At 33.8% G+C, this 104,633-nt stretch overlaps 3 protein-coding genes across 8 annotated transcripts; 2 read left to right on the top strand and 1 right to left on the bottom strand.

Annotated features, from left to right (window-relative positions):
* The first annotated feature begins 450 nt into the window (after positions 1-450).
* Positions 451-86,317, top strand: LOC119069796 (cytoplasmic polyadenylation element-binding protein 2-like). 6 transcript variants are annotated; one of them, XM_037173945.1, is made up of 10 exons: positions 451-631; positions 5,581-7,791; positions 25,279-25,387; positions 62,696-62,743; positions 77,307-77,492; positions 77,708-77,820; positions 83,807-84,017; positions 84,088-84,173; positions 84,251-84,457; positions 85,381-86,317. In XM_037173945.1, the coding sequence occupies exons 2-10, from the start codon at positions 6,535-6,537 to the stop codon at positions 85,495-85,497; spliced, it is 2,334 nt and encodes a 777-aa protein (XP_037029840.1). In that variant the 5' UTR covers positions 451-631; positions 5,581-6,534; the 3' UTR covers positions 85,498-86,317. The 6 variants fall into 6 exon arrangements, with proteins under 6 accessions (XP_037029840.1, XP_037029839.1, XP_037029844.1 ...); XM_037173944.1 differs by having other exon boundaries at positions 5,593-7,791; XM_037173949.1 differs by having other exon boundaries at positions 5,663-7,791.
* LOC119069798 lies at positions 71,741-75,026 on the bottom strand. The gene is made up of 3 exons (XM_037173953.1): positions 74,363-75,026; positions 73,273-73,478; positions 71,741-73,166 (listed from the first exon to the last, which is right to left on the bottom strand). The coding sequence occupies exons 1-3, from the start codon at positions 74,710-74,712 to the stop codon at positions 71,857-71,859; spliced, it is 1,866 nt and encodes a 621-aa protein (XP_037029848.1). The 5' UTR covers positions 74,713-75,026; the 3' UTR covers positions 71,741-71,856.
* Positions 86,318-102,563: 16,246 nt separating the features above from the next.
* Positions 102,564-104,211, top strand: LOC119069811 (integrator complex subunit 12-like). The gene is made up of 4 exons (XM_037173969.1): positions 102,564-102,726; positions 102,979-103,253; positions 103,388-103,438; positions 103,553-104,211. The coding sequence occupies exons 1-4, from the start codon at positions 102,705-102,707 to the stop codon at positions 104,099-104,101; spliced, it is 897 nt and encodes a 298-aa protein (XP_037029864.1). The 5' UTR covers positions 102,564-102,704; the 3' UTR covers positions 104,102-104,211.
* Positions 104,212-104,633: the final 422 nt, after the last annotated feature.

Genomic DNA, 104,633 nt, shown 5'->3' on the forward strand with positions numbered 1-104,633 from the left:
TTTGAACGAACTGCAAAAAAACCGATAAAACGCAGATTTTCTCCGATTAAATTAATTAATTTTATTTAAAAAAAAAATCTGAGGCGAATAGAACAATTTCTACGATCCAATTATATTTCAAAAATCTACATTTACATTTAAAATGTTTGTCGATTTATTTGACTAGGTTTTCGGAAGATAATCAAAATTATTCTACTCGTCCCAAAGTTTTTTTTTTATAAAAAGAATCAAATTTTAATTAATTAATTTGGACACTAATTATGACACAGTAATTTACCAGCCGCTGCCGGTTCGAAAACATTTCGATACATTTGTGGTATTGTCGGTAATGGACTGAAAGGTATTACCGGTATTATACAGTTTGTACATGAAATTTCAACCTAACAAAAACAAAAAATCTACTAGTCGTTATACCAGAAAATTGCGTTTGAAGTTTAGATATTATGCATTCGAACTTGCGTTCGAACTTAGTAGTCAATGATGGCGGCCGAAATTTTCTGTGATATTTTACTTAACATAAATTCGGGCCGACTTATATAAAAAAAAGTAGTAATAAAACCATATTTGGTGCAATATTCGATAAGACTGTATTACGTGGGTGCGAATAAAGTAAAGTGCATAATTTTTACCGGTAAATGGAAATTTTATTTGTGGAAAAATGTAGGCGTAAATGGGGCGAAAAAGTCGATACAAAAATATATCATTTTGATATAATTTTTTTCTTCTCTCCTGCTCAGCCTATATATCATGTCGATTTAACACTTTTTCGTTCGCATTTGATTTTCAACAACAAAATTTGCAAATAATATGAAAAAAATACGAAAATGTTATACCAAACCAGTCATGGGTATTATTTACGTTTTTGAATCAAATTAAATTTTAGTGAAAAAAATTCTTTTTTGAATAAAAATGTTAACCAGTAGGATACCCTCTCATACAGAATTCATATAAGAACACAGTTTTACTAAAAACTTTTTTATTGGAACTCCATTTCCCAATACTACCAGTTAACTGTTGGTTTAGTTCCATTTTATGCGTACCTAAATGCATTTTTAGTGGCCCACATTTAACGATTACTTCATAGGTTACACATTCAAATGATCCGTTTTATTACCGAATATTATATTTTCAGTGTCGAAAAACGGGTATGTGCCACTTTTCTTAAATGTGACCTAAAAAGAAAATTTTAACTGGTCTTGCTCTCCGAATTCTTGTCAAACATAATGCTTGTGTCACTTTTATCTGCAAACTTATCGGTGCATTATTTATTCTCTATGGTCAATTTATACATGGCATTGTTATTATTTTCCACAACGCATCGGAAAATTTAATCAATTTTCCTTTGGTGCTTCTCTTTCGGGGACAAAAATTAATTAAATTCTTTTGGATAATGTAACATCGGTCCCATCATTATTATAATCCATATTCCAGGAGATATCTCATCAGTACGGTGGACATGACAATAGGAAAAATGGAATATTATTCTTTCGATTTCCAATAAAGTTATGAAGAAATTTCCGTATAAATGAATACAAATAGGAAAAAAAGAGAAAAAGTTGGAACGTAAATACATCTACGTTTCGGGGGGATATATCTATACACGGGAATGGGGAAACAATTTATATATAGGGCAATGAGGGCAATTGAAAAGAAATGTTCTTTGTTGTGTATTCTAATCTAACTTATTACAATTATCGATTTAATGTGTGTGCACATATAGTAGGAGTTATACTAGCCAAAAAGCGGATGAAAAAAAAACAAACGAAGAAAAATGTATGCCACACACATCATTATGCTTTGAAAGTTGGGATAATTAAATGGATATTTTGTTATCGATTTCAAATGATTTGTGTAGAATGTTTTTACAAAACATCACAACGGACCTTAGGGTTTCGTCTGCATATTAACCTTTATATTTAACCTCTCATAGAAGCAAAATATATCAGTAGTTTTACTGTAGGATCTATTACTTCATTTGATCCAAGTATTTTCAAAAGATTGATTTCAAATCTTCTACTTCATTTCTTGAACATTTTATAGCAGTAGTGAGAGCGTGACGATTATTACTGCAGTTGTTATCGGTAACGGATGATAACCGTTTCTTTCGAATATTACCTACAGCAGTAGTTTGACTTAAATAGTGTGAATCATTCCAATAGGTCTTCTGAAGATAATCCATGACCGAAGTATTCTAAATTTTAACAGATTTATATGACCTATTACAAACGAATGACAACCGACATTACTGGTGCCCTATTTACATCACACAATTAACCAATTTTCCTACGAAATTTCGTATTTTTGTGTACAAAATGACGACATGTAGCAGGGGGATCAATGACTTCTATAAATGTTTAAGATATGGCCACTGTAGACTTCCCAACTAAGGGGTCCTTAATAAATATCGTCCGCAGTGAATATTTTTGTGAAATTGATTTTCTAAATTTGCTAAGATTGCCAAAATTTGCCAGCATTTTGCAGACCTTGGCAAATATTGAAAAAAAAAAATCAGCACCTACTCCTTTCCTATCCGAAGACTTTTTGAATATTCGCATAAAATTTCCTTTTCATTCTAATCTTCTTTTGAATTTCATTTTTCTAAATTTCAATCTTAATTTCACCACCAGCGAACTTTCATCTTTCCTATACGTTCTCATTTCAATTCGTCAGACTTCCAGTCTTACCCATTAATAAATAAAGCGAAATAATGAAAGTTATTTTGTGGTAGCGGCCGTTCACTGGTTCACTTTTGGTCTTTTGATGATAAAATTATGAGAATAAATATCTCACTCAATAGGTCATTGAACACTGCAATATAATATAAATTGTGGCCGGGAAATTATGAGTAAAGTTTGTAGCTTAATTAATTTCACAAAAGTTTCGTTGCAACTTTTCGCAGCAACAATTCTTCTTCAAATTGCAGGCAAGAGTTTTTAGTTACCATCCTCGGTGTACGGAACAGAAACACGACTCCTCGTGTACAAAGTGTACAAAAAAAATAACGTAGGGTGACCATGTTCTTCCAAAAATCATCGCATATAAAATTTCCAGCTTTATTTGAACGGATTTTTTTCCGTTGATATTTCACCCACATAAAAAAAAGTTTCATTTTCTATTTAAATTTGTGCGGATTAAGTAGCAGGGAATATGTGTGCCATATTTGAAAATGACTTTCCATGTTTATAAGCCCCATATATAATATTCGCTGTGCAAACACTAGAAAACTTTAATATCAAAGAAAATCCATTCAATTTCAACTTGAAATTAGAAAAGTGGCAGCCAACGTATTATCCGAACATAATATTCCCACTTCTCTTTCCACCACAAAAATGTTATTAAATTTAGAGAAAATAATAAAAAGAAAAATGAAAAAAGAACTGAGACGAATTTTCCATACATATAAAAGAAACCGTTACATAAAGTGGCGGCACCCATCATGACCATTAAGAGCAAATCAGACACAAAACTATTTCTTGGAAAGAAAAAAAAAACGAAAAATTAACTTATCTGGGCACTTTTGTTGTAAACATATCAAACAACCCCACGCCTTTTGCTGTAACTTCATTTCTCTTCATTTTGATGGACAATTTCTGTTTGGATAATGTATACCGAGCTGTGGCGCATACAAAATGTGATATATAAAAAAAATATTGCAATATGGGGTTTGTGGGACGGGAGAGGTGAATAGTCTCATAAGACATGGAATAAAGTTTGAAATGAGCTACGATAACACAAAAAAAAGATGAAGATGACGAAGAAGTAGATGAATAAAAACTGAGATAGTGGCATGAATTGTGACCTTGAAATCGCTTCAATTTTTTAGTCATTGCGAATTGCAATTTGCGATTGATTTCGATAAAGAAAAGAAGAAGAAAAACTGTTTGCGACAGAGAACTAAGTAAATGTGGTCGATGACACCCCCCATTGTGTTTCCAATCCAATTTACAATTACTTTGTTTTATTGGTAACTCATCATGCTACTTGTTCACACAATGCATCGACGATTGTCGGAAGAACCAATATATAAGTTTGACGACTCTGAAAACAGTTTTCGATTTGCGATTTGTTTAAAACCAGTCGTAGTAATATGTGTTACTTATTGAGAACTAACAACACCGTCACTTCGGGTAAGCTAAGGGTGAAACAACGAGTAGTCTCCAAAATTTCAATTGGGCAAAGAAGGTTTACTAAACAAGGTTTCGGATAGATACCATAGAAACCTTTTACGAGGAAAAAACACGATTTAATCATTCAATCTATTACTTCGTTTGTTAAACGTTTCACCTATTGATAAATATGCAAAAAATATTTTACTTAATTAGTTTAAAAATATATTTTGCCATGTAACAGAAGCTCATCGCTTATATTTTGGCGTCTTTGTCGGCGAGAGTTGTTTATCCTGATACTAGAAACACCGTTCGATAATTTTATTGTTCCTTTATTGCTCCACTGCTATAGTTTAATAGGATAGGATAGCTGCATCTTAGGAAAAAGTAGGAAAGAAACCCATCTTATGACCGTAATTAAAGAAGTCATGGGCTCTGGGACTTCTCAATTTCATCTTTGGCGAATAATAGTCAAAGCCCTTGTGCCAGAAAAAATTGCTCCGTTCGCCAAAATTGTACAGTGAACGACATCTCAAATGTCTCACTGTCATTTTTTTCAGAGAATGTCATTGTGAATTTGCAATGACACAATAAAATTCTCAGAAAAATTTGACAGTGCGACATTTGAGATGTCGTTCACTGTAATAAAAACGTTTTCCACACCTTTTCATTCCCAATCATGTTTGATAACGTAGAGCGAGCAGATTGAAATAAGGGACCCGACTATAACTACTGTCAATATTGATCTCCAAATTCTCGAAAGAATTAATTTTCGATTTTTGGGTAAGAAAGAAATTGACAGAGAAATTTTAAAATTCATCCAAACATTTAATTCCGATATTTTGGTCTGGTTCTCTACCGAAAGATGAAAAATCTGCTTCTAATCCATCCACATCACTACACACACAAGCAACATTTTCAACCCGAGCATAAGGTCAAATTTGCAAGATGTTGCTACAGAAAAACCTCTGACCACATTTGCCGAGAGAGTGTGAATTATTAAAGAAAATACTGAAATGAAAAACGGCAAAACTTTTGCTTGACTCGGAAATATAATGTTCTTTTCCCATCTTCGGATTTAAACTTTTCAATTGCAAAAGGAAACGAAATTGATTTTGTGCTTGCAAATGTCTTTCAACAAAATTTTATGGTTCATGCATATTACCAGCCAAAAAAAAAACATCCAACCGAACAACGAAAATGCATATAACGTCATCTCACACGTAATAGTTTTCCTTTCTGATCAAAGTTAAATAACAAAATTCGGTCACACTACTGCAGTATGACTGCCACTACCGATATTATATGTGTTTAGAGGCCCAATTCATATATTATGAACATTGCAGCGCCCATAATATAATATATTTTTGTGTTGATAGAAAACCGCATAATAATTTTTGCTAAATTATAATAATATGGTAACCCTGACTGGTTTGATAACATTTTCGTTTTCCACATGCGCACCAATTTGCAGATATTTGTGTAGAAGAGAAGCAGCAGCAGCAGAATATTATAGAACAAAAAAAAATCAACAACACACACTCTCTCTCTCGCAGTTTGTGTACTATGTGTATGGTGTACAAAATATAGTCAGCAAGAAAAAAAACCTTTAAGTTCGCAACCGTCGTCGGGTCGGTTCATAGAATGCGACAACCAGCAGTTTATGTTTAGTACGTCGTCGTTTGTGCATTGTTGTTGCCAAGGTGCATCTGTGTGCATCTGTGTGTTCGTCCAATCGCATTCAAAATAAATAAATAAAAAAAAAACTTATTTAAATGTAACACAGTGTACCCGTTTATAGATATATATTAAAACAACAACAACATACAACAACAACAACAAAAATTGAATAAAAATTTGAACATTTTATGGATTCGAAGTCCCCACAGTAACGAGAATAAACAAGGAACACAGAAAGTAAATTTCAAAACTAAAAAATCTACACAAGAACCGAAAAGACAACAACACTAAATAAAATTAAGAAGCAGAGAAAAAAAATGAATTTTGTGCAAAGATAATGAATTTTCATGTGTGAACTGAAACTGCAAAGAGGTGCAAAATATATACCGTGTGTGTACATAGGGAGCTTTGTGTGTGTTTTACTTTTTTTTAAGTAAATACCAAAGTTTAACCTACTTTTCGTGTGTATACCATCTAAATTTTATGGTTGTTTTACTTGAATACGTAACGGGTGGTGTGTGTCGTGTTTTATTCCCGTTCCATTCTGGTTCCAGCAATTGAATACAACTTACAATCATCCCTAATATCCGCCATAGATTCGATAGATAGTTTTTTTTTGTCTTCGAAAGAAAGTGTCTAAATATTGACCGTGACTCGTTTTGTTTGAATCAACTTTTTTTCGTTCATTTTGTTGTTGTTGTTTTGTTTATAAATTCGGATTATTCGGGCGCTCTCTGTGTGATCACCCATGGGTGATATTGATATAAAATTAACGTCATCAATCGAATCGAAGGATAGCAATTCCAAGTCGACATACAGTAGCACAACAGCAGCAGCAACAACAACATTTAGTCAACAATTAAACGAATCATCTGATATACAGCTTGGCACATCTCATTGTACCATGACAAATACAATGCCGACGACAACGACAACTATTTTAACCAATGCTCATCCATCTGCAGTCACCGAAGATAGTATATCATCACCATCTACGTCATCTTCGTTAGCAATGACACCCACATCCACAACAACCGTTATAGCAGCTACATTCGCAGATTGTGTCAGTGCATCATCAACTGCAAATGCACAACATCCACAATCAAGTGAGGACAGCGGTCTGACACCGTCGTCGACGTCAGTAATGCTCAATGGAACGAACAGTTTTAATAATTCGAATATAAACAATAATACGATCGATACGTTAGACATAAAATTAGCCGCATCGACTGAATCATCCAAATCGCCCGATCTATGCTTGTCATCGTCGTCTTCTAGCATAAATGGTGCTGTAGCATCGTCGTGCGGCTACACATCGAATCCGGAACAGGGTTCCGGAGGCGGTGGTGGTGGCGCAATGTGGTCGAACATCGATGACGGATCTCATATGTCACTGAATGGTTACAATAACTACCAAAATTACACTAGTTCGCCGATGTTCAATGGTGCGTCTCCTAATAGCATCGCGGCAGCTATATCTCAACATAATCGTCGGGCAATAACAGCATCACATGGTGGCTATCAACAGCCACAGCAGCAGCAGCACGGTCCACACGGCCTATCACCGAACAGTATGAATCGATCGAATTCAATGATTCAAACCCAACCGCAATCCCAACAACAGTCTCAGCCGAAACAGGTCGGATTTAATAATAACTTTCCGACATGGTCGAATCCACCGCCTTGGCCATCCCAACAACAACAACAACAACAGCAGCAGCAGCAACAACAACAGCAACAAAACATGCAATCATGGAACCGAGGCCGATCCGTACCGAATCTAAATCCAATGACAAATGTATTACCGAATCGTAAACCAACATCACCCAATCCCGGACTGTCACCATCCGCATATTCGGCACAACAAAATGCAGCTATTTCACCGTCGAAATATCGTCGCAGCACATCGTTTCCAGGCAAAGTGCAAGGTCAAGGCGGCTATCCGGGACCGATGGATGTTCAGGGCGGCATTGACGATGGACGTGAAGCCTTTATGCAGTATCAGGTAATTTTTTTATATCTTTTATGTCACTATTAACAGCACACAGTTATATAGTTTGTTGTGTGTGGTGTCTTTACATTTTTATTGATTTACTTCAAGCACACATAAAAAATGCTTTTTTTGTTTTTTTTTTTATATTCTCCCTTTTTTCCAACTTTTTGTTTTCTTCTGTGACAGTTTCTCATGCTACATACGAGAAATATAGTGTATGGTTATTAATGTGCTATATACCAGAGCGTTTGGTTCCTATAATGTGCTTTATGTGTGTCATTCATTCTAAATTTACAAAAGCCATCGAAACAAAAAAAAAACATTGTTCATTCTTGTTCCTCAACGACTCAGCCATATAGTATACATAAGTTATATCATTAGAAGAATAATGTAATTAGGGAGGAGCGATTTGGTTATTTATTTTAAGTTTTATTTGGTCAAACATTTAGCAGTTCTGGTCATTTACCGCTAAAGAGTAAGAGCGTTCGGCCTGCGATTTCTTTTAATTATGCGAAAATTACAGCAGGAAGTCCCAAACAGGGATTTTTTTGGGAAAATGTTTTCTTAAATTTTTCTTCATTTTCCTTCATTTTCCTGATAATATTTTTTGGTAAGGAAAATCTCGAAAAATGTGAGAAAATACGGCAAAATGTTTTCTAAAAAATACTTAGTCCCAGGTCTCAAATATCAATACGAACTAACAAGATCAACATCAGACAATCCAAAAGAAAAACCTTGAACATTTACTGTTTATTATTGTGTATAAACATTAATTTAAAACATTTGTCATGGGAATAACGACTTTCGGTATAAATAGTATGATCCTGGACTTCCTTGCCTCAATGTCCCAGTCACAGTGCCCGAACAATAAATCTGGCACGCTACAAATTGTTTGGATATTTTCTGTAATCTTTTGGAATTTTCCAAGATGTTCAAATATCCAGTTCGTGCATAAAGTAATGATCTACTAAAAGCTCCTGTTTGACAAATTACTGTCAGCAAAATCTGGCCTCCGGCACTTTTGGTTTTCTTTAAACAAATATTTACGTTGCTTAACATATGGTCTTTCCTGCATACAGTCATTCAAATTCAAACTGAGGTTTCAATGTAAGGGAGAAACGCCAAATAAATTCTAGAAAATTCTAAAAAAAAAACCGGATAAAGTCGACAGTTAAAAGTCTATATGACCTGAATCTCCGGGTCAGGTCAGGACAGGTCCTTTTTATGAGGAAACCTGACCGAAACCTTAAATTTAAAGAAATTAATGAAAGCAGACTCTGGTCAATCAAGCTTCCAGAGGTAAAATTCAACTTAACACGATCTGTTTCCGAGCTTTAATAGAAAATTTCTTGTATCAAACCGAACAGAGCAAAAACGAAAAAAAATCGTTAAATTCCTTCATTTTTCATGGGATCTCGCTTGATATTCTGTTAAGTTCAATTTAATTCTATCAATAAAATACACCAGTTGTCAGACTGTGCTGTGCTTTAGAACGGTTGACCTCCTTAAAAGCTGAAATGAGACAAATTAAATAAATCAAAGACCCGTAACGGTTCAACTCTAATGTTCCTTAGTTTCATAAAGATATACGTTTCTATAGAACTTAGGAGTGTGCAAACTTTAAGGACATTAATAAAGTTGTGTAAAATAGAGCATGACGAAACGGATAATGTGTCGTTGGCTGCAAAATGGGTGTAACAAAAAAAACCAAACCAGACAAATCGCTCCAACCTAACATGTACGACATATGTACAAAAGTATCTTAAAATTTATAATTTTTTTTTAACAAAACGAGGTCATACCATCAATATGTGCTGTTGTAGTTTAAACCACATATATTTAAATGAACGAAATGAGGAAAATTGCAGCCAAAATAACTATATAAACCAAAAGAAAATAATGCATTGCATCCAGGACCATCATAAAGTCCCTTTTTTGGAATTAAACAAAAAAAATCATTTTTGTGTTACTTGGAATCGTATTATATATATGCGGTTGTGGTTTCGGTTTAGACAAAAGCAATATATCAAACAGAACTTGAACGTACACACGAAATAATAAAATAGGAAGAAGAGAACAAAAAAAAAAGTTCATTGCATACATTGCATGTGTGTATTATAAATCCTTTGGGATTTTGCAGTAGCGTGACAGCTTAACGGAAATAGTGAATTAAACGGAAAAGCTGTTCAATCGATTTTGGTTATTATACGGAGTCGGGTATACGGTCAAGATTATTATTATCCGACTTGCAGTTTTCGGATATGTTAAATCGAGAGCTGGTCTGTGATCGACATTTTGGAGTATCGTCAGATTCGATAATTCGTCAAAATGAAAAATGGTGAGACAAAAAAAGCCGTCCTCTGTGTCTCACAGGGGGAATGTATAGACGAACGATTTTCCGATTTACCTGTCCAGAATTGCTGTCGTGTCTCTATTTCTAAATTATAAATTCGGTGGGTCGGAATATCATAATTCAGAAATTGAATGTCCCAGAAATTAGTTCAACGTATTAATAACAGAATTGCAAATCGGCCGGAAGTTAAGTGTGTATACAACTGGCTGTCCGTATCCAGTAAAATGTAAATGCAGAACGTTTGTCCTGAAATTGCATTTGTCCCAAAATCGCAGTGCATACAAAAACAGGATCGTCATATACCAATTTGCATATATATTCCATTTTTGATAATATATATGCCTGCTGCTAGGGCAACTATATGTTCCACTGTTCCGTTGAATGAGAAAAGGTCTTATGTACATACAGCCGCAACGTTTTTGCAAAGCTTTTATAATATTCCATCGAGTTAATTCAATAAAAAGGGACATTCAGGGGAGTCGTTAGTAGTGTTTCGTTATCTACATTTACATAGGGAACATCCTTCGCATTTACATTTTCACAGGTGGCAGACCTTGGTAGCAAAGACAAGCTCTTTAGAAATCACCAGAGACAACACCTTGTCTTGGTTTATGTTATCGACAAGCAATTTAAACGCCATAAGCAAGTTTATCTCCATATAAACTACCTACCATTCCTAATCGCTTTCGAAATTTTAAACTCTTTCAATCAATCTCTTAGTTTCGATGACTTGATTGCCCGTTTCGGCTGAAAATTATTAACAAAACTCAAACGGAATCGACCCAAATAAATCACTGTGGTTTTCAAGAATTTATCTGCGATCGGGCAATTGTTAAAACAATTTTGTGCGGCCAGACAATAGCTGTTGACTAACGACGGTTTTTATGTGTCAATTGGCAATGTCGCTTAATACAGATTTGCATAAATCTAACTTGATGTGAATGGATTTTCTACCGTAAATTATGGACTTTTTCTAGGCAAAAAAAAACGTAAAAACGTACGAATCTCATGACTATTATATAACCCGAAACGTGATACCATTAATCATCCCAGCGTGCTATTATAATGCACTACTGTTTCTGTAATTTTCTTAATGCATGCCTGATTTTACACTGTAGACGCCCGACTAACGATTCAGATTTATTAAGCGTCAGATCGGCAGAAATTGATGAGGTTTTGAAATTAAATTTCAAAAGCAATAACGCCATAAAGAGTTTTCAATGGTTGCTGTTGCTGGGTATCTTGTGCAAATATGTGTGCTTTACGTGTTGAACTGTGTTTAATTATGTCTACAGGCTGAATTACCGAGCCTGTTTCAACATTCTCTGAGTTGACCTGAAACCTTAATAAAGCTATTCGGTCAGATATGACCTTAAACCAGAAAATTTGTATCCTTTTTCTTAAAGTTCCCTGGGTGTTATTGAGAATTATTTCACTAAATTTCATCAAATTTCACTAAACATTTACTAAATTTGGTGATTTTTTATGTAAAATCTAGTGAGACTTTACTTCTGACCTGACCTTTCCAGTCCTTGTATTTAGGAAGGAAATATTTTTGCAAATGATTGTAAGACTCGGTGACATATTTTTGGGCCAAGTCATTCTTTAAATCGTTTTTTCACCGTGACATGGTGATCATGGGACATTTTTGGCCAGATGTAGTAGGCAATATGATCTGCATATATGTATTCTTTAAGCCTTGGCCCAAAAATACGTCACTAGTTCGACCGGTTCAGATATCTAGGGCACATAACATACAAAAATCCAAATAATTTTGTTAGTTTATTATAATTTTAAATCCGACGATGTAGCCACTCTTTTTGCTATTTATGCCTTCCGCAGTCTTTGCAACATATAAAATATGATTTTTCAAATTTTTTAAAATTATAAGAAAAATCAAATTTAAAATTTCATATCCTTTCTCTTCTTTCTATATTTTCACAACTTTACAATTTATCAGATTGTGCAAACCCGACTTGCTGTACACATTTTGCTGGTGAGATAGAATTGGAGTGGATGGAAAAAAAAAGGGAAGACAGTAATTCAAATTTATTTTATATTTCGGATTTGACCCGGTTTTTACATAATATGTGCCACCTAAATCTGCGTCTTTTTCCCGTTAGGCAGCAACCTAGGATAATAATGAAATATACGACTAAAGCACAAATATATTTCGGTATTACGAAAGTACATACATAATAGGTATGCTGTAACAGAGCTACGTACATATCGAAAGTTATTAAATAGAAAATGTAAATATCACGTTTGAATATTGTATACGACATACACAACCCATTATGTGTAGAAACCATTTTACATTATTAAACTGTTATGAAAAAAAGCAGAAAAAATGCGTTTACCAAAAGCAAAATTGAAAAAAAACCGGGGGCACCAAAACTGTCAGTTATATACGAATATGTGTATAAAGTACGCACACATGTGTCCTTTTTTCCAAAACGTTAGCAATAAATATCAATCCAGAGATATTATATGATTTGTATAAAGGAAAATAAAAAAAAACTGTTTAAAAATTCCACATTGACAAACGGCAAGGCAGAAATTTATGTGGGTTGGGAAAGCTTTGTGGGAATATTTTGATTACCTACTCCAAGGATCTTCAATTATTTCGGGTCGAAGATTGATTTTTTATAAATCTACTACGCACACCTATTTTGATCGAATATCTGTACCGTATGTCACAACCTTTAAATATTTTACCGACTACCTTGTCAGTCTAAAAACAAAACCCACTCACCAATTCTGTGAGTGGTTTAGTGGTTCCAAAAATTTGCTGGAATGAATAAGTGTAGTGAACATCGTAGGTTAAAATTTAAATACTTTGACGGTGTATCCAGTCATTTTGACTCTACGTCTAGAATTTCTTTTCGAGACTTTCAATTTATTTTAAATTTCTATAGGAAACTGAGCCGACTTTTGGATTACCGTCAATTTTTACGGACTCGAAAAAAACTATAAGCAAACCAATTTACCGTTAACTGTCACCATGTCAAAGAAAAATCCCGTTCTAAAATGAAAGTTTTTCCGACGAAAATTAATTGTGAATGCTAAAAAAAAGAAGAAGCTTAAACATAAACAAATGGAACAGCTAAACATTCCATGAAGCAAATAGCCGTAAGATATGCTAATTTTTGCTTATAAATTGACTCCGGTGGTGTAATATTTATCTACGGAATTTGTACTAGGAAAAGTTTGATGTTTCGAAGAAAACACAGAAAAACATCGAGTTATAGTATGATTCCGTCAATCATAAGTTGATATGAAAAGAATGTATACACGAGGCGCTAAGTTTTAATTTTGGCTGTTTGATGGAAAATCTATTACGTCATTTGTTTCATCTTACTTTTTGTTTCATATTTTGTATAAGTTGAATACTAGAATTCGACAGTTTCCTCATGATGTGGAAACGAAAAGGAAAATCGAACATGGTTCACATTCCAAACCTCCGCTTATTTTCGAACAAATATTTTCTTAGCCTTTTAGAAAGCCGAAGAGCGTATCGAGATAGTTTCGTTAAATCTGTCACTGATATCGTTAATAAATCGCTTACTGTTTGATACAAAAATAATCTTTTACTTTATCTATTTGTTCTAACGTAAATATATTCGTTCTACCATATAAGAAATAACTAGCCAGAGCGCGATGCTAATTTTTGTCAGTATGAGATTGGGTCACTGGTTTCTGAAACAATTATTCTTTGTAAATGTTTTTTTGTTTTCGTCGAATTTTCTTGCGAATCTGTGCTGAAAAATGGAGGATTTTTTTACAGAAAATACGAGAAGATCAAGAAAGTTTGTGAAAACATTTTCTCAAAATCAGAATTCAACCTAATTTAACGTAAATATTAAATAACTATACCAAGCTACATTTACATAACCACAACTGCTGTGACTAACATGGCGTTTAATGAAATTGCAATTTTCCTCTGCAAAAGTCAGTTAATAAAAAAAAGTCCGTAATGCGTATCTAGTCATTTGTTACAAGCAAAAAAGGAAAGAAAATACAAAAAAGGAGAGAAATGAAAAAGTGAATTTTGTTTTCAGACGAAAGAAAATATGGAAAAGTATGAAATTGTTTTGTAAAAGAATGAGGCTAAATTGCTGAATTCAGAAGAAAACGAATATTGAATTTTATCTATCCGCATTTTGTTGTAACATAAATAAAAAGAAATATATACATATCGATACAATGCAGCGTTTGTACAATTTTCCCCAATGTAGGTCAACCTCCAATGTACAGAGAGAGAGAGAGAGAGAGAGACATATATACAAAAAAAATGCTTAAGTTTTAATAATATTTTTTTACGAACATATTTATGGTATGACAACCACTACCGAATGTATTTTATTGTGATATTTTTGCAAATTAAATGGAGCTGCGGTAACGGGCTTTTGTGTAGAATATTTAAAAAAAATAATTTTAAATTCTTCGCTGCTTCACAGCCACTCATAATCGATATCACGAATGTAAGGAAATAAATGGAAATTCGATTAAGAGCCACACGTGTCCGCTTTCATATTTTATAATTAAGACATTCTGAGCGAATAAAATTCGGTTTCAGATTTACTTTTGCGGGGGCAGGACATGTTTTACTTTTCATTTCATTTTCGATCAATTCCTTATATATATTCAATCAAATAACATCAACGAAAATCGATTGTGGAGCTTATGTTTGTACGATTTGTTTTTTTCATTTCATAAGCTCTGGTCTTCCACATGTACTCGTAACTCTACAACTTTCCTAAGTTGACAGTTGTTATACACAACGTCCCATAAGAACATAAGAACTGACAAGTTACAAACTGTTAAGGGAGAATTAACGCAGTAAACGATGTTTCTTTCAGTAAAAACAGTTTTATTGAAATTTGTCGAGATGCAAGTCTTTTTTACAGTCGACGTAAATAAGTTCAGACATTTTCAATTAACCTCTTTGAAATCCAAGCCTAAATCTAATATCGCTTGATACTAATTCGAATTTGAAAATGCATTCATTCTGCATTCATTGTTATGCTTCTGATCACAAATGTCGACATTGACACAGATGACAGAAAAAAGAGGCTGTGACGAAAGTTCACAATCAATGCCTAGATTTGGCTGTTCAAATGTTCTCTTTTCCGATGACACATTTTCAATTTAATAAATAATTCCAACACCAACATATGGCAATACACTTCAGAGGTCCGTAATGACATTTTAAGAATTTTCATCGATCTCACTTTAATGACGTAATCAATCATCGAAAGCTGATTCTTTCAGCGCCTAAATGTAGACTACGTTTTAGTGTTCGATCAAACTATCAAAGCCAGAGCATATTTCTAGGAATTTAATTCTTAAAAATTCCATAAAATTCTTAACAAAATTCCTTAATTTGTGAATTCAGAAATTTCGTGATTTTTTTTTAAAGAATTTATTTTATTAAAAATTTACTTTTATACTTGTCGTAACCGAAAGACCTTTTACCGCAACTCCTTCAGTCAAACTGAAATTTATTTATTTAATTTAAAAAAACCAAAAAATAATTTCTGTATTTCATTTTACTTTAATTTCATTTTTTGCTTTTAACATATCTCTATGTTTATAGTTTCAATATATATATATAATTTTTACGTTTTTAGTTGTTACGTTTATAATATTATTGTTCGTTCCTATATCTGTTCCTATATATTTTTATATTTATTATGTGTTTCCCTTTTTAGTTTTAATTTGTTTACCTTTTTTGTGAGTTGTTATTAATAAAAAAAATATTTTTTATCGCAAATATATTTAACATTTTTGTGTGTGTTTTATTTGTTATCGCTGTTTTTTATTTGTTTTTTTTATGTCCCCTTGTTTATCCTTGCATTTACTTTACCAGCAAAAAAAATCGATGAATTTTTCAAATTATTGGAATTTGATAATCGTGATGGCAGTGGGTGACGAATGGCCAAAGAAAATGTGTGAGCTTTGCCAGGGAATAAATTATTGTTAGGGTTATATGACATTCATATATGGTTTGAAAAATGGACAAAATCATTAGAGCAAAATCTTACGTCCATGAATGCTGAACATTCTCAGAATTTCACTGATTGACTTATATGTTGTATGGTTCGAATTTCAAAAATATGCAGAAATGAAATCCATCACTCGGTTAAAAATGCGACTCTCGCCGTTTTGAAACAGAATTTTTTATAATATTCTGATTGCCTCAAATGCAACCCAATCAAGAACAGATTTTTGCATAAAATTCATTTAAAAACAGAAATGTTCACGTAAATCTGATTCGAAACGCATCAGAAAATAATGAATTAATTTTGTATTCGGAATTACATTTTTCAAAAAATTTAAGCTTTAAATTGATTTTTAAAGAGGGGCGGGGGCTATATGCATTTTCGGCCACATAATCAAAGTGAATTTTTTGTCCGACGACGCATAATTGTATCGAAGGGATTCAGTGTTGGTTGAAGCGAAATGATTTTTTTCATGTTTCAACTTGAATATTTTATGCAAAAATCGTCGACTGGGGTCTCAGCTTCAAAGGGTTTCATGTGGAAATAGCAGACTGTATCGTGTTTGTCCAGAAAATCAATTTCCTATGTTAATATATTAAAGGAATGCGACTTTGTCTACACAATCATTGATGAAAGACTCTTGAAGACTTCTTTTTTATAAAAGCGTAAGTGCTTTTTTAGCTCATCATACTGAGGGGCTGATCCAGGAATAGTGTTAGAAGTGACCAAACTTTGGTATTTTAGTGATTCTGGGAGGAACAGCATTTCTGGACTGTAAAACTTTTAAGTATTTGAGGGACTTTCCAAGTTTATTCCCTCTGGATCTTGCTCATTATTGAAATGTGTCTATGCTCCTAAATTTCAGTTACTTCTGGATTTCCAGGAGGATAAAGTATTCTTGATATCTAGACTTTTGAGATGATTGAAGTGAGTAGATGATCTCTGCTATCTCTTTCGAAAATTCTATCACACCGAAACTATTCGGATTGTAAGAGGCTGAAGCCTACACCAAGCTAAGATTGACTCACCCTAAGGCGACAGGTTAGTTCTGTCAGAATCGAAAATCAATAAACAAATTCACTTTTCTATATACACATAGGGATTACACACATGGTAAAACATGAAGAAGAAAAAACATTTTAATATTCGAAACCTTAATAAAAAGAAAATTTACTTAGGCATATCAAGCCCAAGGTATATTATTAAATAAAACTGCAACATAAATAATGAAATGGAAAAATAAACATGTGCGGCTGATAAAAAATTTAATTTTAATTTTCACCGCTAAATTCAATCGAAACACTTTTCCATGTGTACCAGCTATATTCTATTTATTCATCGCAACCTTACAAACATGTAGTATATACAGTCATCCTCCCAATAAGCCTCCGGCAAAATCCGTAATATATAAAAATGTGAGCGAGAGCTTTTTTTCGGTTGCCAATGTTTGGTGAAAGAAATAATAATAAAAAAATGCGAAAAGAATATTCGTTTCCATAATCAATTTAAAATTGCAATATTCCGCATTCGTGAAAAAAAAACGGTTGAAAACGAAAAGACGATTTGTTTGTTTCTTTGAGTTTTTTTTAGAGACAATTAAACTGGAGAGTTTAGGGAATGGAATTTTTTTTAGCACACCCCCAAAGACAGACGAGGATTATATAGGTCTATTAGGTTCTTGCTTTGAAAATCAATTAAGTCTTTCTCGTTTATAATTCTTAGATTAAATTGAGTTTCATTTATAGTCCTAAATCCAGAGAGACTTAGATCCAAAGACCATTGGAAATTTTCTGTTTCAACGATTGCTCCAAGAAACTGATCAGAAATTTGCAACCATTCTCAAAATATTGTTAGTCTCATGATGACCTAGATTTGGCATTTCCGATTTAGATGAAATTATTATTATTATTATTAAAAACTAAATCGATTCAAACTAAAATAAATTCTCCATTTTCTACAAATGTTCTTCTAAGAGCATTTTCTTTTCTCATTGCCATTCCCATTAAAAGAATGACTTTTCAACAAAAATGTTATTAGCCAAGAAAATAAAAATCTTTAAAATGAAATGGAACAATAAACTTTATTGTGCAACACTTATTGTAGCTTTGCCCTTTTGAAATTTGTTCTGAAGTTCCTGACAATAAATTTTTTTGATTTGTTGCTAAAAAAAATTGCTCGAGACAATTATCCAGATCTTTATTGACAAATTTTTAAGTTTAATAATGGATAGAAACTACTTTTGAACGCAAAACTTTTTGAAGCATTCAAAGAGAAATACCACAAAATTCTCAACTTTTCTGATCAATCAAGTATTTTGCAGACTTGAAGGTGTTCACAGTTACCACTAAAAGACCACATTTTTCTTTTATTTCTTTTATTCCATTGCTTACTAAAGTTCGAAAAAACGCACTTGACCCAGTTTCTTTACCAATCCTAAAAGTCTCAAGATGATGTCATTGTTCTTGATTCCGGAAGAGATGGTCATAGAATGGGAACTAACACCCGATAAAGGTCCAAAAGAGAACATAAAAAATTATTTAGATTCTCTCCAATTTTAATAATTCTTGATGAGTGAGTGCGAGGAGTTTCGCAACAAAATTATTAAATCTGTCGATCTCCCAGTATGTCAAACCAAATCTATCAATTTAATACTTTTATTACGGATTTTTTTTTACGTCGTCAAAAATATCTTAATGACATCACTCGTTTTTAAAACGAGAAAACAAAAAAGCCACTCAAATGTGCCGCTCCTTAGATTATCTCAATGTAAATTAAAAAAAATGGAAAACGGAAACAGATTTTGCTTTTCTCAGATCACTATAAATCGTGCGCATATAAAAAGAACTTCAGAAATTTCATCACGTTTGTGTCACTCCCACCATACTGCAAACCCACCACACAGCCAAGTGAAGCAAGCGGTAAATACTCCCAAACTTTTACCGAATCAAATGATCCACAACTCGTTGGATACATTGTGGTTAAATTGCAGGGACTCGAGAGGAATATAGAGAGCATAACTTTTCAATTTTATTTAAATTAAAATGTAACTCTCCACAATGGTTGAAGGGTTCTGCAACTATTGACATACAAACGTTTTCTCTATTTTTGTTTAGATGGGAAAGGAAGCAATAAAATTTAAACAAAACAAAATTGGTTGAAAGTTTAATGGAAACAAGACAGTCACGGTTATAAGATAGAACACAAGACCAAATCGGTCCAGAACTCCTGAGAAAAGCGTGAAAAATCTACATTGATCTTCTCTGCTAGCAACATTGATGGAAAACAAAGGTTTTGGTTGGTAAAATGTTAACAGTTTACAACTAATGAAATTCTAACTGTTGCGACACATAAAAACGCGAAAGAGACCTAATTCACATTTTTTTGTAAACTGTCAACCTTGACAGCAGAACAAAGGAAAATTTTGAATTAGGTATTCTTCGTGTTGCTATGTTTAGCTAGAGAAACTGTTGCTACACATAGCAACGCGAAAGAGACCTAATTCAAATTTTTCTTTTGTTCTAATGTCAAACTTGAAAGCAGAACAAAAGAAACATTTAAATTAGGTCTCATTCGCGTTGCTATGTGGAAAAAAGACACATCAGAAGAATATTCTTCAACAGCATTCATCATCGCTTTATTTAGCGCTATTCCCGTAGTTGGTAAAGTATAAATGTTCCTTTTTACACGCTTCACTTGGGTCGGGATAACATTCGCAAATGCTTTGTGCAAACCATCTAGGTGTGTTACCTTTTGATGAATAAAAAAAATATTATGCTTTTCCCATGTTAAAACAAAAGCGGGTGAACATATTTCAAATATATATATTTGTGTGATGGTTGATGCGCTTCTCTACATACAAACTACTATACTATACATACACTACTACACACCTTCGTACACCTACATTGAAATTTAATTAAAAACTATAAAAAATTAATTTGCAGTGGAGAAAAATAAGAGAAAAGAAAATTAAAATGCCTTCAGTTTCAGTTGTTTAACTTTGTCAATGTGGCACGTTTTGGCATGGCTGGGTAACGATTCTATGTACATAAAAAAATCGGAATTTTTAATCAAGACACCATTTCGACAAGCTTTTGTATAATCAACTTTCAACTTTCAATAATTAGATTTCGGGATGGTAATATTAGGGCTTATTAAAGTGGTCGCTGCGAGGGGACAACGATATTTGATGTTTTGAGATTCTATGGATTATTAACTCTGCGTCGAACTGCACAGTGAAATCCCTGATCTTGTCTGGTCTAAAATTTTACAAAGTAACTACCCCCTCGAGCAGTTGTTGCTTCTTAAGTTAATGCTGATAGTGTTGCTTCCAATTTCTGTGGGCTCTTATCAACATTACATTGATAACATTGACTCAAGAATTTCTAGAGCATGGAGTGGGTGGAACTGGCGCTTTTATATTCTTTACAATTTTCTTTATATTTCCTCCGAATCAGTTAATTGGACTTTATCTTCGGTTTGTATTTACTGAGCACGGTACATATATCGTTCTCTGTTCTCTATGTTTATTTCTAGAGTTATTCCAATTTGTTTTTTATCCCCTACAGTACAGCTTAGACTTCCTATTTCAATATAAACAGACATCTACAGTTGCGAAACAAGCAAACATCTCCGAACAAACAAACAAAAATCTCTTAAACATCAACATTACATGGAGAATGCAAATCTCTGCATCCTTATTTCCACTATCTGACTATTCGACATGTTTCCACTTACGAAAATTGACTCCAAAAAATTTAGAATTCTACAAAATTCAATAAATCACACAGACATTAAATTTTACGGAAAAACATGTGGCAAATTGGTATACTTCTTCTGAACGGACCAGTTTTATTTGAAAGTTAATTGAGTCGCATTTATTCAGAGCATTAACGCCTTTTTAGTGCTTTCGTAAAGTGTATTAGCACAATGCATTGTTATTTTAGGCATGAGACATTTTGATAGTTGAAAATTTAATGTTAAGGGAAAACCATTCTGTTGAGAGCTAGTTATAACACGCCCACACCGTGTTTGTAGAAGAAAAACCTGGGGAATGCTGACACGCATATATACCTTTTTTTACGAAGAAATTGAAGAATTAGAATAATTTCGCTGCCATTAACGAAATTCGATATAACTTTGTAGTATTGAAGGTTGGTTCCTGGTTTTTTCGGAGTTTATGTCTGGAAAATTACTGATTTTTTTATTCCTTACTATAAAATACCGCATGAAAGTGAAACAAGATTCACGCGTTCGACCTAACGTTTCTTCAGTAGTCAGTGTGCAAAGTATTACGTCTCTAGGACTTTTCGTCTACAGGGAAACAAAAAAAAGGAAACTTGATATTATCGACGTACTCTTATAGATCGACACATTTTTACTGCAGTTTTGTGAGTTTTGGATATATTTTTATAAGGACTATTGACTCAAGTAAAACAGAAACTGAAAATGTGTCGGTTTTCAAAACTCCGTGCGTGTACAACACTACAACACGTCGCAGAGCACATCCAATTTAGATTGGCAACAAGACGGCTACATCATTTTTTGCTGAAAAAAGTCTGATTTCACATTTTCCATCCACTAGAAGTCTTTTTTTAGTTCAATTACACATTCCGACGCAAATGCTCACGGTTAAACGCAGGGGGGGGGGGGGAATTTCGCTGTTATCGTTACATTTTCTTTCAAAGTTAGGGAGGCAGGTGGATGTGTCATTATGTACCGAGGAAAAAAGCGATTATTTTACAAGATTTTCACGGTGCACTTCAATTTATGGAGAGGTAAATTTCTTCTTTTTTTTCGCCTTCGACATTGCACCATACTCCGTTTCCTTTCGAAATGAGAATATAAGTGTGATCGACGGTTGTTCATTTAAAACTAATGGAACAAATCCGTCAAAATGATTCCTTTTTCACTGTAAGCAGCCATGCAACTCTGGTGACCTAGTTCTCTACCAATTCATTTACAGTAATAATTTGTCCTCATTTTCATGGGACTAACGAGAAAGTCGTTTTCAGAATGCATAGTTGATTGTGCAAACATCTTAAGAGTAACTTAAATTTAAAATCTTGCCAACGAATTTTCAATTTACATTGTGTTCGGTATGGATTAGATCTACGCCTTGTCACTTTTTCGTTTACATTAACCGGGACGAATTAACACAGCGTGAAACTTTCGAAAATGCTTTATACAGTTTAGTGGGGCGCATGGGTCAACGAACACCTAAGATTGATACAAGGGCTCTACAAATAATCCTCATGAAAACATATATTTTAAAGAAATGACGTTTTTGATGAAGACGTCCGCTTTTTATAAGTTTACCTTGTCACTATATTCATGTCTTTCCTCGATATATTTAGTCAAATTAGAGTCACACATTCTACAATGTACATTTTCCGTCCTAAAAAGCGAGAGGATTTTATGAATTATGGTCAATGAGGCATTATCAAAACTTCATTTTTATCATAATTCGCTAATGTTATGTGTCACCGTTTGGGTTATATTAAATATTGAACTGTTGAGTTCTTTCTTTGATCCGATTCTTTTGAAAATCGGACCAGTAAATATAAAATCCTACTTTTAGTATACAGACTCGTTCTCTATTTCATAATTACTATTGGAGTATTTGACATCGGCAAAGGGATTGTGTTAGTAGTGACAAGACTAAGTTATGATAGAATGACCTATGTGAGGGATTCTTTTGAAAAACAGCCTACCGAAATCGGCCGCATTTTCCAGTGGACTTTTTTCTATGTGCCTAGAAAGGACTTCGACCCTAGAACCCAAAACCACTTTCAAAAAAATTCTTCGAAGCTTTTGTGACTGGTGAAAGGTGATCCAAAACCGAAGACTTGCACTTTTCTTACCAAAATTTCTCCGGGTACACGAGCCGTACATGGTCGTGTGGGGTGTCATTAGAAAGGTAATCACATGTACTATTGAGCCGAATAGAGACTCATTGGTTTTAAAATTAATCCGCACTGAAATATGTGCAGTTTAAGTTTTCAACAGAAAACTTGCACTTTTCTTACCAATATTTCTCCAGTTACACGAGCCGTACAGGGTCGTGTGGGGTATCATTTGAAAGGTAATTTTATGTGTTTTTGGGCCAAATAGGGTCTTATGGGGTTTGGATGCATATGCGATGAAATATGGGCACTTAAACATTTCAACTTCTCATATTTCATCGTAGATGCTTTCAAACCCCCTTAAGACCCTATTTGGCCCAAAAGCACATAAAATTACCTTTCAAATGATACCCCACACCACCATGTACGGCTCGTGTAACTGGAGAAATATTGGTAAGAAAAGTGCAAGTTTTCGGTTGAAAACTTCAACTGCACATATTTCAGTGCGGATTAATTTTAAAACCAATGAGTCTCTATTCGGCTCAATAGTACATGTGATTACCTTTCTAATGACACCCCACACGACCCTGTACGGCTCGTGTAGCCGGAGAAATTTTGGTAAGAAAAGTGCAAATTTTCGGCTTTCGATCACCTTTCACCAGCCATAAAAGCTTCGAAGAATTTTTTTTGAGAGTGGTTTTCGCTTCTAGGGTCGAAGTCCTTTCTAGGTACCTATAAAAAGTTCCACTAGAAAACACGCCGATTTCGGTAGGCTGTTTTTCAAAAGAATCCCTCTGTACATTTGAGATGTTGCAACTACCATCATTTCACACACGAAATTTCTGTTGGAAAATTCATTATTATCTTTCTTAGCGTATTCGATTCCACACCTTGCCACCGGCTCTGTCTGGAAACCTCTCACACGCTAAAAAAGACTTTTAGTCTTACGTCCGAAATATACTACTGTTGATGTAATTTACAAATTCTGACTTTGAAAATTTCCTTTTTACAACGCCACTTTTCCTCAGAGAACTGAGCCCTCCCTAGCCCATTAGACTAAGCCGGTCCTGTTTGAAAATAGTTTATATGTGAACTGGCATTTTGGTATTAGACGAATTTAATTTTCTTAAAAGAAACTTGGATGAAATGGGTCAGAAATATGCACATCAGTCACATCAGTGATAACCAAGAGTCTGTCGGAGGAAAGCGATAGGGAAGTAGAGCAAAGTACACATTCATTACGATTATTCTTTGCTCTTGTAAATCAAAATAAAAGATTTGCATACACTGCCGAGTCTGCATTGCAAAGATTTCCATACAAAAAAAGTAGTCGCAACACCGAAGTAAATAATGAAAGAACAAGTTGACGGTAAGTTTGCTCAACACTTTCCAAACGGTGAATCAGAGCCAAGAATCATAAATGCGAATGAATAAGGTGCAAATATGAGTATACTAGGATGATGATAATGTTGGAAACGACAGAGACCATTTTCCATTGTTTGGTTTTCCTCCTGGAGACTACCTCATTCGTTGGATCATAATTATATTCTCCACAATAACATAATTGGCCAACAAATAAAGCTGGATTCATTCTAAATGAGCGCCATTGTATAATAGATTTTCCAAAATTGCTTTTGAAATGCATTGAACTGAATGTGAATTGCAAATTAACGGGAAATATTTCTTTCACGTTTTAAAATTAAATTACAAAATTTGTGCACACTGTTCCCATCAGTTATCGAACGATCGAATTTGTGTCAAATATTTTGACTGGACTATAGGTCAAGGCAAATGACTGGATTAAATGAACAATTAATTTTCTCTAACCGAATCGAATGGCTGAAATCAAATCACCATTAAAATGTCCATAAATTGATATGGATTCTGTCGAAATGATGGCATTTAAAAACAAAATCTGATATCCTGTGCATAACTGAAACCGAACCGGAAAATTCAATGGCAAAATCGTAATTCAAACATTATTCGGAAATTGTTGCAAAATCTGAGAGATGTTTTAATGAAATATTTTTGAAAATTGCTTTTCCCCAAAAATATTTAAATTTATCCTTGTCGGTCGAGAGTGAATTTCTAATTGCAAGAAAGAAAGAAACATACACCAGATACTAGGAATTTTGTGATACATTTTCGAATTGCTTGTCGTTTAGTTGGAAAACGGATAATAATTGTTTTGCTCATGCATTAATTTTCATGTTTATTGTGTTTTTGTGTGTAGACATTTCATTGGAAAATTTCTCGAAAAAATTAATTACTCAAAATGTTTCTCGGTTATTTTTAGGAACGTAACGGAATGGGTAATGGTTTAGACATGAGATCATTAGAACACTGTCTTAGTGACTTAATGCGAGGATGTGGAGATGGTGCGGGTCCACCTGATCATTTGAAAGGTAAGAATTGAATTTTGAATTAGAATATGTAAGAAAGTTGTATTTGCCAGATCAGTGAAAGATTGTGTAATGAGAAACAAAATATAATGGGATTCAATTTTCCTAGGACACGTGTTCCCTGTAATCATTATGTTTTTTAATCCACTATTATCGAATCGTGGTAGCAACGACCCGAATGACGAAAGTGATTTATTTTTTAGATCGTAAGATCGTTGCTTCTACTTAATTCTAAGTAAAATTTTTCCATTCAAAAGAAGTTTAACGAAAGCTAACAAAAGCTCTTTAAAGCTATCAGGAAGTGGACATCGAAAGGATTTTAAATGAGTCCTATCCACTTTTATCTATTTATTAGATTGATCATTATAACTGAAACCTTACCAGGAAAATCCATCAAAACTTTCGAAATCCTTTTCTTTGGACTAAGACTCCGACTCAGATTTATGAATTCAGTTTAGAGCTTTCATGTTCTAAACGAACAGTTCATAGTAGTAGAACTAGAATTATTGGAATATAAGTATGATTTTAAAGAAAGAAGCTTAAAGCCTGTAAAGGCCTTTTATGCTAAGTCATCTACACCGCTCTCTCTGTCTGCGTACGTCTCTTACTTCTGCGAAGTTTGTCATCTCCAACAATGGAAGCTGCTATTAACTAACTTTTTAATTGCAAAAAATTCGATACGTTCATCGATTTACGTATAGTTTGAGTTATCGAATTACGTAAGGAATTCTTTTCGAAACTGTCCTCACCAGACCAATTATTTCTTCTATCAACTATGTTGAAAAGAAAGAACAAATCCCCCTAAGCAAAATATTTATAATTACCAGGTTGGATAATGTAACTTTAAACGAAAGGCAGAAAAATGATGCGCATGATTTTGATAGATTTTATGTTCGTCATTTTCTCAGTACACTTGGCCTCACCAAACGAACGACATTTATCACAAGATGAACCTACTGACTGGTGTATATCTATCTATTCCGAACAATACACCAAATATATTCTCTGTTTACTTTGTACATGTGTCAGTCAGAATAATATTCATTAAAATATATATAACAAATTGGCGTATGAGATATAGATTTCACTCGGAACATAATGTAATATCGTTCTCGTGTGCAAGTACGAAAAGTGTACACACAGTTACATCTTTACGTTTACAAAAAGAGCGCGTGCTCGAGTTGCGCAGAAAATCCATCTATTTCTGCATTTTCTTTGGTGTACTATTTACTACGTAATGGCTGAGAAATGTGTACACCCTATAATAAGTTCAAAGGATAGAATATGTGTACGGTATTTGTATATTATAAAGTATCTCTGTGCGATCAAAGTCCATGTGTATAGAGATTTACTTAAATGCGTATACATCAAGTTGTATATAATTCTAATGTATTTGCGATGAGCATTAACATTGCAAAATGGTTCACATAGAAAAAGGTCAAAAAGCACAGGGGTGTAATTTAGAACAATTTTTATTGTCGCTGCCTTAGAACATTTTTGATTTTTGTGCCAGCCCTGTTGAATGTCGTTCAAAAACATCAACTCGTTTTTTAATTTTCTGAATGAGCTCATTACCGACAATACCACAACATGTACCGAAATATTTTTTGAACCGGTGGGTGGCGAATTAAAGTCGCATTTGCGTCTAGTTCTCCAATTAATTTAATTAAAATCTGATTCTTATTGTAAAAAAAAACTTGGAACGAGCCGAACAATTCTTATGATCTGGAATTTTGATTACCCAACGCAGATCCAGTCAAATAAATCGACAAACATTTTAAATGCAAATTTAACCGATTTCTGTGATACAATTGGAAATTCCAGATCATACGAATTGTTCGGTTCGTTCCGAGGTTTTTTTAAAAAATAATATCAAATTTTTATTAATTTAATTAAAGAAATAGATGCCCTTTTTCATATAGTTCGTTAATTTTCTAGTTTTCGGCAACAACGATTTTCTGTTATAGTAACTTTTAATTGTCCTTCGGCAATTTCCTAACATCGATGGTATTTTACGACAATTTTTATGGTAAAGTGGTACACCCGTGTCAAAAAGCCAAAGTTTATAAAATCTATTAATAAACAATTATAAAAAACCGAAGGAAAAAATAGCGAGATTCCAGTACAGAAAACACATTTTGAGGGCTTCGTCGATTTATAGCTAAAATGAAATGTAGCATTTTATAGTAGATTACGTTCTTGATATTCTTATTTTGACGAGTGGGAAGTTTATAACCCGCTCTGAAAAGACAATCCCACTAGTCAACATAGAAAACTAATATTACCGACCACCAATGTCATTGGATAAACAAATCATCTCGTTGAGGTGTAGCTAGTAATGATTAGTTACATTAACTGGGTAGGAAAAGCGTATAGAGATGTACAGATGAAATTTTTATAGAGATATTTCTGACAGTCAGGTATGTACGAAAATGTTATGTTGGATTTTCATATAAGCCTGTCAGAAATATCTCTATAAAAAATTCAACTGTAGAAAGGGTCACCCCGAGATTTCAGATTTATTTCTGAGTTGTAAAAAATACTTTCTACAACATTAGATGCTTACTGTCATACCAAGCGACACAATTTCTTATTATCTTACCGCTCACAAATGTTTTTTCATCATAAAATTGCCAAGTGTTCCACTTCTATCGTGTTTTGTTGGCTTTTTTATATTGAAAAGTTGAAAAGAATATAAACTTAAAAGAAAGAATCAATAGAAGTTCATCAAACCATTAGATTGGCCATTATAAGTGTGCTGAATTCAATTCATATAGCGGTAAGTCCCAAAGGAACCAAACCCGTATTATAAAGGTCGATCGGAGTTTTATATTACTCTTGACTTGTCTGTATATCTATATAGCGCCGGCATTGTATATAGTTTCTGTTATGTACTAATTCGTATCAATTGTATGTTTGTCTTGTACTCCTCTGGGTCACAGGCCTCCGTTCGTAGCCTTCACATTTACCATATGTACAAAGTCTCTTCACAAAAAAAGGATATTTAAAGTGACTTATTTACCCTGGGTAGTGCTGAATCAACAGTTAATTCAATTTCTATCCTACCGATCCATCCTTCTTCATTCCACCGCAAAAAATTCATGACGTTTGGAACCATTTTATCATAAAGTTTGGCATCAGCACCATCTCTTCGAAAGAAAAACTATTAAAAATCGACAATTCCTTATTTATTCCTTAAGCATGACCTATAACTGTTTGCAGAGTATGACTCATTTGAGTAATTGAATTCTTTCTTTTGAAAATCGGCCACGGCCGAATGAAGTTGGGAAATCTGTCACAGATCTTTTTTTCTGCAAGGATTCATTCACTGTTAATTATACTTAAAAGAGCTGTAGTCGAAATGGTTTTCTTTCACTTCAGATCTTTCCAAAGGAGGTTGATAAAGAAACCCTAAATTTTCAGAATTTTCCCAACGTCGCGAAAATTCAACAAGCACAAAGCTTTTTTTAATATATACGTGACCTATTTCAGAGAGTAATGAATTAGTGAACTGTGAGCACAACGCAATTTTTTTTTAATAATTCTTTTATAGATGCTTTTGTTGCTATTGTGAAATTACGGTTACTGCACAGATACGGTAGTTAAATATGTTCCGTAATTTTTGTTGTTTCATTATTTTCACCATCAATATAACTTACTAATGCCTTAATGTCCCGTGCATTGTCCGGACGTTACGATTTCGTTCTCGATGATAAAAATGAAGACATACTCGATGTAGTCAATGCGAAAGTTTTACAAGTGAGAAACATCCTCGTTGAAATAAAAAATGTGTGTGAAGCGGGGGATAACATTTCTTTCTGTTCGTAAAAGAAGTCTTCATTTGCACGTTTATATTGTCAATAAAATACCACCTAGTGCGAGGAAAAGCAATATAACCAGATTTTCTTTTTTCTATTCTTATATGGTTTGTGTTAAAAACTGAAAGCCAGTTTGACTAAAGTAATAGTCTCTCTATTCGAAATATTCGAATTTTTGATGTGGGTTAACGCATCCCATGTAATGTATTGCATGGTTTTTTTTTTGGCTTCTTCTTTTCGTGTGTATGTGTTGCGTATGTGAAACAAAAACCGTTTCCATTTGAACGAGATAAAAAAAGGGAAAAATTGGGAAAAACTCGTTTGACAAAAATTCTAACACTTGCGCTATCATTTTTCTTTGCTTTCTAAATATCAAAATGGATCTGCCGAGTATAAACGTTCGTCGAGTCTGGTTTGTATTATAATAAATACACGATAGAGACACATTTTATGTATACTTTTTGCTAATATAAAAATGGTTCAATAAAGACACACAGTACGGGCCAGAGATACATGGTGTATTATACCATGCCGCTATAATCGAGTATACCCGGGTAACACATTTATTATAAGTGTTTAGCGTAAATTTGGTCTCCCTCAGTGAACATAAATATATTTGTGCAAACCACTTCATACATATCTGAAAATCCATTTTTTGCTGTTGATTTAAAATGTTTCGTGATAAAAGACTCAGTATATTTGATTCGGTTCATTCGATGCATGCATGCAGGGATTGTGAGGGCCTCTTCAGTTTCCAGTTTGATGCTTGTTTTCTAAATCGTTTGCATGCTTACGGGGCGAGAATTGCACTTTTTTCGATCAACAAGAGTCCTTCTATCGACACATTCGGCCTGTGAAGTATACTATATGGTAAACGATCCATCTGATTTGAAAAACTACTGTTCTTCAAGTGTGAAACATAATATTGAATTATTTCGATTTGATGCAACATCACTGAAGATTTGATAGATTCGTTAGCATTGTTAGATTGAAACTGAAGCTAGGCCAAGTTTTCTCTTCACTTCTTGTAAATTAGTGGTAGCTGTACTATTTGGAAACGGTGGAGTAGTCTGTTCGTGTGGACCTAATTTTCACGGCAACCGTTTCCATTGTAACAGATTACATATCATCGGATTCCATACAGTAATCGCTTCCATGGAAAGAATTACCTCGAGCTACAGCTTAGTTATGAGTACTCAACAGTAACGATTCAAGTATCGAGAAGTAATGATTCTATTTTTCATACCATTCTGATAAATGTGGGTGGATATTGAGCTCGGGAAGAATTTTACGTTACCGCTAATTACCTATACTTCCTTATGCTTCATTGAAAATAGGTCACTACGAGTTTCTCACAGTATATGTATGCACATCGCTACTTTGAACACAAGAATACAATTCGGCATGAAAGTTTTGTTATTTTAGTGTCATATTAAATGCAAAGCTTCCGAAATTTCGGAGATATTTTACGTGCCATGTTTTCACTCACCAATTAATGAATGTAATTCAATTTCCCAGATAAATAACACGTCAGATTAGTCGTCGGAATCATTTTACTCAATATTTTTTCCAGTACTAATATATTCAGGCTATGAATCTCTATCAATTCTATAACATGTTATCATCTGTGCACTCACGATACAGAGAGTATGTTCACGAAATACCCCCGCATTTAATAATTCAGAATAGACGGGAAGTTGTAATGAAATAAAGTTTATGGAAATTTGTTAATTAATTTATGGGAATTATGGTTAAAGTTAAAGTGATTTAGTAAATTTGATATTTTGCTCTGTTAGAACTACACAAATATGTCATGATGATATTTTGGAGAAGATGGGTGGGGAATAAATAAATGTAAAACTTAACACAAAAGGATTTTATAGTTAATTAATCCGTATAATGCATGGATTGATTAGTTGAATGTGGTCGGTGCGGTAATAGTTAGTTAAAGTAAGACTCTACGGTATCGATTCCTTTCCGGCGGTTGTTTTATCGCTGTGTGATGTCTAAGGAATTGGAAATTTTAATGTGTTTAGTTCCTATGAATAAGAAAATTCGAAATTTAGGTAGGCTAACAACATCTAATACGGTGATTACTTATTCAACGAATTGTTATTAACAGAATTCAGACCCAATAGTGGTCTCATATCAGAGTAATACTGTAATTTGGGGGAATTTTAGTATCAGCGTATGAGATGTTGTAACTTCTCTTCTCTTAAAAGAGACTAAGGCAGATTGATTACAATAGGAATCACACAGATACCGTTTTGCACATGAACAAGTCAAGCGAATTATAGCGGAAATATACTTTCAACTCATCACCAAACTTGCCAAACTTGTGGCTAGTAGTGTGTTGTAAAGCTAAAAGCCGACTTACAGAAGCCAATTACATCGTTCAATTAATTTTTTCGCAGTTTAATCCTGCACTGAAACTACCAGCTCGTCCACAAACACACTTTTGTAAAATAAATAATCAACGCACAAGCTATGCTGTGAATGAGCTATTTACATCGATAATGTTCTACCTGCGTACATATATGACGATATGACGATAGTATAGTATAGACATTGTCTATTAGACACAGTACAGCACAGTATATCTTTACTTTGTTTAATGTCGTATATGTTAGTGGACCGGCTGGAGCAAAGGATCTGCACATATTTATGAGTTTGTCGATGTAGAATAAATGTTTCACCGACATCTACTAATATTAGTTCACCATCTAAGCAATTTATTAATCAAGAGTCCATATATGTTGTAAAAAACCAAACTGATGAAAAGAGAACTCTTTCAGTTCAGCTATCGATGGCGCACTTTTATTTCTTCTCTTTGACAACGCAAAGTGCACTCAGACCCTTTAGAAACTTCTTTTTGTTCCAAAGTTTATAAGTAAAAAAAAAAATGCAGCCGTAGCCGTATTCAGAATCGACATCGTATTAAGCCAATGTATACGCATATAATGAAGTACATATTAATAGATGCCTGTATTAACGAAGACTGACTTGACTGTTAGACTAGACACCATTCACATTCCATTTCACACTCTCGACATGTGTGCATTTCAAACAGTTTATTAACTGAACGTGTACAAGAGTGGAAAGCGTATGATAGATAATTTTCATTACGAGAACAAAACAGAAAAAATCAACCGTCCTACAACATAAAACGTCTCTATATGTAGAATTGGAAATCGCTGTATATCCATCACACCCAGAACGTATATATATAACATTACGTGTATGTTTCGTAATATGGCTAAGTTGCAACATTTCACGAGAAAATTTCTTAAGTTTATACCATGGAACCTAATATATATTTGCGGATAAGTGTTCTAAAAGGAAATAAAATCGATCAGCTGATTTATCCTCAGAGGGTGTTTATTACGCTATCTTATGTCTCTCATATACATACATATATACAGCGAGTAGTGTTGTAGCCATCAATCGTGTACACTGTATTCAGAAGACCCGTGCGCCGGTTCTCGTTCTGTACAATATTCGAACGATTGAGCAATGGTCTCATCTAAAAAAAAATATCAAATTCATCTAAGGGCTCCTCTCTGTGGGCGTCAACAACATTGCTGAATCCTATCTCCTATTTCACTTCGATTCGTTTTCAGGACAATTTGCCTTGAAAGACGTGCTAAAAATCGGAGCTTTCAAAAGTTGTACCTAAATATCGACATAGAAAATATCAACACTTGCTGCGACACAGCGGTACAGAATAATCCGCCCCAAGTCTATCGGTATTTTAAGTTATTTTGTCCGTAATAGTTACATGCGTCATTGATTTGATAGAACTTATATGGAGGTGGCAATGTTAAAGTGGTATCGCATTGTTTGTTTGATTTAGAGAGCTTTCGAAAGTTTTGTACTTCTTTTGGATTACATTTTAAAAGACAACATAGACCGTCAACGGGCTTTCCGCCTTACTGACTGAATGGAATTACCAACGAACAATAACATGTAACACAAACAGACATTATCGATACTAAATCCAAGGCGCAACCTTATAACCGATTCAATCAGATGTCGTTATTGTGGACAACAACCTGATGAAGCGAATTTTTTGAGTTGCGGTTGAGTTTCGAACCCACAACTGACAATTCTGTAATTCAATGTGAAGTCTCGACTTACACACTGCGCCATTGAGTTGTTAAGGTAGAATATTTTAGTGGACAAACGAAGCTTAAAGCGAGGGTTCTTTAAAAGCAAAGACTCAAATATGATACGGTGTTTTGGCTTAACACAGCAGAGAATAACAGTGTCTGCTGGCCGCAAATTACATTGGGTAATGAGTCATTTTCGTGGGGTGCTGCCAGTAAATGCATTTTCGTGTCTATTTCTCCGATAGGAAAATAAATTGACGAAATTTAAATGATAAGATTTCCACGCAATTCATAATTCATATGCGAAATCTCCTGTCTGACTGTGAACTCCTCGGCCGGAATCAAAAGTGCTTTCCTTTATTTTCATTTTTGCCGATTGCATACAAATTTTGCTAATTATTTTAAGTGGAGACAGTAAACCAGAAGTGTACATACTGACGACGGCATTTGATTTAGTATTTGATTGAAACTGTCCTGAATAACCGACAAATTGATAATGACTTGCTGTAAATGCAAAGAATTTTTCTTCGATTAAAGTTTGTAATTTCATCCAGTTCTGGTATTTTTCGCAATAGTTTCAATCTGATGACTTGCAGAAGTCAAACAATGAACGCTCTTTTTAAGCAACTTCACCTTTCTATTGGTGGGAATCCAGTTCGGTGGAATAATGCACCGTTCAATTACGTTGCAATCACTCAACACAGATCAATTTGAAAATTAACCCACACTCATTGTGCCGACGACGCACGGGTCTAGTACTGAATATTGGGATATTTTATGTTGGAATGTAGGATGTGTCTGATATACATAAATATGGGTATGGGGTGGTGTATATACTATGACGGTTTCACCTATTGGTATATATAGGAATTTGTATTTATGTGTGGAATATTTATTTATATTGCTTCCGGATTTTGATGTTGGATCAATGGAAAAACGGGGGGCTGAAAGAGTGTTGTGTTCATTGTATAGTAGACATAAAAACGTATACAATATGACACACGATGAATCCCCAGCATGGAGGATTTCACCGTAATACCGGATACAATCGTAGAATTTGTTTTAGTGATAGCATTTTTGCATATTGTTTTTGTCATAATTATTTTATTCGCTATGACGGAAATTAAAAAATAATAATTGATTAATTCCGTGACGGCATTCAATCAACGTGGTGAACTGAATTTATTTTATTTTTTATACATTTTTTTATTATTTGCCTATGATGCTGTTAATGGTACTTATTGATTAATATTTTTCGGTTCAAGTACATGAATACGAAATTCTTATTCGGTCCGCACGAAATATCGGGGCTATTAGGTGTTAACATACCGTTTGTACAACTTGCACATCTCAACTCATAGGGGAAGCAATGAAAAACCCTTTTTGCCTATAAGTTTAAGTCAGAGAAATGATAAGTTGGTACAGGCGTACCAACTTATTATTTCCCTGATTTAAGTTCGAATGTCTATTTATTGCACGGACGGTCTAAACTATTTAGTTAATTAACTCCAATACTACAACATAAAGTGAAAGATCTTGACGATACCAATCGTAAACGTAAATTGGCTTATTTATTATACCATTAGCCGTTGAAGCGATTGTAGGTCGAGCTACTCGGCTGTAGAATAATAGTTGTCGTACTTTTTTCCACATACAATGTCTACAACTTAGTCTTCTTTGATAGATTTAACATCATGTGTATCGTAAACTGAAAATGGTTCGTCGAAGATGAGGAGCTATTTTAGTTCAGGGAGTCCACGACGATCCCAGAGGGTGATACATAATAATATGAAAGATCGTACTTATACAGATTGTACAGATTTCTTTTTCCTCAGCAGCTTAAGTGTTAAATGGATGGATTTTCAAGTACAGACTAAGAATAAAAAGATATGAAAAGTATTGCCGAAAATGGACTTTCGACTTAAATAAACAGTTTTATATTGCAAAATTTCATTTCCGAAGAATAATGCGAAAGGGGGAGAGTTAATAATTAGCATCAGGTTCCTACATGTTTAATGTCTTCATCTTCAAAACCAATATCGGAAAAAGAATTTATTGGTCGTCGCAGGGACTACTTTTACAAAAACATATTTTCTTGAATTTACGCACAATTTCCTCGATTTTCCCAAAAAATATTTTTCGGAAAATTCTGAAAAATTAGAAAATTTAGGAAAATATGGGAAAATGTTTCCACAGAAAAGCCTCTGGTTGGTATAGTTCTTTCCTTCTTCTTTTTCCAAAATTCGTTAGTTTTGACTGAAAAACGTAATTGTTGATACAGAATTTTGCACAATCTCCGTACAAACTTGGTACATTCCGAGAGCTTCCAACCACTAGCCGGAATTTGTATCTTTATAATTTCGAATTGATTGACATGAAACTGCAACTGAGCTCTATCAAAAATTCCATTATTCCATTTTACACATGTTTGGAAGCCCTTTATCTAGTCTACTGGTTTTGATTTAACTGGGTCTACGCTTGACTCTAATAAATATAGTTAAAATAACTTAAATAACTGAAAATCTTGTTTGGTATAGTGATATACACACAACACGTTGTCGTACGATTCACTCATTCAGCGCAGTCAAAAGCAGGCCATTTTAATGCTCAACTGAGACCACGAGACATTGAAAGCTTGGGTTAATCCTAATTTTCACGATAAAAACTGTCAAATGAAATTAGGCATTTACCTATAACCAATCGAGATTGCTGCAAATGTCAATGAATGTCAATGTCGTGAAAATTGTCAATATTGATGAAAATATCAAAAGATCGTGCGTATGGCCATGTGAAGATTAATATGAAGTCTATTACCTCTTTTGTTTGAAGTATGGCTTTGACGTCAAATCTTTTATGTTATTATATACCTTTTGGATTTGGTATATAATTGAACACTGGCCAGAGCTCATCGCTTATTTTTGTCGTCGTTGTCGATAACTAGCCGTTTTTAAAAAGGCTCCTACTTTTCTTCATTCTCCAAGAAAATCATGAAAACCACGATAATTAGCGATGAATTTAAATAAAAACTGGCGAAGGTCGAAAACATTTGTAAAAATTCCGAAACATGTTGGCGGTTAGATCGTTTTTAGCTATAACTTGAATTAAATTTAAAAATTGTTGAAAAGCTGCATCAAAACGCTTAATTAGAAAAACATCCATTTAGCAATTAAACAGTGCGGCTAATACACAGGAAGACATACACAGAAACTGCAGCAGTACACTAAATTATCTCTCGTCGCTCCAATTAGATTAACATTTTCATCCGAACTAAAAGATTCATCAACATCATTTAATTATTAAAATATATTTCTAATTTGAATAGGGATTTATATAAACCGACAGCATATCCGAATATAATGCATACTTAATAAATAGAACAATTTCGTGTAATATTCTACAATTCCGAGCTAATGGTTGATGTAACGGTTGTAATAATTTCGCAAAATCTCATTTATTAGGTGAAGAGCAGCCATAGTTAATTCATGGAAACGGTGCAGTTAAACACACAAACGCAAACACACAGACACAACAACAAAATATAAATTAAATTTTTAATGCCATAAAATGCGAAATGGTCCTTCGACCTATATATTTACATTCACCGAAATTATTTTTTTTTTCATTTTCGAGAGGGTGATTTTCAAACGTTAACAGAGAAATGATTCGGACAACATGTATAATACATTTACATTATTCGGTATTCTGTTTGAATTGAGTACGGTGGTTCCATAGTATATACGTATACAATGTGACCTAAATTCTCATCGTTCTAACTTAAATTATCCAGAAAAAATATTTTTTTTGAGGGAAAAATGCTTTTCGTTCTAGGTTCTATATCGACAGAACATGAAAGCAGAGTCAAACCAAAAATGGCTCGGGGACATTACCATTTTTTTTTTTAAATAAATACACTGGACGCAAATGATAGAGACGAAATATATGCAAAATTAGGATGGTTCATTACGTTTTCTCGGAGAATGATGACTTGTTGAAAATGGCAATGCGATATCATTTTCCGTTTGAGCTCATTGATTATTATTGAAGAGACATGGTTAAAAAACAGCAACCGGTTCATCAAATTGCCTGAATGTATCGGAAAGCGTATCGGAAACTCAGCGAATTTTTCTGCAATAACAGAGAGCGTTGTTTATTTTCCATAGAACGTTCATCGATTCAGACTGACATTTAAGTGTTGAAAAAACCAACTATTTTCCACTTCCCACTCGTGTCGAACGTTCCAAGCAAGACCGTAATCTCCTATTGGATATTTTGATACGAACTGCACTTTTGCATCAACTTAGAAGTTGCATTTGTCATAGACAATATGCAAATAAAAGGGAAGATAAAAGTGTTTCTTGAAAATTAAAACCGAAACCAAAATCGAAACGACAAAGTTCATGCTGTATATTTATCGTTGTTAGTTTCAATAAATGTGAACGTATAAAGCGATTTGTCTACATTCTGGCGATTGTTAAAAGACTTTGTTTGACCTACTTTCGTGAATATAATTTTCTGCTTGAATTGAATGTGGATACTCCTCACTAATCTTTGTGGAGGTAAAAGGAAATGCTAAGATTACTTAAGTGCATAAAAGTTAGTAGGAACAATTTGGTTATTTTATTGGAACGAAAGGTACATTTTTCATCATATAGTCTGAGTTATTTTAAAGAAAAAGCGGAAGAAACACCATTATCACACAGACTAAAAGGGTGGATCACGTAGGCAATACGATGGTGATGGGTAAAAGTATCCGATTTGCCTACGAGATCTTCTGTTTTCGTTTTAGTGATATAATATACTATTGTTGAAAGTTTTCATTTTGTACCTGGAAGTTATTTTTCTTTCACGGTTGACCTTTCCGGCGAATGTTTATTTTTAATTTATTTTGTTGTTTTAACCATCGTAGTTCCAAACCTTTTTTCTGTTCTATGAATTCGCTGCGCCGTATAATTATTTCTAATGTAGCTGTAGCTGTTTTTAAAGCTCTTGCTGGAAAATTTACTTCCTCTCAAAATGTACGAATGTAATTGTGTTCAAACTAAACTCCAGAAAATGAAGAAGAAAAAAAATCTGACAAAATTAATTGAAATTTTTTTTTTAATAATTCAATTTATTATCATCCCTTAACCTATGGCGCGTGGGATACAATTTGCGTTTGGTACATAATTAGATTAAATAGGCATATGACTTGGGTAAAGTAAAACGAAAAAAAAGAAGAAAACAAACATAGATCAAAAGAGGTATCATACAAAAATAATCGTCCAAAACGAAAAAACAAAACAAAATCCTTTGATACAAAGTAGTCAATCAAAATAAAATAAGAACTTTTGGCACAAAATAGTCAATCAAGACGACGAACTAAGAAAACATAAAAATCAATTAAAAGTAAACCAATCACAGCTATAGCTAAGAAATCACAGGTATCAATAAATTACACATCGGGTCTTGAGTCATCAGTTAAGGTGAAAATACGGTGATATCACTCCAAATTCGTAACCACAGTTTCTCATAACTTCAATCTTAAGCTTAGCCTTGAATGTCTTCATACAAGTCAAATGAGTCAAACTTCCACAAAAGCGATTGTATTCGAACGTTGGTTGTTTCAGTACCGAATGTTTATCCGGGCAATGTAAATCGTTAGCTTGGCGTGTCCGATGCGAGTGTATTTCGTAGTTGAGATGAACTTCGAAGTTGTTTTTTGTTAACGATTTTACTATTTTATGGAGATGAGCGACACGCTCAACAATAGCCAATTTTTCTACTGGAAGTATACTTGTCGTGTATAGATACGTTGTCGGTGTAAAGCGAGGCAATTGGTAAACAGCTTTGATGCATCGGTTTTGAAGTCTTTGCAGTTGTTGCAGTTTCTTTTTGGAGCCAACACTGTATATCGGTAACATATATGCTATGTGACTTTGGACGTAGGCGAAATAAATTTGCTTGCGTTTGCTCATCGGGATGTACTTTCCTCTTTTCCACATGAGTGGGGCGAATGGCCGGATCATTTTCTTGACATGTTCGACGTGTTCGTTGAAGGATAGCTTCTCATCAAGGACTAAGCCGAGGTACTTATAGTTTTTTACTCGCTTAACCGTTTCGTCGTTGATTCTAATGTTGAAATCTGGCAAGAATCTCGCTTTACCGAAAGTGATGTAACATGTCTTGCCAATGTTCATCGTGAGGACGTTGCGACTGAGCCATTTGTGAAGAGTTATCGAGTCCGCTTGCATTACACGTTCCAATTCTTCGGCAGTATCGCAGGCATAATACAAGGCTGTGTCATCCGCATATAATACCATTTTTCCAAGTAGTCCTAGTGTTAACATATCAGCAATGTAGATTATGAAATGCAGTGGGCCCATCTTCGACCCTTGAGCAACGCCAACGGAGATGCTTCGAAAGCTGCTGCAGAAGTCCTTGATTGTTGTGGCTGTATTACGATTGCATAGGTAACTCATCATTAGGTCAGCAGCTTTGTTAGAAAGACCAATGCGTCTTAGTTTGAGTGACAACCGTTGTGGATCCACGGTATCGAACGCACGTTTCAGATCGATGAAAATGACACCCACATACTTCTTCCTGTAGTTTGACGTGATGAAATCGACAAGTTGGTAAGCAGCACTGAGGCATGATGAATGTCGAATAAATCCGAACTGATTTCCTTTGAAAAAGTTGAACCCGTCCAAATAGCCAGACAGCTGCTTCGCTAATATGAATTCGAACACTTTAGACAGGGTTGGGAGCAATGTGAGCCCTCTAAAGTTCTCTATGTCAAACGAACCACTCTTGTGAATTAGTTTCAGCCGTCCTTTGAGCAGTTCCGCAGGAAACACTGTTGTTTGAATAGCCAGATTCATGCACAAAGCAATAAGCGGTGCTATGATAAGCGATGTTGCTTTCAACAGGTTGATTGGGACCTTGTCAATTCCTGTGGACTTCTTCGTCGGCAGATTTTCAATTGCCAGAATAACGTCTTCGGAATTCACCTCTTTAAACGACCAATTATTGTCAGCAAGCTCAGGGTACAGATTTTCAATATCATCAACATCATAGCCGTGAATTGCAATGATCTCGGTGGCAAGCTTTTCACCCGCTGCACAAAAGTGTTCGTTGATAACATTGCAAGATTCGACTGATTCCGACATTGTGTCTCCATTTATCATGATCGGCGTTTCCTGATCCGTTTTGTAGCAGTTGAAAACTATTTCTTTATATAGCCTCCACGTTTTTCGATCGTCACCAGCAGCCTCTTCAATTCTTCCAGCCTCAAACGTACACCGAAGCTCCGCGTTTTTGAATTTAATAAATCGGACTGTCTGATCGAATAGCACTTTGATGGCGTTGTTGTCAGGATGCAGTTTCACCAGAGTATGTAAACGGCTACGCTCTCTCACAGCCAGAATTATCTCTCTATTGACATGTCTCTTATTGATGCGATGGTCTGACTTAATGTTAATCGTCGAGGTACAAGTTTTAACGATCGATTCCAATGCTATGTTCAGGTCGTTTCCATCACAGTCCAGTCTGCTACTGTCAGCTAGGTTCGTGACCATATTCACCGCGGCATCAATATTGAACTTTGTTTTTGTGGTTTTATTAGCAGCAGAACCAATTTTCTCGCGATTCATTGACGTGTATACTATAGCATGATCAGACGTATCGTTGTGTACTATCGAAATCTTGTACACATGATTCAACATGTTGGTGGCGATCAAATCCAAGATCGTTCGAGATTTCAGCCTAGTCATAGCTTCAGGGACAATCGAGTTAAGCAGACCAAAACCGGCCGATTCCAGTATCTCCATTATAATCTCATGGTTTTTGGGAGCAAGTTGGTTCATATTAAAGTCACCCATTACAAGACAGTCTGGTAACTCTAGACATAATCGCTGAAGGTCTGCTAGAAAATCGCTGGTTAATCCATCTGGTCGATTATACGGTACCGCAACGGTGGCATTAATTGATGCAATCTTAACGACCAAAAAATGATGCAATTCAGTTGTTGTTGCGTTGACCACTACGACGGGCGCTATTTTACATAACGATTCGTGTATAAAAATGGTGATTCCACCGCCATCTGTTGATCGGACGTTATGAAACGCAACGTAGCCCGGCAGTTGATAGGTTATGTAATTATCCAATTTAAGCCAAGTTTCACTAATCGCAACGACATGTAGCACACCCGGAAAGCTGGCAACGTATAATTCGACATCATCAAGTTTCGAGGTTAAGTGATTGATGTTCCAGTGCATAAAGTTTATGTCGTTGCTATTTGGCGGTATTACCGTGCCATCGTGTCTATGAGTTACTCGTATTAGGCTCGATATTGACACTGGCTGGAAGTCGTCCATTTTTCTGGAGGATCAGTGGCTCAAGATGAATCTGCGATCGCAGGTCGTTGATTTGATTGATATCAGTAATCCGAAGAACCTTCGAATCTTGTTGGGGCCTCACGAGGATTTGCCCGTTGTTCGACCACACAAATTTATACTTATGCGTTTCCCTCAGTGATCTAGCAGCGTATAGTAGCTCCTGGTTGCTCTTTGTCAATTGTTCGGTAATTAGGACAGCTTTTCTAGAGTTCTGCGTTATACCAAGATCAATTGGGTGAATATCCTTTTTTATTCTCCGCACTTGAAGAAATTGACGTTTTGCTGCGACCGAACGGAGTCGTACTTGTATAGTTTTAGCTGCTGTGGGCTTAGTTGTTGCTGAGGGGAAGACCTTGACTGCTACTGGGTCGAAGGTTTCGTCTTGAAGTATACCAAGGTGAGTTCGAATTGACTCGTATACTTTCGTCGGCTGTAGATCACTAGTTCCTGGCAGTTCAATGCCCCGAATAACGATATTGCTGTTTAGTTCTTGTTGTTCCTGCGATACTCCTTGATCCAAATTGCCAGACGGTTGTTGTTGTTGTTGTTGATCAATTTTCGATTTAAGCGTTGAAAGTTCTTCTTTTAGAACAACGTTCTCGTCGCTGATCTGTTTGCTAAGCAGTTGAACACCTACAAAATCGGACTTGAGCTGATCCAACGTAATCCGTAGCTGAATATTCTCCTCTTTTAACTGGTTGAAGGCTGACTCAATTGATTCAAGATGCGTCTGCTTCGTGGCGTTATCTTCGATTGCTTTAAGCCGTGATTCTATGCTGTTTATTTTGTCGTGCAATGAATTGCTTCCACCACTCGCCTGCTGGTTTAATGCGCTCGTCTGTGATAGGTTGCGATTGTTGGTTAGCGATTGACGATTGCTAGCCGATGAGGGCTGACCAGCGCTAAATGAAGGTCTGTTGCCAGAAGTTGAATTCGTTTTGTGTTCGGATGATGATTTACAGTTCACGCTGGTGGTCAATTTGCCTTTGTTGTTTGTGGAAGTTTCCTTGTGAGTGACGGCTGTGTTGCGACTACGTAGTGCGTGTCCACCGACCATGATATGACAAGGCTACAGGGGCGAAATAGTTGTGAAATGGTGTAGCTGCATATCTAAGAACATGGTTATGGTAGAATAACCACTTACGACGCACATATACATAAATGTGATGATTTGCACCATATTTGTGTCCATCCTCGGATATAGAATGCATCAAATGCGGTAACGTGTGAAGTAGAATGCAGCCACATATTTTCTGCAGCACTGCAGTCAAGGTTTCAACAGAACTCCTTTCGTGTCGAACATTTTGTTCGAATATGTTCAAACATTCCAATAAAGGCAGGGTAAATTGAAATGATCGATTATTAAGATTTTTAGCGTATTGTGGTTTGAAAACGAGTATAGATCTTAAAAAAACAAGCTTTCGGCCGATTTGCATAACATTCACAATGTTTTTTCGGTGTATTGAGCTTGCGCGCGCATGTTTATACTTCGAACTCGAGCTTATGCGTATGCATTGGAACTGTTTACAGATACAAAACCTAACAAATGCACCATAAACAGTTCAAATGGGCGATATGTAAGACTATATACTGGCTTTCTGTATACACTAAGAATCGATCATTTCATTTTGCTTCCACTTTATATGCATAGTAAAATACTGAAACTTAGCCTAAATATAGGCTGTCTTGTGTTTCTAAAAGATAGAAGTCAGAATGTTGAATTGAACTTCTGACAAATTCGTTGCACGTCAATGTTCTACGGTATATATATACCTCTAAAATGCACAGATTTCTATATAAAACTAATCGACATTTTCCATCATTTTTTTAAAAATTGTGGTCAATAAAAAATAGGGGCTCTACGTTTCAAAGTTTGGACGAACCTATAAAAAAACCGATGCATTTTGGAGTACCCTAGAGCAATATTTTGCTTAGAATCGCGTTTTAAGCAGATCAATTTCTCTTTGATTTGTTTGTTTAGAGACCTCACTAACAGCCTTTCACAGCCAATATCAAGTGCAGTCTGAACCACCGGCTTAACATGACTTCCGAACTACGCTTCGAACTCTGAGTTAGGTGATTAATTGATATGTCACCTGTATGTAGGCACGAGTCATTCAGTGTTTACATCGTTGCAGCCACCAAACACACTGCAACTACCAAATTATGAAGCTTGAGTGAACTTGAAGACTTTACCAATACGATATAATCGCTAGAAAATTGTATCTGACATGGAAAAGTACCCAGATAATTTTGGTGGAAGGCCAGTACGTAACCACTGAGCCATACTGTGCGTTAATGAGATCGCCATTGTTTTCCATTGTTTAGTGCTTGAATACTATGGAAAACGCAACATAATTTTTTTTTGCACGTGTGTTTTCACCATTATGCCGAATAAAAATAACTTCAATCCCCATACTCCTCCCAAGTTTGACTACTGTAAAAATGGCACTTATTTGCGTTAAATTAAATTACTCTAAGAAGATTGAAAAGTTTGCGCAAATTAACGCAGACACAGATTAGTGACAACAATTGGTTCGAGTCCAGGTGTATGTAATCATTGCTCTCAAAACTAAAAGCGAATGCTAAAATATTCCCAAAATTATTGGGGTGGACAAGTGTTTTTGTTACGGCTTTGGCATTATCAATTTTTCATCGAAAATAAGTGTAAACGTGGTGGATATATTCCTTATGTAAATTGTCCATGATAACGACGAGTGGAGCTTCTAAAAGTGCATAAATTATTCAAAACTCTCGACGTCAACACACACACTTAGTGTATATACAGCCTTCATCTGGAATCGTTATACCGACAAAATTGTTCCATTTATACTTTATTATAATATTCTCTTCTAAAATAGAATAGAAAATTATGTTACACTGTCTGGTAAAATCGTTTTCGTATATTTAACGTGTAGTATATATTCTACACACGGGTGTACCACTTTACCGTAAAAATTGTCGAAGACAAAATTGCCGAAGACAATTAAAAGTTACTATAACAGAAAATCGTAGTTGCCGAAAACTAGAAAATTAACGAACTACATGAAAAAGGCAGCAGATTTTGGTTTTGATTTTGTCAAGTTGAATTTCAGTGTAGAACCTGGCTGTAAATTACCATTTGATCGATTACCAGCTGGTCTGCTAGAAAAATACTCGTTAAGCGCTTCTACTTCTTTAATTAAATTAATAAAAATTTGATATTATTTTTTAAAAAAACCTCGGAACGAACCGAACAATTCGTATGATCTGGAATTTCCAATTGTATCACAGAAATCGGTTAAATTTGCATTTAAAATGTTTGTCGATTTATTTGACTGGATCTGCGTTGGGTAATCAAAATTCCAGATCATAAGAATTGTTCGGCTCGTTCCAAGTTTTTTTTTACAATAAGAATCAGATTTTAATTAAATTAATTGGAGAACTAGACGCAAATGCGACTTTAATTCGCCACCCACCGGTTCAAAAAATATTTCGGTACATGTTGTGGTATTGTCGGTAATGAGCTGACATTCAGAAAATTAAAAAACGAGTTGATGTTTTTGAACGACATTCAACAGGGCTGGCACAAAAATCAAAAATGTTCTAAGGCAGCGACAATAAAAATTGTTCTAAGTTACACCCCTGTGATTTCTACTCTGCGATGTATACCTTCCTTTTAATCATTTATTGTATCTCTCGTATCATCATCGTTAAACACAGAGATACAAAATAAATACAAATATCTCTGTTTACCATATATTTTACCAATTATATTACGTTTTCGTACTTAAAATTATTATATTGTGACTGTACGTGTGACGGTGGTATAGTGAAGCCCCTTGCGTATTTATAATATAGTCGAAGATCAATTGCGATGGAGGCGTACGTACATGTTTATGTGTCGTATCCGTATCCTAAGCAACATAAAATATTTGTGTAGGAAAAGTCACTTGAATTTTCTTCGTTTTTTTTTTCTTCTCTTCTTGTGAGCATTGTTTCGGTTCATCATCTTATCTTTTTACCTTCTAAATGGTATATATTTGCAGAAGCACAAGATTTATTCCGATATGATTGCTTTGTTTCATTCAGAAAAGATTTCATACCTTACCTTACCGTTATACAATCTAAGCACATTCATATCTATTTCATTTCATTATTACTTAGTAAGTTTAGATGAGAAGGAATGGTACAGGGTGGAGTGGGAGTCGGAGCGGGAATGGAGTTTTGGATGGTTGGGAAATTATAACTTTTATAATTAAAATTGCTTTGTGCACTTGTTCTGCTTTATGGTTTTCTGTTCTGATTAATTACAGATACCAAAAATTGTAATTTGATACAAGATACTCACCTTAAATCCAGCAGGAGGGGATGGCTAATCGCATACACTATGGAAACGAACTGACATATCAATAATTATTCTAAGCAAAATGTTTCCATGATTGGTATTGCGTTTTATTCCTAGCGAAATGGGTCAAAACATCGAATGCACAATATGCGTTCATCATTACTATTTCAATTTTAACACTTTGAGATGATGCTCTCAATAAAGCATGTCAGGGAGATGTCTACCGCATTATACATAATAGTTATTTACATAACAAGGGATGACAAATTAAAAAGTAGAGTTTACGTGTGAATTTTGTTGATTCGAGGCGAAGCCCAGGTCAATAAACACACGTAAATGACTTTTCAATTTTATCCCGAGTTCTGTAATGGGTTTTACATGCTTTTGAAATCTAACCCAATTTTCGTGTGTAATAAATAGGCCACTTTCGACCCTAGGGCAAACAAAAGCATGTAAACGACTTAAGAGCAACGGATGTTCATTGCACAACAAATAGCTGTATAGCCTACATTTTTCGTTTCGTATTATATTTTTGATGATATCTTCTCACCAGGATTTGAAAAATCTAAAACCGCATTAACGACCAGACCACAAATGTGTTTCAATAAAAAATGGATGTGTGTCAGTTTGACCTGCTCTAAGATAAATCAGCAGTTTATGCAAATTTTGGCAAACTGCTGAGTTTTTTTCAGAGCTGACCAAACTGCAACAAACCAATCTGTTTTCGATTGAAAACTGACATATTTGAGGTCGTCATTGCGGTTTTACATTTTCCAAATCCTCGTAAAAATATATCATCACAAACACAGCATTTAAAAAAAAACGGCCAAATGTGGGCTTCTCAGCGGAGCATCGATTACTCTAAAAACTTTTGTTTTAACAAAGGACTTATAAATATTATGCACGTATGACAAAGCGGTCGAGGCTTGCCGAGACGGCTTGTCATACGTGCATATTCGTTTTTATCGCATAAGCGAAAACGAGACAACAAGATATGCGAATGACACTTTGACAATTTACAGAAGTATAATGTTTGTTTATATATCCTAGGTGAAAAATTTTTTCGGGGAATCACACCGCGTATGCAATAAAGAATTTTATCTGTCTAGAACGATAATCTCGAGCTTATCCCTCTAGGGAGTTTTTGTTTATCTCGATATATATATATGTTCTCGACAGATAAAATATGATATGCACCTATTGCCAGACTGTTATTTTGAAGTGTTGGCATTATGGCCCACGCCTTCGGCTAGGACAATAATGTCCTACATGTCAAAATAACAATCTTGGCAACAGGTGCATAATGTATATTAAGGGTTTTACGGTGGTATTGATGTTTGGTCCATTTAGTTCTTTTTGCGCTATTGACGTTGCAGCACATCTTATAAGGTCTGTGCCACCAGTTAATGAATGCCTTTAATTCTTTATAACAACTAGGACCGATGGAACTAAACATAAACAAATTGCTAAAAGAAAATTTGCATTTAAAACTCGTCGTCAGGTTGTAAAAGGCATACGACAAATTGCATCAAAATGCAATCACAAAGTCTTTATGATAAAGATAATTGATGCAACTGCATAAGTCTCATCACTGACAAAAAAGCTATGTCTTCAGTCCGCTCCGCTATACATTAAAAATGGAAAATACCAATATAACGGAGAAGTACAACTATGTTGCAACGGAAAGAATATTTTTATTTCGTGCCGAGATTAAAGTATGGAATCGTTTTGCTTCCTGCAGAACTACCCACTTGTAAAAATAGAAAAAAAATCTTTTTAATTTAAATCGCTTGTGCATTAAGTATTTCAGTAGACATAGGTATTTATATGATCTGCATTTAAATGGCATAATTAACTACGTGTTTTTTCAATGTATTATGCAAATATGATTATGATTACGACGCATAATTAGGAGTTGACTTTATACATCTGCATAACTATCCTCGTAAGTGATACGTAACGAGCTAAATAAGAATTCACCAGATTATTTGGAGATTTCTTTCAACAATCACCACGGGAAATGGTCTTATTCAACACAGTTCGTTATAGGTATATCTATAAATACGAGTGTGCAGAAAGTCTTATTGTCCAAAATTTATTTTTTCCTGTATGTTCTGCTTCTGGAGGAAATTACGAAAGAAATAGGTAGGTGTCATTGACGAGCAACCCCTCTTGGGAATTATAAGCTTTCAAACGATGAATCGCATTGCGAGATAGTCATGACTGCAGTAATTTCTTTACACATTTTTGAAGAGAAATTGCACTCAATTTTGAGAATAAAAACTTCTATTCATGAAAAGTTCTACTGAAAATTATCTAAAAATAAAAAAGAAAATCTGTAAATCAATGCATCTGAAGTATTATATAATATGAAGTAGCTCTTAGCTACCTAATGGCTACGCCTCATCTCGAGGAACCACGTTTTTTTTCTAAGTTTGATATTTATAAGGAATTGCTTTATGATTTTTGCGAAGGGATTGAATATAAACATTCTTTTGACAATAAGAAAAAAATATGAAATTCACAAAGCGGCTTCCCTTTGCCAAAACAGATTTATTTACAATGAAATCTCTTTCATCTTCCATCCATATAACTATTGAGTCGATACCATATTGAAATATATCAAGAAAATAAAATGTTATCTCAAACGATTTAGCCACTGTTAACCTATTAATAAAAAGGCTTTGTATGGCCAAGGTTGCTAGGAATAGATTTTCAATAGCAATCGTCTCAAGACCTATTACACTGAGTGTGCTTAACGTTTTCGAAATAGCAAGCGTGACGTGATCTTTTTGTAAAGTCAGTTACTTCTTTTGTTCAAAGTATCGCCATGTGTTCGATAAAAAATCTTTTACTTCATTCGTTATAACATACTGTAATAAGACCACGTCAACCGGAGGTCATCGATTATTTTGGCATTAGATGTCGATAGCAAACACGTTACTTTTTATTAACGATTTAAACATTATATTTCCTTGAATACCGTTTAAAAAAGAAAAGAAAATAAATTGTAGTTCACATTCACCGATTGACTACGAAAGACGTTCACGTTCGAGTTCACGTTGCTATTTTCTACACTTGGTAAACAAAAATCTTACATTTTTGTTAATTATCAGATTTATCCCATTTCCAAGTCAGTGTTGAACAACGATAAAATGATTAGTGCAGAAGCAATCCAAACTGTTGGATTGTATTGAAACATTTCAAAATTCAAGTGCCATCCGGAATATAACAGAGTTTCTACTTCTTCATCCAAGCTATACATTTACTATCTGGTTTCTCCACACTTACTCTATTATGGCGGTTTCTTAATCGCACAGCAAGAGGCTGTACTCCATTACATCATTATGCGAAGTACTCTTCATTGTTGCCTATTTATAAACCAGCACTTTTAAGTGCAGCTTTTTTTTCGTACAAATCTCAAGTAATTTCTGCTCTATATCGCTCAATTATTTTGTTTTACTGCCAGAGACAGAGACTGTTTTTCCACAATACAAATTTCGGTTAAATTTCCTCGAGTTTTAAGTTTTTAATTAAAATTAGGAAAATTCAACAAAAAATAATTCCATTAAAAATAAGACCTGAACTGCAAACGTCTCATAATTATATAATAATCTTAACTTTGGTAGAAAACCGTAATTGCTTGTCGTATTATACATAATATGTTGTACGTACAAAATTACGTACGCTAGATCCCCAACTAATCATTTTCAGTAAAACATATACCACATTATCACACAGTCTCGTCTACTGTGCTGTATAAAAATAGTGTGATATTAACTTTGTGGCTCGTACCTCTAAAATAAACCACAAATTTCAATTTAATATTGCTGCTCGACTTGACTGTGTGTTGACTCTTTTTTTTAGTGTAAAACAACGCGTTTCGAATCATGTGCGGTCATTTTCAATGCTAGAACAGAGAAAAAAAAGCGTATTATCGTTATGCAATTTCGGCGAGAGAATAAAACATTAATTTATCTTAACATGAAGTGATGTACGACGGAAAAGAAACACACAAAATTATCAATTGATGCAAAATGCATTTTGAAGTCAAGTGGTGGAAATTATGTTAACGAAAAATAATACAAAAAAAAATTGTATTCAGAGACGCTGTGGAGATTTAATTGTTTAAAAAAATATATTTATTTTTTACGTTAGTCAGTTCAAAAAAATAATTTCAAAAAAACAAAGTTGAGCCAAAGAACTTGCAACCAATAATTTATCATTTAATTTAAAGTTAAATATTTAAATATTTATGTAAAATGAGTTGATAGTTGGACTGAAAATTATTTTATTTAAATGATTATACCTATGAGGTGTATACCTATTATGTTTTTGTGATAATGAAAAATGAATTCTAGTCGTTTTGGTTATTTTTTTTCTTGTGTAAGTGAAACATCAAACATAATTTTTGTTGTTATAATATAGCACACGGTGATATATGAAAAAAAAGTTTTTTTTTAAATTTATTGTTTGTAAAAACGTTATAGTTGAGCGATAAATTTAACAATTTAGCTCATCATAAAAAAAACATTACAATTTTTACATAGAGAAGGAAGTTACATGTCTATGTCTATGGAAATAAATTTTAATAAAACAAATAACAACAAAGTGAATTCATATCTGTGATTGCATATTACATTTATAAATCGTCGGTCGTCGAGGGATTATTATTTATTCATTTTTTTTTCAATCTACGTTTGTTTTACATCCATACACATCATCATCATAATAATAATATTGTGTGTGTGTGCAGTGTGTGTCCCTATAAATCAATTGAGCAAAAATTCATTTTCCATTCTATGAAAATGTTTCGTGCTTACAGTACAATAATTACAAATGGGGAACATGGGTCAACTACGGTTGACAGTAGTGCCACATGGAATCGAAATGGTCCAATTACGGCTACGGCTACCAACAGTTTTCGTTCAATTATTGCATCACATACCGGAAATGGTGCAGTTGCATCTGGTATTTCATTTAAGGAAGATAAATTAAAAGGTATTTACCGAAAATTCTTGGGATGGTAGTAATGCATTTGAATATATTATGTTATTCAGTGTGGAGTCATACGTAAACCTTTAGGGTGGAACAAATAGAGTCTCGGCGGTTCTGATCCGTTCTTGTGTTGTTCGTTCCTATTGTTTCGAGTAAAGACGTAGATTCACTTAACATTAACATGCAAATAGCTACAAGGCTCCGTATGTATTGAGACATAAAAAGTGATTTTTCAGACACCAGTCGGTTTAAGGAAAATATTACCTTTTCTTCCGAGGTACTAACAACGTATCCTGCAACGTACAACTATGAGTCACGAAATATATCAAATAGTCTAATTATCCAAAAATTTTGTTTTTGACGATTTTGTGCATCAAAATACTTGAATCGAACACATCGATACACAATATACCGAAAATTGCTGTTTCCGCATCACGAGGTTTAATCGACTGTTATATAACTAAAAACCGAGTATATATCGTATCGTACTCATTTCCACCAGTATCCAGTATGGACCACCCTAAATGCTTTATGCCAATGTCTCTCATCAAAATACACTATGCATATTGCCACATATTTGTGTATGGGATAAGAACAACTTTACGTAACTTTTAATAGTTAAAATATATTCTCAAAATTTTGACTTGAATATTCATGGAAAACTTTTTCCGGTATACAGTTGGAATGAATAAAATTTTACAAAACGAAGGTGTTTTTCCGAAACAAAAATAAATAAATTAGATGCCGTTACAGTAATAGGAGAACAGTTATTTTAGGCAGGTAACATGGACCGAAATTAGACAAATTTTGTGTTAGTTTAAAAAATTCAACAAAAAATTTTCGGATCGAAAAGCAAAAGGGAAAACTAATCTCAAGAGAGGCATCGTCGTCCCATTTCGAACAGTTGTGCGAACCGAAGGTTTTTGTTTTGTTTTAATTTTTAACTGAAGGGCACGAGGTTTAATCAGGTGCCGGATTGCCTGCCAGGCTCAGACTGACTATCTCATTTTTTTACTCTTTTCGAATAAGATGTTGCGCCTTTAAAAAAAGATTTTCCGCCCATAGACTAAAGGCCAGATGAGCCCTTTGGTAGCCACTTCAGCCCTGCTGTCTTTGTCTAATGTTTCTAAATTAAAACGGGTTCCAAAGGAGAACAGCACAATTGGCCCAACAAAGAATGGCCTAAGTGTTTTCGGTGAATCGCATGCCGAAACTCGATTATATTTTCAATTTTCAAAGAGGGCTCCTAAGGTAGTAAACCACGATAGGTAGCAATACCGACAACGAGTTTATTTATACAATACCAGCCTTCAGATCAGGCAGTTTACTATTGGAGACAGAACAGCCTTTCATTTCATTTATTGTATTTTCGATTAAATGGTTTGCGTCCTAGCTGATGTAGTCACTGCTCTTAATTGATGATCTTAGTCGATAATTTCTTAAATCTTAGAACCTTCATTTCGCATTGTCGTTGCAAAATAAAATTTGCATTATAATGCTACGACTGCAAAAGTACGAATAGGGTCTTGCATTGCAGTGTGTGTTCTCTCTCATTCAATTACGAATAGAATATCAGCGTTTTCGCAACCAGTATACAGCGAACAAAAAATATCGTATACACATCCAACAATCTACACAGCTAAATTGAATATTTATGTCATCAGATATATCAACGAACATATTTTGCTATCATCCAAATCAAATTGAAACGATGACAAAGTGCGTTTGCAATAATGCTTAGATAAAATGAAAATATTTCAATTTTTTATTAAAAATTATTATTCTCTATCTCTGTCCGTCTCTTCCATTTAAGCACACTCCTACTCTGCATTACGCTATCAATGAGTTGTAGGAGTGACGTCCAGAAATTCCTTGACCTAGAATACAAATTGTCGCTTAGCTATTAAGTTACACAATGCCGCTGTGGAGCTATATAAAAATTCATACAAGTCGTTAATGAAAACGTGCAGTTAAGCGTTTCGTATATTTCGTACACAAAATATGTAAAAAAAAAGAAAAAAAAAATTATATGAAAATGTAATTTTATAAAACTATGTCGTGAGTTCAGAGTTATCAGTTTCCATATAACTTAACTCTATATACGGATAGATATTGAGTTTTTTTTTCATTTTGTTTCATATTTTTTTATTATTATTTTTAAGTAACATTAGAATAAGAGATCTCTCGTTGCATGTGTATTCATTTAGCATTTGTTTATTAATGGGTTGAGATATTTTTCTATATTTTATTACATTTTACCTTTTCAAAATGTGTGTTTTTTGTCGTGAAACTCAATTTTTTTTGTGAAATATTTTTATGTTGCTATGCCGTACGATTTTAGTATACACTTATTGTCATCACTTTATTTTTTATTTTTTGGAATACAAAATGCAATTGAGTCGTTTATAATGTTGATGCTAATCGGAATATTGTATCAAATCGCGGTTGGTTAGTCCAATTAATTATCAAGTTCATCGATGTAAGATGCAAATGCTTTTTATTGTGGAGTACAAACAGTCGACATGAATGAAAACGGTTTTGTATGTGGTTATGGGACGTTTCGTAAGAAGGTGGCAAGATCAAAGCTGGGTAAATTAGGACTCGTACGTAGCCTTGAGTAAGATATCGCTTTCCCGTGAACATTTTTCCGACAACTGCGAACCATTGTTTCTCATTTGCCGCTGTTTCGTTAATTAGTGTTTGGATTTAATTATATGAAAGATTGGAATGTTTTTACTCTAAAAGTTGACGCCCATCACTGTCAAAGACTACGTAGTTTCCGTTCTTTCCATAAATCTTGAAGTTTTGTGTTCTTCCACTGAAGTATTAATAGCTTATATCAGCCGTGTTATTCAATGAAGCCATTTCACCTAGAGATCAGGAGAGTTCACACAGTAATTGCGCTTCAGAATTGGAATTTTGGGTGAATCTGTGGATGAACAAATGAACTGAATAATAAACACCGTAGTCTAATACGGGAATATCTTGTCACTGAACGGGAAAGAGCTGTGTTGTTTAGCCATTGTCGATTTTAATTTTTTATTTTCAGCTCACTTACTGTGTCAATAACAAACCGCAATATAGCCGAATCTAGTACTTCCTTTGTTTGAATGATCGCCTTATGCATGACGCAAACTTTGTGATGCAATGTCCTTTCTTTAGTTAAACTTTACGTTCTGTCATAGCAGAACACAGAGCTTATCGCCTATTTATGATCCATTAAGAAAGACAGCAAACCTATACCATCACTTTTCTTTTCCATTTGAACACCTCTAGACCATTGACCTGTCACAAGTTTGTAACTATAGATTTGAGTCATACTTGTCCAAAAATGTTTCCAATTTTCTCATTTGAGTAAATTGCCTGAATCGAATTTACAGAAATGACGTAGACGAATTGAATGTTAAAATTTTCACTTTGCCAACTATAACTGGTCTGACTTTTCAGCTGCAGTACAGACCTGCATAACAATGTAATATTGTAAAACATTGTTGTTGGGACTCGTATGTACTCGCTTATGTGTACATAGAAATGACTATCATCCACTCATACGAACAGAAATGTTATTGATTAAACGGCAGGGAATATACATATATGAAGGAATGCGAATGTTAATGTTCTAGCGCAACTTTGGTAAATAAATTTTCGAAAATTAGGTTACAATTACCCCGAATAAATAATACAAGTTTGCATGAACTATCCATATTGTTGTCTAATGAATTTATTTTGGAGCGTGACTATTATTCCGCGATATTCACGGATAACACTACTCGAGTGTGAGTTCATAAGCAAAGTTTTTAAAAATAAAACGCTGTTTGTTGTGCGCTCCAGGGCTTTTAATCTCTGTTATTAATAATATTTTGCTGTTTTTTCCGTGCGGTTTTTTCATCATTGAACAAACTTCGTTCCTAATTTTCGCTGACGATACACGATACGATGCGCATTAAGGTGAAAACAGAGGCTAAACAATCAAATTTGCTGAGATCGACAATTCGTATCAAAATATATCCAGGTCATCAATTTGTACGTTAAAGCAACCGAAGAAGTTATGTTTACTCTCTGTTGCTAGTCAGCTACTATTTAACGTATAATCGCTGCTAGACAAAAACTAAGAAGTACGAAACCTACAACAGCTTACCGAAAAATTATTAAGACAATCAAATCAGCATATTTATGAGGTTCGTTACTTCCTCTTTCCTTTAATCTGAACATTCTCAAACAACAGCTTTTACATTCATGAATTTTAAGAGTACCTTTTGATGTAATTACGAGGCTAATCCATCTAATAGTCATCTAATGACTACGACAATTTCCTGACGTACAATCAGTCACATAGTCGTCAATATTTCTCAAAATATGTAAACTTTGAATGTAAATTCAATTAATTTGTACAAACTTCTCATTTTTTAGGGGACATTCACAAAGTGTCCACAGTAAATATGACTAATTTGAGGTCCTCCCCCTCTCTCTCTCTCTCTCTTTCATCGCACAAAAAATGAATGTAGCGCACGCTTTCTTTTTACACTCTTCTCCCTAATATGAGTGCTTTCTTTGCGAATAAACCCTGAACTCATATAACTCATATGGAAGTCAGAGAGTTCTAGAGTAAATTTCTTCATAAATTGACAAACCACAATTTTTTTGGTGACCACAAACAGCTTAATTATAGTTATCATATTTTAGGGCATAACTGCAGTTTGTGTTATTTTGTGCACCTACTCGAACTTTATTCAAATCATCGAACCTAGCCTCTATTTCATTAAAATGTGTAGTAATAGTAAATGATCAACTAGGCGCCTTTCAACGAACGAATTCGAATTTATTCAAAATTAATCTGTTTCAAATGAAATGCCATAATTGCTCTTTTTATCCCCGAAGAACAATCGAACGGAAATCTGGGTCAAACAAACGGTTTTGTCGTTTTGATAAAAAACTTTAGTTAACTCAACTGGCAGCCGTCAGATGGACTTTAAACTTTAACTACGATTGGCCCTGTTAAATTTATTCCGATAAAAGAAAAATCGTCGAAAAAAAATATTTTTTTTTACATAAAACATCTCTGAGAACAGTGTGTATATTAGTCATAAAACTTTGACGACAAAACGTGTTACAAAATTGTTAAAAAGTGATGTTATATGATACCGAATATTTAAAAGAGATCAAAGAACACGATTACGTAAGACGGAGAATATACATGAAACTGAATGAATTACATTATTAATAATGTGAGCCGCGTACGTAGAGTATACGTTTTTATACATGTATAAATGTTCCTCAACCCTATCGTATTTATGCTGTATACTTGCCCTGTGTACACGGGATAAGTAAAAATATATTCAAATTCAATATTATATTGGAGGAGAAAAAAATATGAGATATAATAGAAATAAAAATTGCTTAGTTGAGCATAAAAATTTGGCAAATTTATTGAACACTCAAGCAATTTTGTGATCTTTTGCATGGATTTTCAAGCCAGCGATTTTGTGCATAACAAAATGGAAAAATATTTGAATGAATAACATAAACTTTTTATATACGAAATTGGGCCAAAAAGTGTGCTCTCTCTCTCATACATAAAATATATTTTATATCGAAAACATATTGAAGTGATACATTCGATTCAAATTCAAAAAAAAAAATCAGAAAAAAAATGAGAATAAAATGCAAAGAGACGTTCCATCTGAATTGCTATTAGTCGCAACTTTGATTTATACGCGTGCAACAAAACAATTGCTGACAATTTTGTAGATTAGATAATAAATTAAATCGATTGGATATTTTTATGGGCTTAAATCGCGCATTTTATTGGCTTTTGTGATACTTTATTTTAATTTAATATCGAGATAATTTGCTCATTGATTTTATTTTATGCAAGAACGTTTGACCGTATCAATATATGGGATATTCACAAATTAATTACGCGTTTCAGTATCTGATTGTTCAGTTCTGATTTGCCTTTCACACGGAAACATTTCGGGAATTTCATTGATAATTAAATGGGAAAGAAACTCTTACGTGATTGATGTTTTAGTTTCACTAGTAGAATGATGAAATTTTATGTTTGAATTAAGACTGCTATCTACCGATGCATGTTGTCCCTAATGAGACTGTATATTTCTCTGGCAAAAGTTCATATGAATAAAATAAAGGTTGATACGTACGTGTCCAATTAAGAATCGAAAACACCTAAGTTGATCGATCCCTAGTGAATAATGGTCGATTGATATTTCATATTACGGCTTTCTGATCTGTCTAGTCCTGGAACAATTTTTAGTGAAACGTTTTTCTTACTTCATCAATTTACTCACTTTTTCTTTCATTTTTCACAAATTTTCCAATTTTTCGGGAAAATAGGGAAAGTTTAGGAAAATGTGAGATAATTTGGGAAAACATTTTCCTTTCTTTCTAGACTCCAAGTTAGTATAAAGATTCGGGCTAACTTATGGTGTTCAATTTCAAAGCATCCGGTAATATTGATTTACTTACAAGAATAGATAGTCCAGTTCTTGTGTCAGAAAAAATGGCTCCGTTCGCCAAAAATGTATTGAAAAAGTTGATTTTCCAAAAATAAAATTAGTTTCAGAACTTTTCATTTTTAATCATGACTCGGAAAATGTAAAGCGAGCTAAGATTCGAAACCAAAATCTGTTTAAAATGTATAAAAAAGCGAACGTCATTTATGAACGTCCCCCTGTAGATAATTATTAATTTGTTAATTGTTGCAAATCAAATTCGTTAATTTGAATTTTATTACTTAAAACCGGCGCTTGAATTACTTTCTGCAAATCAAAGATTAATTTAAAAAAAACCGAAAATCCAAAACAAATCGCTTTAATTGTTGAATCTGAAATTATTTTCTCGTAACAGCGTAAGTCAATATTGACAGAGTATTTGCTTCACTCATGACATTCAGTCAGTCTGTGATTTATTGTTGTACATTAGGTTTGGCTTGGGCGTATTAATTATATATATATAGGGAAAGATAACCAACGGAAACGCATAAAAGCTTTAAAGAGCTGTACACATACATATATCTATACATTTGATTAAGTTATTCATTAAATGTGTATTACGTTTAGTCGATTTATAAAAAAAAATAATTATTTTACCACTACATGATTGTAAGCAGATGGAATTATGTTCATCGGTGGCTTCATTTTAATTTTCATTAAATTGACCATCCGAAGAAGGCCCCATTTTCATGATCAATTTACAGTATTCCAAGTCCAACAGATTGACATCAAAAATTGTTCAAAAGGAAAAGGTAACGGAACTCGTTTAAGTTCATTGAAAATTAATGAAGCTTCGCTTCAGAGTCTTTGACGTCGAAACATATCGTCTGAATGTTTTACTCTGTGTTGCTATTTTCAATTTAAGATTTTCGCTTCGATTGAAAATATTAAGTGAGATTTGAGAGTAAAATCTGATATTTGGAAAGTTTCCGATTTCGGGCAAGAAAAAAAAAACTGAAAATGACTAGTAAGTACCAGTACTTCGAGAAACCTGATTACACAATGTACATACTGCACGGAATACCGACATCGACTATTGTGTCGGATTGGAGTAGTTGGTTGTGAAGTGCGTAGGTTAGGTGTAGAATGTGATGAAAGAAAAATCAATTCAATTTTTCGTTGTTTTTATTTTATTTTATTTTTTGCTATAAGTGCTGAAAGCGAGGCTGAAGGCAGATATGATTAATTACATTTGGAAAATATAGTTATAAAAAAAGACTGGCAACTGTTGTACATACATAATTTAAATACACCTTTTTGCGGTGGACATAAAACATTTAGATTTTTTTTGGTTTTTTTATATAGAAAAAAAAACTGTGATATGGACACTTCCGTTGGATTATCGCGGTAAATTAAATGAAAACCTTTTTCCTCGGTTCTTTTTTTTGTTTTAATTTATTAGGTATTAATATTTTATTAAAACCGACTCTATGTAATTACCGAACGCATTAAAATATGGTTTTAGATATACATACAAACGACAGCGAAAAACAACAATAGGGAGAGGGCAACGCTTACCATGGCGCAGCTCGAAGAACCCAAAATACACAAAATAATTTTTGGGCTAATTAATCATAGTCTTTATGTACATTTGGCATTGTTTCATCCTGACGTCGACAAATTTGCGAATTTATTTTAAATAATTAACGGCTAATTACCAGCCACAAAAATAATTCGGAAGCTAAAGTTTAATGAGCTGAGTTGAGATAAGTCACAGTATTTCGTTATTATGTTACACTGGATGGATACTACATATATATAACTCACAAGTTTCCTTAGGTATATACTATGCATAAATAATAAAATTCAAAACTCTTTTTTTGTGTGTGTCGGAAGTGCTTTAAATTCGGCGCTTTTATTGTGTGCTTTATTGCTTGGTATACATGCAATTGCATAACAGAACAGATTTGTGTTTATGTAAGCAGCATAGTATATTTACTCAGTTTTTTTTATGCATTTTACATGTTTGCTCTTTTAGACCCGTTCGTGGTTTTCGTGATCTTTTTTACACGAAATTCCGAGAATTGAGATTGCTCGTTAAACTCATAAATCGACGTAAAAAATGGGCACGAAAATTAGGTCTGGCCCAGGGCTTACTTTTAAGAATTTTATTCTTAAAAATTCCATAAAATTCTGAAAAATAGGCCCTGATGTGAGTGGTATGAGTGATTTACGGACTAGATGTAGAGTTCAATTTTTCGAACTGTCGCTCTGTGAATTTTTTTCCCGTTTTCATACTCGATTATACATTTTTCCGCACTAGTGTGTTACGAATAGTAAAACTGAAACACTGTCATAATTCTTTACATCTTTCGTTTGTTTGTTTGTCTATTTTCTGACACTGAATCTTTTACTTCATTAAATTTAACAATTCTTTCTAACATATAAGAGATCACTAGCCAGGCCAGAGCTCATCGTTTATTCGGCCGTCGATGCCAATAACATATGACTAGCAGTTTCTCAAAGATATCTCATATGTATCTAGCGGCTTCTAGAATATAACAACGCAGTGACCGATGGCTTAATTTCGTGCCGTTGCCGATTAAACTTCACTAACTGTTATCAATAGATTTTATATCTGAACTCGATCATTCCTAGTTGAACAATAAGTGGGAGGTGCTGACCTGTCTTTTTTTCTGAGAGATACCTCACTGGGATCGAGGCCTGGCTCGAGATGTCAAGTCTGCGTCCAATAGAATAAATATATTGTCTAAAGACGAGATGTTGATATCAAAGTACAGAAGGTCTAGTTCGATACTTTTCATTTCGAAAAACGTAAATATTTATTAATTATAAATCAAATGTTTATCGCTGTCTCAGGATATCTAATATACACAAAACCGAGAAATATGCGTGTAGCCGACGGCAAAGGATTTGCATGTAAATCCCTTTCCTTTTCTTTAATTAGTATGGATAGGAACTTATACTTATACCACGCATGTTTGTATCGACAGAATATATCATTAACCCTTTCGTAGAGAAAAGAAGAGCAAATATCAATTTATCAAGCTTATAAGCTTTAATCTGATGCACGCTATAAATAATATCTGATACGGATAAGACAACTCAGGGTGATGTTAAACAAACATAGAAATTTACGAGTAGTTAAATTTGTCCCTATTTCACTTTAAACAAGAAAGAAAAAACGCTTGAGCCCACTGAAACGAACTATTTGTTCAATAGTTTCGAGTATAGTGAAGATAGAGAATTTTCTGCAGTACTCGTATAGAAAGTTAAAATATTTTTCTATATTTCTACAGGTTTAGCGCCTGCTTTTCTGAACATTATTCTGGTATTTACCATTAGTTGATAAATCCCATTTAATATTTCTCTATTAGATGTAGGAATTAAAACTTCCATATAAACAGCTTGACCGTACCGGAAATGGGGAAATGTACTTTCATCTATGTTCTGCCAAAAACTTCAATTTAATCAAGCTTATCAAAAAAAAAAAAAACGATTCCCTGAATTCCACCACACCACATACAACGTTAATAGTTTTGATTTTCACTCTGGAGAGCAGACATTGTTGAATATAAATACCTAATTAAAACTACCAACAAAAATTTGTTTGAAAAAATGGTACGTGGTGTAGTTACCTTTTTACCTCGATGACAGCTGTACAGAGTTTTTAATAAAAACAGATTTCCTGGTACAGAACAATCATCTATAATAAAACTTTTAAGTATAATATGGTTCAACGACGACTATTTATATCATTTTTCATAATTGCACTCTTTGTTCGGAAAATATGTGGTGTCGGAAATAATTTTATTACAAAAAGAAAAAACTTCTCTGTAAGGAAATACAATTGCTACTATTTATGGATAAAGGAGCATCGATTGGGTTTCAACATTTTTAATGGAAGAAGATCCATGATTTTTATGCATAATTTGACCATTTCTCTGGTACTTTTTTGAGTGAGCTTATGATGTAGTTGGGAATAGTAGCTTACATTGGAGGTTTCGAAAGTAATTCATTAAATGAGGGAACAAAATTGCGAGTATCATTGGGTTCTTTCCGAATAATTAGTGACTTATCATGCAATGTATTCCATAAAATGAATATTCTTCATGTAACGGATCAGATGAGAAACTGCCATGTAACGCTCAACTTTCATGGCAATATAGTCTCAATAGTATAATATCTAGTTACTCTGACAGACACCAGTGCTAGGCTTACCACTTTCAATCGTCTTAGCCTTTCGCCTGGTGGTCATTCAGATTGATAAACAAAAATTAATTCGCAATTTTAACAAATTTAATATTTCAATTAAACTGCACACAACCACCTTTCCAACGAAATAGTCGCAATGCGAAACATAATTTAATTCCAATGCTCAAATAAGATTATTTACATAATTAACTAATGACGTCAATTTGAATATTACATGTACTTACTTATGGTTATGACGTCTTTGTGATATAGTTGAAAAGAACAGCGTATTGATTGACTATCAATCAATGTACCTAATTATCGTTTGTTAATTTGAACAGGCTAATATTGCAGCAAGGCCTGTGTAGCATAAATTTACAGTCAACGGATAGTATCCGAATATTGATTAGTGAACCGCTGTAACGCACTGTATAGCAAAAGGTGACAAGGAAACTAAACTATGTGATATAGTGCAACAACAACGCGTAGAGATGAAGCTGGCTGTCATGTGTTTCTGTACATCAGTGTTCTGTCGTTTGAGTGACCTAAATTTGTTATTTGTTTCTTCCATTCATGATCGAATCAATGGACGATATATGAATGGAGCGAGTCACTCACAGCGATTGGATGCTTTTGATGTAAAAATAGATCGTGGATTCGAGCACTATTTCAAGGGACTCTCAATGATTGACGCTGTCGGCAAGTCGGTCACTTCTATCATTTCACCAAACAATATTTTCATGGACAATGCGATCGAAAATTTAATTTCCTAACAAATGATTTTGATTTTTAAATTTCGTATCTCAAAAGACCGACTCGAAGGCAGTGCCATCGCTGATTTTTGCGGTAGTGACGATAACAATTCCCACAATCTATTGTGAGGGGGTTATGTTAGATCGATATCCTACGACATGTTGAAAATATTCTCTGAATTCCGGCTGTAGTGTGTCTTTGAAGTAAATTGAAACAAACGAAATTCCTTGAAAATGATTTTTTATTTTATTTTCTCTTTTTTTTCAGGTTACCTGAATAATCCTAATACACTTCAGTCATTGGCGCAGTTACACGGTGAGTCTATAAAGTAACTGGTGGAATGTGAAACATTAGAGAATTATACGCAGACAATATTTCATTCTCAAAAGTTGTAGAATTTACGCATTATAAGTCGTTGCTTTTGATATCTGTTGTTCAATTATATTCATCAAAGTTCTAGCGTTAAAGAAAAGCTATAGCCTCAGATATGATGCATTTTCCACTTGCTGAATTTCTTTCTACGAAGAAAAAATAATTTCCACCGTTTCGATGATCCAGTTAACTTCTCCCTATACTTTCAGCACTCACCACACAATTATAAATGGTCAACATCCACCGCTAGAAAGCGTTTAAGTAGAACTATTTCCGGTAGTTTAGTTTAGTCCGACAACAATTTATTGAAACCGGAAATTTTTGTTAATCTTAGAACCAGAATACTTCCCGGTTTTTAAGAAGAACAAAACTAACCCTATTACTCTCTTAGGTCTATTGATACATGTAACAGCTAGGCAGGGTTTAATGGCGTACTTATAGAATACTTGTTACCTGTCTTATTTAAGCGTTGAATGAACGGCAACCTATAAAAAATTACACATATTGGTTTACATTTCATTTGCTTAATTGTTTTACGTTGCAACAATACGAAGTATTTTTCGCAATGTCTTACATTTATAGTACGTCGTCGTCATATCGTTTGCTGACATTAACTTTTTTTTTTAACCGAATGCAAACAGATATCAAAATTATAATTCTGAAGAGATAACACATCAGACAGGTATTCATAATACTAATTGTACACCATGTACATACTATATGTGTAAAGTAATTACTCGCTCATCTGACAAATTACTAAACGACAAAACAAGGTACAATACTGGCATTCTGGCATACACAAATACATACCCGAACCCGACACAAAAACCGTTACATAAAAATAAGGAAATTGAAATGAAAACTCATTGCAAACAATGAGCTTGAAAAAAAAAAATTTTGTTTGAATGTTCAGCATTTGGTGTTTGTTTCGCTTATTTTTCAAACCGAAGCAAGGTATCAAAGTGTTAAGCGAATATTTACGTGTGTACATACCATCCGCAAACCATGTTTTATGTGCTAGCGTGTGGGGGTCTGTCGTCGATTTTAACATGAAAGCGGGTTGATTTGATAGACAGAATGGCAATGACTGTTATACTAATTTATAAGCAGAATGCTCGTCACGACCCGTACAGGTACAGGAAGTCTAGGTGTTTGTTGGTCTTTTAACAAACATTTGCACACAGAGAGTCCTATAACATAGGAATCGAGTACCACAGAGCAAAGCCTGTGATACTCCCTTTGAAACTGTTAGACAGTAGCAGTGACATAATTCTTAACTCAGCTTGCAAAAATTTCAAGTCGAGGCTGTTCTCGTTGATGCAATTATCGGGCACACTTTCGACACTTGTGCCTATTTTTTGATGATGTTGCTTTGAGAAACTAGAAGAAAATTTATTCATTTAACATACATGCCAAGAAAAGGTGGTCAGGCTAGTCCGTCATTCCGACTTGTAGGCCGTAAGGGTATTGCGTAGCTGGCTGTTATTTTTTCGACAATATTATAGCAATATAGACATACGATTTCGCGTTGCAAAACTAGAAAAAGTAACACAAAAAACACCTTAACAATTCAAAAGCTTATCATATGAATGGGACGAACGACGTGTGCACAATACGTATATACAACACATAGAATTTATGCATAAATGTATACGCAAGGTATGTGTGGATATATCTATCATTATCATGTTGGTGATTTTTGAAATGTACCTACACCTTTTTTCCATAGAATGTAAACAGTCAAAGCCTATGACACGCAATGTGTGTATTTTCATTAAGCAAATTTACATTTTACGTTCATTCAATGTCTTATAATTTTCCGTGACACATGATTTACATTTTACCCGGAGAGAGTGCAGTAAAGTATATTATACACAGGTACCATTTTTCGCTGTTGTTGTTTTCTATTTTTATTTTTAGAATTGGATATTGATTCGGTTGTAAAATTTTCTTTTTTGCGAAGAAAAGTAATCGAATTTGACATAAATCGGCAAATAATTTTTAGTAATTTGTGCCACCGAGAATTGAAATACGACTCTTTTCAGCACTCATTTTAGTGTTGTAAAGTGACTTATTTCAGCACCCGTTTGATGGGATATTTCAACACTCAAAGCAGTGTTGTTATGGAATTTGTATGAGTTATTACAGCATTCGTTTTAGAAAATGCAATGCAATGTGATCGATCAAATTTGAAGAGTGATTGTTTACCAAGAAATTTATGATTTTTTGGGCATTTGTCTATTTCAATTCTCGGTTGGCACAAAGCATGATGTGTTACACGTATTGTAATGAGATTTTTTCAGCACACGACCCAATTTTGGGTCTAGTGCTGAAAAAATCAACATTACAATACTTGTAACATAACATACTATTATGCAACTAGTTGCGAAAAGTGTAGTTTTTGTCATTAGAGGTGTTGCTAAATAAGCATTGGGATATGGTGTCGAGGGTTCGAAATTTGGTCAGGACAGAATTTTTATTTGCGGGTAATTGCTCAGAAGGAGTGGTGAAAAGTAAATTCATTTCACCACTAGTGACGAAAAGTAAAATATAGAAAAACAGAGAAATAGAGACCCTTCGATCGCCACACAAATCAAGCATGAAAAAGTTCATTTTTCGCAGCGCAGTTGCAGAAAAAATTGAATATTGTCAAGTTGAATTTCCACGTACGTGTTGGTATAACCACCATTACCAAGAACACCACAAGGCGCTACCGGTTCTGAGCTGTATCAGATCGAATCTGATCGAAATCAGAACAAGTTGTTTGATTATGGAAGTAACGCGCTTTTCCGGAAATTTTATCAGATCATCTGTATTCAGAGGTGAAACTGCCGTTAGCTAGTTTTTTGTCCGGTAAAATTTACACAATAGCTGACACAACTGTAGCGCCCGGCCCCATACAAAAAATACAGCTGCGGCAGATAATGTAGATTACCTGGAGACAAAGTTACCTGTGACAGGTGAGTTTTTCGAAACTTTTTTGTCAGTGCTGCATGTAATCCGCGATTAACCGACAATATCGGTATCAGTTTTTATATCTCTAAAGTAGGGATGAGCGGGTTGAGGTTTTTTCAAAACCCGCCCTAACCCGACCCGGCCCGTTATCCGTTTCTGAAACCCGACACTTTTGAAACCCGATAAATTTTTAACCCGCTCGAACCCGGCCCAACCCGTTAAAGATATATGAAACCCGCCCAAAAACCGGCCCGCCCAGTAAAATCTGTATAGAAAATTCTAGCTGCGCTGACAGATTTCAAACTTTTGTTATTAAATAAAGTTAAATCGCTGAACGTATTAACGACTCAGTTTTGGGGTTAGTTTTTCGCCAATTGATCAGAGACAAATTTATGAGTATCATAAACACCAGGATTACACCTAACTTTAATAAATATTCACGCCGTAAGTGCGCCTTCTATTTAAAACATACAGTATAGCGGGTCATTTTAACGCTTAGTGTTTGACATTTATTACAAGACATCAGCGTAACATCGTCCAAACGTCACTTGTAATTATTTACATTTTTAGCGCACTAATGGGATAATAAGGGTATTCCCGAACCGAGTTTAGTTTTTATACTCGAGGCTAAAACGGCTAAAAAATGAAATTTTAAGAATTTGGCGAATGTGTCCGCCGCCGCCGGTGTGATTCTTGCTTGAATAGAAAAAAAAATTTCTCGATATTTGGAAATTCCATACCCTACGAAATATTGTGTTGGTAAATGGAACATTTACTCTATGGACGCGATTTTTTAAAAAAAATTCTAGTGTTCACTAAAAATCTCACAAGTTTGTCTGGATTTTTTTTTTCCCATAGTAAGCCATACAAACTTAGTAGTCCATAGAGAAAAATGTTCCATTTACCAACACAATATTTTGTAGGGTATGGAATTTCCAAATATCGAGAAAACTTTTTTCCATACAAGCAAGAATCACTTGTCGACTGTCACCGAAAACAAACTGCTAATTTTTAGCGCGGGATCTCAGGACTTCGGTGAGAGGTAATTCACGCCATAGGTCCTCCAAAAATTTAAATTTTGGCAACTGACAGTTGGACAAAATACTGCTGACTTCATGTAACTAATGTCAAAAACTGTGCTTTAAAAAGTCCTGATATGCAATGAATGTACATAGAGTATACTTTCATTGCCGATATGCACTATGTTTTGAAATGGAAGGCGCACTTATGGCGTGAATTAATTTTTCAATCGGACTTATACTAGTGATAAACGTAATTTGATTAATTTTTGGGCTTGAAGACTGAAATTCGACGGATTCGACACGCAAACTACGATTGAAAAATTTAAATTTACTTAACTCGTGATATACTAATACCATTCAGTGACACTTCTGTCAGTATCTTACACTTTTAATTTTTTTTTAATCTTTTATACTCTGTATGACAAAGAATTTAACGAACGACAATCGAGTCGACTTAAGAAAAACTCTGTTGAGAGTTCTAAGTGAACTAATATGACTGAACGAATCATTTTTATAGTCATTTTAAATACGTCGGGTTAATTCAAGCTTTGATTTCAAATACCCACCCAAATCCGGCCCATCCCGAAATTCATTTTTTGAAACCCGACTCAGAGCCAACCCGAACTACTCACAACCCGCCCGCCCAAAACCCGACGGGCCGGGTCGGGTTTGCGGGTTACCCGAATCTTCGGGTCACCCCGCTCATCCCTACTCTAAAGGCATGAAGAACTTCACTGGAGAGATCTGAGAAAAATGCTAACGAACTAAAAATTCAGTGATTGCCAGAAGATTTTATTAGGAAAAATTCAAATGAAACCGTGAATCCTCGGTGAATCTTTCAACATTAAACATTGAAACAACTGAAGGAGGTTGAACAATGAGAACGACTATAGCTACTTTGTTTTATCAATAATGAAGAGCACAGAATTGAAGTGGTACCCTTTAATGCTTAATTAAAATCTTATTTAAAACGATAAATTACTCATCCGATAAAAACTTAATTAATCGACAGTTACGGAGACGGAACAGAAAAGATAATACAAAATAATAAGTGGCCGATGATATAAATTCAAGTGTAACCCAAGGGGTTAGCTGAGAACAGCCTCTATATACAGTGTAATAGTAATTCATCGGAGCAAAAAAAAGTAACGTGTAGCAAATTGGCTCAAAATTTATTGCATTAGGTTAATTAAATTACATCGATTCGATCTATATAATATCACATAATGTGCGCTCAGACACCGACTGGAAAAAAAATGTGACAAGAGAACCGAGACGATTTAATGAAATTTTTATTTTCAAGTGAAAATAGAAGTCATTTTTTTCTGTTCTCCTTTTGCCACCATATACAATGTGGATAATAGTGTACATCCGATCTTGTATAGGAAGTGTATCAGATTCAGTATTGAAAGTGTTTCCAATATAAATAACCGAATGAGTATCTGCACTACATAATTACAGACTACATTACAGACTGCACAATGTGCAAGGGATACATTATAGAACGAACGACACCGAATGATTGTAGGAGTATGCTTTGGTCTGTCGATTCGCTTATTTCACTGTAAATACACTGAAAAACGAGCCGTCTCTGACCACCATAATCTATTGATCTTATTGAAAGGTATCTGGTAGTTTTTGTCAATGGTTTCGTAATGTAAATGAAAGATCTGATCGATAGTGGTCGATTGATATGCGATGAATATTGGCTCCTTGATGGTGGAGCCTCTTTGAATAGCTAATGAGATTACGCTGTACCAGAACATATCGTCAAACAACGATAACTTCCCCTCCCATTGTGGAGTCAAAATATTATTTCTCTAATTTTCACCGATTTCTTTAATGGCACACGTGAATAGCCAAAATTCGTTTACATTTTACATCACGTGTAAGTCTTCCATTATCGCACAGACAACCTATTACATCCATGCATGCTTGTGTTTAATAGTTTTTTTTTGATGAAATTTTTTATCGACCTTTAACAATATCGACCTTTTTACCGTCAAAAATGCCTCTCCGATAAATTAATGGTTCATAATGGATATGAAGTGTAACTTTTTATGGGAAAGAAATACGATTTCATTTCTTTTCTCTTCGCACACAAAACACAATCTATAAAGTATAATCAATACGCAAAAATGTATATTAAGTGGTATACAATATTCGCATCCATCGTTCAATATAATATATTTAAACATCTTCATGCCATAATTCCCAAATATGACTGGCATTTCCTATTTTCAATGTAATCCACACGTTCAATACGTATTCCCTAGTTTCGGTATATGTATAAAACGCTTGTGGCATAAAATATCATTTATGGTTTTATAACAAAAATCCTATACCCAAGTTAGTACATCATACAGAAGGAGAATGTATGGCGATAGATTTAGGGAGAGAGTGAGAGTAAGGTATTAATAGGATACACTCCCCGTTTTTGATATTATTGTGGAGCATATCTAGTGTGGGATACGAAAAAAAAAGTACAAGATAAAGTCAGTTGTCAGGAACTGACATCTAGGCCATAACATTCACGGACGATTAAGCAAAATGTTTTATATTTTGTGTGTGTACGATGCAAGAAATATGGGTCTGCTTGTTTATGTTGTGTATGGGAATTTTTGGGGTATTAAGTAAACAAAAAAGCAACATTCAATGAAAACTGCCACTTGCAAAACGGTTTATTTTCGTTTCGTTTCTCGAGTTTTACTATACAAATACCATACTCTCTGTCATACCGTCTTCCAAACATTAATTAAAGATGATTTTTGAGAAAACGGAGACTAACAATGCACGGAAACTGAACGCACCATTTTTCATTTTACATCAGGAGTGTAGCTGGTTGTAAAGTACCACAAGGATTTTATTTTTCTTTATGTTCAGCTTGTATCTCTTTCGTAGCTACTATTAACTAAGTTCAACTTCTTAAGGATGCATTTCGCCAAATATTACAACTCATTGTCTCTGGCGAATAAGAATTGAAAATTTTATAATTAAAGCTGACCTACTGCTTAGGACACTGCATGCTTTTGAGAAATTATGAATCCTTCTTGAAAGATAAACTATTTTAATTTTTAAGATTATTTTCCCTTTTTCTAAGTTTTCTAAATTTTCTGAATTACAGTCAAAGGCAGTCAATTTTCAGCATAAATTTGCTTCAGCTGTTTTTCCTTGTTCATACGGTTGAAGCTGCTACACGCACGCGCATGATAGTGGTAAAACCGTATAAAGACGTATAAACGGTTGTGATTGTTTGTATGGATCAGCTGAAAAACAGCTGAAGCTAATTTATGCTGAAAATTGACTGCCTTTGACTGTATCAAGGAAAATCGAAAAAATTTCGTGAAAATGAATCGATATTCGTGACTTTCATCAAAAAAAAAAACTCTCGAAGCAAGACAGTTCCGAGATTTTCTTTTTGCGGCAAGATCCATTTTCCAAACGTATGAAAGGATATTTTTCCATGGCCCCTCGAACATTCCAGTATATTGGTACCTTTCACAGTGTACAATTAACTAACTAAATTGGATCTTTTACGTGTTGCCAATTTTCTGAATTGACAATAAATGAATGCTTCTCCAGTCAACTTGTCTGCCAATCCCTTTGTGGCAATTTGTAACATATAAATTTTACGGGTGAAATCCACTGTGATCCCAGAAATTTTCCAGTGAAATGCAACGAATCAGACAACTGAATTCAGAACTTTATTGACGTCATATTATTGAGAATATTGAGATAATAACGAAGCTATATTCCACTTCAATAATACAATTTAATTGGATTTCCATAGATTTGACCTTTTTTGCAATAGCAATGGGTTTTGTATCTGTTGTATATCTTTAAACTGTTGCCTTTTATTTTAATATGTCGAATAAGTTTAGCGATTGATTTGAATTGTTGTTACAATTTCTGGTACTTCGGTTTTCGATAGCATAACTAATTGGATATTCAACACCTAGGAGGGATTTTTTTGAAAGTGGACCGAACTCCGTCGGAGCTATTTTTAGCGACACTTTGTTTACATGCCCAGATAGCCCTTGGCCCCAATAAGTCTAGGTTTTTTGTTACATGTGTGTGGTTCATTGGATAGATATTGCCCACGAGATACGGGACAAGCACAGATATCTTACATGTCCTTGTTCGAAAATAACAAAATGAATGTTTCAGTCGAAGGCCTGAAATTTGAATTAACTTCAAAAGATCTGAATGTTTTTCTTCAGATTAGTGGATTAGTACACCGTCGCCATGTCTTTGAGTTTGCGAGTATCAGAGGATTGATTCAGAATTAATAAATTACGTATTCCAATACATTCTGGTTTATTTCATATCCCAAGTGAAAGCTGACTATCACAAAGCAATTCACGTTTGATGAACCGAAAATATTCTCCTGTAATAGTTAATTTTCGGAGAAATAAAACTGTCATGTAATGACCCACTTTCGCATGGTGCAGGCAATAAAATACGATTTTTATGGGTCATTGCTTGTTTCATTCGGTTACCCTCGTATTTTATGCCATAAGAGTGGCGAGGCGACTCTCTTTACATTTCTTCCACACGTACTAGTGAATGTAAAAGTTCTTACGTTTCTTCTGCGTTGGCACCATGAAAACAACACAAATAAATTTTGAAACCTTTCGTGTCTGTGATAATGTTTGAACACAAGAAATTCAGACTTCAAAACTTCAAAACGTCCACCTCACTATTGTTTTTAACCTTTCAAAGATATCTAACATGATATGACATCATTTTTACTATCGGATCTATTACTTCACTGGATCCATGTTTGTTTTAAAGAGTGATGAAATCTATTACTTCATTTCTTTGAACATGTTTTTTGCTATTGTAAGGCCATATTAGTCAGAGCTTTTCGCTTAGTTCCGAACTCGTTTTCGATATCAGATGCTCGTACATATTCAATATCGTTTCTGCGAAAATCCACCGAACATAAACACAATTCGTAAAATCAATTCGTAAAAACTTATTTTATTTAAACTCACATTTTCAGTTCGATAAATTAAACATTTTTCTGTTGTAAACAGAAGTCAATGCTCAGGAATTCACAATTTTTCTCCCCTCAAGTTAATCGTTATTTTCGTAGAGAATTTTGTCCGCCGGTTTCAGCATGAAATAAAATACCAGAAAACATAGCAGCGAATAACAAAAGCTGAGAATTATAATGGCAAACATGTAGCCAAACCACCACGATTCAAATTCAGCAAAATAATACCAGGCCACGGTTATCGCTAAATTTTGCAACAACATCAGCGTCGTATACAATGCGAACCAGTACCGAGGCCGTTTGAATTTAATTTTAAACTCTAAAATGCAGAAAATGTAAACGTACGCCAAAAATAAGTAAAAATAAATTCGTTCGATTTTCTCGTGGAAACGGGTCTCGTAGAACAAACAGGCAACCATGAGCAGATAATGTGCCACACACAAATACACGCATTCCAATGGATAAAACACAGAAAATGCGGATAGCGATACCATTCGCATGACAAGGAAAAATGTCCATGCGGTGAATGCCACCGATTTGGCGACGATGTCTTCCTGTTCGATGCCTTCGATTATTTTCTTACGGCTTGGCATTATAAAGTCCACTTCATCGGCGGCTTTCACATCCGTGACGGATGATGACTGTTGCATCGGCGATTTTTTCTCGTGCTCAAACAGATTTTCGGGAAGCCGTGGAACATGCTCTTTGATGTACAGTTCCGCATTCATGACTAGCATATCCTTAAACGTCGACATCCGATTAAATTGATTGAATATGAAATCTTTCAATTGTGGCGGTGGTGGTGGTGGGTGATCGGGACTAAAGTCTAAGTTCGCTTGATTGTTTTCGTCAATGTCGTTGTTGCTCTCATTTTCATATTCAACTATTGCATTTAAATCCAATAGCGACGGCCGACGCGGACGGTTTTCATCCACTGGAATATTAAGTAACTTCGACGACGATCGTCTCTGCACCGTCTCGCCATCAATTTCATCGAATGCAATACGCTTGTGTTGGTCATACTCCGTGAAATTGTTTTCTTTGTTCAAATTAAATTCGCCCAAGTGCAACGACTTTTGATCGCGATATCGCAAGGTTGCGCTGGATTCCCCCTCGTCATCACCAATTAACGCTTGCTGATTGAGTGAATGGAATCGATTGATTATCTGGTCGCTTCCCGGTATTTCTACGTAAATTGGTTCGACCTCTTTCGGTTCCTCCAAAATACTTTTGGTTTGACGGAAATGTTTTTGTCTAGTCGCACACTGCTCCTCGGTTGACCAGGGATAATTTCGACCAACCACTTTTTGACTCTCAAATCTTTGGTATGATGATGCGACGACAGCCATTACGAAAAACGAAAATATAATGCTGATGACCTGGACGTGAGCTAAAAAGAAAGAAAGAATTGAGAAAAAGGAAGATCACTGTCTTCTTCTTCGCAGAATAAATGGAAAGGAAGAGAAGGTACAATTTAGGAGCGCTATTACACTCACCTGTCTCATAGTTACGGAAAACTCCTTCTCTCAGCAGTATATAAAACTGTAGTATAATCTGAGGGGCAGCCTGCAGAAAGGCTTGAAGAAAATGATATAATTCGAATGACGAAGTTTCGGCTGCTTTGTGCACGGCATGATGCCGTTCGTATGTGTCTCGTTCGTGGAACAATGCCTCTGTCGACCAAAAAATACGTCGGGACAATCTAAAAAACAGAAATTGGTTGGTTTTTGGAATGTCTTCGTTTATATTCTAAGTGAAATTGATGGAAAATTTGTAAATTAGTAAAAATTGAATTATTGGAAAATATTAGAAGGAAGGGTCTTCGAGGTCTCGAAGTTTTTTTGAGAGCCACTAGAATAACCGATACAATAAGAAGTTTCCTATATCGCAGCGTTAAATCGTCGCATTCAAGCAAACTTATTTTTTCATAAATTTTTCAGTCCCCGTCACTCGCTCACTTAAAATTGAAATTCTGAAGCGCAACTGCAGCATACATTAGTGTGAAATACACAGCTTTGGCATAATGCAAGTTCATTTCAATGGAAAAAATTCAGAGAATAAAAATTATACCCGTTTCTAATGACGTGACCCATCTACCAGACGAGCGATGAAAAACATTTGTCCATACTAACTCTTCTAAATCATTCACTTTCACTTTTTACACGTCGATCACTGTTGAATATAATAGTCAAATGTTAAAATGATGAAAGATTCTGCAAGATGACGAGGCGATATTTTTAACAAAAGAAGTAGCAGATTTTCAGTTCGCTTGTCGTTTTTAACAGGCACAAAAAAGTTAATCTCTTTGTGGCCGGTTTCCACCTTTCGATTTGTTATTGGTAGAAACAACAAGAGAGTGGAAAACAGAGGCGAAAACGGTGAGCGGTTACAATGAAAACTTGAAAACCCTTCATACCACACTTATTCCGAATCATTTGAGATCAAAAGAATTCGAAACGTACATTCAATGTTTGTGTTTCATTTTGAAAAGCACGGTTTTTGGGTGTGTATTATAACGAGTGATTGTGTGTGTGCAATGACTAATTAAAACAAAATTGCAATCACCACATTACCATCAATTGTTACCTGTATGCCGAACCAATGGGAAAGAAAAACAAATTGCACAATTGTTTTAGGAAAAACTTGATATTTTCTTTCCCACACTGTTCATTGTCTGCGGGCCACTGCCAAGGTGATACAATAATTGAACAAAAACAAGCTACTGCTGGCAAGCATAAAAACATTAGCGTTAACGAACCGTATAATAAATTTTCATCGCGAAAATGTTGTACAGATACACAAATGTCGGTTGTAACAACCACTATGTAGATAAATAGTTCTAAAATAGCTGTAACTAAACAACTCAGATATATTTGTGTCCTAGTTTTTATCGGATATCCAAGCACTTTACATGGAACTCCATCCAGTTCTTCCATAGTTTTTTTTTGTTGTTTTATGTTTGTTGTTCTTGTTAAATAATTTTTTTTTCTATATTTTATTTTCCACACTTTTTCACGTTTATTTATATGAAATACACGTTAGTTCGGACCGTTATTTATTTGAAACCATTAATTTCAAAACAACAGGGCGTATTTTTTTCGTTATTTTGTTAAATCGAACCGAAGTGGAGAGCGTAGATATTTTTCGACATGTTTTCGAATTGATTTCTTTATACAAAACGACTACTAAAAGAGCATTAATACTTTATCGCTCGGAAAATAAATTCAGCGAAAAAGGTATTTTACGACAAAAATTTAGGTTGATATCTATCGCGCATTTCATTCTACCATTATTTACACAAAGATTTTTTTTTTCTTTTGTCGAGATAAGAGATTATCATTATAACCTCCCGATAAGATAAAAAACATTTTGTAATTTTCGTTATGACCTAATGATGTATAACGATGACGCATCCACCAGCAGAGACTTTTCATTTTATCGGACGTAGCAAATTTATTACAACAAAATTGTGTGCTGTGTGCTAGAAAAAAAAGGAAGGAAATAACCAATCATAGAAAACTGGAGAGCTGTATGTACTTTGCAGCCGCTCATTGACTCCATAAATTAAAATTTATTGTTATATATTGCGTCCATGGTTGAATGCAATTTATCTTTTAACTCACTGCACTGATCTATGGTGTAGGGTCTTATACCAATAATGTGTTATAAATGTACACGATGCGGTCGATAGAAAAATGAAATGTGAGTTTTTTTTTCAAGATATTTTCTTTGAAGATAACGAATTGAAGGTGTTCAGTATACCGTTTGTGGCGCCATTAGATCCCAAGTCCGAATAAAAAGCTTACGTTGTGATGAATGAAATAGTACATTTCGTACCCAGGACTAAAAGTCTTTTTTAGCGTGTGAGAAGTTTCCAGACAGAGCCGAAGGCGAGGTGTGGAATCGAATACGCTAAAAAAGACTTTTAGTCCGTGGTACGAATAGTATTTTTCATATTGAACGGAGAAAAATATTATTCGTACCACGGACTAAAAGTCTTTTTTAGCGTATTCGATTCCAGACCTCGCCTTCTCCTTCTGTCTGGAAATCTCTCACACGCTAAAAAAAGGCTGTTAGTCCTAGGTACGAAATATACTATTACATGATGACTAGGGATAGAAAGTAGAGTTTTCGTATGAATTTTGTTGATCCGATGCGAAGCCGAAGTCAATAAACACACGAAAACGAGACTTTTCAACTTTTTATCCCAAGATATGTAATATAATGCATTTTATCACATACGCGCGATGTTCGGATGTCAAAATTACTTAACTAGAAGAATAATTCAGAAATTACACTTCAGTTCTATGTTGTTGTCTCGTTTTCGCCTGTGTGATAAAATAGAGAACACACTTGTCACTATCAGTCTCGGCAGTTCTGACAAGTGTGTAATATTTATTACATGCTGAGGGCGTCGAAAGTAGTGCTTGAAACATGAAAAGTACGGTTTTCTACGCATGTAGCATGTAAATACCATTGTGAATTGTCAGAAGAACAACAAGGAACAGTGACAGAAATCAAAATTACTGGTTTCCTGCTGCCGGCACCTTGATTACAAAGTTAGTGAAAAATAGCGGAAAAATGACTGTAAATCGACATCTAAACTGTGTACTCGCCTATAGGAAACGACTTCTATTCATCTATCGAGTAGAACTCTTTGGAATCAACGAACTTATATTGACATTACATTAATATGTCAATGCTTGTTCCAAAAGGCATATCATCAACGTACTCCAAGAACAGGTGAAAGAACCGACGCAGTTGTCGAAAATTCGCATATAATGTCAGTTTTTTATGTTGGCATAGGCATAGGTCTGCTTACTGTTTCGTGGCATTATCTGACAAGAATTTTATTGCAACTTAGACATAATTATTTTCAATACAAAGATAATAATTTTTAACGTAACATTCGATTGGGATCTCGAAAGAATTAAAAAAAAAATTGTCGCATTTACGATTCAAATACAGAACTAACTATTTATCTTCTCATCCGCCGTATTATGAGCTGTACACCTACAAACACTCGGAAATAAAATAACCAAAATTGGTCGTTCCTTTTTAGTAGGAAATCACAAGTCTTATGAAATCACAGAAAATAATTGTAATTTTCTCGCTGTTTTGAATTATACATTTCGTATAATTGCTTTCAACATTTTATAGAGACGCAACACATCATTGCATGTAAACATTTTTTATACCATATTTACATGCATCTGTAGTCGTGCGCATCTGACTGATCTGACTCGAGTGTCATTTTTGTAAAATTGATCACAGTTGGCGTGCAGTGACGCTAACTTCACCACACATACATTTGAATCGTAGGAAGCGACGTTTTCATATTCCGTTTTATCAAAATTGAGGAGAAATTCAATTTATTTTGCGGGAAATCTGGTGGATTTGTTGGATCCAATAACGTGGAATTATGTATCCCTATCAGTTCACGTCGTACTTTGTACATTTACGTAATTTGCGACCGCAAAGTAACCAAGTTTTCTGAACATGCTGACCATTTTTTTTCTCTCCTTCGCAGGCAAACCGTACTATGGAGGTGGAATGGACGATCATATTTCGGAAGAAGCTGGTGGCTATGTAGATGGTTCAGCAATTCCGTTAGGATCGCCGGCACGATCATCACCACAATCTCTCGGCTCGGAAGTAACCGAACGATTCTCAAGGAAAGTTTTCGTCGGTGGACTGCCGCCTGATATCGATGAAGGTCAGTAAAAATTTTTGTGATTTTTGTTATAGATATTGTGTTCTACAGAGAGGTAATTGCATTAGCCTCGTATCGCGTCATTTGTCCGATAGTTCTATTTGGGTGTTGCCAATTTAAAAAAAAGGAGAATTGATTGAATTCTCCAAATTCTGATATCACCAGTACCTTCTTGTGCGCAACGAATCTTTAAGCAAAATTTTTATTATTTTTTTTAGATGAAATTACTTCATCGTTCCGTCGATTCGGTCCACTAGTAGTTGATTGGCCTCACAAAGCTGAATCTAAGTCATATTTTCCACCCAAAGGATATGCGTTCCTTCTGTTTCAGGTAAGTCATCAATTTATTTGTCTGTTTTTGTGTTGTTATTCTTGAACGGGTCGCAAGTGTGTTCACTTACTTTTTCAGTGATTAAGTGACTTCTCGTCTCTCATGCTCTGTTGCCTATTTTGTTTGTCAACCTAAAAAAAGGTAATTTCGGCCCTATTTTTGAGTACTGAGAGCAGTGACGTGGTATCCTATATCCACATTTTAGCATAATAGTATCATAATTATGAAAAAAAAAGAAATTGGTGTGACGCAGTGACAGTAAGCATAGAGTGTTATGATGAAAGAGATATTTCGACAAGTACCCCAAGGCAAGTTAAAATAAACTGGTCTTCTGTCCTCTCGCTCTCAACGTATCACGTTGAAAGAGAAGCAAATACTTTGACAAGTACCCCAAGGCAAGTTATAATAACTAGTCTTCGGTTTTCTCGCTCTGATCATAACAGTCTATTGTTACCAAATGAGAAATGAAATTGAAAAATAAAGTTTTCATTGAAAGTGCTGCCGTGCTTGACAAGTTGATTTGTCTAAACCTGGATTTTATGTCAGGGAGAACAGTTTATTTAGAATTTCATTTCTCATTTTGCACAAGACCTACACGTTGACACAGTAATGATTCGTGATAGGCAAGGGTATACACATGGACTATCGGTCTATTATTCAAAGAATTGAAAATCATGGCATCTTTGTTTCGAGAGTAACTTCCATTTTTGCACGTTAAGGATTAAGCAATTAATTTAGTCGAGCGTCTCAATGTCAGTTGATCAAAGTGTACGACTGAAACTTCTTCTTAGCAAAGCTGTAGACTCTGGTGGGAGGTCACGCAGATTATGAAACGCGGGGACACGTTCCATGCTAAAAATTCACCACACCATACGAATCCAATTTTGGTGAATTTCTATGCATTAAAATTGTGTGTTCCCGCGTAACTAAAAAAATCTGGGAATTGATGTGATGGGCCTAAAGAAAACTTTGATATTGTCGATGATTCGAGACATTGAAACAATCTTATTCCTCCGAAGGCAATCTAATGATTTCATGCAGTATTTGTCGAAAGTTCATTAAAATTGAACTTCCATTGAACTGACTGCCCATTGGTGACGCTATTGGTAGCCGCAATGTAATATCTACCCATTGCATTATATTCATTGTGACACTATGGGCGAATTACTTCCATTATTGAAATATTCATAACTCATCAATCAGTCCTGTGTTATATATATGCAACGGTACTCCCTATTCAATTATGCAAATGCCATTTTGCAAGACGGAAATCGAATTTAATTCAACTGAATAGTTTGTGTAAGTAATCGACATATATCTTGTGAGACACATGAACTATGCCATATTTTCATTTTCGCATTACACCTCTTACCTATACCTGCCTCATACTATCTCTCTTTCTCTCTATACTCTGTCATTCTTCATACATTTATCTGTTAGATGATATTGGCATTGATTCAAAAATATTAGAAACGATAACCTGATTCCAATTATATTTTATGATCGACATACAGCTTCGACAGGTATCCATCGTATGGTTATGTTGTTCAGGAATTATATATTCGGAAGCAAAAATAAAAAAAATCGAAAAAAAGAGCCAAACAAGATTGAATTTTTCATTCGGTCCTGTCACAAGCTTATACTTCAGATAAAAATATGAGTGCAAAAAGATATGGAAGCAAAATGTTGAACAGCAAAAAAATGGAATTGAAAATCTTGTTTAGAAATTATTTTCGAAAAGTGGAATGTTTGTTGGTCTTGATTCGATTTCTAGAACTCCCATATATACATATATATACAACGGGCCCAGGCCCACCCATCCCAAAACCATGTCTAGATAGCTGTTAAAATTTTCAAACACACAACAAACAAAAAGGAAACACACAACACATATTACACGGGTGGATTCGGAACTAAATTAAATCCAATACACAAGTTCAAGACAACATTTTCGTTCTACTTCTTTTACCATTTCCTATTCGGCTGGTGAATTTTTAACACCATCTCCAATTTCCGCTGGGATTTCGTATGAAGAAGTTGTTCGTCTTCATATCAACTCGTCACTTTCAATTACAACACCAAACATTACGATGAATTTTGAATGAGAGACATGCTGTACCAAGGTGGAGCCCCATATTAATACTACGCCTGTTTCGAGACTGTACGTACAGCAAATGTTTTTCGTTTTTCGTAAAATGCCAGAATCTCATCGAATTTGCAGCCAGTTTTTTTTTCTCGCTGCCTACATACATGGTGGAACAAAGTTCCAAATGAACTTTTCAACTTTTTTTTTAGAAAATGGGGCTCTGTGTGGCCTGATTTGGAAACCACCGGAGTTTGGGTAAAAATTTTGTTGCGGTAAAATTCCGACTTTAGTTTTATTTTAATGAATCTGTTATAATCAGAAAGTTTGATGCAGGAAGTGGAACATAATAATAAAAAATACTAAGGCCCAATATGTCACAGAAAAATCTCAATTTCCTTATTAAGTGGCACTCAGAGTCTGCGTCAAATCGGTAAACTGTGCCTTTTGTTTTACGAGTCATTTCGAATAAAAATGTAAATCTTTTTGGAACTGTAGTGAGCTTAGAGTAATTATACCTAGAGAGGAAATTTGTACGACGAAATGTGGTCCCAACATCAGTTTGTATAAGATACACATTTCGTATAATTTTACACCAATACATGTATGCGTTCGCTTTTGATAGTTCAATTTGCCCTCTTAATTAAGAGGGCAAACACACATACCAATAAAAATTTCGAATTTGATGTTGGGACCACATATTTTACGTAATTTTGTTGGAAATATCCTCTCAAGGTATAATTACTCTTAGGTAGTGAGTTAATGTACCCATGACATCCATTGTTTTGTCGATAATTACGAATCACTCATAGAATATCAGCCAAAAATATGGCTGTTTTGTTCCCGGGCAATGTCAAGTTTGAAGACTTGAGGACAAAAACTTCATGAATATCTCCAATATTATAGAGTGTCAGGAAGCGAGATCAGTTACCCTCGAGAAAAAGGTCAAAAATTTATGAAAGCAAATAAATCGAAATTCAACGTTCTAATTTTCGAAATGTGAATTTTGTATCTTCTCCTAATGTGACATTGCCTTCGAGATGAGTTTGGTTTAACTGAGCCGAAATACATCTCTGTTAACAATACAGCGTAAAAACAGGGGAAAAAAACTAGTTAATTTAGCTGAGCAAAATGGGTGATATGTCAAAATTTAGACTCTCTTTTAACACTTTTCCCATCATAAAAGTCTAAGAGGAATAAAGACTGATTCGCAGTAGGGATGGGAGGCGTGTAAAATTATCGATAATATCAATCGAAAGAAATTATCGATAATCGATTAATCATATCGTTATCGATAATTTAATAATTATCGATAATTATCAAAATATCGAAATTCGATAATTATCAAAATGTCGATATTTTGATATTTATCCGAAAATTCATGATAATATACCGATATATCGGAATATATCGATAAATATCGGATTTTCGGACCGAAATATCGATGTATCGAATTATCGATATCTTGATAATTATCAAAATATCAATAATTATCGATTATCGATATTTTTTTGATAATTTTCGATAAAGAAAGTCGATAATGATCGATTATCGATAATTGATAATTATCGATAATCATTATCATTATCGCCCATGCCTAATTCGCAGTCGCCGTTTTCAAAATAACAATGTAAACTCTTTCCATTGTTATAGCGTAAACGGAGCGTAGTGCGCTTCGTGCATAAGGATGTGAATATAGTGTGAGTATCTCTGTGATCCGCTACAACAATTTCCCTAATGGAGTCAAGTTTGAGGTCAATTTTACGAGACGACAGTTCATCGCAGCAAAAAAGTGACTGATGAATTCGGCCATAAGAATTTTTATTCACCAATTTCACGTGTTTGATTTGTTACACCGACGCGCCAGACGATGAAGTTGAAAATATTGTATTTATGAACCTAATTTCTTATATTTGTCCACATGAAAAATAACTTTCATATTTTAATGAAACGACCTGCCCAGAGTTCTCTCTGTGACTGAAATGTTATGAAAATATTTGAATAATTTTTCGCTTAAATCTTTCAAAAACTGAAACTGGAAATTAACATCTTTGCACTGGGAAAAGAAAAACAGAACAAACAAAAGCGAAGAGAAAAGGGGGAATCACTTGAAAAGTGTAACGCAAAGCAGCGATATAAGAAAGTCAAATATAAATGAAAATTGATATAATTTCTGGGACAACTGGGGTAAAGTAAACCATGCAAGAAATTAATTCACAAACGAAACATAAATCGGGTATAGTTCATCGTAAAGTTGGAATTAAATTTTTGTTTAAAAAAAATAGAAACGGGGGCCCAAGTTTTTCTTTTTCCAAGTTGATAGAAGCACACACACACGAAACTTGGAAGATAATTTCTTTTTCGTCGAACTTTTTTTTTACCCAGAATTTCATTCTCAGATTAGACAAATTTTCACCGAAAAAGTTTTCTTTTACTTCTCACTCGCACATGCAACTCCATTCGAATGTTATCCACGTGATTTTCCAAGTGGTTCAAGGATTTTTTCGACAAAATTAAATTTTTTTCTGCATATTTTATCCATCATCACATCGCACTCTCTTAGTTTATAACTATACCCTACCCGTTTTGGAATTTTTTATGGAATTTTTCCATGTTTTTTCTTCTCGTTTTTCGGATTATGACTCAATAATGCAACAGTTGACTTCAAGTTAGTCTTTCTAAAGCATTTTCAACCGTTGTTTTAAAATAGAAAAGAGAAAAGTTTCACTAGCTACCTACACCGTACTTTAGGCAAATTAAATAATAATATTTTGTCCATGCGAGCAGATGTAGATTATATGTCAGTGTGATATTGCATGACCATAACACTGCTTCTAGCATTAACACACGAATGTCAGATGTCAAAGCCTCCATTGTATTTTTTATACATTTTGATACATTGTAAGAGCGTACACTAGAATGTGTTCTGCCAAGGCAACCGCATAGTCTCCTAATTTGGTTGACAACATCTATGAGGGTGCTAGAGAGCTGCTGAAAGAAAGCATGTACATAAAGAAATAGAAAGCCAATTCTAATACCATCAACCTCCAAATATTTTCTATGCTAATGCTAGAAGCAGTGCTACAGTGATACCCAAATGCGATTGAAGACCGCTCACAAGATTTTTTTTTTGCAATTCTCGACCTCGTTGAAACCCATACAAATCTAAACATAGCGACACGTCCTCTGCTAAACAGATTTCCGAATGGCGACCACTTAAAAATTTAGGGTAATGCCGACCACTTACAACAAAGTCGAACAAAGTGGGATACAGAATGAGCTACAAAATTTCATTATGATTTCGATCTCACATTTTCCATTCAAATCACCCAGCAGAATTTGTGTTCTTCTGCTAATGTTAATGTACCAGCGCATCGAATCTTAGGCAGTTTGCTAATATTTAATTCTCTTTGGCGAAAAGAGCTCACCTGCTTTAATATGCCTTACGTTACGTTTCAAACAGAATATTTACATATATGGTTATGATGGTAAGGATTATCTCACGTCTACACAGCAAGTTCGACATCGACACCAAGGAGTAGTCAAAGCACGAACACGGGGATAAAAGATGTACGTATGGTTTGGTCATGTAGTAAAAATAAAAGGAAATGTTATCCTGTCAATACAGTAAAAACACTGGGTACAGCTGTTGGTCTGGCCCTCCATTATTTAACGATTTAACGAAATTTAGACTTCTTTGAAGTGACGTTATACTGGAACGTTGGCCGTTTTGTGTCGCGTGTAGACGGTGAATAAATAACTGAGCCTATTGAATCCATGAGAGTATGGGTTGTGAGCATTACATGACATGTTCGTCCTCGTTAATTTTCTGCTTTGTTGAACATTTTAACCAAACGTCCAACCCGTAAATGTAATCAATCTTTGAATTTCGCTTTCTTTCAGGATGAGAGCAGTGTACAGTCGCTTATCGAAGCTTGCATCACAGACGACGATAAATTGTATCTGTGCGTATCGTCACCGACCATTAAAGACAAGCCCGTTCAAATCAGACCATGGCGTTTATCCGATGCCGATTTTGTGTTAGATGCCTCGATGCCATTAGATCCACGGAAAACGGTTTTCGTTGGAGGCGTTCCACGGCCACTGAAAGCTGGTATGTATTGTCGACCGAAATTTGTCGGTTTCGATTGGTTTGACTTGAATGTTTTGTTTGAATCCAACAGTTGAACTGGCGATGATAATGAATCGTTTATACGGCGGTGTATGTTATGCTGGTATCGACACGGATCCAGAATTGAAGTATCCAAAAGTAAGAACAAAACCACAAAAATTGACGAAGGAAAAATCTAATTTTTTCCCCTAAATTTTTTTCATTGAACACAAAAGGGCGCTGGACGCGTTGCATTCTCCAATCAACAAAGTTACATAGCGGCCATCTCAGCTCGTTTCGTTCAGTTGCAACATGGCGATATTGACAAGCGCGTAGAAGTCAAACCGTACGTTTTGGACGATCAAATGTGTGATGAATGTCAGGGACAAAGATGTAGCGGCAAGTTTGCACCTTTCTTCTGTGCAAACGTTACATGTTTGCAGGTACAGTATTCGTTCACGATTTACTTCGAACTTTCCTTTATATTGTTAGGTAGACCAAAGTTTTCCGCTTTCCCACTATAACGCAGTATTAACAAACAAGGTCGCATACCCGTCGTTCATCAACCACATACTTATCTTGTCCGTTCCATTTGAAAACGGGATATGGAAAATCTCAAAATGAAACTTTAGTGTTGATGTCTTTCATTCGTATCAGCGGTTAAGTGGCTTTCAATTCCTGTTTCCTGCATTAAACTGGTCGATAATACCAAACCAATTACTTCAATTGTCTTCAAACTATTTCCGAAGTTTCGACATTAGGATCGGTATAGTTACCAGCGTTTCGCAATGAATAAACATTCCTTTTAACACTTTTTAACACTTCGAAGACCTAAATTTCACATATTTGTAACAGTTGAATCTGTTACTTCTATTGTTTAACTATTTTATAGTGTTTGATACAAAGCCTGATACGCCATTTGTTTTACCAATCAATTTGCATGTAAGACAAAACTAAGCTCGATCTCATTGCCACTTTTTGTCGTCTAGTCGATAACAGATGAGTGACCTTTTCTAGGTTCTAGTGTGGAGGTACCAGAAAAACCTCTCCGTTTTGCCTTGGGGAGCAAACCGAGTGAAGTGTGTTTCTTGCTTTAGTGATGAAAACTCGCTCTATTGATAGATCTACAAGCCTCTGCGCTCTTACGTCGTTTAGCTCTATGTTCATTTGATAGTTTATTTAAATAATGAGAGTTCAAGCAAAGAAAATTTACACATTTTCTACATTGTTTAAACAAACTGTCCAGTTAACGGAGAACTAAACGGCGTAAGTGCACGGAGGCCTTAGTAATAGTCCGTTAACCTAAATCAATAACATGTCTCATTAACAAATGATTTTCTATTTTTCCAAAAAAATATTTCCACAGTACTATTGTGAACACTGTTGGACGACCATTCATTCTCGGCCGGGTCGCGAATATCACAAACCATTGGTCAAAGAGGGTGCCGATCGGCCACGTGCAGTACCATTTCGTTGGTGTTAACGCCAACTGTACGAGACGTTAAATAAAACAAGTTGATGGGTAAAAGATAAAAGAAAAATCAACCAAGAAACAAACCAGCTACGAGGAAAAAAAACCCAAACCCATAAAACAATTTCTAGACACAATTTCTAGATACAAATTTTTATTAAAAAAAAAAAAAAAACTAAAACCAAAACGAAAAAAAAAATTGAAAATTAATTTCAAAAGGAAAACAAAACAAGGAAAAAGAAAAATCAATAACACATCATCACACCACAACAATTTCTATTCGATTGAAGATGGAGATGGAGGCGATCAATTTTTTTTTGTTAATTTGTTTTGTGTTTTTGTTTTTCTTTCGTATAAATGTTAGCGAAGAAGAAAAATTGTTCCCGATTTTTCTTATAAAATTAAGTTTTTTTTTTGTAAGTAATAATCTTACTTTCTCGATGAAATACGGTTTTTGAAGTTAATATTTATCGGAATGGTTTTCATAATCATCCAAAATAAGGCGTGCGCGCGCCCTCGCATTCTTTTTTTGTTTGTTTTGTTTTTTTTTTTCATGTTATCCGGGTGTTTATATATTTAAATAAAAAAATATGACCGGAAGTAGTGTGCGATCACACGCGCGATTCATGTGCAATTTATTGTTTTTCGTTCAACAAACAAACATTTAAACAAAGAAGTAAAAAGGAAATCAATTTGATTCACTTTGAATTTCTCGTTAATTTCTTTTATACAAAAAAAGGAACATTTTGTTGTGATATTCTCGTGGAAGAAAAATGATGTTTGAAAAGCATCAAAAACCGAACTTCTAATTTTAAAAGAAGAAAAAGAAACAGAAATAATAAGAAAGAAGAAAAATCGTTTAGTTTTAAAAACTGATAACAAAACAGAGAAGAAAAATTATGATGAAAATGAAAAAGAAGAAGATTAATTCTAAAGATAATTTTTGATTGAGAGTAGCAAATCTTGTAAAAAGAACAATTTTCATTGAATTTTTGACGTATTTTTTTGGTAAATTTTAGCTAATCATTTAGACTATTTTTTATTATTAATTATATTCTTACATGTTAATTTATCAAAACGAAAAAAAAATTAAATTTAAATTTGAAAAAATCGATATTTCCTATCCCACAGACTCTCCTTCTCCCCTCCTATCAATTGTGAACTGATGAAAACCATCAAATAATGTTCTCTGGTTCACTAAGATTTCCATTTTTTCCTTACTGCTTGACTTGATCACAAATTTATATTAATGTTTGCATTTAGCGATGTGATAAAGAGATGTAAGGATCGCTGGTAAACACGACGAAACGAAGAACATCCAGGGCCTATTTTATAGACATTTTATAGCAATTCTAGAAGCATTTAAAAAATTCTAGAAAATTTATAAAAATGGAAAAAAATTTCTAGAAAATATGTCCTGGTCCCATCCGATTCTGAACTGTAGCTTCAAATCAATTTTCTCGCATTATTAAGTTTTACTTGGCGAGAATTACTTGGATAATTCAGTTCAACTATGTTTCCATCTCTTCTAAGATGATTTTTCCACACATATTCAGCCTTAATCGGACCATAAAGAATTTTGATCGGACCTCAACTAAATTGGTACCCCAAACGATGTTTTCTAGTTCGGTTTTTTAACTGAAATATATCACACGACTCGATTTGTAGGAACCAGATATTTAGGAACTGAACATGTAGGTACCAATTTGAAGTGATCTATGCACGTTGTACAAACCTATTAATAGTTTGAGAACGGTGTGACTTGTAACGATCGATTCGCTATCACATATTTTTGAATTGTCGTGTTGGAGTTGACAGAGTTCGCCATCGAAAGTCTATAATTTCTCAAAAAAAACAAACAATTTCTAGTCCATTGATTTTTATGACCTTTTTTATGGTATCCTAAAACACGTTTCCTGGAAAAAAATTCCAGTATTTGATTTCCTCTTTCGTGCTCGATTGAGTGCAGTGCTCATACATGTTTCATTCCGCCTAGCCCTCCTTGACCAATTTACGTGGATTGATTCACCGTAAAAATGTGTTTAACGGAGAGGTAAAATGGTGTAGAAAATGAAATCATTATGAGACTATGGGTGAACTAAAACAATTCGTTGTCAATGGAGATATGGAGATTTCGAAATTTCGAAACGTCAACCCGCACTTCCACTCCAAGCGTACGCAAACTTCAATATAAATTTGTGTTTTGCCAGGATAATTTGAGTGAGAAAAGCAGGAAATCGAGATCCTTTTCACAATATTCTTTCATCCTTTTCATTATTTCGGAAATTCGTTTTAGTGTGCAAATGTAAGTATAATTAAACAAAAATTTAAATAAAATTAAAAAAAATCAATTTTTTAGCAAATTTAGGTTATTTTCTATCTTTAAAGATGTTAGTTCATGATCGCTCGCTTCGTCAAATTTATTATTACACAAAGGAGAAAAGAAAAGAAAGAGAAACCATTAAAAAAATTGTGTTATTATAGCGATACAAAAAGAAGAAAAAAAAGATTAGACAAATTTTTACCTAGCGACAAATTTCTTAATACAAAAAATAAACAAAAAGGAAAAAAACCATTAATAAGAATTAAACAAAAAAAGTGAACATGAAAATGATACAAAAATCGTGTAATGATTAGTAGCAATTTTTCAAAATCTGCGCATAAACAGACAGAAAAATGATTTATTAGTATAAAAAAATATTTAAAAACAAGAAAAAAAAACTACGACTAATGTATCAGCAAAATAATAATTAAATTTAAAAAAAAACAAAAAAAAAATATTTGAAAAAATAAAAATTAAATTAAATTTTTTCTTAAATAACAACTTACCTAACTACATAAAAAAAACCAAAATTTAAACTATGAAGTTTGTATTTTCGCTGTAAATTAAAACAACAAAACAACAAAAAAAATTTAATCGGAAAAAATGAAAAAAGTACAGAAGACACAACCCTTTAATTGTTAAAATATTTTTTTTTAAACAATTATTTGCGGACTAGAATTAAAAAAAGAGATTTTCTTTCGGTTATTTTTCGTATTTAAATGAATCTGATGATTTAAACAATCCAGTTCACGTTTTAAGTTAAGTATAAACATATAATTAATCACGTTTTCTTGCGCTATACACACATTTACATTTACTTACATTACGGAACATCTTATTTTTTGTTTGCATTATCACCGTTCTTATTTTCGATTTACCCAATGTCGCAATCTTTTACTTTTCACACCGCTCACTTCGTAAGGTCGTAATCCTTAACCGTAAAGTGACAAAGAGCGCGACAGGGTTAAAATAGTTAACGTACCTGTTTTGGACAATTGAGTTGAAAAGTGTCTCAGATCAACCGTCCCAAACAGGTACGTTTACAACTTTACATGAAATGGCTGAAAATCCGATGAAAATGTGTTTTGAGTGATTTTTCGGATGGATATAGTAACAGAAAGCGTAGATTATCAACTTGATGTTTGTACAAGTGCAAGATTGTGGTGTTAACATTTGACATCCCGCAGCAAAATAGTTACTTTCGGACCAAGCTTAAATGGTTGCCTTTGCCAATACACACCAAATATCTCTTCACACTTGCACACTCAAATTTAATTTTTACGCACTGCAGTACAAAAAAACGGACTAAAGATTCGTCCATACTAGTCTTGGGATAATTACACTTCTGTAGTCGGGAGATATGGACACAAGATCTCCGTTTCGTGTTCTACTCCCGACCTCCAACCTGCATCTACATTCAAAAATTTTCTTTCTGTTAATTCAATTTTGATTTTACTGGATGTTCTAGTCATCTCTTCTTCACCGATCTGTAAATATGCAACTTTTCCTCCGTCTGCTCATCCGTGATTCGAATTGCCTACGTCAAAGTCACCAAATCGTGAACTTCTGCGTTGACTTGTGAGTCATAACAAAGTCACCTGTGGTCCAGTCTCAATTTGGTGACTTGGAATTGATTCGTTTTAAACTTTCCGCGGAACGGGACTTACCTTTAAAACAGTTTTGTTGCTATATCCAACCCCCGTTTGTGTCGCAATTATAACGGTGAAAATGTCACCAAGTTATTGGAAGTAATGTGATCCCTTTTATCATACATTGTAATGAGTTTGGTTTAAAGTAAAAACATGTAAAATCGAGGAATATGGAGAAGTCAACGGATTTTTCATTAACAAAAAAAGAAAAATTTCTGAATGTACAGCTTTTGGCTTTGGTACCGAGGGCGAAGACTGGTAAAAAAAATCGAGTTACACTCGCTAGGATATGGTTTTCGCAGCGTTTAGGAGAGCAAGAATATCTGCGTCACTTGATGATAATATCGTCATTCTTTCAGGACCAATCTCTACTTCCGACTTTTTTTTCTATTCGAAGTGTTAACGACACTATTTTAATTGATAGAAAATTCATTGACTTTTGACATATTTCTCGATGTAATAAAAAAATGTACGTCGTTTGGGCATCCAAGATTTTAAGACAGTGCAACGCAATTGAAACCGCCTTCGAACAATCGATTTCAATTTCAGACAAGCGTCATATTCAAAAGATTCGGATATTTTCATGTGAAATAGAAATGCAGGCAAATGTTTACTAGTTGCCTTAAACCGCACTTGGACGGTAAATCAAATGGCGCTCAAAACAATTAAAATAAAAAGAAGACGACACCAGAAATTCTGGTTTCCGGTCCAAATTAGATTCGGGTAAAAAATAGTGTTAGGTCAAAATTAGACTTTGGTCAAAATCAAGTCCAGGTAATGCTGAACTGAAATAAGTCCAACCTTACCTTAGGACACCCGAGTATTAATCCCAGCCCAAATGGCGTAACTTTTATCTTAATTTTTCGAACATAATTTATTTCAATTGAAGATACAGAAGAAAATTAGCTGACGGAATCCAATTTAAATGAATTTACGTGTTACGGCATGTTTCATTTTCATTTACATTGCCTAATCACGTAAAGCATTGTACTTACGAGGTTCCAAGTTGTTATTTGACAAGTGGGGAATACAGCCCTCCCCTTCAGGTCGGGCTGTAACACCCCACTTATCAAATACACAACTTGGAACCTCGGAAGTAATATACTATTAACGGAATTTAATGATAAACAACAAAATCATTAAAATATTATTTTTCTAGATTTTTTTAAAATACAAAAGAACGAAAGGAAAAACAAAATATCGTGCAATTAATTCACTACTTTCATTTTTCTTAATTTTTTAATTAATTAATTCTACTTAGTAATTATAATTATTTTCTTTTTTAAATATGAAAATTTAAAAGAAATGTAAATTTTAAAAACAAAGAAAAAGAATTACAATAAACAAAAAAGATCGTTTATACTTTTATATATTTTTTATGATGTGTGTGTAAATAGTTGTAAATTCGGTTTTTTATATTGCTAAACAAAAAAAAATGGTATAAGTTTCTGAATTTTGTTTTTCTTCTTTTTTTTTAAATAAAAAAAATATTTTTAGTCAAAGTATTTAATTAATCAAAACAAAAAAAAATTCAATGAAATGAAGATGTATTAGAAGGATACTGTGTGTGTTTACTATTTTTTATTTTTATTTTCGCTAGAGCTCACCTATAAAAGTTGTAGCGGTTTTTTGTTTCAATCCATTTTTTAATGATTTACCGTATTTTTTAATGAATTATTATCATTTTGTATTTTTGAATTGAATGTCTTTTATTGTATTAAAATTAGGACTTTTTTTAATCATTTAACTTTAGCCTTTGTATTTTTGTTAATTTTCTACTTTTCATACATTTTGTATTCCTATAAAATAGTTTTTTTTTTGTGTTGATTTTATTGTAAAATTTATTTTGAGTTACAAAGAATACATAATTTTATTAATTTGTTAAACAATTTTTCTTTTATTTTTATTTTACGATTACCCCTTGACATGACGGCTATTTTAAAACGGTTAATAGTTGGAAATTATAAGTCGACTCACCAATTACTTTATATACATGGAGAAACTACTTATAAATGCACTGGACCGAAAATGTAGTGAATTTTTAACATTTTTCTCGAACTGTCGTCCCTTTGCATGGAAAGTTGTATACGTTCCTGTTTGGGATGGTTGATTTTGATGTAATTACACTCGCGAAATTACATAAAATAAATCTTCCAACGTAGGTACGTATATAACTGATATAACTCTACGTAACGTTTTGCACCATGACCTTGTGCACCGAATCGCATCGAGTTATTAGCGCAAAGTGTCGCATATTCCAGGAATTTTTACACAAATACTATTCTTGTGATCTAGTTAAAAAAAAAATTACTTAACTGTCGATGCAGACACAACAAACAAACTGCTTGCCGTATACCCATAGAAAGTAGCAAACATTTATATAAAACTTTCCCCTACGTTCATGAAATCTAGACTAAGAAAAGAGATAGTATGTTACAGCTACATGAAGTATGTAACGAGACATGTACGTACGCGAGCGCTTGTAGTACATTTCGAGCGACTTGATGCTAACCGTAAAAGTAACACATTTAATGCAATACCTGTCAAACACAGAACACGGATCAGTTGACAACAATCTTATGTAAAAAATAACAATTTCCGTTGTCACTCGCTACGGTCGTCGAAATTTGATCATAAAATGAACGATTCTTGACCGGTACAAAAAACGACATTAGTTTTTGAATTTGTAAATCATCAAAATTCGGAGACTACATTCTATCGTTCGAAATACCAGTCTATGCATGATTAGTCTAATTTATAACTTGTTTTATCTCTTGCAACAAATCAGTCTTGGTACCATGTAATTGACCTGTCGTAAAATCAAATTATGTATAGATCGTCTTACAGTAACCTTTGACCTTTGGCTATTCATGACATTTCCAAACGGAAACCTTGTAAAGCAGTTCCCAGCAAAAACATTATTTTATTATTTCTGTTCTATCTTCGAAGTATTTTTTTGTTACTATTTTGCGTATTTTCAGTATCCCCATCTAAAATCATTGGATTTGTATGAAAGAATAACGTCTCTTTGTAAATCTCTTAAAAATTAGACAAAATATTTTATCTTTGTTCATTTTGACGTACCTAATTTAAATTTACAACAAAACAAAACAAAAAAAACGGATAATTTTTAAATTATAAAATAAACGATCTCTTTAAATGAATAAATAAATGTAAACAAAAAAAATATTGTAAACATATAGAACTGTGAACTTTTAAAATTTGATAAAAATATTTTTATAGTTTTCGATTGTTTACACATGTATGATTGTTGTGTAGTAGATATGCATTAGAACCATTTCTGATTAGAAAAATAAAATACAAACCGATTGATGAAGTGAAAAATAAATGTAAAAAAAACAAGATGATGACGAAGAAGAAGAAAAACCGGAAGAAAAGTCGAAGTTACAAGTTTTGGTACTTAAAACACAAAGTAAAAAATAATAAAATAAAAAATAGGAGACGAAAGAATTAACAAAATAAAAAAGAAAATGGAAAGAACTTTAATAAAGCAAAAAAGTTAAATAGTAAATTTTTAATAAAAGAAAAGTAAATAAAAATAATAAAACAATATAAAAGTAAATAAAATTGAAAATCGTCCTATATTTTTATAATTTAATCATCTTTACATATTATGTATGTACTCAAAATGAAAAGAAAGAAGGATAAGAAGAAGAAGAAGAAGAAAAAAAACAAAGCAAAAGTAAAAAAAATATTTTGAAACATCGCCTTTATAGACAAATTCTGCAATTTTCTTAATATATTTAGATAAAAAACTATATTAACAAAATAATGAAAATATCAATATAGTCAAATTTAAATTAAGTTAATTCTGGGAAGAGGTCAGAATTACACTTGAATAAAGAAAAAAAAATGATGAAGAAAAATCAATTCTTTAATTAAACGTTAAACAAAATACTTTTAAAATGCTGAGTTAAATTAGTTGTTTTAAAATTAAAAAAAAAACAGAAATGGAAAAAGATTTAACAAAAAAAAAAGATAAACAAAACACACCCAAAATGTGCTTAAATGAAAATACCGCATTTTATCAATAAGAGCCTATCCTTTTTCTATCGTCTAAATCCTATCAAATCTTAACCATCTTTCTTCCTGATTTAGCTAAGCTGCACAACAAAAAAAAAACGCGTTTCGTTTTTCTTTTTACTTTAAAAAGCGTACCATCCGTGGATCACCACAGCTATTAAAGTCTATTTACCGATTGTTGCAGAAACAATCTTGCTTCCTTGGCATTTATTTTAGGTCCATCTCAATATTCGATATTGATAACGAAAGTTTAAGTGAGGGTATTTTTTTGGCGTAGCAAGTTAGGGCTACTTAAGACGTAGTTACATGTTCTGTCTGGAGACATAAAGAAAATGCCTACCGAATCAGTTCTGACTTTTACAAAATTGGTTTGGCTCAGAGGTTTAAGAAACTTCAATCCGAAATTACTCCTAAATTAGAATTAAAAGGATACAAAACGAAAACGATAATGTTGTCCTCATAACAGAGACAACTGTGTCTAATATCGAGGGTTTTTTTTAATGTAAAACAATTTTTTTGGGTATCTGATACCGACACCGACAAAAAAGTAAGCTAAAGCCTTGCTCTGGCTAGTGTCCTCTTTTAAATTACAAACGAAGTAACAGATTTCGTATGAACCACTAGCTGGTAAAGCAAAATACGTTACAGATTTAACGAATACTTGTCGACACTCTTCCCCTTTCTTCAAATATTCTGCAAAAATCATAAACTTATCTCAACAACCTCAAAATGTTCTTTTCTTTAATTTAAAACAGATTATTGGTTTTACGTCCATTGCAAGTAAAATGTTCATTGTTTTGTCACTTTAATTTCCATGGTAAAGTTAATGATCATCCCTTCCCCAATAAACGACAAGTCCTTTTAACTATCAAATCGGAATATTGATGGGACTACAGTAAATCAAAGTACCAATTATTCATTTAAATGAAAAAATGCTACACAAAAAAAAACAACTAAAATTTTTGCATTCCTACACACGATTTTAAAATTTATAATAAAATAGATTCACAATACAAAACAAGAAAAAAAAGAAAATTTAACTGAAATTCGAACGATTAGTATCACATTTTAGCCCAAAATTAAATCAGTCTGGTGTGATACGTTTAAAAAGAAATAAACAAAAGAAACTTAAAATAAAATGAGAAAATTAAAGTAATTTGTATAAAAAGAGAAGAAGATGATGAAAAAATTAAAAGAAAAGTAAATAAAATGCGCAGATAAAAAATTTTTTAAACAATTTTTATAGTAGTTTTGTTGCGCATTTATTTTTTCCTTTAATTAATTATAACCAATATAAATAAATAATAAAAAAAATTATCGTAAAAGATAACAAAAATATATTTTAGCTGTCAAATTTTTATACTATATACTGTTGTTACCTAATATATTTAGCAAATATAAATTATCAAACTTTGTAAATTCTATATTTTTAATTCTTATTTGTTTCAAAACGTTTAAATGTGCAATATCAAACTATTGAAAACGTACTTTTTAATAAAAAAACTTACATTTTTCCCCCAAAAAAAACTCTAATCAGTAAATATATATAAAATATGTATCCTGCTCTCACAAATTTATATAGAATTGTTTCAATTAACGTTTCAATAAAAAAATTTAAATTATATAGTAAAAACATGAAAAACGATTGGAAAAATTTAAAGAAAAGTGAAACGAAAAATTTCATGGTATTTGTAGAACTAAATATAATGTAATTCTGGTAGTCTTACTAATTGCAAAACTTGAAGAAGAAGTTAAAAATAATCACAACATAAAATTGAATTAAAAAAAAAGAAAGAAGAAGAAGAAAGAAAAACGAATAAAAAATACATTAAAAATATGAAAAAATAGAAAACATAAATTTAACTACCATGAATTAAAGAAAAAAAAAAGAAAAAAAATAAGTAATTTAAAATAAGAATGTAAGGCATATATAGTTGATTAGATAAAATATCCACAAAAAAAATTATTTCGATCCTACCAATCATATTTTTCGTGATTTTCTTTTTATTTTGATGAAATATTTTCTTTCACATTGCGAGTAAATTTTTCGTTTCAACGGTTTCGATGAATTTTTAGTCCAAACGCTTCTGTTGTGTAACGCTACCGCTTCAGTTACCGTTTTAAACCAAAATTTTTGTAGCAATATTATAATCTCAACAAAATAACTGGTAAATATTTGAACAGGATGTTCAAGGAAATTTGACTCTTAAAAATTGATAAGTGAAAAAAAAAAAACGAAAATTGTAAATTTTTAAGAACTAAATTCCCTAAAATCCCACACCTGATTTAGCTTATAAAAACGTGAAAATTCTTACAATTCATTGGAACATTCAATGAACAGACAAATGTTTTTGTGCACCGGACAACTGAAATACGACTTTTTTCATAATCGAAGATAGCTTTTAAATGTATACTTTTGTCGATCTAGGGCGAGAATGAAATTTCATATATATTTCCCCGCACGAGTTGTGGTAGACGACTCGATTATTTGATTGTCCGTCGAAGTGAGTTATTGATTTATTTGGGTGTTTGTCTAATTCAGTTGTCCTGTGCACAAACCGTTGTTTGTACCTCGACAGGAAAGTGTTTTTTTTTCAAAACACGTCCTAAATTAGGGCTGGTGCTGAAAAAATCGACTTTTCCCGTCTTGGTGCTGTCTACTGTCTATTCATTTAAAACATTACCTTCACTAACAATGTCATATATTATTTCAAACTTATGTCAAGGCGGACTATTTTTCGTTGCTATAACGGAAGCGCTTGGACTAATTATTCTAAAAAAGGACAAAAAAAAACAAGGAAAAAATTACCTAAAAACTTCTCTTTCGACTGTTATTGGTTTCCACTAGTCAATTATTTTATATCTTAAATCTTAAACATACAAAAAGAAAACTATTGAAGCGCAAAAAGAAAGTTTTTTCCTTAATTTAAAAATAAAATAAAAAACTAAATAAAACTAAAAAAATGAGAAATACTAACAACACTTCCTGTGTTTTTATTACAAAAAAATTTTGATAAAATTTAAATGACTTATAAGTGTAATGTATTGAGGACACACTATATTGGTTGGATAACGTATAAAATTAAATTTAAAAAAATGATTTACTATAATCAACGCACTGAAAAACTGAAAAAGAAATGGGAGAATGTTTAAATAATAAATGAAAAAAATCTTTTTGTAACAATTTTTCGTATTGGGTGGTTATATAGTACATAAAATAAACAAAAAATGGAACGACATTAAAATTAAAAACAAAAAAAAATGAAAAAATATTGGAATATTTATATTAAATTGTAAAATGGTAAATTTATCAATAAAAAGTATTATTAAAATTGGCAAACATTTTCATGGAAAGGAAAAATAATAATTTTAGAGTTTAAAATACACTCGATTTTGCGTCGTAATTTTTTTTTTTTACAAAAAAAAATGATAAAAATATCGAAAACGATTTTATATTAAAAATAAAAACTTTAGTTTTGTCGTAATGTGTGAACACTTTGCTATTATAATTGGTAGTGTTCATAATTTGGCACTTAGCGTTTCAGTTTCAACATCTTCTGACTCCGAAAAAGGGACTAAAAAGTCGGCAACATAACTCTAAATTAAGTCTACTACAAAACTAAATGAACATAAACCGGGCTTTTTAGTGAACTATTCGTTCCGAGTCATCATGTATCGTTTAGTATAAATTTTAACACACGACAGAGAGTTGACATCGATGCTGAGCTTTACTTTGAATTGACGCACATATAATTTGTGAATAGCGATCTTTATAGACAATATCACATTAGATATTTGAGCTCATATGTTCTTATTCTGTTATTTTGAAACAGAATATGTCATACGAACATTTTTTTTAGAGCAGCACCTTTTGTTCAAATTTTGATAGTAAATTAATGGGTCGCTACATTGGATTCTAACTATATTCAACACAACGAAAGCGGCAAATTTACTTTTTTCATGTAACGGTGAGCTCATCTTGTTCGTCAATTCACTGCTTTTAATTAGAAATCGGAGCTTGAGACATAAAGATTATGTCCTTCTCCGGGAGCACTACCGATTTGATAGTTTTCCTGAACACATCGAGAATACGATTCCATGTGATGGAAATAAAAACTGAATTAACTCAGACTAAAACTGAAAAAGGAAAATTTCGCTTCTATTTTCACTTTTACGACGTAAATTTAAAAGAAAAGAAATGAAAAAATCACGAGTATAAATTTCGTAAAAACAAATTAATTATAAAAAAAATACAAAATGAAATACTATGTTTATCGTAATTGGCTATTAATCATAAATTTTCATAAAATTTGCATATAAAATCGGATTATTATAAAATATTATAACTAAAAAAAAATTGAAAAAAAAAATCAGAATTAATCGTGCGAACATTTTATATTTGTTATTTTATACGTCATTTTGCATGTGTTCGTGCATATTTGTATTTTAAAATACGTAAGAGAAATTACAAAGAAAAGGAAAATTAATTTTTGAAATAATTTACGCGCAATTTTTTATTATTTTTTCTTTTATTCGAAGTAAAAAGAAAAGTTTATTTTTTACAATTTATTTTACATTTTTAGGACTGATTGACATTACCAACATGATAGAAAATACAACAAAACTTGAAAATTTGATCAAGATAAAATTCTTCAAAATTATCAAATTAAAAAAATTAATTCAGAAAAAAGTTAAAAACACAACCAAAATATAATCCTTAGAACAATTATATTCAACTATAGTTACACCAAAATCCTTAGAACGAAAATAACAAACAAAAAAATCATTTCAATTTCGTCAGAGTTAAAGAAACAATTTTCTCCTTTTCCCAATTCCTTCTGGTTCAATCTTTTTGCAATAGTCCATAAGACAAAATGGCTCTACGTTAAACTATAATGCTGTTTAATACTTTAAATAAATAAGTAAAAAAAATGATAAAGTATTTATACCCATCCAAGCAGCTTTTTATTAATCTTAAATATATTAAGAACGATAAAAGAAGATACAGATTTTTTGTTTTGCGTTAATTATTAAATAAATGAATAGAAAACGAAAACAAAAATGATATAAACTTAATAATGTTTAATGAAAAAAATATATCTACCCAAAATGTCATCATAATAAAATGAAGAAAATCACATTTAAAATGCATAAGAAAAAAAAGAATAGCCGAGTAAATTTCAAAAAATCACCATATATCAGGGCCTGTTTTAAAGTTTTCGTTCAATTTCAAAAATAAATATTTTGCTTCTCAATAAAAGCTTATTATACATACCTCCAAGCAAAGCGAAAAAGTGATAGAAAATGTATGTCCGTTCTGATACATCTTTTTTCTTGAACTTGACTAGGAAAAATTTGAGTTATACCCTCGCTTCGCTCGGGACTAACCAATCGTGAGTTGTATACTCAGCTTTAAATGCCATCAGATTCACGTAGTACTAAACAATGGACCAATGTAACATCAAAGTTGATTTAAATTGGTTAGAAGGACGTTTTACTGTGAGAAGCCAGCAGACCTATGCTGTGATTTTTTTGTTGTGGAGTTGTACGAATTCAACTTTAAAATGGACCCTGTAGCCATACATACACATTCATGAGATCCATTATTCAGTTGTTCGCTCTTTGCTTTAGAAACAAAATAACACAAAAAAAAAGAAATTAAAAAATAATTAAAATTGTGCAGCAAGAAAATCAAAATATCGTCATCAATTTTTTCTGTTTTCCGGATTCATTTCCGTTTTTTTTATTATTATTATTTTTACGTAACAATTTTGAAGACAAACAAGGACTAAAAATATGTACCCAGTAATGTCAATGTCATAAATATTTTTGGTTAGAAAAAAAAATTAAAATTTTGTTTCTAAATTTATTTTTCGATCATTTTATTTAACAACAAGAAAAAATTTAGATTTAAAATCACCATTCACCACACACACACTCACAAAATATTAATTAAAATTTAGTCAAAATTTTCATAAAAACCAAAAATTATATTTAATAATGAGTTTAAAAGTTAAAATATAAATTGTGTGCATTTTAATCAATTTTTGAAAAACCAAAAAAAAAACAAAACCAAAAAAAAAACAAAAATAGAATGTTTTTTGTACACAACTTTTCTATTAAATATAAATTAGAAAAAAGTTTCAAACTGACTTCGCAAAAAAAATATTTAATCAAAGATTTTTATTAAATAAAATACATGGTATTAATTAATTGATTGATTAATTATATAAAAAAAACTAAGTAAAATATATGTTTGATAGTCAACTTTAGTATCTGAAAGACGAAGTCAAAAGTCAAGCAGAGATGAACGCTTTTTTTATAAAGAATATTTGATATTTATATATTTTTATTTGTTTTTGTTATGAAATAGACATCATCAACTTTTATTTTATAAATAAATAAAAAAAATTATTTAAAAAATAAATTACCCCAGTTCGTTTTACTTATTTTCATTTTCAGGCAGTTATCCAATTACGCCATCTATGCCCAAAATTTTACATTTATTTTGCGTCCACATAGATTTTTCAGATCAACGGCCGTTACAGGACTTGATTAATGACTGTTTGTTCTTTATCTTCATCATCAAATGAATCATCCCAAGTGATCAATCTTGATCCCTAGGATAAGAGCGAATGACAATGATTGGCGCTTTATATGTTCGCTATAATTTACGACTGAGTGGGGACCAGAGTTTGGGTGAGCCAAATTAACTGGCTGTACTCGAAACCTCTTGTTCTGATTTTGCAAATGCTGGTGCTGATGTTGGCTATACATATTTTTCATCACTGCTAGCGAAAACGGGAGAGAAAGTTCATAGCTAACATTTGCGTTCAATTGCCCGTCGATTGAGGGAGGTGTCAATAACTTATTGATGGAAAATCGATTTTTTTTTTCAAATATTTTTATCAAGAGTAATGTATACCTTTCTTTCCCAAGTACAAAAATCTTACTCTCACTCTCTTACAAACCTTACAAAGTAATACAGACGATAATGACATAATGACTTCTTTTAAAACAGGGTATGAAAAACCATTTTTTCGTCCATGTGTGAAAAGAGGGTATTCTATACCCTGCTTTCATTCTAGTTTAAATCTCGCGGAATTTAATGGAACAGCGATGAACATTTAAAGTTGTGTTTGTGGAAGTCATTGATTGTGGTGTTGTCTACCAGTCCTGCATAGGAACTCCCATAATAAAAAAAATTGTGAAATTTGGTCGAATCTAAAACACATGGAATATGGAACATGGAACATCGATCTGAATCTTTAAAATCGGCAAGTATATTGCTGCAAAATTATTAAATCTAGTAGCTCATCTGAATAAGCTTTATTTGACTGTTTGATAAAAAATCTTTATCTACCAAGGTAGGTATGAAGGTATTTTTTCGCACTAGATGATTTGACGAAGTTTGAAAATTTGACGAAATTCGAAAATTTGACGAAAATCGAAAATTTGACGAAATTCGAAAATTTGACGAAATTCGAAAATTTGACGAAAATCGAAAATTTGACGAAAATCGAAAATTTGACGAAAATCAAAAATTTTACGAAATTCGAAAATTTGACGAAATACAAAAATTTGACGAAATTCCAAATTTGACGAAAATCGAAAATTTGACGAAAATCAAAAACTTGACGAAAATAAAAAATTTGACGAAAATCGAAAATTTGACGAGGAAAGTAATTCTCTATCTGCCACCATTCAAGAAATATCTCTAAGACCCCAATTGACCCACCCATTTCCAACTTTCGACATTTTTCACAAATGCCCTTCTTTTCTACTCGTAAAACTCTGAGACTTTGCCGAAGAAAGTAACTCTCTATCTGCCACCATTCAAGAAATACCTCTAAAAACATAATTGACCCACCCATTTCCAACTTTCGACATTTTTCACATATGCCCCTCTGTTCTACTCGTAAAACTCTGAGACTTTGCCGAAGAAAGTAATTCTCTATCATAACCCAAAAAAATATTAGTCCTTTCATCCTACGCTCGAGTAGCTCAAAATTTGGTCACTCTAATCACTCTAGCTCAAACGAATCTGCCCCGATTTTTTTAATTATTTTTTTGTTCGAATCGTGTTACGAATACCTTTCATTTGATGGGTCGCACGCCTCTGTAGGTTTCAATACAGCTAAGCTACAGCCGAAAACGCGTTCCCGACCCTCGAAAACCACACTCAGAAACCACTTCGAGGCCAATAAAACAAAATTCTGGTTTTTCCTGGGGTAATGGCGTATCACATTTTCATTTTTATGCCCACCCTGAGGTTCCTGCAAAATTTCATGGAGATTGGCTGACTAGTTTCCGAGATCGACCGTCGATAGATAGACAGATATATAGAAACATACAGAGTAAGTTGAAAGATTTTGATTGTTTGGAAAACGTTAATTTGGTGCATTTTCTATCAAAATGACCAACTTCAAAACGATGTATCTCCGGCAATTTTAAAGTTACAAAGTCGAGTGATAGCTCGTTTTGCTCGTATTTGAAGCGCGAATAAGAAACCAAAGGAAAGAAACTTAAATTCTCGCCTATATAGTTGCCGCGTCTCAAAATAATTTCTTCGTTCTTTTTTTGGAAGACTGCGTCAAGTCCTCCGCTATCGCTCCGGACATGATTGCCGCGTCTCGAAAAAATTTCTTCGTTCTTTTTTTGGAAGTTAGACTGCGTCAAGTCCTCCGCTATCGTTCCGGACATGATGGGTAATATTCGTTAAACCAATGAAAGTATACTCTCTGGTTTGTACTTTCATTGCGTTAAACGGGTCGGTTTCTCTGAAAAGAGCTGAAAACGAAATTTTTCGTTAACTTTACATTGCTGTTGAAATCAAGAGTAAGTACAATTATTCTACTAATTGATTTTAACTAATTTCCTATGGAAACTAGATCCCATATGCGGTGTTAATTTATGACAAAGTAATTAATATATGTAACCACCCGCCGTCAGTTCAAAACATTTCGCTACCACCGTGGTATTGTTGGTAATTATCTTAAAGGTATGACACAGTTTGTATATGGAAATTCAACCTAACAAAAACAAATCCGCCAGTCGTTTACCACTTGCGTTCGAAGTGTCACATACTTGGCTAACCTCAAAAAGACATGTTTGTACAATAAAAAATTCGGATCGCCGAGGGTTGTGGTTCAGAGAGTAGTGAACGTCGAAAGACATTGGACGAATACATAATACACAAAATCATGTCAGCAGATCTCGACCCAGGTATGTGTGCGTATAAGTTGGTGTCAGTTTAGTGTTTGTTTAATGAGCATTTTCGATGCGGAGATGTTAATTTTTCATGTACATTTATATACATATACGGTTTCGGTTACGATTGTTTTGTTAAATGTTCCGCAAATTTTATAATCGGAATGGCTCTATTTACTCGGAAATAACGTCACCATAATGTTTAACGGATGGCGCATAATTATTTTTTTAAGTCGGAATAAACTAATCACTAATTTGCCGTTTCAGCCTTTCGATACGCCCTAAAATTACTGCATTCATCAAGTGTCGATTCGACCGAAAAAATTCGAAATTCTCTGGACGATCTGATAAAACAGCGACATGGCACTAGTAAAATGTTGGCAAACACCCTCAGCAAAAAATATTTGGCCGAAGAGTGCTCCGCACCGGGTGTAGTTCAACGACACCGTTCCAGCGATTCAAAGGCTTCTTCGAGTAATAGTCCACAGCAGATTACGGTGACAACAGCTGATAGTAATTCGGTTGTGACCACACCGATTGTTGTAAGTAATTGTTCGTCTGAAAATTCGTGGTGGTAGTAATGTATGCCTGCCTATATGAATTCAGAATGACTGACTTAACAGTTGACACGGAAAAACCATTTTTTGCGTAAAATAAAAAGTTATTTCTTTCTCAGGTGCCGGACGACGACGATGACGATGACTTGATGGAAGAAGCACATCTTCAGGTAATGTTAAAAGAATTTCAGTTGTTTCGATTAGTGGCTAGTGAACCACTAATAGTGACTGACCGGTGTGGTTGTGGTTAATCGAACTAACGTTTCCTTCCTTCCATTTGACAGGAATTCCAAGATTTGAACTGTGTGGTGTGTCGTCGCATTGAATCAAGTGCCAAAAATCGCTTAATCGAATGCACCGACTGCCAGTCTCTCTACCATCAGGAGTGCCACAGTCCACAGATATCCGAATCAGATGCAAACGAAAATGATTCGACTTGGTGTTGCTCACACTGTAAGAATAAAGTGAAATCATCGTCCGTTGCATCACCCGCCAAATCGTCATGTTCAACATCATCATCCAGTTCGTCCAGCTACCACAAACACGTTTCCAAATACGAACCGTCGGCGGCGGCCGCAGTTACGTCGAAATCGTCATCATCATCATCGTCATCGAAAAGTAGTTCAAAGCACAAATCGTCATCGTCCAAGCACAGTTCGAAATCGAGCTCGAGTAGTCAGTCGATTGTGTCACCGTCTAATGGTAGCAGCAGCGGAACGAATAGCTTGACTAAAGCACCGGTCACTATAAATATTATTAGCGCCGATAAACGATTGCAAAATATGAAGAAAAAAGCGGCCAAAATGCAGGAGACAAGGAGGAAACACAAGTAAATTTACCAACTGGTCCTTGTCGGTTTAGCTCGTCTCGAACTTTTTTAATTCCTTTTACAAACAAACATTGTTCGTGTGCGTTTATTTTATTAATAAATTTTTTTTTAAAAAATATTCAATGCACTCGTGTCACTACGCAGACACCCTGCACATATGTAGGTCAGATTCAATCAACTACCTACATTATGATTGGTGTCTTGTCTCATAATTTCGAAACAGGTAACGGCTGAGTTCTTAGAAAGACGGGAACACTTCAAATGTACAGTGGATGTAACTGTAACTCTAAAAGCGTTGTTAAACGAATGAGTTCAAATTTATTCAATGTTCGTCCGACGAAGAAGTCGATTTACATTAAATCTATCATCGATGCGATGCTTTGTCATTCAACTCGTAGGATATGTTGCCGCAACACACTTCAAGCAAAAGAGATCATAGTGGTCAGCTGCAGAAAGTACTCTATTTTACATGAATGTTTTTACAGGTGTGTGACACACTGCTTTGGTACCACTCATGCTTGAAGTGCGTTGGTTGC

This window comes from Bradysia coprophila (assembly GCF_014529535.1).
Source record: "Bradysia coprophila strain Holo2 chromosome X unlocalized genomic scaffold, BU_Bcop_v1 contig_39, whole genome shotgun sequence".
In the NCBI taxonomy this organism is placed as follows: domain Eukaryota; kingdom Metazoa; phylum Arthropoda; class Insecta; order Diptera; family Sciaridae; genus Bradysia; species Bradysia coprophila.

Bases quoted from the DNA above. Each gene is read 5' to 3' on its own strand.
- LOC119069811 (XM_037173969.1), top strand. From the start codon at position 102,705: ATGTCAGCAGATCTCGACCCAG. The intron at 102,727-102,978 runs GTATGTGTGCGT...TTGCCGTTTCAG, and splicing joins GTCAGCAGATCTCGACCCAG to CCTTTCGATACGCCCTAAAA. The intron at 103,439-103,552 runs GTAATGTTAAAA...TCCATTTGACAG, and splicing joins TGGAAGAAGCACATCTTCAG to GAATTCCAAGATTTGAACTG.
- LOC119069798 (XM_037173953.1), bottom strand. From the start codon at position 74,712: ATGGAAGAACTGGATGGAGTTCCATGTAAAGTGCTTGGATATCCGATA. The intron at 73,479-74,362 runs GTAACAATTGAT...TCTGTTTTTTAG, and splicing joins CCCATTGGTTCGGCATACAG to ATTGTCCCGACGTATTTTTT. The intron at 73,167-73,272 runs GTGAGTGTAATA...CTTTCTTTTTAG, and splicing joins TTTCCGTAACTATGAGACAG to CTCACGTCCAGGTCATCAGC.
- LOC119069796 (XM_037173945.1), top strand. From the start codon at position 6,535: ATGGGTGATATTGATATAAAATTAACGTCATCAATCGAATCGAAGGAT. The intron at 77,493-77,707 runs GTCAGTAAAAAT...TATTTTTTTTAG, and splicing joins GCCGCCTGATATCGATGAAG to ATGAAATTACTTCATCGTTC. The intron at 84,018-84,087 runs GTATGTATTGTC...TGAATCCAACAG, and splicing joins TCCACGGCCACTGAAAGCTG to TTGAACTGGCGATGATAATG.